The following is a 133,719-nucleotide window of genomic DNA, read 5'->3' on the forward strand; positions in this document are numbered from 1 at the left end:
ATTTTATGTGTATCTTTATCATATGGGTCCTTGAAAAATATTCAGTGCATCATTTTAAATTGTGCTTTTACTTAAAAATTCATACTTATGTAAGCATTTTCACAAAGCAATAAAAATAAGGGTTTGGAGACCATAAAGATACGGATTTAAAATTAATTAAAACTGCATTTTGATGTTGGGTTCCTGGTTCATTGTGTATGGAAAAAATTGCATAATTGGAACACTTTCTACCTTGAAAAATAGCACAAAAATAGTAGTCTGAAAATTTTTTTCATATAAAGTAAATTAAATACCTATTTAAAAAATAAAGATAAGGGTTCAAATAATAATTCTGCTATTTACCAACTATAGGACATTGAAATTGTACTTGAATTTTGAAATATCAAATTAATTTCTTCACTGTTAAAATATTGATAATAATTTTGAATTATTCTGAAAGATAAATGGTAAAAATTATTTGAAGTGCCAAATACAGACTAGGACCTCACATGTTGTCAATTACTCTTCTCTTTGTGAGCTAAAATAATACACCTTTCCATGTGGTATGTTAATTGAATATAAGTTTATAAAATCTACAGCATAAAAGTTGATAACTCTTATTTTTTTACAATATCAATTGTCTTAATTGATCTATTTAGAAGAACTGGAGAGGATAACAGAATTATATCCTCTAGTGAGAATTTAGAGTATAGATGGCATCTGCTTTTCAATGAAAAATCTTAGAACTTTAAATATTAGACCTTCAAGTAAGCAAGTCAATAAAAGTGAAAAAGAATTCTAGACAGTTAGGTATCTTTCTAGAAAATTAGAGAGCTTAACTTCTGTCTTGAATAAAAAAGTCACAGACTTTTCTTTAGGTCTGCTACAACAGTAAAAGAGTGCCTGAATGAAACCTCACAGCATGGAACCACAGAGTGATTAAAAGACCAGGAGTTGGTTGAGAAGGATTAGAGGACAGCCAGGATTTAGGTCAGTTCAAAGTCTCAACAAATAAGAATATCATAGTCTAGTGACAATCCTATTCTAGGGACCATGGATGGGAAATCTCTTTTGAGATCATATTAATATGACTAAGAACTCAAATTCTTTATCTTGGTTCACTCCAAAAATAATTAACACTGTTAACCTACAAGATTTAGAGAGTAGGGATCATAAATGCTCCAGGCCTACCAGAAATAGTAGCTTCCTATGGATAACTAGACAAGATGCACCAGTACACCTCAGTCTTAATGTTTAGTATCTAGACACATGAGACAACCACTGTAATGTTTAAATTGTTTTAGCATATTTTACTCTGAGTTAATCTTCCTAATATAATTTGACACCTACTTCAGTGTCTTTCTCTTTTTCATTATACTTTTCCTTTTGCATTTTTATTTTAGAATTTGGGTAATTCAGAAAAGTAGGAAAAAAGTATCTAAGATATCCATTAATGTTTTGATATTTCTTTTCAGTCTTTCAATTCTGTCTAGGTTATCTTGGTTTAGATTTTGATCTTTCAAATAATGTTATAATTGTTTTGTTATCACTTAGTCATTCTAAAATAATGTAAATGTAATTTTGGGGTTAGTGGAAATTTATCACAAATGTCATATTAAAAGGTGAATAATGACCCAATATAAGTGTACTATGATTATTTAACAATTCTCCTCGCATTAGACAAGAATGAAAAACTGTTTTAAAAGATCACTTCCAATATACAGATACCATGGAAAGTGATTGTATTATAAATTACCAAGAATCTTTTAAAATCTTCATTTCCTTGTTCCCAGATTCTATAAATTCATTTTAGAGAAGTAAAGTTAAATGGGGAAAGCATTTCAGGCACAATGCAATTCAATAGAGTGTTTGTTAACTGTTTCTTAAAAGGTACTCTAGCATTACAAGAGTAGAAAATCGTCTCCTCTATATTATCTGTTATCCTTCCTCTCCACCTCCATTTGAAAACCTTAAAGCAGATGGTGGTCTCTCTCTAAAAAATCTGCAAGTAAAATTTTTTTTTGCAGAAATTATCAAAGGGCTGTTAGGATACCTCATGTACACTACATTTATTTACTATAAGTAATTTCCAAATAGGAATCAGGTTTATAAGATGTTCCTAAAAAGAGAAGGTTTTTGACCTGATTCACATCTGTCCTCCCGAAACTGCAGTACATTCAGATCTCAGATGACTGAAGCTCTGCTATCAGAATTTTATTCTCAAACTCTTTTGGTATGTGTACCTACAGTCAATCAAGCTCCAATCTTAATACCAAGTAAAGGTATATACTGGCCTACCCAACACTTGCTACCCTTTTTGAAATGTATGCCTACAAAGTAGGGTGCAGCCTGAATTAAGAGAGTGTCCTCCTTTCTATGGACAGAGGAGCTGGCTGGGCCATAGTCTTTGAGGCCACAAAAGAGTCAGATAAGACTTGGAGACTAAACAAGAAAAATCTCCTTTCTATAATCAATAGATATATAAATATTCTATTATTGTGAATGCATTGTCTCACCATTGTGAAATAGAGTTTTCATAGAAAGCAGTGTAACTCATTGACAAATGACTATCACAGAAATAGCTAGTCCTATACTGGAAACATAACTACTTTTTGAAAACCCTAAGTAAAAACCCATCTATTCGATCAACTTTTTTTCTCTAGGAATATTTTTTAATCTAGGTAGAATATCTTGAGAATGAAGAAGTGTTTTCAGAATTATACTCAGTTCTACTTAGTTGTTATAGGGAAGAATATCATATACAAATATCTGCTCTTTAGATTTTTTCAAATTAAAGTCATTTTCTCTACATTCTATAGCACACAACTCTGATCTTGTTCAGTTCAGTCTCTCACTCATGTCCGACTCTTTGGAGCACCACGGACGGTAACATGCCAGGCTTCCCTGTCCTTCACCGTCTCCCAGAGCTTGCTCAAACTCATGCTTATTGAGTTCATGATGCCATCCAACTATCTCATCCCATTTGCTCCTGCCTTCAATCTTCCCCAGAATCAGGGTCTTTTCAGATGAGTCAGTTCTTTGCATCAGGTGGCCAAACTATTGGAGTTTCAGCTTCAGCATCAGTCCTTCCAATGAATATTCAGAACTGATTTCCTTTAGGATGGACTGGTTTGGTCTCCTTCCTGTCCAAGGACCTCTCAAGAATCTTTTCCAACACCACAGTTCAAAAGCATCAATTCTTCAGCACTCAGCTTTCTTTATAGTCCAACTCTCGTATCCATACATGACTTCTGGAAAAACCATAGCTTTGTCTAGACAGAACTTTGTTGGCAAAGTACTATCACTGATCTTTAATATGCTATCTAGGTTGGTAATAGCTTTTCTTCCAAGGAGCAAGCATCTTTTAATTTCATGGCTGCAGTCACCATGTGCAGTGACTTTAGAGATCAAGAAAATAAAGTCTGTCACTGTTGCCATTGTTTCCATTGTTTGCCATGAGGTGATGGGTTCGGATGCCATGAGCTTAGTTTTCTGAATGTTGAGCTTTAAGTCAACTTTTTCACTCTCCTCTTTCATTTTTATCAAGAGGCTCTTTAGTTCTTCTTTGCTTTCTGCCATAAGGGTGGTGTCATCTGCATATCTGAGGCTATTGATATTTCTCCTGGCAATCTTGATTCCAGCTTGTGCTTCATTCAGTCTGGCATTTTGCATCATGTACTCTGCATATAAGTTAAATAAGTAGGGTGACAATATACAGCCTTGACGTACTCCTTTCCCAATTTGAAACCAGTCTGTTGTTCCATGTCTGCTTCTAATTGTTGCTTCTTAACCTGCATACAGATTTCTCAGGAGGCAGGTAAGGTGGTCTGGTAGAATCTCAACTTCCTTTCTTGGAAAATATTGAGCTTAATTGCAAATTCAGCAAATGGAAAAGGAACGCCTTTCATATGGACAGAAATAAAGGGCAAACTCTTCTATGTGTGATTTTGTAGTTTGTATTTCTAAAAACTAAGGAATCCAAAACAAATTGCAATACACTTACACAGAAGTCTCACCAAAATGTTTAGTTTTGTATTGTCTGCTGTTCAATTTCAATCCTACATAGAACTGAAACCCCAATGGCAAGTTCCAAAGATATCAGGGAGAGATGATTTAAAAGGCCTTGCTACTCATGTGCTTATACACAGGCAACATCAACAACATCTGAAAGCATGTTAATGAATACAGATCTTAAAACCCACTTCAGATCCACTGATTGAGAGTCTTTTACAAAAATTTCCCATGTGATTCATCTGTATACTAAGATCTGGATGGGTGTTTTCTTCCTCAGCTGCACAATAGAATCATCTGGAGAGCGTTATTCTAAAAGATGCCTTAGACACTACCACTCAGACAACTTCTATAATTTTGAGAGCAATAACCAAGTAATTTAAAAAGGGGATATAAAGTCAGAAAATGTAGAACTGAATAGTAGTTTGTTTACCTACTGTGTTTAAAAATACTTCTTACCGTTATGAACTTTATCTCCCTCAGAGTATTATAGTGATGATAAAATAAGTATGATGAAAATTTTCATAAGTTGTAAAACCCTAAACCAATGTTATTGTTAATGACTGGCATGATATAAAATCATAAATTAATATTTTTAAGAAGTTAAGCATATTATTTCCAAAATGATGATATTCAAAGTAAGTCTGAATCAGGAATAACAAGTATTTATTAAATAATTCTTCCCTGACTCAGAATTTGTGCACATAAAGTCAGAAATGGAATATTAAACTACCAACATAATTATTGTCTTTCTTCTATTCCCTTACACATGAGCTAAAAGAAAAATTTGAAAATCTAAACTCACAACTGTAAACCCACCAGCTAATACTGACCTGTTGCCCTTCCTCCAATATTCTCTTACTTCTTATTATAATACTGTATAGAGTCCTTAAACCCGCATCTCTTCTGGATTACTCCAGGTATGAAAATGTGAAATGGAAAGGACCAATTGGACAGACATTGAGTTCATTCTACAGGGGCTTTCTGAGTATCCAAGAGCAGAAAAACTCCTTTTTGCGATGTGTTTGTTGATGTACCTGGTGATTCTCCTGGGGAACAGCACTTTGATCATCCTCACTCTCCTGGATTCCCACCTTCACACCCCTATGTACTTCTTCCTCTGTAATCTTTCCTTCCTTGATATTTGGTACACATCCTCCTTTATCCCCTCAATGCTGATACACTTTCTATCAGAGAAAAAAACTATCTCCTTCACTAGGTGTGTTGTTCAGATGTCTGTCTCTTACACTATGGGGTCGACAGAGTGTGTACTTCTAGCAGTGATGGCATATGACCGTTCCATAGCCATCTGCAACCCTCTGAGATACCCTATCATCATGAACAAGGCGCTTTGTATTCAGATGGCAGCTCTCTCCTGGGGACTGGGCTTTCTCAACTCATTGACAGAAACAATTCTTGCAGTACAGTTGCCCTTCTGTGGAAAAAATCTCATCAATCATTTTGTTTGTGAAATATTGGCTTTTGTCAAGCTAGCTTGCACAGATATATCCTTGAATGAGATTACTATCATGGTGGGCAATGTAATATTTTTATTTGTTCCATTACTGTTGATTTGTATCTCCTACATTTTCATCCTTTCCACTGTCCTAAGAATCAATTCAGCCGAAGGAAGAAAAAAGGCTTTTTCCACCTGTTCAGCCCACATAATGGTGGTGACTGTGTTTTATGGGACAATCCTCTTCATGTATATGAAGCCAAAGTCCAAAGACGCTACTTTTGATAAATTGATTGCCCTGTTCTATGGAGTCGTCACACCGTTGCTCAATCCTATCATCTATAGCCTGAGGAATACAGAAGTGCATGGCGCTATGAGAAAATTGACAGCTAGACTGGTTCTGGAGGAAAGAATGAGAAATTTGCATCTTTGAATTTATGCACAAAATAAGCTCATATATTGGATGCAAGGTTTTCAGTACAAGCAGAACAAAGGAAATAAAGGCTATACGTAAAATCACAGAATTTAAGAGTTGGGAAGAAATTTCAGGGTAATAATCTAAGTTCATTATTTATGAAAATAGCATAAAAATGTAGGGACATGTAGTCCATGAAGTGAGAACAAACTTTCAGAAACAAGAAAAAAATTGAAATTAAACTTTTCCAGAAATATCCAGGTTTAATTTTTCACAATTAAAAATATGTATTTTTCATTCCCCTTTTTGAGAGAACTACTTGAGTTCATGTTTTCTCTCTTTATTACTCATTATTGCTTTACTCAGGGACTTGATCGGCCCCAACCTCCTTTTTATAGTATATATATATATATATTCCTTCTTCTTTCCCTTGCTGTGTTTCTTCTACCCAGTCTGCTACACTATGCTGCATGCACTATGTAGTTAACCAAATATATCCTGTTCTTTCACACTTAAGGACAATAGTATACATCACTTCATCCCCATTATCATATTTCTCCTATGGTGACAACTCAGGCATCTAATTAAAGAAAATTCAAATGTTTTATCTTCTGAAAAATCCTTCCAAATTTACCCACAGTGATAGCACTGTTTACAATTGCCAAGATATGGAAGCAACCTAAGTGTCCATCAGCTGATGAATGGATAAAGAAGATATAATGTGTGTGTGTATATATATGTGTGTGAATATCGTTGTTGCTTACTTGCTGTGTCCAAAACTTTTGGGAACCCATAGACTGTCCCCTGCTGTCTTCTAAGATCTGTCTAAGAGATTTCTCAGGCAAGAATACTGGAGTGGGTTGCCATTTCCTTCTCCTGGGGATCTTCTTGACCCAGAGATCGAATCTGTATGTCCTGAATTGGCAGAGGGATCTTTACCATTGAACCATCAGAAAAGCCCCAATAGAATATTACTCAGCCACAAAGGAAGAATGAAATTCTGCCACCTAAAGCAACATAGATATACCTAGAATATATTACACTTAGTGAAATGAGTCAGAGAATGACAAATACTCTATGTTATTACTTTTACATGAAATCTAAAAAACAGAACTAGTGAATTTATGTTAACAAACAGTAACAGAGTCACAGATATAGAGAACAAGCTAGTAGTCATCAGTGAGGAGAGGGAAATGGGGAGGATGAGCCCAGGTATGGAATCAAGAGACACAAACTATTATGTATAAATAAGCAACAAGATTTCCTTTCCAGAAGAGGAAATATATCCATTATTGTCTATTAATACTTTAAATGGAGTACAATCCATAAAAGTAGTAAATCACCATGCTGTATAACTGAAACAAATACAATATTGTAAATCAACTCTGTTTCAATAGAAAAGAAGTAAAAATTAAAAATAAGGAAATAAGGATGCATCCTTCATCCATGTAACATAAGAATTTTCAGGTGCATGTATTCTGAAAGGTGGGAGTAATTAAGGACAATGTTTCTACCATTAATCTCTTTTTTATAACCTATAACTTTTTTAAAAAATGTATTTTCAGAAAACTTACCACATACATTTGTTTGTAGTTCTGTATATTAAAATTAATCAGCTGTGAGGACAAGTATTAAAATTAAAATTCCACTTGTGATCATTATCATATTATAAGAAGAAAAGGATGTAAGTGTGGGAACTGTGGAGAGATAGAGGTAAAGTGAATCAAAAGAAATGGGAGCTCAATTATATACAGGACATGACACAAGAGATAAGTAAACATATGAGGTATAGTGAGAGCCTGCTTACCACTGACAGAAGAGTTATACACACAGAAAGAGAAAAACTAGAATAAACCACGAGATACTGGGTAAGAAGATAGTGTGAACTCACTGCTTTCAGTATATACATAGAGCAATATGCATACAGAAAAATAGAGATATAGATATGGGAACAGTGTCAGACTTTATTTTTCTGGGCTCCAAAATCACTGCAGATGGTGATTGCAGCCATGAAATTAAAAGACGCTTACTCCTTGGAAGGAAAGTTATGACCAACCTAGATAGCATATTCAAACGCAGAGACATTACTTTGCCAACAAAGGACCATCTAGTCAAGGCTATGGTTTTTCCTGTGGTCATGTATGGATGTAAGAGTTGGACTGTGAAGAAAGCTGAGCACCGAAGAATTGATGCTTTTGAACTGTGGTGTTGGAGAAGACTCTTGAGGGTCCCTTGGACTGCAAGGAGATCCAAGCAGTCCATTCTGAAGGAGATCAGCCCTGGAATTTCTTTGGAGGGAATGATGCTGACGCTGAAACTCCAGTACTTTGGCCACCTCATGCGAAGAGTTGACTCATTGGAAAAGACTCTGATGCTGGGAGGGATTGGGGGCAGGAGGAGAAGGGGACAACAGAGGATGAGATGGCTGGATGGCATCACTGACTCGATGGATGTGAGTCTGAGAGAACTCCGGGAGTTGGTCATGGACAGGGAGGCCTGGTGTGCTGAAATTCATGGGGTCGCAAAGAGCCAGACAAGACCAAGCAACTGAACTGAACTGAACTGATACATATATATAGAAATTAATATGGATTATACAAATGTTCAAACTACCACAAAATATTCAAACTACCACACAATTGCACTCATTTCACATGTTAACAAGATAATATCAAATAGCAAGAAAATGCTCAAAATTCTTCAAGCTAGGCTTCAACAGTACATGAACCAAGATGTTCTAGATGTAAAAGCTTGATTTAGAAACATCAGAGGAACCAGAGAGCAATTTGCCAACATCTATTGGATCATAGAAAAAGCAAGGGAATTCCAGAAAAACATCTACTTCTGCTTTATTGACTATGCTAAAGTCTTTGACCTTGTGGATAACACCAAATTGTAGAAAATTCTTAAAAGAGGTGGGAATACCAGATTGCCTCACCTGCCTCTTGAGAACTTGTATGCAGGTCAAGAAGGAACAGTTAGAACTGGACATGGAACAACGAACTGGTTCCAAATTGGGAAAGATGTACATCAGGTTGGACACTTTCACCTTGCTTATTGAATTACTATGCAGAGTACATCATGAGAAATGCTGAGCTGGATGAAGCACAGGCTGGAATCCAGATTGCTGGGAAAGATATCAATAACCTCAGATAAGCAAATGGCACCAGCCTAATGACAGAAAGCAAAGAGGAACTAGAGATCCTCTTGATGAGGATTAACAGGAGAGTGCAAAAGCTAGCTTAAAACACAACATTCAAAAAACTAAGATCATGGCATTCAGCCCCATCACTTCATGGCAAATAGACAGGGGGAAAAATGGAAACAATGAGACACTTTATTTTCTTGGGCTCCAAAATCACTGTCGATGATGACTGGAGCCATGAAATTGAATGACAATTGTTCCTTGGAAGAAAAGCTATGACAAACGTACTTTAGTTCAGTTCAGTTCAGTTGCTCAGTCATCCGACTCTTTGCAACCCCATGAATCACAGCACATCGGGCCTCCCTGTTCATCAGCAACTCCCGGAGTCCACCAAAACCCACGTCCATCCAGTCAGTGATGCCATCCAGCCATCATCCTCTGTCGTCCCCTTCTCCTCTTGCCCCCAATCCCTCCCAGCATTAGGCTCTTTTCAAATGAGTCAGCCCTTTGCATCAGGTGGCCAAAGTACTGGAGTTTCAGCTTCAACATCAGTCCTTCCAATGAACACCCAGGACTGATCTCATTTAGGATGGACTGGTTGGATCTCCTTACAGTCCAAGGGACTCTCAAGAGTCTTCTCGAACACCACAGTGCAAAAGCATCAATTCTTTTGTGCTCCACTTTCTTTATAGTCCAACCCCCTCATCCATATATGACCCCTGGAAAAAGCATAGCCTTGACTAGACAGACATTTGTTGGCAAAGTAATGTCTCTGATTTTTAATATGCTGTCTAGGTTGGTCATAACTTTCCTTCCAAGGAGTAAGCGTCTTTTAATTTCATGGCTGCAATCACCATCTGCAGTGACTTTGGAGCCCAGAAAAATAAAGTCAGCCAATGTTTCCCCATCTGTCTGCATGAAGTGATGGGACTGGATGCCATGATCTTAGTTTTCTGAATGCTGAGCTTTAAGCCAACATTTTCACTCTCCTTTTTCACTTTCATCAAGAGGCTCTTTAGTTCTTCACTTTCTGACATAAGGGTTGTGTCATCTGCATATCTGAGGTTATTGATATTTCTCCCGGCAATCTTGATTCTAGCTTGTGCTTCCTCCAGCCCAGCGTTTCTCATGATGTAATCTGCATATAAGCTAAATAAGCAGGGTGACAATATACAGCCTTGACATACTCCTTTTCCTATTTGGAACCAGTCTGTTGTTCCATGTCCAGTTCTAACTGTTGCTTCCTGACCTGCATATAAGATTCTCAAGAGGCAGGTCAGGTGGTCTGGTATTCCCATCTCTTTCAGAATTTTCCACAGTTTATTGTGATCCACACAGTCAAATGCTTTGGCATATTCAATAAAGCAGAAATAGATGTTTTTCTGGAACTCTCTTGCTTTTTCCATGATCCAACATATGTTGGCAATTTGATCTCTGGTTCCTCTGCCTTTTCTAAAACCAGTTTGAACATCTAAAAGTTAACAGTTCATGTATTGCTGAAGCCTGGCTTGGAGAATTTTAAGCATTACTTCACTATCATGTGAGATGAGTGCAATTGTGCAGTAGTTTAAGCATTCTTTGGCATTGCCTTTCTTTGGGATTAGAATGAAAACCGACCTTTTCCAGTCCTGTGGCCACTGCTGAGTTTTCCAAATTTGCTGGCATATTGAGTGCAGCACTTTCACAACATCATCTTTCAGGATTTGAAATAGTTCAACCTGAATTCCATCACCTCCACTAGCTTTGTTTGTAGTGATGCTTCCGAAGGCCTACTTCACTTCACATTCCAAGATGTCTGGCTCTAGGTGAGTGATCTTACCATTGTGATTATCTTTGTCATGAAGATTTTTTTTTGTACAGTTCTTCTGTGTATTCTTGCCACTTCTTCTTAATATCTTCTGCTCTCTTAAGTCCCTACCATTTCTGTCCTTTATGGAGCCCATCTTTGCATGAAATGTTCCCTTGGTATCTCTAATTTTCTTGAAGTGATCTCTAGTCTTTCCCATTCTGTTGTTTTCCTCTATTTCTTTGCATTGATCACTGGGGAAGGCTTTCTTATCTCTCCTTGCTAGTCTTTGGAACTCTGCATTCAAATGGGTATATCTTTCCCTTTCTCCCTTGCTTTTTCTGTCCCTTCTTTCACAGCTATTTGTAAAGCCCCCTCAGACAGCCATTTTGCTTTTTTGCATTTCTTTTTCTTGGGGATGGTCTTGATTCCTGTCTCCTGTACAATGTCACAAACCTCCATCCATAGTTCATCAGGTACTCTGTCTATCAGATCTTGTCCCTTAAATTTATTTCTCACTTCCACTGTATAGTCATAAGGGATTTGATTTAGGTCATACCTGAATGGTCTAGTGGCTTTCTCCATTTTCTTCAATTTCAGTCTGAATTTGGCAATAAGGAGTTCATGACCCAAGCCACAGTCAGCTCCTAGACAGCATATTAAAAAGCAGAGACATCACTTTGCCAAGAAAGGCCAGATAGTCAAAGGTTTGGTTTTTCCAGTAGTCACATACAGATGTTAAAGTTGGACCATAAAAAATGCTGAGCACCAAAGAACTGATGCTTTCAAATTGTGGTGCTGAAGAAGACTCTTAAGAGTTCCTTGACAGCAAGGAGATCAAATAAGTCAATCCTAAAGGAAACCAACCCTGCCTATTCATTGGAAGGACTGATGCTGAAGCTGAAGCTCCAATACTATGGTCACCTGATGCAAAGAACCGACTCACTGGAAAAGACCCTGATGCTGGGAAATATTCAGAGCAGGAAGAGAAGAGGGTGGCAGAGGATGAGATGATTGGATGGCATCCTCAACTCAATGGACATGAGTTTGAGCAAACTCCGGGAGTTAGTGAAACACAGGAAATCCTGGTGGGCCACAGTCCATTGGGTTGCAAAGAGTCAGACGTGACTGAGCGACTGAACAACAGCAAAATATGGATGCAAATATTTGTAAAAGTGTGTATATTTACATGTACATAGGTGCATATAAAAGCACATTTATTCCCCACTTGTGACCACTGAGAACACCTGGGAGCAGTGATATGTTAATAGTAACTGTATACCTATTGCCAGACCTTGATTACTAAATTCAATTTTCCACTAAAATGGAACCAGTGCTGATTCTAAGAATGATAAATGAAAAAATGTTAACTTTGAAATATATGTACATTGGGTATAGAATACTATCAGTTCAGTTCAGTCAGTGCATGTCCAATCTGTGCAAGCCTTGGACGGCAGCACACCAGGTTTCCCTGTCCATTACCAACTCCTGGAGTCCACCCAAACCCATGTCCATTGAGTCGGTGATGCCATCTAATTGCTCCTTCTTGAACATCTAATTGTTCTTCTTGACCTGCATACAGATTTCTCAGGAGGCAGGTAAGGTGGTCTGGTATTCCCAACTTGTTAAGAATTTTCCATAGTTTGTTGTGATCCACACAGTCAAAGGCTTTGGCATAGTCAATAAAGCAGAAGTAGATGGTTTTTTTTTTTTTTTTTTTCTTGAATTCTCTTGCTCTTTCTGTGATCCAACGGATTGTTGGCAATTTGATCTCTGGTTCCTCTACCTTTTCTAAATCCAACTTGATCATCTGGAAGTTCTCAGTTCATGGACTGTTGAAGCCTAGCTTGGTGAATTTTGAGTATTACTTTGCTAGCTTGTGAAATGAGTGCAATTCTGTTGTATTTGAACATTCTTTGGCATTGCTTCTCTTTCTACGGGATTACAGAATATTATAGAGACTCTTTCTTTCAGTATTTCAATGTTGTGGTTTCTTCATTATCTCAGGCTTGCAGTGAGAACAAACCTCTCTCTTATGAACATAAGGAACCTCTTTTCTGATTTTTAAGCAGTTTGTTGCTGAATCTTGGTGTGGTTTTCTTTCTGTTTCTCATTATTTTGGCTACTGAGATTCTTTTGTCTGTGTATTTATTGTTTTCATCAAGTTTAGAAAATTTCTATCCATTATTTAAATATTATTTTTGTTTTGCATTTTGTGTTTTCTTAAAATACATTTTATTTCAATGCATTTTCTATTTACTACTGCTTTTTATTTTTTGGACTACAGTTATATGTATACCATATCACTTAAAGCTGTCTCACACAGTTAGTGGTCTGTTCACTTTTTTTCATTGTCTTTTCTCTTTGTTTTATTTTAAAAAGTGTTACTATTTCTCTGATTTCTTGTTCACTAATCTTTCCTTCTGCAGGGTCCAATTACTTTAATTCCATCCAAAGTATACTGGATAGATTCATATTAGATACACTTCATTACTAGGTCTTAGAATTTGTATTTTTAGAATATCTCTAAATATAATTTTATATTTATAAATATAAATAAATACATTTATTTATAAATATATATCTCTAAATATAATTTTATGTATCTCAAATGACATGATTTTTTCTCTACCTTCTTGACTATATTAAATACAGTCAGAATAACTTCTTAATGTCATGTCTAGTAATTCTATCAGTGTCCTGTTTGCCACTTTAAAAATCTACTTTCTTTCTTTTATGTTGTTTTATTAAAATATTATTAACAACTAAAAGGTGTGTCCATTTAGGTTATACAAGGTGAATTTTATAGGTGTGCAATGTGTTGATTTTATTCTCAGCCTTGTGTGAGCTCTGAAAATCATTCCCTCCAGTTCTCCTGGATGATCCTTTCCCAGGTCCTGCTTAGTTTCTTCATACACCTTCACTGATCAGTACTCAGCTGAAAGCAGAGCGGTGTCCCTTTAGAGCTCTAGCTCTTTTTTCTGTAGCTTCCTCCTCTCTGGATTTGGACTTGAAAACTAGCTGCCTTGTTCTCCCTGGCCTCTCAATTCCATCCTTAAATCCTTTCCCAATGGGTTCCCTCTCCTTATCTTATTACCTGGAAATTCATCATTCAGGAAAGTAAGTCGGGAAAATTAAAGGCTTCACTTCATTTGTTCCTCATCTCTCAGGGATCACTGTCCTATGTTGTTTGATGTTCAATATCTTAAAATTGATTTTTCACACTTATTTCTGTTTTATTTTTATCGTTTCAGGTAGAAGGGCAAAACACAGTCTCTGTTTCTTCTTGGTCAGAAGCAGAAATCTAATCCTCCTCACCTTTCTGTTTTCCCCATCAGAAAACAAATCTGTTCAGTTCAGTCACTCAGTCGTGTCAGACTCTGCAACCCCATGGACTGCAGCACACCAGGCTTCCCTGTCCAGTACCAACTCCCAGAGCTTGCTCAAACTCATGTCCATCAAGTTGGTGATGCTGACTTAGTTAATGAAATATTAAACAAATATTTCAGTATATTCTAGAATGGGTGGCAATGGAGTAAAGCTGAGAAAGAAAGGTAAATAGAGAGAGACAAAGAGGACAGAGATAGAGTGGAGAGAGACAGACAGCAATGAGAGGAGGAAAGATTTGGGGGTATTTTATGCTAATATTCCTAAGAGCTGCCAGAGTGAAAGGACTAGACATGAAATAAAGTAACAGGTGCTGCTCAATCTAATTGAAATCACAAGTAAATTCAAATGAGCTGAATTTAGAATCTAGCCAGAATAGAGATCAAAAACTGACTATGTAGCCAAGACATGGAAGCAACCTAAGTGTTCATTGACAGGTGAGTAGATAAAGAGGTGATATACATACAGAAAGGAATATTACTCAGCTATTAAAAAGAATGGAATAATGACATGTGCAGCAACATGGATGACATATAGATTGTCATACAGAGTAAAGTAAGTCAGAGAAGGACAAATACTGTATGATATCACTTTTATTCAGAATCTAGAAGAATTGATGCTTTTGAACTGTGGTGTTGGAGAAGACTCTTGAGAGTCCCTTGGACTGCAAGGAGATCCAACCAGTCCATCCTAAAGGATATCAGTCCTGGGTAATCATTGGAGGGACTGATGTTGAAGCTGAAACTCCAGTACCTTGGCCACCTGATGCAGAGAGTTGACTCATTTGAGAAGACTCTCATGCTGGGAAAGATTGAAGGTGGGGGAAGAAGGGTACGATGGAGGATGAAATGGTTGGATGGCATCACAGACACAATGGACGTGGGTTTGGGTGGACTCTGGGAGTTGGTGATGGATAGGAAGGCCTGGCGTGCTGCGGTTCATGGGGTTGCAAAGAGTCGGACACGACTGAGCGACTGAACTGAACTGAAAAGTAGACATGAACTTATAAAACAGAAACAGACTTACCGGCTTAGAGAATGAACTTACTATTACCAAGGGAGAAGGAGGGAGGGGAGGAATAGATAGGGGGTTTGTGATGGACATGTACACACTGCTGTATATGAAATGAATAACTAGCAAAGATTTACTGTATAGCAAGGGAACTCTGCTCAGTGTTACTAACAACTTATATGGGAGAAGAATTTGAAGATTAATAGATACATAAACATATTACTGAATCACTTTGCTGTAAACTTAAAACTAACACAACATTTTTTATCAAGTACACTCTAAAATAAAATAAGTTGACTGACAGGTGGTCTTTCAGAAGTAGCAAGAAAGAATTTTATAAGTATAGTAAATAAGTTATCTGTATTTCATAGAAGAGAAAATCAAACTAGCATGTTTAAAAAATAGCCTAAGTTCACTCGGCTTGTGCAGACAAAAATCAAATTGGAATTCTATACTCCCAATCACAAGTGTTCTGTTCTTTTCCCTTTACTTCAACTCTGACCAGTTGTAGAAAAATGAAGCCAATCATTTTATAGATATCTGTCCCAAACTTCTGCATAGACCATATCATCCACACCTAGGGCTCAATTGCCATCTCTGAGCAAAGGACTTTTTCATATACAGCTTGACTCCTGATTTCTCTCCTGGACTTCACTAATCTGTCTTCCCCTGGAAGTCTAATCATCAACACAGTCAGCCAGTCATCCAACTTACATCATTACCTTTATGAAGTCATCATCCTTAAGCTTCTCCTCTTATTCAATCAATGGTTGCATCAGAGTTCTTTACTTATACTACTAGAATCATTGTTGTTGACTATCCATACATGAAAGATCCTCAAATCCAGTACTTAACCATGAAATTCCCATATTCATCCTATCTTTTCACTGCCTCTATGTACACTGTCTCCATGGTCCTCTAACTCATTTGTCCTATTCTCAGTTGATCCTCTATACTGTCAAAAGACCAGTCTTTCTAAACCTAATATCTTAGCCTGATCACATCACAAAAGTATGAGAAAACATTCACTGACCTGCTTTTTTTACAGAAAAAAAGCCCAGTATGATAAGATTTTTGACAAACAAGCTTCATCAAACCATTTTACCTTCATCTCTTAAACAAATGCTCATTAAAGTCCTGAGAGGATCTCTTTCTTCCCTTGCCTTTGATAACAAAAATTGCTAGCAATTGGTTGCTTGTTTTTATTTTCTCATTTGATTGTCACAGGTTCATAATGTAGACATTGCAGTGTCCATCTTCCAAAGCACAGAGAGGTCACGTTCTTATATGGAAGAAACCATTAGCCTTGACTTCCAATTTCCTCTTTTTATTGTATTTAAAAAGAAATAAATAATGGTAACACCATCCTAATATTAAATGTATTAAATATGTATTAAATGTATTAAAATAATGTATTAAAATAACCAACTATGAAATACTAGTCATAGGAAAAATTTGGCTTAAAATTCAATATCCAAAAAACTAAGATTGGGCATTTGGTCCCGTCAATTCATGGCAAGTAGATGAGGAAAAACTGGAAACTGACAGATTTTATTTTCTTCTGCTCCAAAATCACAATGGATAGTGACTGGAGCCATGAAATTAAAAGATTCTTGCTTCTTGGAAGAAAAGTTATGACAAATCTAGACAGTATATAAAAAAAAAAAGAGAAATTATTTTGCTGACCATGGTCTATATGGTCAAAGTTATGTTTTTTTTTTTTCCCAAGTAGTCATGTACAGATGTAAGAGTTGGACAATAAAGAAGGGTAAGCATCAAAAAGTTGATGCTTTCAAATTGTGATGCTGGAGAAGATTCTTGAGAGTCCCTTGGACAGCAAGGAGATCAAACCAATCAATCCTAAAGGAAATTAATACTGAATATTCATTGGAAGAACTGACACTAAAGCTGAACCTCTAATACTTTCACCACTAGATGTGAAGAGCCAGCTCACTGGAAAAACCCTGATGCTGGGAAAGACTGGGGGCAGGAGGAGAAGGGGACATCAGAGGATGAGATGGTTGGATGGCATCACCAACTCAATGGATGAGTTTGCGCAAATTTCAGGATATAGTGAAGAACAGGGAAGCATGGTGTACTGCAGCCCATGGGGTCTCAAAGAGTCGGATATGACTTAGCAACTGAACGACAAGTCATAGGCAATAAAATAACAAACATCCACCATTATCTAGTATGTGTACTATGGAAGTTTATTAAAATCAGGTGATTTTATAGTGATACCTATAGTGATACCTATACATTATAGGGATACCTATAATGGTATCAGAAGACTTAAGAGGTCTTCACAAAGTGAAGTTATATCATAGGCTTAAAGATGTCTGGTGAAGTCAGTTTCAGAAAAGTACTTACTGGAGATAATAAACCCAAGGCCAGATAACAGAAAATTTTAAAAGGAATGCAAACTTTACTTTAGGAAGGCTCCATATAGAAATAGAGTTTTAGGGGCTTGGTTAAGTTCTACTTCCTCATCCATAGATCAGATTCTCTCTGACCTTGTGAAGACAGTTAAAGTCTAATCTTTAAAGGAAGGCAGATGAGTGAATATGACAAGTTGGAATTAATAACTATCTTAAGCCTCATCACTGGGTTAGCTTTTATTTATATATACTTCTGATACCTCCATTCTTGCCGGGGTCCAGCCCCGGCTGATCCAGGGTATTCGAAGGGCTGACGGCTTTGGCAACTATTTAAATATTCATCAAAGATATAAAGAGTAATAGAATGAGGATAGCTCAGTAGGAAAATTCAGTGGAGAAAAGAGGCTGAGTAGCTTGGTTTATGCGGGAGACCAATAAAACTTCAAGACAAGAAGTTTGCACCACTTACGTAGGCCGCAGGCATCCTTCCGTTCTCCCGAAGGAGAGGAGACACTGAGGCCTCCCCGGTCGGATCTTAGAAGCCCAGGCATAATTAGCAAGCATGGCGGGTTCCGCGCTCCAGATGGAGACTCAGCCAGAGTGAGAGAGAGAGCGACATGGGGAGACCAGTCTTTCGAGGAACTGATCCCAATTCTTTATTTTCCATGGTCTACTTTTATACACTGAGATGTTATGCAAAAGTCATGTGGGGTCAGCAGTCCTGACTTTTATCAAAGTCAGGTGCTTCATACAAATGTATACAGAGGTCTTAGTGGTGTTACATCATCTTCTGGCCAGGGAGGCCTGCTGACAATTTATGACCCTCTCCTTGTGACAGTGGTCAGTCAACCAGAACACTTTTTTCTCCAAGGGTGATTATTCTTAAAACAGACATCACTCAAATAAAGTTACATTCCTATAGGGTGAGGGTGTAGTGGGTTTTAGTTAAGGAAAGAATTTACTTAGCCTAAGGTCTAATGTGATTTTTATCAAAGGTTAATACTTATTTCTTCTATATATTCATTAATGTGTATAAGGGCAGGGGATGTGGAGTCTTAGCAACAAACATTGGCTCAACAAATGAAAAACCCTTCACCAATACAATTTCTAATCAGCCTACTATACTTATGCTAATAGTTTTCTAACTTCTCTAAAGAACCTGTTTTTATTTTATTTATTTTTTTTCTAATTTTATTTTATTTCTAAACTTTACATAATTGTATTAGTTTTGCCAAATATCAAAATGAATCCGCCACAGGTATACATGTGTTCCCCATCCCGAACCCTCCTCCCTCCTCCCTCCCCATACCATCCCTCTGGGCCGTCCCAGTGCACCAGCCCCAAGCATCCAGCATCGTGCATCGAACCTGTTTTTAGAAGGTTTAAAGCATCTCGTGCCTCACACGGTTGGGAGGCTGTGAGCAATCACATGTGGCCGGACAAGCCTGTCAGGCAGGCTAGAGAACCTTCAGAGGAGTTTGTAGGTTAAAACACTCTTATCACGCCCAGGAATTATTATTAACTGGAGCTCTGAATAAACTCCTTCTCTGAAAGAGGTGGTGGGGGACAGCCCCCCGTAAAGTCAGAGGTGTAGGGGAGAACACAAAGTAGTAAAGTAGGCAGGCTCTGGTTATGGGGGTAGAGCTCGAGAATTTCCAGGGGGACTCCTGAGGCTCGATCCCTCCTTTGCATACGTCGAGCCTCCTTCCTCATGACCTTTGCCATGGGCGGAGTGCCTCACGCCGGCCCCCAACACATTCTTTCACCTTTCTATTATTGTTCCAATAGTCAGAAATCATTGCTTTCAAGTATTATTATCAGATACTTATTGATCAGTCCATTGACTCCAATCTAACTACCTGAGGTTGTTGCTCTTTGGACAAACTAGATAAATCTTTGTTATAATTTGCTAACATGTCCTAAAATTAATCCCAGTACATCTTCTATCTCTTTCTTCTTTACCAATGGCCAGTCCTCAACTTGAGTCCAAGCCATTAAAAAAAATCTACAGATATCATTAATGATTCCATGACAAAAAACAAATATGTTTTGTACATTTAGCTATCTGGTCCAGAGAGGGATTACAAATGCTATGAAAATTTCTAAGTATACATTTTAATTCTTTGTATATTGTGGTTTATATAATAAGATATTTCACATATTTCAATATTTTACACCCATTTAATAGGCTTTCATTATTGTAACATCTATAGCACAGATTTCATGTCTTTTTTTTTTCCTAAGTGCTAATGAGTTCATTTATACCATTGAATTTATACCAGGTGTCTGGAATAATAGGATTAAACAGAGTACTAATAGTTTTTGAATATTCATTGGAAGGGCTGAAGCTGAAGCTGAAGCTCCAATACTTTGGCCACCTGATGCGAAGAGTAGACTCATTAGAAACGACCCTGATGCTGGGAAAGATTGAAGGCAGGAGGAGAAGGGAACGACAGAGGATGAGGTGGTTGGATGGCATCCCTGACTCAATGGACATGAGTTTGAGTAAGCTCAGGGGATAGTGAAGGACTGGGGAGCCTGGTGTGCAGCAGTCCATAGGGTCACAAGAGTCAGACACTACTGGGCAACTGAACAACAATAGCAACAACTAGTAGTTTCACTGAAACACCTTTTATCTTCTTGTGAATTTACCAAAAAAAAAAAAAGATGTAAGCATCTGAAGACTAACAACATGCCACTAAACTCCCTGATATTTTTTTCTTGACTGGAACTCATCCACTCTATTTCTATTCAGGATATATTTCTGCAGATATTTTATATCTGTATATAGATGTTCACATTACACACACACACATATCTGCATACGGAAACATATCCACACATTTAAAACACAGCCACACATTTAGAGAATATGTAATTATTTCTATTCCATTTAGTTATGTTAAAAAAGAGTTCATACTAGTTTGCTAACGCTGCCATAACAAAACATCAGGGACTGGGTGGCTTAAACAACAGAAATTTATCAGGTCATAGTTTTGGAAGCTAGAAGTCCAAGATTAGGATGTTAGCAGGTTTAAAGTCTTCTGAGGCCTCTGCTTGGCTTCTAGAGCGTCACCTTCTCACTATGTGCATTCAAATTTTCTTCTCTTATAATGACACAAATCAGATTGTATAAGGGCCTACAATAACAGCCTCATTTCAATTTAACCACATTTTAAAGGTCATATCTTCAAATATAGATGCATTCTGAGGTACTAGGTATGTGTGGGAGTAGGGGATGGGGGGCTAGGCCTTCAACATGAGAGTTTTGAAGGGACACAATTCAGCATTACACAGAGGCTAATAATAAATTAGCTAAAAATCTGGTAAAGTAATTACATTCACCTATTGTTGTTATATCAGTTGTTGTTGTTCAGTTGCTCAGTCGTGTTCAAATGTTTGTGACCCCATGGACTGCAGTACACTATTGAGTAATGCCATCCATTGAGTCAGTGTTGCCATCCAACCATCTCATCCATTGTCATCCCCTTCTCCTTCTGCCTTCAATCTTTCCCCACATCAGGGTCTTTCCTAATGAGTTGGCTCTTTGCATCGGGTGGCCAAAGTATTGGAGCTTCAGCCTCAGCATCAGTCCTTCCAATGAATATTCAGGATTAATTTCCTTTAGGATTGACTGGTTTGATCTCCTTGCAGTCCAAGGACTCTCAAGAGTCTTATCTAACACCACAGTTCAAAAGCATAAAGAAAGCTCAGCCTTCTTTATATCCGACTCTTCACATCCATTTGTATATTACATGTACATAATTTTGAATACTCACCAATATGCTAATTTAATGTTTAAGTTATATTTACACTGAAGTAGCACCTAACACTGATCAGAATGGCTATCATCAATATGTCTACAAATAATAAATGCTTGAGAATGTGTGGAGAAAAGTGAACTCTCCTACATTGTTTGTGAAGATGCAGATTGGTACAACCACAATGGAAACCAGTATGGAAGTTCTTTAAAAAACTAATAATAGAGTTGCCATAGAATACTGAAATCTACTCCTGGGCATATATACAGAGAAAAATGCTAATTCAAAAAGATACATGCACCCCAATGTTCATAACAGCAATATTTACAATAGGCAAAACATGGAAGCAACCTAAGTGTACACTGACAGATGAATGAATAAAGAAGACGTGGAATACATATACAGTGTAACGTTATTCAACTATAAAAAGGATAAAACAATGTCATTTGCAGCTTATTTATTTCTAGGCAATTAGTGCTAGGTTGGGCCTAGAAATAATTATACTAAGTGAAGTAAATTAGAGAAAGACAAATAGATGACACCATCAATTTGTGGAGTCTACAAAAGATGATAAAAATGAATTTATTTACAAAATAGACTCACAGATACAGAAAACAAGCTTATCATTAACAAAAAAGAAAGGAGATGATGGATAATTTGGGAATTTAACACTAATTGATTGCTGTTGTTGTTTAGTTACTAAGTTATGTCTGACTCTTTTGCAACCCAATAGACTATATAGCCCCCCAGGCTCCTCTGTCTGTAGGATTTCCCTGGCAATAATACTGGAGTGTGTTGCCATTTCCTTTTCTAGGGGATCTTCTCGACCCAGTGATAGAACCTGAGCCTCCTGTATTGTCAGGCAAATTCTTCACCACTGAGCCACCAGAGAAGCCTGAGGTTAATAGATACCCAGTTAGCTGATACTACATACAAAACAGATAAATAACAAGGACTTACTATAAACATGGGGAAATATATTCAATATCTTATCACAACCTACTTTGGAAAAGAATCTGAAAAAGAATACACACACACACATAACTGAATTATTTTGTTATACACTGGAAACAATATTAATCAATTTATTTCAATTTTTAAAAATTTTAGAAAGAAATAAAAATATCACTAAGACAACAAAAATAATTATATTTAGCCCTATCAGATCAGATCAGTCACTCAGTCGTGTCAGACTCTTTGTGACCCCATGAATCGCAGCACGCCAGGCCTCCCTGTCCATCACCAACAACTGGAGTTCACTCAGACTCACATCCTTCGAGTCGGTGATGCCACCCAGCCATCTCATCCTCTGTTATCCCCTTCTCCTCCTGCCCCCAATCCCTCCCAGCATCAGAGTTTTTTCCAATGAGTCAACTCTTCGCATGAGGTGGCCAAAGTACTGGAGTTTCAGCTTTAGCATCATTCCTTCCAAAAAATCCCAGGGCTGATCTCCTTCAGAATGGACTGGTTGGATCTCCTTGCAGTCCAAGGGACTCTCAAGAGTCTTCTCCAACACCACAGTTCAAAAGCATCAATTCTTCGGCGCTCACCCTTCTTCACAGTCCAACTCTCACATCCATACATGACCACAGGAAAAACCATAGCCTTGACTAGACGGTCCTTTGTTGGCAAAGTAATGTCTCTGCTTTTGAATATGCTATCTAGGTTGGTCATAACCTTCCTTCCAAGGAGTAAGCGTCTTTTAATTTACCCCCAATAAAAATTAAAATTTGTCATCATGAGACTATTTGTTTAAGATCAGATAAACTTATGTATGATACATTGATATTACTTAGACTTTCAGTGATTAGTCAAAGAAGAGACTTAGAAAATTACACATCACATTTAAAAATGAGTGTCTACCCCAATTATCTCCTAATATATATAGAATGCACTAAATATCCTTAATATTTACAGATATTATGTGCCGAGGACCAGCCCCGGCTGATCCAGGGTATTCGAAGGGGAGATGGTGTCGGCGACTATTTATATGCTAATTAGAGATATAGAGAACAATAGAATGAGGATAGCTCAGTAGGAAAATTCAGTGGAGAAAAGAAGCTGAGTAGCTTGGTTTACGCGGGAGACCAATAAAACTTCAAGACAAGAAGTTTGCACCACTTACGTAGGCCGCAGGCGCCCTCTCGAATAGCGGAAGGTGTCTCACCCTAGACACCTTCTCGAGTGGGTCTTAGAAGCCCAGGCATGATTAGTAAGCGTGGTGGGTTCCGCGCTCCAGATGGAGACTCAGCTGGAAGTTAAAGGGAAGAATGACATGGGGAGACCAAGCGTTGGTGAGCAAGGCCCATAGCTTTATTTTTAACAGGGGCTTTTATACCCTAAGTTACACATAGAGGATAATAGGGGATGCAAAGTCAGCAGTCTTTGGTTCTTATCAAAAACCAAGGTTTCTTTCCTGCAAATGTATCGTATACAAATGGTTTAGGTGATTTACATCATCTTCTGGCCAGAAGGCCTACTAACATTTTATGACTCTTGACAAGGACTTATCAACAAAGACTTATTTTCTCTAAGAGTAATTATTTCAAGGTTTGGCACCATCTTCCAAAGATAAAATTGCATTCCTATAGGGCGGATGTGTAATGGGTTTACAACAAAGAAAGAATTTATTACCTTAAGGGTCTAAAGTTACTAACACCAAGGCCACTACTTATTTTTTCTACATACCCACTATTAATTGATACATATTCAAGGATACAATTCAGGGGATGTGAAAACTTGGCAACAAGCATTGACTCATCAATGAAATCCTTTACTAGTTTATTCTGACAGTTTTTAACTCTCTGAGAGGCTCTAAGCTATTTGAATATCTTAAGCTTCCCATGCCTCTCGAGGCTGGGAGACTGTAAACAATCGTATGCATAGCTGCAGGAGTCCGGGTAAACTTGTCAGGCGAGTTAGAGAGCCATCAGAGGGGTTTGGATTTAAACACTCCTAATTGCCCAGGAACTTTATTAATTGGAGTTGTAAGTTAACTCTTTGACAGAGAGAGAGCGAGATGGTGGTAGGGGACAGCCCCCAGTAAAGTCAGAGGTGAGAGCACAAAGCAATAAAGTAGGCAGACTCTGGTTTTTTGGGGGAAAATGCTCGAGAATATCCGGGGGGACTCCTGAGGCTCGATCCCGCCTTTGCGTATGCCGAGCCTCCTTCCTCATGACCTTTGTCACGAGTGGAATGCCTCACCGGCTCCCCGCAATTATGTGCTACTAGAGACTGAAAGAGCACAAGAGAATTCCTAACCAGCAATTTTTTCACAGCCACTTTCACTTCTCTGTTCCATAAACTATAAATGATAGGATTCAACATGGGGGTTAAGCCAGCATATACCAAGGCTATAAATTTATCTATTTCCTGTGAATCCATAGTTGACGGCTTCAGGTACATGGAGAGAGCTGTCCCATACAATAAAACCACTACAGTCAGGTGGGCTGCACATGTTGGAAAAGCTTTGCTTCGACCATCCATTGAGCTGATTCTTAGGATGCTAGAGAGGATGAATGCATAAGAAATACAAATGAGGAGCATTGGCATAGGAAGAAGAAGTACAGTGATCACCAGCATGATTAACTGTACCTTGGAAGTGTCTACACAAGCCAGTTTCAGGACGGCCAGAATCTCACAAGTGAAATGATTGATGACACCACTTCCACACAGTGACAGCTGCAACACAGACACAGTTTCCACCAGGGCAGTGAAGGAGCCTGTCACCCACGAGCCAGCTGCAATCTGAACACAAATTTTCTTGTTCATGATGATGGGGTATCTCAGGGGGTTGCAGATGGCTACATATCGGTTATATGCCATCACAGATAGGAGCACACACTCAGTGGAGCCCATGGCCAGAGAGAAGTACATCTAAGCAGCACACCCTGAGAATGAGATGGTGTTTTTCCCTGAAATAAAATTTGCCAGCATTGGAGTCAGGGCAGAAGTATACCAGATGTCCAGACATGACAGGTTGCTGAGGAAGAAGTACATGGGTGTGTGTAGGTGAGAATCCAGGACACTAACCAAGATCAGAATAATATTACCCAGTAAGGTGATCAAGTACATCAGTAAGCACAACACAAATATGGTGATTTCAACTTTGGGATAGTGAGTAAATCCCAGAAAAATAAAATTAGAAATGACTGTTGCATTTGTCTTGTCCATTTTATTCTTCTTTGTTCATCTGGAATAGTGAATAAAAGTACACATGGCCTATGTTTAAAATTTACACTCTACCAACTTTTTAAGGAGTTTTTGTTGGAGGAACTTTAAAGGGAGCATTGCCTTCCAATATTACTAGCAATATTCACTCATTAATCCAACATTTACTGAATACACTCTAAGGCACTGAGAATCTAGAGTGAGCTTATACAAGTTCTTCTCTCAGGCAAAACAAAATCAAATGAAAACACACTCTTGTAAATTAAAAGTTACAATAACATGATATACATATTCCCCAAGATACTAGGCAAACACAGAGACAAATGCTAACCTATGTCAGGGGTATTGCTTCATAAGATATTTTGAGATTTGTTTTAATCAAAATATGAACTGGCCTCAGGCAAGTTACAGATCAGAATAAGTTTCTGGGAAAAGAAACATTTTTTTGTGGTTGTAAAAGTTGAAACAGGAAAGGTTTTGGTTGCAATCCAAAAAGTTTCACATTATATGGGGAAAAAAAAAAGAAAAAACAGATGGAAATGCCACACACTAAGGAATATAAACAGGAGATCAGCAAGAGTCCACTCACTCTAATACTATGTGCTATCTGTCTTCAAGAAGGTATTTTTGACTATGGAATAATCTTGAACCCATCCTTTATTACAAAGGTAAGTAATTCATAATGTAAAGCAAATTATTTACAATATATCTCACAACTGATCACATATGGAAGTATGTTTGAAAACCACTGTCTTTCAAAATAGAGTTCAAACAAATTCAGTCACAAATTACACAAGCCTCACATTCTCATCGTTGCCTAATTCTCTGATCTCATCTTCCAACACTACTTCTACCCTCTGGTCTAAAACAACCACTCTGTGGGTCCACATTCTTAGCATGCAAACTTATTTTTTATATATTTTAATATGCAATTATCTACCTGAAGTGCCTTTCCTTCCCGGCTCTAATCTTAACTTTCTTGAATATTTCAATTAGGTATCAAAACTGTATGCCATACATCATAAGTACAGCTTCATTTTTTGTACACAGTTATGTTGTTCAAGTATATCACACTGACTATACCCAGATATGCACATCCCTATTGCCGCTGCAGTGGATGCTGAGCTTGTGAAGAGATTGTTCCTCACAATACTAGCAAAGTAATGTCATGTTTTAGATTTTTAATTACACATGGCTGCTTTGAACATGGCAAGTTTTTGATATGTGTTAAAATAAATGCATTTTCACTTTGGTTCTCTGTGTCAACATAAAAGCCTGAAGACCTCTGAACTTGTTATATACATCTGCAAATTTCTCTGATCATTTCTCTGATCTTAAAGAAACCAATTGAATTAAGAAACAAAATGATTAGCTCTTAGTTTTAAGTATTTGATATACAATGAGATGTGAAAAAGACAATGATCACTTGTGCTCTTAGAAGAGGAAGAAATAGTTTCCAAAAGGTCATCTTCTGTAAGGAATTAGAGCACTATCCTCAGAGTGTGAGATTTTAGGCTCTGAAACCAACCATGATATTTACTGGCATGCAAAATTTAGCAAATCACTTGACCTCTTTGAAATGTGATTTTACCGGCTCTCTGGTGGCTCAGCAGTAAAGAATCTGCAAGCGATGCAAGAGACACAAGTTTGATTCATGGGAGAAGAAGAAAGCCTGGAGGAGTGTATGGCAACTCCCACCAGTATGCTTGTTAAGAAAATGCCATGGACAGAGGAGCCTCACGGGCTACGATCCATGGGGTCACAAAGAGTTGGACACAACTGAAGGGTAACAGCTTCTACTGTGTGCAGATTTGCAAGATCTAGATTAACTTGCTTTAAATTCTCCCTCCATAACCCCAGTTCCATGATCGCTTTAATGTTTCACAGAATCACAATAGTGGTTTATGATTTCACGTTCTCCCTGCTTTCCTGAAGCATAATTGCCTCTGTGCTGCTACAGTGCTGGCCCACATTGACTCAGATTTTTAAAACATAGCAAATTTTTCAAAATTTATTAAAATTTCAACCTCCAATCCATGTATGAAAATGAAACACTTTACCAATTATTTCCAGAAAGGCAAAAGTTAGACATGTCTAGTCTCTAACATCCACTTTGGTCAGAATATACCTCCACTCCACTGAGGGTTTCTCTATTGGGTTTTCCCCACCCAGCACTCAGTTTTCTTTTTCTGGCTCTGGGCCCTCGTGTTCCTTCTCCCTTCACCTGCTCTTCTGTCTACTTTTAGAAACAAAACAATGAAGTCTTCTCCTTTTCTCATCCAGATGGAGTCCCACTCATTCTCTCATTCTTTTTTTTTTTTTTAAACTTTACAATATTGTATTAGTTTTGCCAAATATCGAAATGAATCTGCCACAGGTATACTTATCTTACATCTTTGTCAGGGTCTCACCTACTCCAAGTCACTTTATATTTTCTCTTTCTCTAAATGATTTCTGATTACAATGCTAAGATAATTAAACTTATTTCAACAAATTCCTCTCTTTCTTTCTAAATGTCAGAGCCAGAATAGACTCTAAACTCCTAACCCAACCTTCTCATTTTAAAATTGACAGATAATTCAGGGAACTATAATATATGTAAATCCTATAATAAACCCTAATGAAAGAGAATATGTGGATATATTTGACTGAATCACTTTGCCATACACTAGACACTGACACAAATTGTAAATCAACTATACATCATTAAAAAAATTTTAATGCAAAAAAATAGTTGACATATACTTGAGGGAGTTCAATGACTTGTCTAGGCAAATGAAAAACTCTGGAACACACATAGTCAAAAGTTTTATCCCACCTTCAAAACTCATTTCTTCATCTCAATATTTTTCCTACCAACTAGTGTTTCTTTTTATTTATTTATTTATTTAATTTTATTTTATTTTTAAACTTTACAATATTGTATTGGTTTTGCCAAATATCTAAATGAATCCGCCACAAGTATACATGTGTTCCCCATCCTGAACCCTCTTCCCTCCTCCCTCCCCATACCATCCCTCTGAGTCATCCCAGTGCACCAGCCCCAAGCATCCCGTATCGTGCATCGAACCTGGACTGGCGACTCGTTTCATATATGATATTGTTCATATTTCAATGCCATTCTCCCAAATCATCCCACCCTCTCCCTCTCCCACAGAGTCCAAAAGACTGTTCTATACATCAGTGTCTCTTTTGCTATCTCGTATACAGGGTTATTGTTACCATCTTTCTAAATTCCATATATATACATTAGTATACTGTATTGGTGTTTTTCTTTTTGGCTTACTTTACTCTGTATAATAGGCCCCAGTTTCATCCACCTCATTAGAACTGATTCAAATGTATTCTTTTTAATGGCTTAGTAATATTCCATTGTGTGTATGTACAATAGCTTTCTTATCCATTCATCTGCTGATGGACATCTAGAATATTGGAAATAAAAACAAAAATAAACAAATGGGACCTAATTAAACTTAAAAGCTTCTGCACAACAAAGGAAACTATAAGCAAGGTGAAAAGACAGCCTTCAGAATGGGAGAAAATAATAGCAAATGAAGCAACTGACAAACAACTAATCTCAAAAATATACAAGCAACTCCTGCAGCTCAATTCCAGAAAAATAAATGACCCAATCAAAAAATGGGCCAAAGAACTAAATAGACATTTCTTCAAAGAAGATATACAGATGGCTAACAAACACATGAAAAGATGCTCAACATCACTCATTATCAGAGAAATGAAAATCAAAACCACTATGAGGTACCATTTCACGCCAGTCAGAATGGCTGCGATCCAAAAGTCTACAAGCAATAAATGCTGGAGAGGGTGTGGAGAAAAGGTAACTCTCTTACATTGTTGGTGGGAATGCAAACTAGTACAGCCACTATGGAGAACAGTGTGGAGATTCCTTAAGAAACTGGAAATAGGACTGCCTTATTATCCAGCAATCCCACTGCTGGGCATACACACTGAGGAAACAAGAATTGAAAGAGATACATGTACCCCAATGTTCCTCGCAGCACTGTTTATAATAGCCAGGACGTGGAAGCAACCTAGTGTTTCTTTTTAAAGTAAATATCTTTATTCTGGTTTCCTGGCATAGCTAAGATCTATTAATATATTTTGTAAATCTGAGATTTCAGAAGGAGATGGCTAATGTCTGTTCCCATTTACCTCAGCACATGGAATGCACATCTTCACTTTTGGTTAAAGTGTGCTTCAATATTTAAAGGTGATCTTCAGCAAAGTCTTTCTTGACAGTCCAGTGTAGTGCTCAAAAGAGTAAAAGATTCTAAAACTGGCAATTTTGATAGTATTTTATGAAAACTGTATTAAAGTGGATTGTGCAGAGGTATTTTTACTCAGAAGATTATACTAGAAAAGGACATGGATATTCCTAGTTGGCAAAAAATCAACCCAAATCTTGCCTGACTCACTGTGTCAACATACATAGCACATGTTAATTAAAAACTGTTTAATAATTTCTTAAGAGAAATAATGATATGAAGATTTGTTCTGCCCAAATCACCCCCTATGATTTTCTCCAAAATCTTCCAAAGGGCAATCGCTAGAACTTCACTACTAAAGTCTCCTACTGCTTTAGGGACCTTCCAACTCCCTTAACAATTTAACTTTGTTATTCTGAAACCTAAAGAAGTTACCAAAGTTTCCATTTCTCCTGGGTGTAATTCTCCAAGTTCAATTAAGATTTTCAGGGCAAAAAAAAAACAATAGTAAAATTTTTGTAATTATTTCAGGCACTTGGCTAAGTAAAAGGCCTGATTCTTGAGAAATATCTGTGCAAGCAGAACTAGAGGGGCCTATTTGCCTATTCCATTCCTCTGCAGATGGCCCTTGAACTATATAGCAAACATTCCAATTAATAGAACTGTAGAGATGCCATCCCAAATTAGCCTCTGAGCTTGTAATGTGACCCATTCATTTTCAGCAATCTCTACAATTATCTCAGTTATCAGAGTAATAGAAGATAAAACATTCTTACTCCACTTTAAAATGGCCACAAGGTGAGATTTGGGCTCTAGATTGTTTTCTTGGGCTCTATTTCTTTAAGGAAAAATGTCTGTTATTTACTTTGACTGAATTTTATATTCATTTTTATTATTGGTTTTCTAAAATTTTACAAAGAGATTCTTAAATGTGGCTTTCTTTTTATTTACCCTTCTTAACATTATAGATCTTCTTGAGTTTAAGGCTTGATGTCTTTCATAAGTTTGAAAAAATCATTCAGTATTAGCCAATTTCTTTTCTACCCCATTTCCCCTTTTTCCTCTCCCCCTGAGTGTTCAGCTACACATACTAGTCTTTTCCAACACGACCCATATAAGCTCTTACACTCCTTTCTGTATTTTCCATTCTTTTTTTCTCCATACATCAGTCTGGATATTTCTACTGATTAACCTTTCAATTTGTTAAGCCTTTCTTCAACTTGGTCTAAGTTGTGGTAAATCCATCTCTAGTTCCTCATTCTGGCTGTATTTTTCAGCTCTATAATATCTACTTGATGATTTAATATAATATCAAATTCTCTAGTGAACTCGTCATCTTGTAATGTATGTAAAGGTACATGTTAACACTGGTTATTTTCAAATAGATCTGGTAACTTCTATATTTGGATCATCCTGAGAGACTTTCAATCATCTGTTTTTATCTTTTGATCTTATATCTTACCAGTTTTCATACATAAAAAACATATAATCTCTGGATGATGTTTAATTTATACAAAGAGAATTTCCTTTATCCTTTGATACAAGCCTAGATTGAGAAAGACTGCTTTAATCCAAAGAGTCACTGAGACAAGGTAGAGATGGATTTTAGATTTTGTAGAACTTGGCCAAAAATCTGTTTCATCTCCTATTTTAGATTTATCCCTTTAGGTTCCAAATTGAGAACCTGGAGTTTGTACAAGGGAGATTTCCCTTTCAAGAGTCAATGGACTTCAATTTTTATCTCATACCCACTGTGGGACTGATAAAACCTAACCTAACATATTTAACCCCCTTTTGCTCAATTTACAGCACTCTTACTCTGGGTGGCCTAAAAATTAGCAAGTACTTCATGTGGTAAATTAATTATAACTGTTGAGATCATTTAACTTCCTTAATTCAGAAACTTGGCCTCCCTTCAGTTCAGAATAGAATGTCTTTGTAGGTTTAACTCTCTCTCTAGAACCTTAGTTCCTCATATCCTGACTCATTCAGAAGCAATCTAATTTGTTAAAAAAAAAAAATTATACTTGTCTAGGCTTGTCATAACTTTTCTTCCAAGAAGCAGGCACCTTTTAATTTCATGGCTGCAGTCACTATCTGCAATGATTTTGGAGCCCAAGAAAATGAAATCTATCACTGTTTCCACTTTTTTCCCATCTCTTTGCCATGAAGTGATGGGACCAGATGCCATGATCTTCATTTTTGAATACTGAGTTTTAAGCCAGCATTTTCACTCTCGTCTTTCACCTTTATCAGGAAGCTCTTTAGTTTCTCTTTGCTTTCTGCCATTAAAGTGGTAACATCTGCATATCTAAGGTTGTTGATATTTCTACCAGCAATCTTGCTTCCAGCTTTTGATTCATCCAGCCCAGCATTTAACATGATGTACTCTGCATATAAGTTAAATAAGCAGGATGACAATATACAGTCTTGGCTATGGCAAATAGTGCCACTATGTACATTGGGATGTACATATCTTTTTCAATTAGAGTTTTTGTGTTTTCTGGATGTATATCCAGGAGTAGAATTGCTAGGTCATATGGTAGTTCTATTTTTAGTTTTTTGAGAAATTTCCATATTGTCTTCCACAGTGGCTGCACAAATTTATATTCCCTCCAACAGTGTACAAGGGTTCCCTTTTCTCTACATTCTCATCAACATTTGTTATTTATGTTCTTTTTGATGGCAGCCATTCTGATATGTGGGAGGTGATATCTCATTATGATTTTGATTTGAATTTCCCTGATAATTAGCTATATTGAACATATCTTCATATTTCTGTTGGTCATCTGCATTTCCTCCCTTGAAAAATATCTATTCAGTTCTTCTGCTTATTTTTAAATCAGGTTGTTTTCTTTTTTGAGGTTGAGCTGTATGATTAACTTATATATACTGGATATTAATCCTTTATTGGTCATATGATTTACAAATATCTTCCCCTATTCACTAAGAGGTCTTTTCATTTTGCTGATGGTTTCCTTTACTGTGCAAAAGCCTTTACATTTAAGTAGGCCCCATTTTTTTATTTCTACTTTTATTTCCTTTACTTTAAGATACATACCCAAAAAAATTATTGCTGCAATTTATGTCAAAGAATGTTCTGCCTATGTTTTCCTCTAGGATATGTGTAGTACCTGACCTTACACTTAGATAAAAAGATTTGCGGTTTGCAGCAATTTGGATGGTCTCAGAGGGCATTATGCAAGTGAAACAAGTCAGACAAAGAAAGAAAAGTGATATGATATCACTTATACATGGAACCTAAAAAATACAACAGACTACTGAATGTAACAGAAAAGAAGCAGACTCACAGACCTAGATCTCCCCTCTACCCTGATGTTGGGAAAGATTGAGGATGGAAGGAAAATGGGGGGACAGATGATGAGATGGTTGGATGGAATCACCAGCTCAGCGGACATGAGTTTGATCAAACTCCAGGAGATAGTGAAGGACAAGGAAGCCTGACGTGCTGCAGTTCATGGGATCACAAAGAGTTGGATGTGACTTCTCAACTGAACAACAACAAACAGAACAAATGAGGGCTTACCAGTGGTATCAAGTGGGGCAGGATATATGGGCAGGCAAGTGCGAGATAGAAACTACTGAGTATAACACAGGGTGCTGCTGCTGCTGCTAAGTCGCTTCAGTCGTGTCCGACTCTGTGCAACCCCATAGACGGCAGCCCACCAGGCTCCCCCATCCCTGGGATTCTCCAGGCAAGAACCCTGGAGTGGGTTGCCATTTCCTTCTCCAATGTGTGAAAGTGAAAAGTGAAAGTGAAGTTGCTCAGTCGTGTCCGACTCTTTTCAACCCCATGGACTGCAACCAGGCTTCTCTAGAAATATGTATTTACAACATGGAAAATATAGCCATATTTAGTGATAACTAAATATTATATAACTTTTTAAATTGTACTTTTAAATATTTTAATTATTTTTTAAAGTGATTTTCTGATGAAACACTAACATTTTCAGTGGGAAAACAAAGTTTCTTTGGGGCTCATATTTTTTACTTGTTATTTAATGCTTACTTATCATTTTAGGTAAGTTGATTATCAGTCCCTCTATAATGAAGAAAATAACAGTTTTTAAATAAACAGATGATACAGTATTAGTATCCTAATGAGGAGCTGCCAGAAATAATGACTATTCTAGTGAATTACTGCCTGAATGTTCATAGATCCATACAAAGTTACTATTATGGATAGGCATTACATAATTTTCAGTGACAACTCAAAATCTAATTTGTAGCATTTTTACCTCACTGCTTCATTTGTGAAATATAAGGGGAAAAATGTATGCCATCCTTATGGTGAAAATAAATACAAGATTAAAAAGAATTAAAGAATAAGATAGAAAAATAAGAGTATTTTAAAATCTAAACAAAAATGAACAATTAAGTATTATGGGATTTTTGTTAGCATTAGAAAGCTAAAGCAATCAAAGAGAAATAAAACCAAGTAACTTAGTACCTCAAAGTTTTTTTAATTTTAATTCTAAAATAAACATAATCAAATCTAAATAAAATTTAAAATTCAGAGGCTAATATGATAACAGTTACAGAGAAAAGAGATGTAATATTAAAATAAACATTAAAGTCTAAGATGAAAATCTGAAGTGTGCAACTCAGATCAAGAAGAAATAAGGACTTCCTTTATGGTACAATAGTTGGGAACCTCACTTGCAGTGAAAGGGACATGGGTTCAATCTCTGATTGGAGAACTAAAATCCCACATACCTGGGACAACCAAGCCCAGTAAGCCTGAGTGCTACAACTATTGAGACCGTGAGCTCTGGAGTCCACATGCCATAACTAGAAAGTTCATGTGCTGCAATATCCCACATGCTGCAACTAAGATCCAACAGAGCCAAATAAATAAATATTTTAAATAAAAAGAAATAAAATGACAGAGGTTATTTTTTTAAAGATTGAAGGTTACAAACAGAGGAAAGAAATATAAACCCCAGATAAAAATCAAATGTAAAAACCACCTAAAAGATAGATTGACATTTCTTAATAACAGATTCTTCTTGGATTGGCAATACATTGAATACTTCATGGATAGAGAGCCAATGGAACAGAGAAAAAGATATAGCTCTATTTTTATCAGTGGGTAATTTGACTCAGAAGTTATTTATATGTACAGCTTTAAATATCAGGTATTTGGTTGTAAGACCAAAGCAGTTAGATCCCATGTATCAGAAGGTATATATATTTTAAAAGAAAACTGCCAAAGCAGATATGTTGAAAGTAGAAAAGAATAATTTAATGCCTCCTGGAGAAGGAAATGGCAACCCACTCCAGTGTTCTTGCCTGGAGAATCCCAGGGATGGGGGAGCCTGGTGGGCTACCGATTATGGGGTCACACGGAGTTGGACACGACTGAAGCGACTTAGCAGCAGTAGCAGCAGCAGCAGTTGGATATGAGGGGCTTCCTAGGTTGCTCAGTGGTAAAGAATCCGTCTGCAATGCAGGAGATGAGGGTTTGATCCCTGGATCAGGGAGATCCCCTGGAGAAGAAAATGGCAACCCATTCATATTCTTGCCTAGGAAATCCCATAGACAGAGGAGCCTGGTGGGCTACAGTCCACTGGGTTGCAAAAAAGTTGGAGAAGACTCAGCGACTAACCAACAAAATTGATTTCTACATTGTGATTATAAAAGTTACCTGTCCCTTTTCCATTTACTTATTAAATTTTTTTCTTCTCAGTAAATGTTTTACTGCTTCCTTCACATCCTTGTTCCTGAGACTATAGATTAAAGGATTAATCATAGGAGTCATCACTCCATAGAACACAGATACAAGTTTGTCAGTAGTATCCATGTCATCTGAATTAAGTGTCTCTTTAGACTTGGGCTTCATGTACATGAAGAGAATGGTTCCGTAGAATATTATCACCACAGTCAAGTGGGCTGAGCAGGTAGAGAAGACTTTGCTTCTCCCCTCAGAAGAGCGAATTCTGAGGATGCTGATAATAATTAACGTGTAAGAGATAATGATTAACAATAATGGTGTCATTGTGAATAAGGTTGTGGCCACAAGCATGATGAACTCGTTACCTGAGATATCAGCACAGGCCAATTTCATGACAGCCAGAATTTCACAGGCGAAATGATTGATGACATTATTCCTGCAGAAGGGCAATTGTACTACACACCCAGTTTGTACTGTAGAGTTGACAATTCCTACGATCCAGGAGCCAGCTGCCATGGGCACATAGGAACCCTTGCTCATGATGACAGAATATCTCAGAGGGTTGCAAATAGCCACATACCGGTCAAAGGCCATCATGCCCAGGAGCACACACTCTGTTGTCCCCATGGCCAAGCCAAGGAACATCTGCACAGCACAGCCAGAGAAGGAGATGGTCTTTTTTACTGAGAGGAAGCTCACCAGCACGGAGGGAATGAAGACAGTGGTGTAGCAGATGTCCAGGAAGGAGAGGTTCCCCAGGAAGAAGTACATAGGGGTGTGAAGGTGGGAGTCTAAGATGCTGATGAGAATAAGGGTACCATTCCCCAGAAGGATGACCACATACATTATTAAGACTAGCACAAAAAAGAGTAATTCAAGCCTTGGATAACCAGAAAGCCCCTTCAGAAAAAATTCCACCAGAATGGTTTGGTTTTCCCATTCCATCGTATGGTTTCTTTTTCACCTGTAATATATTAGAATATGTTAAGATGAAATATGTATTCTACTATGATTATATTCAACTATGTACCAGTGTAGAAGTACCATATACTCATAGGAAGAAAAGAAAATATAAAAAGGAATAGACCAAAGAAGGAAGAAAAGAAAAGTGGACCAAATAGAATAGAGAGGGGAAGGGAAGAGAAATGAACATATTTTCAAGCTACAAGCAATATGCCATGCAATTTATTGAATCTCATCAAGGTTCTGGGAGAGAGGTATCATCATCCACATTTTACAATAAATAAATCAAAGCAAAAACATTGAGTAAACTCAATTAAAGGTAAATTTAGAGCAGAGGTAAGATTCAAATCCAAGTCTTCCTTGCTGAAGCCTGAGCTTTTGGTCATATTTGTCACCACAAGTTAACCAAGGTTTAAAACAAATACGAGTATTGCATTATGTGTAACTGAAAAGTAAACTGTTTTTATTGGCTACAAAGCACCACTGGAGAAGGAAAGGGCCACTCACTCCAATGTTCTCGCCTGAAAATTGCATGGACAGAAGAGCCTGGTGAGCTCACATGGGGTCCATGGGGTCACAAAGAATTGGACATAACTTAGTGACTAAACAACAACAACCCCACACACAATAGATTAATGATCTTGTCACTTTTCCATGCTATACCGCTATGATTATTATCTGACTTGTCCATTAGCATGAAAAATTCATTAAGTCAGGGACTTTTTCTTATTTACTTCTACAATACCAGTATCTACAATATAACAGACACAGAGATAAGAGGTTCAGAAATATTTGTTGAATAAATGAATACAGTAAAGGACCAAATGACTACTAATTATTTTATTTATACATTACCTAATTTAGTCTCAGAAGCAACCCTATTAGGCAATTATTGCTATTATTAGTATTGTCATTTTCATTATAAAAAGGGAGAAAATGAGTAATTTGCTTAAGGTCAAGGTCAAGGTCATAGCTAAATAAGTGGTTGAGCCAGAACTTGAATTCAAGCCATATGGCTGTGGAGTTCAAACTTAATTGACCATTTTGCAGAAACTTGACTCACGGTCTAGAATATCTTATAATCTAATAGACAATACTAATATTTCAAAAGAAATATCAGACCAAAATAGGGGATTAGTCAGAAAGAAGAGTTCAAAATGGTGATTTGAGAACACTTTAATTCTTTATATTTTGAATGAAATTATTCATTTCTGTGACAAAACTATACCTATTAGTGTATAATTCTTCATAATTCTGTAGTCTCCCCTTATGAGTAGTTCTATCTACTTTTTCACTACTATTCTTAATTGATTTCTCTTTTCATGTGTTTCACAAGAGGTTTTCCCCTATTACAAGTTTTCTCCAAAAAAAAGTTTTAATGCTTTTGAAGAGATTTGTCCTTTCCACTTTGTTTCATTAATGTAGGTTTTTGTGTTTGTAAATTTCTTTAGGCTTATTTGGTATTTTATAATTTCATGAAATAAGAAAAACTATTTTTTAATATTTTATCTTTATCCTCTTTCTAGCTCTGAGTCATTTAAAACGCTTTGTAGATTTCTATATGAAATGTTCTTGTTACTGGTTTCCAGATATTTTTTTTCTCCTTCTGTCTTTAATCCAAGTGTTATCTAGATATGCATACCTAGTGATCAGATACTTTTATTCCATTTTATTATATCTAATTCATTTTATTATGATGAAAAATGTGACCTGTAATTCTAAAGGTATATATTTTTGGGTTCCACTTACTTGATCCATGTTGTAAATGTCAACAAAAAATATGAATTCTCTTTGGGGAGATATATTATTTATATGTATGTATATACACACACAACAATACATGTATACACATAATCAGGTTTATTAAATGCCCTATTCAAATCCTTGAGATTATTTTCTGTTATCTATATTTAATTAACTCTATATAATGATGGTTGGATGATTTCACTGACTTGATGGACATGAGTTTGAGCAAGCTCCGGGAGTTGGTGATGGATAGGAAATCCTGGCATGCTGCAGTCCATTGGGTAGCAAAGAGTCAGACATAACTGAGTTACTGAACTGAACTGAACTGAATAAAGTTTTACTTGTATATCTAGAATTATTTTATAAGCTTAGTTCTGTGTTGTTTAGTGTATACCTATTTATGGCTGATGAACTTCATACATTGTGAATGTTACAATTAATTTTTATCACATTTTGTATTTTAAATTTAAATTCTACGTTTATGATATTGATATCCAGGCAAGAATACTGGAGTGGGTTGCTATTTCCTACTCCAGGGGATCTTTCTGGCCCAGGGATTGAACCTGCATCTCTTACATCTCCTGTGTTTGGCAGGCAGGATCTTTACACCAGTGCCACCTGGGAAGCCCAACTTTAGCTCTCTTTGTTGTGTGTACTTTGTTGTGTGTACTCTTTGTTGTGTGTACTCGTGTCCAGTCCTTTGCGACCCTATGCACTGTAGAACACCAGGCTCCTCTGTCCATGGGATTTTCTAGGCAAGAGTATGGGAGTGGGTTGCCATTTCCTACTCCAGGGGATCTTCCTGACCCAGGGAAGTACAAAATGTGATAAAAATAGGTCAATTAATTATAACATTCACAATTTATGAAGAAGGTTATCAGCCATAAACAGGTGTACACTAAACAACACAGAAACTAAGCATATAAAAATAATCCTAGATACACAAATAAAACTTGATTATAAATATTTATATAGAATTGATTAAATATAGCTAGCAGAAAAATTATCTCAAAGATTTGAATAGCGCATTCAATAAATGCCCTGATTATGTGTATACATGTATTATGTGTATATATATAAATCATAATATCTCCCCCAAAGAGAATTCATATTTTTTGTTGACATTTTCAACTTGGATCAAGTAATTTGCTGCCAAAAATATATAACTTTAGACTTACAGGTCACATTTTTTATTATAATAAAATAAACTAATATAATAATAATTGTATAAAAATATCTGATCACTAAGTGTGTGTAACATATATGTGGATGTAAGTTGTTAATTCTTTTAACAGTCATTGCTTTTTATGAGCATATTCACTCCATTCACTTTAGAATACAATTATAAATGTACTTCATTTCTTTCCTTCCATATACTTTATTTTTATTACATACTTGTTTTGCATTACTTATATTTCCCACTTTCTTATTTCTGCTGACTGATTAAATTGTCATTCACCAATTGTTTGCCTTAACTTGAACACTTTGTTCCTTTTTTCCGTTCCATAAGTGGTGAGTTACCTTCTTTCTTTACTTTCACAATCTGACATACAGAGCAAACATTTGTTTGTAAAAAATAACTATTGCGTTGGCCAAAAAGTTCATTCAGGTTTTTCTGCACCAGCTTACAGATAAATCCAAATGAACTTTTTCAACTAGAATGCTCCTAATCTCCTAAATTATCCCTCAAACACCAAATGAGGATAGAACTACAAGCATACCCCACAATTCCAAGATGCTACCAAGATAAATTAGGAGAATCAAATTTAGATTAATTTGAAGATCAAAATATATATTAGCTAGAAACACACAAATGGATACATGAATTGAGGCTATTATTGCTAATTGACATGTTGTTACTCTATTTGGTACTTTATATGTTTATATATATATAAAATATACACACACATACATATATATATTGAAAGGAATGTTTAAGAAACTTAGTGACCAAATTAGTAAGGAACTTCTGCTCAGAGAATTTTCCTAATATCACTCACTTATCCTCTAGGTAGCACTGCACTGATGTCTTACAGGGATGAGCCATGGTTTCATTTCTCATGACCTTGCCTTCTCAAGGTAGGGAGACAGGAATTCTTATACATTCTCAGTGAACACATAAATTGGTGCATCCTCTGTGGAGGACAAATTGGCAGTGTTAAACAGAATCATAAATGTGTGTGTACATACACACGCATGCGCATACACACACGTGTGTGTGTTAGTAGCACGGTTGTGTCTGACTCTTTGTGACCCCATGGATTGGGGCCTGCAGACTCCTCTGTCCATGGGATTTTCCAGACAAGAATACTGGAGTGGGTTGCCATTCCCTTCTCCAGGGGACCTTCTTAACCCAGGGATTGAACCCAGGTCTCCTGCACTGCAGGGAGACTCTTTACCGTCTGAGTCACTATATGTGTCTGTACACACACACACACACACGTGTACACACACACACACACGTGCAAACACACACATACCAACATTTTTTTGCTCCTATGTAGAATACCTATAGAAAAATAAACAGGAATAGCTTGTTATCTCTAGGAAAGGAAATGAATACTTCATTAACAGAAATGGAAGGGAGGCTGTTTACTGTATGTTGTTCAGTACCTTTTAAACATTTTGATCCTTGTGACTATAATACCTACCATAAAATTAATTACATTTAAGCTAAAGAGTTCTTGTCTTTGAGATGTATAACCTTTCTCCTTTCATTTTTCTGATGACACACTACATCAAACCATCCATTGCCATGGGACACAATTACATACAGTTAAAAACTGTTCTTATTCAGTAGCACACCTTAAATGGGAATTGATAAAGACTAACAAGTCCTTTAAATATAGTCATAATTTAATATTCAAGATACTTTCAGTAGTATCATTAAGATTTTCAGGCCCATATGGATCTCCTGTCCCTCCATCAAACTGCAAGCTATCCTCTGATCTGGTTTAGAATCTATACTTCTACCCCAGTCATTTCCTTTCCATTAAATGTGCTACTACCTTTAGGAGCTAGTAAGACTCCTGGAACAAAATTACAGCTCAATAAATGTTAACTATTATTCTTGTTTCATCCACAAGACCAAAGAGCCGTCCCTCTTCAGAATTCTTTGTCCACCTATCTTTAAAAGGTACTTTGCTCTGAATCTCAGGTCTACCTTCCCAATTTCCAGACATAACTAGTCACTTCAGCATCACTGCAAACTCAACTTCATTTCTCCATTCTAAACTAATCTCCTGTTCCCAGCTCTTAATATTTTGTAGCTTTTCATAAAATTTGCATTTTGTTAGAATTTTTCAGGTTTTCTGGGTTACTGTGTAAACTACTTGAGACCCCAAAGGGCAGTAGATACACGTGAAGTTCATTGAGTAATGCAGGGTACACCTACACCTATAAAAATCATCTCTACAAAAACCCTTGTTCCATGAGCTGCCTACATGCTACATGATATTCTACCAAACTTATTCCATAATGTTGTTAGGAACACAGGCCTTGGAGGTAGGCTTAGTTTAAATGGTATCTCTGCCCTTTACTAAGCAGGGTGGCCTGGGCATATTTCTGATCATCACCTTCCCCAGCTATAGCATGAAGATAAAGATAGCACCTGAACCATATATTTGTTGATAAGATTAAATGAGATAGTATATATTATACAATTACCACAGTAATGGTTTCCACTATTAGTAGTTTCCTTTATGCCACTCTATCATGGTTCTTCCTTTGTTAGAGTCTTTTTACATCTTTGAACCAGTCATTGTCTTTTCCATGGCCAGGTATATACAGCCAAAAAGTTTAATCATGTCACACACAGTGTTCTGGCAAATGGTATTATGTTCATCTTACCATCAAATCCTAATACACTTTATCACAGTATATAACACTCCAGTCCTTTATCACACTCTGATCCTTTGGATGTCAACAAATTGAGTGGCAAGTAGGAAAAATCACTCATAAGGTTCAATTCACTCCATAAAAAAAAAAAAAAAAGGATTTTAGGGAGGCATTAGTATGTTCCTTGTCTTAAAAAGATAGCTGATTTTTTTTTTTTTTTTTTTTACTGAGACTGTGTTAACATTTTTAGCAAGCCTATAACATAAAAAAAAAAATAGAAAAGTCACTCATGTTTACAGTTATAACCTAATAATAGAAAAACAAATATTAAAAATAGTCACCAATAGTGTATGCAAACACACTAGGATAATGCTCAGTCAGGTCTCTTTCTGGCTATTCACTGCTTTGATAAATCATCTGTTTCAGATATGAGGTTTCTTTAAGGCAAATTGGTCATAGTTTTCCTCCTCACATGTTTTCTCTGCGCAAAGAGTCCCTAGCACAGTATGTGGCATACACTTCATCTTGCTCTCAGTTGATTGAGCCAAATGAAGCAGAGTTGCTGCTAGGGGACCAGGAAAGACTTGTTTGTTATGAATTTCATGCTACAGAACACAGAGTTCCCTCTCTACTGTGTAGTGAAGCTTAATTAGCTAAAAATGATAACAGAGTGTTCAAATACTGTGTGCTACTCTAAACAGCTACACACTGACACAAAGGAATTCATAACTACTGAAATTCCATTCTGTTCCTTGCTCAATGCCTTTGCATGTTAAACTGCTCTTGTGATCTCAAAAGTCTTTATTTCTCCCTACTAGCTCTCAGTGACTAGACCCTTAAATTCCATTTCCAATATTTAGTCTCTCTTCAGTGAGAAAAACATCTTAATTTCAAACTTGACACATTTAACCCATCAGTCTAACTCTTGCTTGTATTTGATAAGATTTGGTTCTTGTCTTTACAATAACTTACCTTCAAACCAGGTTCTGATCCTCTTTCTAGGTTGGAGCAACAATAAATATTTTTATCTTTCTTTTTCACATGTAGCCAATTTTCATGACTCCTCATTTCATGAACCTCTAAAGAAGCAGCTACTGATGAGTAATCATTTGCCATAGAAATTCACTCATTTGTTGACATCTATAGAAATATGCAGGTTGCAGGTATGATAACTAGGATAAATTCCTCTAGGTCAAATAAAGAATTGTTAGATTCCTCTAGTTCAAAATAGAAAGAAAATTAATATTTAGTAATAAATTTTAGGAATAGGACAACTTGCCCCTGAAGCCCAGGCTGAAATACAACCCCATTGTGGAGACTCACAAATACCTAAAGAACATGCTTCAGGCTTTGGAACACAATTTAAATGTTCTAAAGGATGTTTCTAAACCTCTGTGCAAAATTTTCAATTGCTTCATCATGAAATATGTAAAAACTTATGAGACTCCAGAAATAAAGCCCTGAAGACCTAATTACAGGAAGCCTATTACTCTGCTTCACACAGAATCAGGAGTCTTGTGCAATGTTATCAAAGTTTCCCCAGTTGAATTCTCTCTCTGTCTCTCTCTCTCTATCTCTGTCTATCTCTCCCCTGGCTCTCTCTTACACACATACTCATATTAACACACAAACACACCTACACCATTTTTGAAGTATAAATGGTTATTTACAGCACACAATTTCTTTATAGATTTTTTTAGAAACTATAGAATTTATAGACATTCACTTTATATATTTAGCTTATATAAATGCTGACTTTTTGAATAAACATATTATAAATTTCTAAAACTGAGACATACTGTAAAAGAAAATTTAAAAAAAAAATAAAGAAAGAAAAAAAAGAAGGAAGAGAAAGTAAGGCAAGGAAAGAAAGTATATCCTTAGGCAATACACACACAGAGACGTAAAGAACAAAGATGAAAATAAATTGAGACTTCTGGTTCAAGATGGCAGAATAGGACATGCACTTATCTCCTCCTGAGAGAACACCAACACTAGACTAGTTGTTCAACAACCATCAGAGGAGGACTCTGGATCCCACCAAAAAAGATACACCACATCCAAAGACAAGAAGAAGCTGCACAAAGACAAAGCTGCAGCGAGATGGTAGCAGCATGATAAAATCAAATCCCACACTGCCAAGTGGCTGACCCACACACTGGAGAACAATAATACCCAATAAGTTCTCCTACTGTTGTGAAAGTTCTGAAACCCACGTCAGGCTTCCCCTCCTGAGGATCCAACAAAGGGACTGGGAATGAGATAGAAATTGCTAGGTAGTCAGGGTAGGACTCTGAGACCTCGGTCTTGTTTTCAATAAACATCTCGCCCCATTAACCTAAAACTATACCTTTTGTCTCGAATTCATGAAACGTGTCCTTTTTCTGATAAATTATCAGCACTCAGATCCAGGAAAGGTTAGTAATTAACATCTGTTCCATAAGCTTGAGGGAAAAACAACTGGTGATCCATTCATCTTTAGCCCTTACATCTGGTCTACTTTTAAATGGCCAGGGGGCACGATAAAGGGTGGCAACTTAATCTAAGGATCAATATAAACCATTCAATTCGGTTGCTCAGTAGTGACTCTTTGCCACATCATGGACTGCAGTATGCCAGGTTTCCCTGTCCATCACCAACTCCTGGAGCTTGCTCAAACTCCACTGAGTTGGTGATGCCATCCAACCATCTCATTCTCTGTCACCCCCTTCTCCTACTGCTTTCAATCTTTCCTAGCATCAGGGTATTTTCTAATGAGACAGTTCTTCCCATCAGGTGGCCAAAGTATTGGAACTTCAGCTTCAGCATCCATCCTTCCAATGAATATTCAGGACTGATTTCCTTTAAGATAGATTGGTTTGATGTTCCTGCTATCCAAGGGCCATAAAGATGTTAAGTTAAAATGTGATCTTTAAACTGATTGGTTAGAAATGACAGATTTTAAGGACAGGAGCCAACCAAAAATGCACAGATCAGTGCCAGTAAGTCCTGTCTTTCTGGGGGACTATTTACCCCTCTCAGTGTTTATGCTATCTATGCAAGGAGATCAAGCCACAGTCAGTCCTAAAGCAAATCAGTCATGAATATTCATTGGAAGGACTGATGCTGAAGCTGAAACTCCAATACTTTGACCACCTGATGTAAAGAACTGATTCCTTGGAAAAGACCCTGGTGCTGGGAAAGATTGAGGGCAGGAGGAGAAGGGGACGGCAGAGGATGAGATGGTTGGATGGCATCACTGACTTAAAGGACATGAGTTTAAACAAGCTCCAAGACTTGGTGATGGACAGGGAAGCCCAACATGCTGCATTCTATGGGTTTGCAAAGAGTTGGACATGACTGAGCAACTGAACTGAACTGACTGTGCTGAGAGCTTTGTATTTTATTCTCTTTTAAAATAAATCCTATTCACTTGCATGCAACTGTGAGTGTTTGCATGTTCTGTTCATGAAGTTCAGCTCCAGAAATTAGAACTCAAGTTCCCATCTCAGGAATCTCCAGGGAATCTGGCCTTGAAGTTGGCCTTAGGCCTAATAACTATCAGGGAGGGAATGCAATGCCACTCATCAGCAAATAATTGGATTAAAGTTTTATTGAGTAAGGCCCTGCTCATCAGGGCAAGACCCAGTTTTTCCCATTGCCAGTCCCTCCCATTAGGAAACTTACACTTACCTAAAGCTGCAACAAAAAATGATGACTTGGTGTGCTATTGAGGTATGCTGTTGCTGCTGCTGCTGCTGCTAAGTCGCTTCAGTCATATCTGACTCTGTGAGACCCCATAGACAGCAGCCCACCAGACTCCCCCGTCCCTGGGATTCTCCAGGCAAGAACAGTGGAGTGGGTTGCCATTTCCTTCTTCAATTCATGGAAGTGAAAAGTGAAAGTGAAGTCACTCAGTCATGTCCGACTCTTAGCGACCCCAAGGACTGCAGCCCACCAGGTTCCTCCGTCCATGGGATTTTCCAGGCAAGAGTGCTAGAGTGGGGTGCCATTGCCTTCTCCAATAAATGAAGGCAATTCAGAATCAAGAAGTAATTTCCAAGAGAGGTGGTAGATGAACTGATCCTTAATTTGTGAGTAAAAACTTGAGAAAGAAGGAATATGGGAAGAAAATTTCAAGAAACAGAACTAATAACATCAAGAGTGAAAGACAAGACATGGCATGATGAATCCAGGGAAAGAAAAACTCTGCATCAAAGAAACCTAAATAAAGGGGCAGATGGGGGTTAGGGGAAGATGGATGAAACCAAACAAACCAAAGCAAAGAGGGCCTCATTTGCCATGTGTCAATCATGGCTTAGTTACAAATTACAGTATACACTCTGGATGACTTAAGCAGAATGAAATTATTTCATTTAATTTTATTATTATATGATAGTGTGGGGGTGTTATCATTCCTTCTAAAAAACTTTTTTTTCCAAATCACAAATCCTAAGAAAAATTAGTAAAATATAGAAGACTTTCATAATAAATTTTCTGAATGAAGAACCCTTTACAGGCTCAAGTATTAAACAAGTATATCAGTATTATGATAGTGTATTTAACATAATGATAGTGTATTTGCCAAGAAAACTTGATACATGGCTACATCAAAACAAGTGACTTGCCTTTCTTTCCTCCACATCTTGATTCCACAACCCTTTGAAGGGGAAACCCTTCTGGTGTCCTACTCTGAGGAGAAATACGCACATTAAAATTTCTATTTGCTTTAATAAATTTTCTAGAGGAAATTCATAAATTGTTAAAAGATTGGGACCTAGATCAGTCATCTCAGAGGGTTTCTGGAAGCAGCTGGACTCAAGTTCTTAGAAAAGACAAAATTACTATAAGGGATATCCTATGGGTCAAACATAACATGCCTAAGTTTAGACGTTTTCCACCTACTTGGAACTCTTAGTTGGGGTGGGTGGAGTTCTATGAGCTGGTGTATGGGAAGTAATAGGTTCTCATAACTTATTTTGTCACTGTATGAATCTGATACATCAATGGTCTCAACTTTTGCCATCAGATGTAATCTGTGAATGATGATGATGGAAGTGAAAGTGAAGTCACTCAGTCATGTCCGACTCTTAGCGGCCCCATGGACTACAGCCCAAAAGGCCTTCCGTCCATGGGATTTCCCAGGCAAGAATACTGGAGTGGGGTGCCATTGCCTTCTCCCTTAACAGCGGCAAGGCATATTATATTTACTTGGAGCTGGTATACTTGGTGACAGCCTTAGTGCCCTCGGACATGGCATGCTTGGCCAGCTCCCCAGGTAGCAGCAAGCGCACGGCGGTCTGGATCTCCCTGGATGTGATAGTTGAACACTTGTTGTAATGTGCCAGGTGCGATGCCTTGCCAGCGATGCACTTGAAAATGTTGTTGACGAAGCTAGAGGTAATTGAATATAGTTCATGACTGTTTAATACTCCTACTAAAATTAAAAAATAAACTTGGAATAATAAAATAAATATACCTCAAATTCCACAAACATTTTTTCTTATTTGTCTATGTAAAAAATGTTATGCTCAACATCCTATGAATTTACAGATTTATCAATATAAAATGTGTCCAACCAAATGAATTTCCTAGGATGTTCCTCATTCTTGAACAAACCTATCATTCATCTTAGACTGTAAATTAGAAGTGTTCTCTTTTGATAGAGTGAAAATTTGAAGAGAAAGCCAAGGAAAATCAAGATAATGTTATCTTCTTCTGACATCTCCCAATCCTCTGCTTCCAAAGATCACTATGCTAGTTAGTAACAGAGATAAGACATAAAGGCAGATATATACTAAAACCAAGAGCTTGGATATTCTAAGATTTAGAAAAGTAATTAAGATCCTCAGGATAACAAAGAATCTGGTCTTCTAAATCACACTGATATGACCTCCCATCTAACTCAACATTTGTCCACGTTTTAACTTGGATCAGCAGACTGAATTTCAAACTATGTTTTAATTTTGCAAAATGTTCTTTATGATAATACTATCATGTAAGCTGAAAACAATTTTAAGGAAAAACAAAAGGCATCCTGATTGATTGCATAGGGCTCACCCAAAAGCCCCATTTACCCACTCCCTCTATAGTTGCAAATGTTCAATATCATTAAATTCCATAGAAAAAAATATTGTAAATACTGAACAAGAAAATAGCATTTACTGGTTTCAGACTCTTTGTAGATTAGTGGGAAACTACAACTGAAATGTGGGTACGGTGTTTTGGGAGATTTCTGTTTAGATTTTTTTTTCCCAACAAAGACAATTATTTATTTTGAAAGATTTAATGAAGTACTGCCTATAAAATAATATTGCATAAAATGTGAACATAAAAGGGCATATAACACACAATGCAATGAATATAGCATATTTTTCATAAAGTTTTAGAGCAATACATGATCTCTTTTCTTCTCATTCTACTGTCCTGCATCTTTCAAATTCTTTATAAACAGCATGAAATAACTTTGAAATGCTATATGCCATTATTGACTTTTTTAAATATAAAAAAGTTAAAACATAAAATAAAATACAAAAAACACAAAAAGAAGTCAAGATAACCAAAATACTACATAATTCTCAAGTTTCAACACTGTCCAACATGTTTCCAATCCTATGCTTCTTCCATTCACTTGTTGAAGAAACTTCTATTAAATAGATGTGTTACTGCTTCCTTCACATCCTTGTTTCTGAAACTGTAGATTAAAGGACTCATCATGAGAGTCATCACTCCATAGAACACAGTTATAAGTTGTCAGTAGCATCCATTTCATCTGAATTGAGTGTCTCTTTAGACTTGGGCTTCATGTACAGGAAGAGAATGGTTCTGAAGAATACTATAACCACAGTCAGATGAGCAGAGCAGGTAGAGAAGGCTTTGCTTCTCCCCTCAGAAGTGTGGATCTTCAAAATTCTGGAAATGATTAATGAGTAAGATGACAATTAAGAGAAGGGGTATCAATGTGAACAATTCCAGAGCCACAAACATGATGAATGCATTGCCTGAGATGTCAGCACAAGCCAGTTTCATGACAGCCAAAATTTCACAGGAGAAATGATTGATGACATTATTCCTGGAAAAGGGCAACTGTACTACAAATGCAATTCGTGCGGCAGAGTTGCTAACCCCTGCAAACCAGGAGCCAGCTGCCATGGGCACATAGGAACCCTTGCTCATGATAACAGAATTATCTCAGAGGGTTACAGATAGCCATATATCAGTCAAAGGACATCATGCCCAGGAGCACACACTCTGTTGTCCCCATGGCCAAGCCAAGGAACATCTGCACTGCACAGCACAGCTAGAGAAGGAGATGGTCTTTTCTTTCTGAGAGGAAGCTCACCACCATGAGGGGAATGGAAGTGGTGGAGTAGCAGATGTCCAAAAAAGAGAGGTTCCCCAGGAAGAAGTACATAGGGGTGTGAAGATGGAAGTCTAAGATGCTGATGAGAATAAGGTGCCATTTCCCAGAAGGATAACCACATGCATTATTAAGATTAGCACAAAAAGAGTAGCTCAAACCTTGGATAACCAGAAAGCCGCTTCAGGAAAAATTCTACCAGAATGGTTTTGTTTTCCCACACCATTTTACATCTCTCTTTTACCTGGAAGTAGTCAAATAATTTTTTTTTAGTAATAGTTTATTTACTATAGTAAGTTCATCAATGAACAAATACAGAAATTTTCCTGAACCCAGTGAAAAGAGGGAAGAAAGAAAATAAGGAAGGGGAAGAAGAGAGGTGTAAGGGAATAAAGAAGTAAATAATACAAGAATAATACAAGAAGAGAAATATGAGGGAGAAGCTATTGTACAAATCACTCTTTGTGAACCAGCAACTGTGTATGAGGTTTTCTTCCATGCATTACCTCATTTAAACTTCACAATATATATCACTTTAAAGATAAGGATCTTATCTAAGTAAAACTAAGACAGTTTAAGTCTAAAGTCATATAACTGATGTGTAGCAAAACCTGGGCTCAAATTCAAGCCTGCTTGTAGCCCATAATTATCTAAGAGTTAGGCAGCCTAGCTCCCGGGTCAGGAGGATCAACAGTAACCCACTGAATACTGAAACACTGAAAGATGTGTGTCAATCTGATGACAGAATGGTTAGCAGTAAACCCTAGATGATATACGACATGAATATTTAATTTTATAAGACACTGTCAAACAGCTTTCTAGAGTGGTTGCTATCATTTTTCAGTTTTGACAAATTTAAGTTCTAGTTGCTTCCCACCCTGATCAACAATTGGTATTGTCACTATATATATTTTACCCATTCTGTTAGGTATGTGGGGATATAATATCATAGACATTTCCTTAATGACTATTGTTTTGGGGTTTTGCCACCCTTGTGTTCTCTTTAGTAAAGCATCATTCATGTGTTATGCTCATTTTTAATTGGGTTATTTACTATCATTGCAGCTTGAGAATTCTTTATCTAGTCTGAGTATGAAATGTTATCAGATATATGACTTGAATATACTGTCTGTATATTTTCCCTGGTGGCTCAGATGGTAAAGAGTCTGCCTACAATGCCGGAGACCCGGGTTAGATCCCTGGGTTGGGAAGATCCCCTGGAGAAGGAAATGGCAACCCACTCCAGTACTCTTGCCTGGAGAATCCCATGGATGGAGGAGCCTGGCAGGTTACAGTCCATGGGGTCGCAAAGAGTCGGACACGACTGAGCAACTTCACTTTCTTTCTTTCTTATACTGTCTGTAAGTCTGTGACTTGTATTGCAAACACCTTTAAGTGCCATTTTAATTGGCTTCTGCTTAAGTCCAGTGGAACTACCCTCGTGGCTCAGATGGTAAAGTGTCTGTCTACAATGTGAGAGACCTGGGTTCGATCCCTGGGTTGGGAAGATTCCTGGAAAAGGAAATGGCAACCCACTCCGGTACTCTTGCCTTGAAAATCCCATGGATTTTCATGGAGGAGAGTGGTGCAGGCTACTGTCCATGGGGTCACAAATAGTCAGGCACAACTGAGTGACTTCACTTGCACTTAAGTCCAGTGGAAGGGGACACACAGAAAGACTGTGACCAAAAAGACACATCTTCCAACAGGTCTATTCTTTGACAGATCTCACTTGAAGTGATTTGTCAGGGAGACAACCACTGCCACCACCCAGAGAGCACAAACAATGTGCCCTGTATCCAAATACCTTGCTTCATTAAAGCCTCAGGCCATTCCTTTTAAAGTTTCCTCAGAAATAGCACCTCTCTCCCTTAACACACACAGACACACACATATACATTCCAGTAATATTGTTCATGGTCACAGAATCCATTGAAACTGCTCTAATTCATTTACCAAACACACAGGCACTTAACATATAGACCATTTCTCCTTACTCAGGTAATTGGTGCATTTAGCCTTTAATTAACACTTTTGGAACTATGCAAACAGCTACTAATCACTTTTATGTGCTTGCTGTTGTTCAGTTGCTAAGCAGTGCCTGACTCTTGGCGACCCCGTGAACTGCAGCACACCAGGCCCACCTGTCCTTTACTATCTCAAAAGTTTGCTCAGATTCATTCCCAATTAGTTGATGATGCCATCCAATCATCCATCCTCTGACCCCTTTTCTTCTCCTGCCCTCGATATTTCCAAGCATCAGAGTTTTTTCCAATGAGTTGGCTTTTTGCATTAGGTGGCCAAAGTACTGGAGCTTCAGCATCAATATCAGTCCTTCCAATGAATATTCAGGGTTGACACTTCTTTTAGGGTTTGATCTCCTTGCAGTCTAAGGAGCTCTCAAGAGTCTTCTCAGTTCAGTTCAGTCGCTCAGTCACGTTCGACTCTTTTCGACCCCATGAATCGCACCACGCCAGGCCTCCCTGTCCATCACCAACTCCCGGAGTTCTCTCAGACTCACGTCCATTGAGTCAGTGATGCCATCCAGCCATCTCATCCTCTGTCGTCCCCTTCTCCTCCTGCCCGCAATCCCTCCCAGCATCAGAGTCTTTTCCAATGAGACAACTCTTCGTATGAGGTGGCCAAAGTACTGGAGTTTCAGCGTCAGCATCATTCCTTCCAAAGAAATCCCAGGGCTGATCTCCTTCAGAATGGACTGGTTGGATCTCCTTGCAGTCCAAGGGACTCTCAAGAGTCTTCTCCAACACCACAGTTCAAAGGCATCAATTCTTCGGTGCTCAGCTTTCTTCACAGTCCAACTCTCACATCCATACCTGACCACTTAAAAAACCATAGCCTTGACTAGCAAGAGTCTTCTAAAGCACCACAATTTGAAGGCATCAGTTCTTCAACACTCAACCTTTATGGTCCTACTCTGACATCTATACATGACTACTGGAAAAATCACAGCTTTGACTATATGATTTTTGTTGACCAAGTGATTTTAATACACTGTCTAGTTTGTCATGGCTTTCCTTTCCAGGAGCAAGCATTTTTTAAATTTCATGACTATAGTTATGAAAAACTATAGTTTTGGAGCCCAAGAATAGAAAATCTATCACAGCTTCCACTTTTTACCCTTCTATTTGCCATGAAGTGATGAAACCAGATGCCATGAGCTTCATTTTTTGAATGTTGAGTTTTAAGCCAGTTTTTTCACTCTCCACTTTGATCCTCATAAAGAGGCTCTTTGCTGCTGCTGATGCTAAGTCACTTCAGTCCGACTCTGTGCAACCCCACAGATGGCAGCCCACTGGGCTCCCCCGTCCCTGGGATTCTCCAGGCAAGAACAGTGGTGGGTTTCCATTTCCTTTTCCAATGCATGACACTGAAAATTGAAAGTGAAGTCACTCAGTCGTGTCCGACTCTTAGTGACCCTATGGAATGCAGCCCACCAGGCTCCTCCATCCATGGGATTTTCCAGGCAATAGTACTGGAGTGGGGTGCCATTGCCTTCTCCAAAAGAGGCTCTTTATTTCTTCATTTTCTGCCATTAGATTGGTATTATCTGCATATCTGAGGTTGATAAGATTCCCCCTGGCAATTTTAATTCCAGCTTGTGATTCACCCAGCCCAGCATTTCACATGATGTACTCTGCATAAAATTTAAATATGCACAGTTACAATATACAGCCTTGTTGTTCTCCTTTCCCAACTTTGAACAAGTCCTTTGTTCCATGTCTGGTTCTAACTGTTGCTTCTTGACCTACATACAGGTTTCTCAGGAGGCAGGTAATGTGGGTTGGTATTCCCACCTCTTCCAGAATTTCCCAGTTTGTTGTGATTCACACAGTCAAAGGCTTTCATGTAGTCAATGAAGCACAAGATGTTTTTCTGAAATTCCCTTGCTTTCTCTATGACCCATTGAATGTTGGCAATTTGATCTCTTGTTCCTCAGCCATTTCTAAACCCAGCTTGTACATCTGGAAGTTCTTGGTTCACATGCTGTTGAAACCTAGCTTGAAGGATTTTGAGCATAACCTTACTAACATGTAAAATGAACACAATTGTATGGTAGTTTGAACATTCTTTGGTATTGCCCTTCTTTGGAACTGGAATGAAAACTGAACTTTTCCAGTTTTTCTGAGTTTTCCAAATTTGCTGGCATTTTGAATGTAACACTTTAACAGCATCATTCTTTAGGATTTGAAATAGCTCAGCTGAAATTCCATCACCTCCACTAGCTTTATTCATAGGAATGCTTCTAAATGCATTACATACACACTCTGTCTACCAGATATAATGCCTTAAATCTATTCTTCACCTCCACTGTATAATAATCTTCAGGGTTTTCATTTAGGTCATACCTGAACGACCTAGTGGTTTTCCCTACTTTCTTAAATTTAGGTCTGAATTTTGAAATAAGGAGCTCATGATCTGAGTCACAGTCAGCTCCAGGTCTTGTTTTTGTTGACTGTATAGAGCTACTCCATCTTCGGCTGCAAAGAATATAAGCAACCTGATTTTTGTATTAATAATCTGGTGATATCCATATGTAGAGTTGTCTCTTGTGTTGTTGGAAGAGGTTATTTGCCACGACCAGTGTGTTCTCTTGACAAAACTCTGTAGCTTTGGTCCTGCTTTATTTTGTACTTTAAGGCCAAACTTTCCTGTTACTCCAGGTATCTCTTGGCATCCTACTTTTGCATTCCCCTATAATGAAAAGGACATCTTTATCTTGGTATTAGTTCTAGGTCTTGGGGGACTTCTTAGAACCAGTCAACTTCATCTTCTTTGGCATTAGTGGTTGGGGCATAGGCATGGATTACTATGATGTTCAATGGTTTACCTTTGAAACGAACAGAGATCATTCTGTCATTGAGACTGCACCCAAATACTGAATTTCAAACTCTTTGTTGACTATGAGGGCTATTCCATTTCTTCTAAAGGATTCTTGTCCAGAGTGGTAGATTTAATTGTCATCTGAATTAAATTTGCCCAGCCCATCCATTTTAGTTCACTGATTCCTAAGATGTCACTATTTCTATTTCCTGCTTGACCACCTTCAATTTACCTTTACTCATAGACCTAACATTCCAGATCCCTATGCAGTATTAATCTTTATAGCACCGGACTTTACTTTCACCACCAGACATATCCATAACTTAGTGTCATTTCCTCTTTGGCCCAGCTGCTTCATTCTTTCTGAAGCTACTAATAATTGCCCTTCCGCTCTTCCTCAGTAAAACACTGGACACCTTCTGACCTGGGGGGAGCTCATCTTCAGAATCGTATCCTTTTGCCATTTCATAGTGTTCATGAGGTGGTCAAGACAAGAATATTGGAGTGGCTTGCCATTCCCTCCTCCAGTGTATCTGGAGTGTTTTGCCATCCTCTCCTCCAATGTAATTGTATTGGACCAATATTAGGGTACCTCTCCTTTCATCCTATTTCCCCTACTTCAATCAATCTAACTTTTTTTTTTTTTTTTTTGTGCAGGTCAGTCTTGAAGTCCTGTGCGATCTCGCGCACCAGCCGCTGGAACTGTAGCTTGCAGATCAGCAGCTCCGTAGACTTCTGGTAGCGGCGGATCTCGCGTAGGGCCACGGTGCCAGGCCGGTAGCGGTGAGGCTTCTTCACACAGCCGGTGGCCGGCGCGCTCTTACAGGCTCTCAATCTAACTTTTTATGCTTTTGGATATTTTTATTCCGTAAACATGCATTCTTCTTTCACTCTGAGTCCCAGATTTAGCTTTCTTAATTCTAGGTGATAAAAAAAAAGGCACTCAAGAACCAATTACCTGATAAATAATGACTAACAAGCAGTTTTACTCTGTAAACTCACTATGTCTGTTGGAAAGAATATCCATTTTTTGGTATGAAGTTGAGATTTTTTTTTACTAATAGGCAGATGTGCTTTAATATTTCTGTGAAAAAGTTCTAAAGACAGTATAAAAATTCTAGCATGAAGCCACAAGATGTTAAAAATATTCAGTTCAGTTCAGTTCAATCACTCAGTCGTGTCCGACTCTTTGTGACCCCATGAATCGCAGCACGCCAGGCCTCCCTGTCCATCACCAACTCCCGGAGTTCACTCAGACTCACGTCCATTGAGTCAGTGATGCCATCCAGCCATCTCATCCTCTGTCGTCCCCTTCTCCTCCTGCCCCCAATCCCTCCCAGCATCAGAGTCTTTTCCAATGAGTCAACTCTTCGCATGAGGTGGCCAAAGTACTGGAGTTTCAGCTTTAGCATCATTCCTTCCAAAGAAATCCCAGGGCTGATCTCCTTCAGAATGGACTGGTTGGATCTCCTTGCAGTCCAAGGGACTCTCAAGAGTCTTCTCCAACACCACAGTTCAAAAGCATCAATTCTTTGGCACTCAGCCTTCTTCACAGTCCAACTCTCACATCCACACATGACCACTGGAAAGACCATAGCCTTGACTAGATGGACCTTTGTTGGCAAAGTAATGTCTCTGCTTTTCAATATGCTATCTAGGTTGGTCATAACTTTCCTTCCAAGAAGTAAGTGTCTTTTAATTTCATGGCTGTGATCACCATCTGCAGTGATTTTGGAGCCCCAAAAAATAAAGTCTGACACTGTTTCCACTGTTTCCCCATTTATTTCCCATGAAGTGATGGGACCGGATGCCATGATCTTTGTTTTCTGAATGTTGAACTTTAAGCCAGCTTTTTCACTCTCCACTTTCACTTTCATCAAGAGGTTTTTTTAAGTTCCTCTTCACTTTCTGCCGTAAGGGCGGTGTCATCTGCATATCTGAGGTTATTGATATTTCTCCCAGCAATCTTGATTCCACCTTGTGTTTCTTCCAGTCCAGCGTTTCTCATGATGTACTCTGCATAGAAGTTAAATAAGCAGGTGACAATATACAGCCTTGATGTACTCCTTTTCCTCTTTGGAACCAGTTTGTAGTTCTATGTCCAGTTCTAACTGTTGCTTCCTGACCGGCATACAGATTTCTCAAGAGGCAGGTCAGGTGGTCTGGTATTCCCATCTCTTGAAGAATTTTCCACAGTTTATTGTGGTCCACATAGTCAAAGGCTTTGGCGTAGTCAATAAAGCAGAAATAGATGTTTTTCTGGAACTCTCTTGCTTTTTCCATGATCCAGTGGATGTTGGCAATTTGATCTCTGGTTCCTCTGCCTTTTCTAAAACCAGCTTGAACATCAGGAAGTTCACAGTTCACATATTGCTGAAGCCTGGCTTGGAGAATTTTGAGCATTACTTTACTAGCATGTGAGATGGGTGCAATTGTGCGGTACTTTGAGCATTCTTTGGCATTGCCTTTCTTTGGGATTGGAATGAAAACTGACCTTTTCCAGTCCTGAAGCCACTGCTGAGTTTTCCAAATTTGCTGGCATATTGAGTGCAGCACTTTCACAGCATCTTCTTTCAGGATTTGGAATAGCTCCACTGGAATTCCATCACCTCCACTAGCTTTGTTCGTAGTGATGCTTTCTAAGGCCCACTTGACTTCACATTCCAGGATGTCTGGCTCTAGGTCAGTGATCACACCATCGTGATTATCTGGGTCGTGAAGATCTTTTTTGTACAGTTCTTCTGTGTATTCTTGCCATCTCTTCTTAATATCTTCTGCTTCTGTTAGGTCCATACCATTTCTGTCCTTTATCAAGCCCATCTGTGCATGAAATGTTCCTTTGGTATCTCTGATTTTCTTGAAGAGATCCCTAGTCTTTCCCATTCTGTTGTTTTCCTCTATTTCTTTGCATTGATCGCTGAAGAAGGCTTTCTTATCTCTTCTTGCTATTCCTTGGAACTCTGCATTCAGATGTTTATATCTTTCCTTTTCTCCTTTGCTTTTCTCTTCTCTTCTTTTCACAGCTATTTGTAAGGCCTCCCCAGACAGCCATTTTGCTTTTTTGCATTTCTTTTCCATGGGGATGGTCTTGATCCCTGTCTCCTGTACAATGTCACGAACCTTATTCCATATTTCATCAGGCACTCTATCTAGGCCCTTAAATCTATTTCTCACTTAAATGGGTTTCCCTGGTGACTCAGTGATAAAGAATCCACCTGCAATGCAGGAGACATGGGTTCGATCCCTGGGTCAGGAAGATACCCTGGAGATGGAAATTGCAACCAACTCCAGTATTCTTGCCTGGGAAATCCCATGGACAGAGGGGCTTCACAGGTGACAGTCCATGGGGTTGCAAAAGAGTCATACACGACTTAGCAACTAAACCATAACAACAACAAACAATTATATAAATGTCTATCTCTATATAATGGGGTCCACAGAGTGTGTGTTCCTTGCAGTGATGACATACATTCCTACATGGCAATCAACAAATTTCTGTGATAACTCATGATCATAAACAGGACATCTTGTGTTTAGATGACAGCTATCTCCTGGGGACTAAACTTTCTTAATGGATTGGCATGAAATATACTCACATTATGAGTATTCTTTTGTGAAAGAATAGAAGTAATATTTTTTGTGTGTGAAATACTGCCTTTATTAAATCTGTCTTCATTAAGTATTTTCTTGAATGAAAGTATAATGTTAGACAATGTAGTATTTTCATTTGCTCCATTACTGTTAATTTGTTTCCTATATTTTCATCATCTATGCTGTTACTGAGAATCAGTTCAGCTGAAGAAAGAAAAAGGCCTCTTCTACCTGCTCAGCCCACATAACAGTGGTTATTTGTGTTTTATGAGACGATTTTATTCATGTGCATGCAGCTAAAGTCCAAAAAATGACTTGAACAAACTGATTACCCTGTTCTATGGTGTAGTCACCCCTATGATCACTCCTATTATCTGTAGCCTGAGGAACGAGGAAGTCCTATGAGAAAAATAGCAAGTAAGAACTGTTTCTGGAGAAAATGATAAGAAACTGACACCTTTGAGTTTATGAACAAAACAAGCTGACATATTTTGAGGCAAGGGTTTTAAATATAAACAGAACAAATGAAAGTCATACATAGAATTATAGAAATTCAGAGTTAGAAATGTCAATATCACAAGTCTAATTATACCATGTTCTGAAAACAACTGTGATCTCATAAAAGTAAACATTAAGTAGTCTAAGAAATTCAACTAAACTTATGAGGACAAGACAAAAAATATATTTAAAATTAAGTCTTTTCCAGAAAACCAAACACATCTATTTTCAGTACCCTTTATCTGAAATACTTTTGACATTTTTTTTTTTTTTTAACCCAGAGAACTCATCTGCCTCAGCCTACATTTTGAACCACATATTTCACCTTCTGGTTTCCTGCCCACATTGCCCCCATTCCTTCACACATACTGTGTGACATTCAGTGTAGTTACCCAATTATTTCATGTTCTTTCTCACCTAAGGACAATAATGCACACTATTTCCTCTGCATTACTAAATTTCTCTTTCTCTAGTGGAATCATAGTGGAATTCTAGTGGAATCATAGAAGTAAATCAAGTGATACATCCTCTGTGAATCTTTCTAATACTTGCTTGTGTTAATCACTCCCTCCTCTATGCTATTCTTACCCTTACCTACTCCAGAAATTTTTCTTTTATGCTGTAATCACTTAGTTTCTGAAATCTTCCCAGTGATACACTATCATTCACTGTTCTCTGTTCAAAGTACAATGCCAATTTAATTAAAAATAGGGGACATTTATTCATTGTTGAATTATTTTAAAAGGAAAAAAATGGTTAAAATAGAAGTTAAAGTATCTAAAATACAACATAAGAAAATAAGAGAAATAAACTTTATATACTATTCCATCCCCCAAACCACAATTTCACATGCTTTTGTAAAACAGAACATAATCTTTAAATGTAGGATAGAACAAGGGAAGATAAAGGACTGAGTAGAATGTACTGAAGAAGTCAAAAATGTCCCCTTTGAATGACTAATGTAAAGTTATGGTAGTGTTTCTTAAGATCTCATTGACCCTCTGATTTTATATTTCTTCTCCAATTCTGCACTATAAACTCAGGTTTTATTTTTAAGAACAAATTTTAAATTAATTCTACATATATGCTGATGATAAGAATGTTGTCAAAATTCCTTGGAAGATAAAGGTTTTCTTTGCTGTTTTGTTTTCCACAGATGGGGAGATTTTCCTAATTCAAAATAAAACTTCAGAATCAAAACTACAATCATCTTCCAGAGAAATGACAGCATGCCTAATAGACAATCTTTTTTTTCACTTTCTAACAATTTCTCACAGTTCCTATCCTTCTGAAATATCTCTTCATATTTTACCTATTCCTCAAATGTATTCTAAATGTAATATAGGAAATACAGGCATACAATGCACTCAAGTCTTGGCCACCATGTATGACCTGTGTGATTTTTATTCAAGCCTAAATTTTCTTATCTACCTTACAACATTATCTGGTGATAATCCTTAAGAGTAGGGAAAATGTCATATCCATAATGGATCCCCAGCACATACGAGGCACTTATGCAGTGTTGAATAAATGAAAGAAGAAATAAACCCAAAATCACTACATACACTAACACAATCTATCACTATTAATTAGTGAAAAAATTTTAAAAGATGGTGTATATATATATATGACACCTAGCACACCACATAGTATATCTTATACATTAATTAAATTATACTGCCTCTTCCACCTATTGCATTCCTGATTTGCTCTCTGGTTTTTGAAAATAAGGAAGACAAGCAAGGATTCCTGGTTATCTGTATCTGAATGGGACAGTGAGAGACAATCTTATGTTGCACTTTGCACCATTGTTACTTAATTATAAGGAACTTTAAAATAGCTATATGTATATTTTTGAGATTAGTTGTTTGTCAGTTGCTTCATTTGCTATTATTTTCTCCCATTCTGAAGGCTGCCTTTTCACCTTGCTTATAGTTTCTTTTGTTGTACAGAAGCTTTTAAGTTTAATTAGGTCCCATTTGTTTATTTTTGCTTTTATTTCCAATATTCTGGGAGGTGGGTCATAGAGGATCCTGCTGTGATGTATGTCGGAGAATGTTTTGCCTATGTTCTTCTCTAGGAGTTTTATAGTTTCTGGTCTTACATTTAGATCTTTAATCCATTTTGAGTTTATTTTTGTGTATGGTGTTAGAAAGTGTTCTAGTTTCATTCTTTTACAAGTGGTTGACCAGTTTTCCCAGCACCACTTGTTAAAGAGATTGTCTTTAATCCATTGTATATTCTTGCCTCCTTTGTCAAAGATAAGGTGTCCATATGTGCGTGGACTTATCTCTGGGCTTTCTATTTTGTTCCATTGATCTATATTTCTGTCTTCCTACAGCTCAATTCCAGAAAAATAAATGACCCAATCAAAAAATTGGCCAAAGAACTAAATAGACAATTCTCCAAAGAAGACATACAGATGGCTAACAAACACATGAAAAGATGCTCAACATCACTCATTATCAGAGAAATGCAAATCAAAACCACTATGAGGTACCATTTCATGCCAGTCAGAATGGCTGCGATCCAAAAGTCTACAAGCAATAAATGCTGGAGAGGGTGTGGAGAAAAGGGAACCCTCTTACACTGTTGGTGGGAATGCAAACTAGTACAGCCACTGTGGAATCTTAAAAAACTGGGACTAGAACTGTCTAATGATCCAGCAATCCCACTGCTGGGCATACACACTGAGGAAACCAGAACTGAAAGAGACACATGTACCCCAATGTTCATCACAGCACTGTTTACAATAGCCAGGACATGGAAGCAACCTAGATGTCCATCAGCAGATGAATGGATAAGAAAGCCGTGGTACATATACACAATGGAGTATTACCCAGCCATTAAAAAAATACATTTGAATCAGTTCTAATGAGGTGGATGAATCTGGAGCCTATTATACAGAGTGAAGTAAGCCAGAAAGAAAAATACCAATACAGTATACTAATGCATATATATGGAATTTAGAAAGATGGTAACAATAACCCTGTATACGAGACAGCAAAAGAGACACTGATGTATAGAACAGTCTTTTGGACTCTGTGGGAGAGGGACAGGGTGGGATGATTTGGGAGAATGGCATTGAAACATGTATAATATCATATATGAAATGAGTCGCCAGTCCAGGTTCGATGCACGATACTGGATGCTTGGGGCTGATGCACTGGGACGACCCAGAGGGATGGTATGGGGAGGGAGGAGGGAGGAGGGAGGAGGGTTCAGGATGGGGAACACATGTATACCTGTGGTGGATTCATTTTGATATATGGCAAAACCAATACAATATTGTAAAGTTAAAAAATAAAATAAAAAATAATTTAAAAAGGAGCATATATGAATTTCCTAGTTATGTTTTTGACCTAGTACATTTCATGTATAAATCACTTATCTTCCTCATTTGTTCTCTGAGATTTGGACAATAAAGTAGCTAATCATGATTTGCTGGGGGGCTACATTTAAGAAGGGAGAAGGCAATGGCACCCCACTCCAGTACTCTTGCCTGGAAAATCCCATGGACAGAGGAGCCTGGTGGGCTGCAGTCCATGGGGTCACTAAGGGTTGGACACGACTGAAGTGACTTCACTTTCACTTTTCACTTTCATGCATTGGAGAAGGAAATGGCAACCCACTCCAGTGTTCTTGCCTGGAGAATCCCAGGGACGGGGGAGCCTGGTGGGCTGCCGTCTATGGGGTTGCACAGAGTCAGACACGACTGAAGCGACTTAGCAGCAGCAGCAGCAGCACATTTAAGAAAGATGCAAACTGAAGGAAATACTAGCAGTAAGTGAGCAAAAAGGAGAGGTTGGCCAAAGGAAGTAAACTCTGGAGTTCAGCCTTCATTTTACTTGATCAAGGCAGGAATGGATGATGGGGAGACTAGGCATGAAAAGAGACTAAAAGGGAAGATGGAAAAAAGAAAGCTACAAAATGTATTGAGGCCACGATACTGGATGCTTGGGGCTAGTGCACTGGGACGACCCAGAGGGATGGTATGGGGAGGGAGGAGGGAGGAGGGTTCAGGATGGGGAGCACATGTATACCTGTGATGGATTCATTTTGATATTTGGCAAAACTAATACAATTATGTAAAGTTTAAAAATAAAATAAAATTTAAAAAAAAAATGTAATGAGGCCTTCCTATGAGCCAGATCAGAGAAGGCAATGGCACCCCACTCCAGTACTCTTGCCTGGAAAATCCCATGGACAGAGGAGCCTGGTAGGCTGCAGTCCATGGGGTCACTAAGAGTCGGACACGACTGAGCAACTTCACTTACATTTTTCACTTTCATGCATTGGAGAAGGAAATGGCAATCCGCTCCAGTGTTCTTGCCTGGAGAATCCCAGGCACCGTGGAGCCTGATGGGCTGCCGTCATGGGGTCACACAGAGTCGGACACGACTGAAGCGACTTAGCAGTATGAGCCAGATGTTTTCAAATAATGCCACATTTAACACTTAGCAGGACAAAATTAAATTTGACTATTAAGTTATATTTTACTGTTTAACCCTTATGATATGCTCAACTCTAGCCTCTAGCCTCAGGAGTATTTCAAATTCCTAATTCACTGTAGCATATTCTCCATCTCAAATATAAGCATTACTTTGTTTTGATGTATACTAGGAAATAACATTAAGTATGAGCAGTTAATGAATTAGAAAGGGGATCATCTCAGAGAAAGGAAGAGATGTAAACCTTCTAGTCATACAATAGGAAGCAGGGGACTTCTGATTTCTGTTGTGCTCACTGTGGCTGAATAAGCTCCTATAAGACTCAAGCATGTCAGAGATGAAACTATAAGCTTTACATAAAGTATCAAAAAAATTACTGAAAGAAGTAATGTTTTTGTGTGAGTTTCACATCTGTATGGCTCTAGGCTGAGCTAAGCATTGTATGGAGTGGGGAAAGAAAAAAGAAAACTCTGATATTAAACTGGCACTCTTTCTGGAAAAGCTAGCAATCTTCTGGGAAAACAGCCATTGTAATGTAAGTGAGAAATCCCACAAAGGGGAGATATAAAAGAGGAAGCATCAAATTCTACATTAAAATCTTGATCAAGTTCTATAATTGACCCCTGTGCCATGTACGTACAATTCAGCTAAAGATGAAAATAAAGTACATGTTGAACTCAAATACGAACTCTTAACAAAAAGACCCACTTTGCAATTTCAGGCAAACCACATTCATCACAAAACCAACACACTAGTAGTCAGAGGAAGTTAATGGAATTTAGAGTCTCCACAATACCACATTATCCAAAATACAATCCAAAATTACTCATCATATAAAGAATGAGTAATATGTGACACATTCCCAAAATAAAGTCAATCAACAGAAAACAACTCTGTGATAGCCCAAATGCTGAAATTTTCAGAAAGCATGATAAAGCAACTAGTATAAGAAGAAGTGGCAAGAATACACAGAAGGATTGTACAAAAAAGATCTTAATGACCCAGATAACCACGATGGTGTGATCACTTACTCAGAACCAGACATCTTGGAGTGTGAAGTCAAGTGGGCCTTGGGAAGCATCATGAATAACAAAGCTAGTAGAGATGATGGAACTCCAGCTGACCTATTTCAAATCCTAAAAGATGATGCTGTGAAAGTGCTGCACTCAATATGCCAGCAAATATGGAAAACTCAGAAGTGGCCACAGGACTGGAAAAGATCAGTTTCATTGCAATCCCCAAAAAGGTCAATACCAAAGAATGTTCCAACTACCACCCAATTGTATTCATTTCACACATTAGCAAAGTCATGCTCAAAATTCTCCAAGCCAGGCTTCAATAGTATGTGAACGGAAAACTTCCAGATATTCAAGCTGGATTTAGAAAAGGCAGAGGAACCAGAGATCAAATTGCCAACATCTGTTAGATCATAGAAAAATCAAGAGAATTCCAGAAAAACATCTACTTCTGCTTCACTGACTATGCTAAAGCCTTTGACTGTGTGGATCACAACAAACTATGGAAAATTCTTACAGACATGGAAATAGCAGACCACCTTACCTGCCTCCTAAGAAACCTGAATGCAGGTCAAGAAGCAACAGTTAGAATTTGACATGGAATAATGGACTGGTTCCAAATTGGGAAAGGAATATGTCAAGGGTGTATACTGTCACTTTGCATATTTAACTTATATGCAGCGTACCTCATGCAAAATGCCAGACAGGATGCAGCACAAGCTGGAGTCAAGATTGCCGGGAGAAATATCAATAACCTCAGATACACAGATGACACCACCCTTATGGCATAAAGTGAAGAGGAACTAAAGAGGCTTTCGATGAGGGTAGAAGAGGAGAGTGAAAAGGCTGGCTTAAAACTTAACATTAAAAAAAAAAAATTCAAAAAACTAAAATCATGGCTTCTGGTCCCATCACTTCATGGCAAATAGATGGAGAAAAAATGGAAACTGTAACAGACTTTATTATCTTGGGCTCCAAAATCACTGCGGATGGTGACTGCAGCCATGAAATTAAAAGATGCTTACTCCTTGGAAGAAAAGCTATGACAAACCTAGACAGTGTATTAAAAAGCAGAGACAACAAAGGTCTATCTAGTCAAAGCTATGGTTTTTCCAGTATGCATGTATGGATGTGAGAGTTGGACCATAAAGAAGGCTGAACATTGAACAAATGACACTTTTGAACTGTGTTGTTGAAGAATCTTGAGAGGAGTCCCTTGGGCTACAAGGAGATCAAACCAATCAATCCTAAAGTAAATCAATCCTGAATATTCATTATAAGGACTGAGGGTGAAGCTAAAGCTCTAATAATTCGGCCACCTGATGCGAAGAGCCAACTCATTAGAAAAGACCCTGATGCTGGGAAAGATTGAAGGCAGGAAGAGAAGCAGACAACATCTGGACAAGATGGTTGGATTGCCCTGATTCAATGCCATCACTGATTCAAGGGCCATGAGTCTGAGCAAGCTCCAGGAGTTGGTGATGGGTGGGGAAGCCTGGCATGCTGCAGTCCATGGGGTTGCAGAGTTGTACATGACTGATCAACTGAACAACAACAAATAACTATTTAGATAAAGTAAAGGAAAAAAAATATTCACAAGAGATGAAAAGAAACCAAATCTCAGTAAAGAATTAACTACAAAAAGAAAGAAATAGAGATCTAGAACCAAAATTTAAGCTTTCAGAAGTTTAAAATTCTTAGAATGGGTTAAACAACAGAATACAGGTGATAAAGAATCCGAGATTTGCAATATCAGTATCATAATACCATGAATCATTATTTTTCCTCTCCCCTTTAATTTACAAGTAATTAGACACCCATAAACAAATGAAAAAAGCTCTACACAGCCCACCAAGACACCCAAGATATCCATCTATCTGTACATGTGAAAGTGCATGGGTGCTCAGTTACTCAGTTGTGTCTGCCTCTTTGCAACCCTATGGACTATAGCCTGGCAGGCTCCTCTGTCCATGGGATTTTCCAGGCAAGAGTGTGGGAGTGGGTTATCATTTCTTCCTCCAGAGGATCTTCCTGACCCAGGGATCAAACCAGAGTCTCCCGTGGCTCAATCATCAGCAGGCAAGTTCTTTATCACTGAGCCGCCTGGGTGGATGGATTAAACTTCAGGGAGGCTTTAGAGCCAGAGGAGTGGTGCCAGAGGAAGCAACAGCAGAGGCAGCAGTGGCTGGAATGGCACAGAGTCAGCATAATCTTTCTGACAGGGGAGGTGGTTGGTGAAGATGGTGAGTAGGATACCGCCCCTACCATGCATTTTGCAGGTGAAAGGACTGATTGCTCTCTGAGGGGTAACCATAGTGAGAGGTGGGAAGGAAGGAAGAAAGAAGAAAGGCAGACAAGTACAGCTGAAGGGATATCTGTCCAGGAATTTTGGCAAGAGATCCACCAGGAACCTCGGAATTCCCCCTTCATAGATCCCTCTTATGGACTACTGTTGTTCAGTCGCTAAACCATGTTTGACTATTTGTGACCCCATGGACTGCAACACACTAGGCTTCCATGTCCTTCACTATATCTCAGAGTTTGGTCAAACTCATGTCCATTGAGTTGGTGATGCCATTCAACCATCTCATCTTCTGTCCCACCCTTCTCCTCCTGCCTTCAATCTTTCCCAGCATCAGAGTTTTCTCCAATGAGTCAGCTCTTCAAATAAGGTGGCCAAAGTATTGGAGCTTCAGCTTCAGCGTCAGTTCTTCTAATGAATATTCATGGTTGATATCCTTCAGGATTGACTGGTTTTATCTCCTTGCTATCCAAGGGACCCTAAAGAGTCTTTTCCAGTATCACAATTTGAAAACATCAATTCTTCACTGCTGAGTCTTCTTTATGGGCCAACTTTTACATCCATACATGACCACTAACAAAACCATAACTTTGAATATATACATCTTTGTTTGCCTCTGGTAATGCCTCTGGTTTTTAATATAGGTACACCTAAAAGAGCTAAGTACTAAGAATATACTTTTCACCACCCAAAACTGCTACCACCCAACTTTTTGTTTAAAAATTCTAAAAAAGAAAGAAAGGAAAGAAGCCCTTGCTGCTGCTAAGTCGCTTCAGTCATGTCTGACTCTCTGCGACCCCATAGATGGCAGCCCACCAGGCTCCCCCATCCCTGGGATTCTCCAGGCAAGAACACTGGAGTGGGTAGCCATTTCTTTCTCCAATGCATGAAAGTTAAAAGTGAAAGTGAAGTCGCTCTGTTGTGCCCAACTCTTAGCAGCCCCATGGACTGCAGCCTACCAGGCTTCTCCGTCCATGGGATTTTCCAGGCAACAGTACTGGAGTGGGTTGCCATTGCCTTCTCTGAAAGAAGCCCTTAGAATACCCCAATTTCTCAGATTTATAGAGTATGAGAAATAGTATTTCTGAGCAACTCTACTCTGTGGCAAGGGCCAAACATCACTTATAATCCAAACTTGGACACTTTTGACACTGAAACGGAATGTTTTTAACAATTGTACTTGGACATTCAGTATAAATTTGGATCACCTAATGAAAATCATACTATATGGTCACAGAGATTATGCCATAAACATAATTTAAAAGAACATTCTTTTCCTGATGTTAGTGGCATATTTCATTGACCAAAGGTTGTAATCATCCTTTTAGCTCAGGCCCCTGCCCTTGATATTATTGGGGTCTGTTTCAGAAGACCTTTACATACTTTAACTTTTATTTACCATGTGTGTCCCACCAAGAAGTCTGAAACATTTTCAGAGCTAATATCCAGTTTTCTTTACAAACGCATGTCTGTGGATAAATGGTATATTTTCATTACACACAGATGGAATCCTCTTAGGCAAGACACTGTAGATCAATTTAGAAGAAATCTGACAATGTAAAAATATTTGTCTTCATTTGAAATTACTACATTTTTTTTCTAATAAGGGCAACAATATATATGGATCCATAAAAATAATCTATTCCATTTGTTAACACAATAGATATGTTCTATGATGAAAAAAGCAAAACATTCTCTAATGATTTATATCCATTATCCTGACTTAAGTTTCTTAAGACCAGGTGGAGTAGGCTGTAAGTAAAATTGGGCAGAAGAATCCTCCCTTACACTTAACACCTGCATGAGGAGCTTTTTTCCAAAGAATGTTACAGGAAAACCATAGCAGTGTGTCTCTCTTCTAAGTGTCAGACAGGAGCCAAGCAGGACTTTAAGAGATCCAAATACATGAGAGTATAAGGAAGTCTTAATTCTGAATTCACAAAATCTATATATTGGGTACATCTTATTAGCACTTCTAATCATTTATTCATTGTTCAAATAAATCCCCTGTATCCTTATTAAATAAAGTACCTAAGCTTTGTTCTGACTCCTGTCATCTTTTTAACATGCCCCAAGAATCAAATCCCCATCTTCCTTTGAAAAGGCTGTTCTACTGTATTCTTCACCTGGGATGTCTGTCCTCAAATTTGCACTTGGAAAAACATTACTTATCCTTCAAATCCAGGTAAAATGCTCATGATTTACTCATGCAAGATATTTTTCTGTTCAGATAGTTCAGTCGTTCAGTCATGTCCAACTCTTTGTGATGCCATGGACAGCAGCATGCCAGGCTTCCCTGTCCATCACCAATTCCCGGAGCTTGCTCAAATGAATATTCAGGACTGATTTCCTTTAGGATTGACTGGTTTGATCTTTTTGCAGTCCAAGGGACTCTCAAGATACTTCTCCAACACCACAGTTCAAAAACATCAATTCTTCGGCGCTCAGCTTTCTTTATGGTCCAGCTCTCACATCCATACATGACTACTGGAAAAAATCACAGCTTTGACTAGACGGACCTTTGTCAGCAAAATCATGGTCTTCAAGGAGATCAAACCAGTCAATCCTAAAGGAAGTCAGTCCTGAATATTAATTGGAAGGATTGATGCTGAGCTGAAACTCTAATGCTTTGGCCACCTGTTGTGAAGAACTGACTCATTTGAAAAGACTCTGATGCTGGGAAACATTGAAGGCAGGAGGAGAAGGGGATGACAGATGAGAAGGTTGGATGGAATCACCGACTCAGTGGACATGAATTTGAGCAAGCTCCAGGAGTTGGTGATGGACAGGGAAACCTAGTGTGCTGCAGTCCATGGGGTCTCAAAGAGTTGGACACAACTGAGCAACTGAACTGAACTGAACTGAATTTACCTTAATTCATGGACCTAACATTCCAGGTTCCTATGCAATATTGTTCTGCTACAGCATTGGACTTTGCTTCCATCACCAGTCACATCCACAACTGGGTGTTGTTTTTGCTTTGGCTCTGTCTCTTCATTCTTTCTGGAGTTATTTCTCCAATCTTCTCCAGTAGCATATTGGGTACCTACGACCTGGGGAGTTCATTTTTCAATGTCATATCCTTTTGCCTTTTCATACTGTTCATGGGGTTCTCAAGGCAAGAATACTGAAGTGGTTTGCCATTCCCTTCTCCAATGGACCATGTTTTGTCTGAACTCTCCACCATGACCTGTCCATGTTGGGTGGCCCTACATGGCATGACTCATACTTTCATTGAGTTAGACAAGGCTGTGGTTCACGTGATCAGTTTGGTTAGTTTTCTGTCACTGTGGTTTTCAGTCTGTCTGCCCTCTGATAGATAAGTATAAGAGCTTTATGAAACTTCCTGAAGGGAGAGACTGACTGTAGGGGAAACTGGGTCTCCTTCTGATGGGAGGGCCATGCTCAGTAAATCTTTAATCCAATTTTCTGTTGATGGGCGGGGCTCTGTTCCCTCCCTGTTGTTTGACCTGAGACCAAACTATGGTGTGGGTAATGAAGATAATGGTGACCTCCTTTTAAAGGTCGTATGCAAGCAGTGCTGCATTCAGTGCCCCTGACCCTACAGCAGGCCACTGTCGATCCACGCCTCCACCAGAGACTCCTGGACACTCACAGACAAATCTGGGTCAGTCTCTTGTGGGGTCACTGTTACTTTCTCCTGGGTCCTAGTGCATACAAGACTTTCTCTGTGCCCTCCAAGAGTCTATTTCCCCAGTCCTGTGTAAGTTCTGTGATCAAATCCCACTGGCCTCCAAAGTCAAATTCCCTGGGGGTTCTCAGTCCCTTTGCTAGATCCTCAGGTTGGGAAATCTGTTGTGGGTCCTAGAACTTTCTTAACAGTGTGAGAAATATTTGGTATAATTGTTCTGCAGTTTGTGGGTCATCTGCTTGGTGGCTCTATGGTAGGGTTAATGGTGATCTCCTCCAAGAGGGCTTATGCCACAGGCTGTGTGACCCAGGTAGCTGCACCCAGAGCCCCTGCCCCTGCTACAGGCCACTGCTGACCTGTGTCTCCACAGGAGATACTCACACTCTCAAAGGCAGGTCTGGCTCAGTCTCTGTAGGGCCTCTGGGTCCTGGTGCACACAAGCTTTTGTTTGAGGTGGGCTCCACATCCTCCTACTACACTATCTTGAGGTGGGGTCACTGCTGACACATGTATCTGCAGGAGATACTCAAACACTCAAAGGCAGGTCTGGCTAAGTCTCTGTGGGGTCTCTGCGTCCTGGTGCACACAAGGTTTTGTTTGAGGTGAGCTCCACATCCTCCTACTATACCATAACCTACATTTGTCTGTGATTTTACTGTTTTTAGCTTTAAAATAGGTTTTATCATAACATATAATAGCTTCATTACCTCATTCTCTTCCATGTGATTCAACATTACTCAAGAGTAAGATACAAAGCTTATTTGTCTTTGCTTTTCCATTCCTTACTACAGCATATTGATTTTCTGTACCCTGGGGTTTGTGATCTTTGAGTGAAACAAATATATCTTGAACATCACTTCTGAATGGTTTTCTTCTCAGAAGTATCATAAAGCCTTCCAATTAACACATAAAGTCAAATTACATCTGGCAGCCAGCAAAAATCCACTTCTTCTATTTAGTAGGACTGAACCTCTCATTTTCTCAACAATCTCTCTCTCTCTCTCTCTCTCTCTCTCTTTTTTTTTTTTGCCTATGACTTTATTTTCAGTTGTTTTATTTTTTCATTCACCTTAGCATAACAAACATATCTCTCCAATGGTACATTCTACATTCAGTTCAATTAGCAAAATTCAATAAATCCATCAACTAAACAACAAGTATCTTATTCAGTGGACTCTTAATAGACCTAAAAACATTTATAGAAATTATGGTATACTGGTAGGTTATAGTGGGACAGAGAATATACTAAGGATCTATTACTACTCAGGGAGGATCAAGGTGGTATAGTGGGAGGATCAAGGTGGTATAGTAGGAGAATGTGAAGCTCACCTACTCATACAGACACATCAAAAATACGTCTACATGTGGAACAATTCTCACAGAAAACCAACTGGAAACTGGCAGAAGATCTCTTATACAACCAAAGTTACAGGAAATATCCCCACATAACCAGGCAGGATGTGCTGGCTGGCTAGAAATCAGGACAGAGAGAGATTGTTACTGGTGGCTGCCACCTCCTTGCACTTCCCAACTCAAAATACATGCAACTCCTGGTATGCATGGTGGCTAGGCACTGAATTTTGGTCAGGCCAACCCTGGGAGAAGACTTATCTAGCTGAAAGGGGACATCTGGAGAGCTTCAGATATGGTCCAGACTGAACCTCAGAGTGCACTGTCAGTGAATACACTGTAGGGTTGCACAACCATCTTGATTCCTACAGCAACAGCACTTCATTTCCCCAAACCACCTAGCACTAGATCAGGGACAAACACAAAAGAGCAAGGGATATGACCTTAGGATGGTTCCAGACACCTGCACCAGCAGTGAATAGGTTCACTGTGCCCACATGGGTCTCATCTGATTCAGTGCTCATCTCCTTTTGGATGGAGTACACACATAAGTGCAACAGAGCCAAATAGAACCAGATACTCATTACTATTACTTCAACAACTGGGGATAAAACCCTGCCTCCAATAAGCCTGTAACAACTATTAAGCTAAGAGGGGCCCTGCCTCCAATAGGGCTGTGATAGCTTTAAAGCAAAGAGGAGGACACATCCAAAACCCAGTGCAGGCTCTGGACACCACAATATCAATTATACCCCTTCTATCAAGTGGATAACATTCAGCACACTCAGAAAAAAAAATGGCTTACATCCATACCCAAAGTGGCAATTGCATCAAAAATATTGGACTCACATAATCTACTTAAGGATGCTCTTACATAAGAACACCTTTCAAGACCACAGCAGATTACTGTTTCCACTCACTTCATAGAAACAGAGATAATTAAGAAAAATGAAAGAGAAGAGAAACTACTGTCAATTAAAAGAACAAGAGAAATCCCTTGAAAGAACACATAATGAAACACACATCACCAATCCAGTAGACCCTGAGTTTAAAAAGGAAATAAAAAAAAGTGCTAACAGAATTAAGAAAGTTTATCAACAGAAACACAGATCACTCTAGCAAGGTAGTAGAAACTATACAGAGGAATCAATCAAAATTAAACAATTTAACTGTTGAGATAAAAATCAATCTAGAAGCAATGAAAAAAGACTAACTAATGCAAAGTGAATAAATTATCTGGAACACATAATTCACTGTACAACATACAAGATAATATAATATGAAGTGTGCCAACCTGTGCATAATAGGCTCCAGAAAGAGAAGAGAGAAAAAAGGGATTAAAAATGTATTTATAGAAATGATGGCTGAAAATTTCCTGAATCTAAAGAAGGAAATAAGGGTAAATCACAATAGGAAAGGTAAATGTATGAAAAGACTGACAATCATTTTAACAGGCTAATATATAGATTTAAAAAAACATTTATAATAACTAAAACACACAGCAACAGGATTACACATGCACATGTACAATAGAACATCACAAAATTTGGGGGAGAGAATTAAAAATGTAGATCTTTCAGAATGTGTTTCAACTTATATGACTATTAGGCTAATGCAAGCAGATAGAGTTATGGGTTAACATACTTTAAACTATGGTAACCACAAACAAAACATATAATAATATATGTTTTATTATAATAATAAATATTAATGATTCACAAAATAGTATATATTATAATATATATAATAATACATAATAATAATTCACAAAAACAAACAAACCATAAAAGTAACTAATGCATAATATGAAAGAAAACCTTTAAAATTACAAAAAGAAAATCAGAAAAAAGAAGAAATACACAAGGAAGAACTAAGAACTCAACTATAAACAAGGTTTAAAATGGCAATAATTATATCAGTTCAGCTCAGTCGTGTCAAATTCTTTGTGGCATCATGGACTGCAGCACACTAGGCTTCCCTGTCCTTCACCAACTCCCAGAGCTTGCTCAAACTCATATCCATCCAGTCGGTGAAGGCATCCAACCATCTCATCCTCTGTCTTCCCCTTCTTCTGCCTTCAATGTTTCCCAGCATCAGGCTCTTTTCTAATGAGTCAGTTCTTCACATCAGGTGGCCAAAGTATTAAAGTTTCAGCTTCAGCATCAGTCCTTCCAATGACTATTCAGGACTGATTTCCTTTAGAATGGACTGGTTTCATCTTCTTGCAGTCCAAGGGACTCATAGTCTTTTCCAATGCCACAGTTCAAAAGCATCAATTCTTCGGCACTCAGCTTTCTTTATAGTCCAACTCTCATATCTATACATGGCTGCTTGAAAAACCATATCTTTGACCTGATGGACCTTTGCAGGCAAAGTAATGTCTCTACTTTTTAATATGCTGTCTAAGTTGGTTATACCTTTTCTTCCAAGGAGCAAGTGTCTTTTAATTCCATGGCTGCAGTCACCATCTGCAGTGATTTTGGAGCCCAAAAATATAAAGTCTCTCACTGTTTCCATTCTTTCCCCATCTATTTGCCATGAAGTGATGGGACCAGATGCCATGATCTTCGTTTTCTGAATGTTGAGTTTTAAACCAACTTTTTCACTCTCCTCTTTCACTTTCATCAAGAGGCTCTTTAGTTCTTCTTCACTTTCTGACATAAGGGTGGTGTCATCTGCATATCTGAGCTTACTGATATTTCTCCTGGCAGTCTTGATTCCACCTTGTGCTTCATCCAGTCCAGCATTTCTCATGATGTACTCTGGATATAAGTCAAATAGGCAGAGTAACAATATACAGCCTTGATATACTCCTTTCCCAATTTGGAACCAGTCTGTTATTCCATGTCCAGTTCTAACTATTGTTTCATTTTAAAAAATAATAATTTATTTATTTTAATTATAGGTTAATTACTTTACAATACTGTAGTGGGTTTTGCCATACACTGACAAGAATCAGTCATGGATGTACCTGTGTATCCCATCCCGATCACCCCTCCTATCTCCTTCCCCATCCTATCCCTCTGGGTTGTCCCAGTGCACCAGTTTTAAGCAGCCTGTTTCATGCATCAAATTTGGACTGGTGGTCTATTTCACATACGGTAATATACATATTTCAATGCTATTCTCTCAAATTATCCCACCTTCGGCTTCTCCCAGAGTCCAAAAATCTCTTTTTATATCTGTGTCTCTTTTGCTGTCTTGCGTTTAGGATTGTTGTTAAAATCTTTCTAAATGTCATATATATGCATTATTGTACTTTACTGGTGTTTTTCTTTCTGACTTACTTCACTCTGTATAATAGGCTCCAGTTTCATCCACCCCATTAGAACTGATTCAAATGTGTTTTTTAATAGCTGACTAATATTCCATTGTTTATATGTATTAGAACTTTCTTATCCATTCGTCTGCTGATGGACATCTAAGTTGCTTCCATGTCCTAGCTATTGGAAACAGCGCTGTGATGAACATTGGGGTACAAGTGTCTCTTTCAATTCTAGTTTCCTCATTGTGTATGCCCAGCAGTAGGATTGCTGGGTCGTATGGCAGTTCTATTTTCCATTTTTTAAGGAATCTCCACATTGCTCTCCATAGTGGCCATAGTAGTTTGTATTCCCACCAACAGTGTAAGAGGGTTCCCTTTTGTCTGTACCCTCTCGAGCATTTATTGTCTGTAGACTTTTTTATAGCAGCCATTCTGACCCGCTTGAGATGGTACCTCATTGTGGTTTTGATTTGCATTTCTCTGATAATTAATGATGTTGAGCATCTTTTCCTGTGTTTGTTAGCCATCTGTATGTCTTCTTTGCAGAAATGTCTGTTTAGTTCTTTGGTCCAGTTTTTGATTGGGTCATTTATTTCTGGTATTGAGCTGCATGAGCTGCTTGTATATTTTGGAGATTAATTCTTTGTCACTTGCTTCATTTGGTATTATTTTCTCCCATTCTGAAGGTTGTCTTTTCATCTTGCTTGTAGTTTCCTTCGTTGTGCAAAAGCTTTTAAGTTTAATTAGGTCTCATTTGTTTATTTGTGCTTTTATTTCCATTACTCTGGGAGGTGGGTCATAGAGAATCTTGGTGTGATTTATGTCAGAAAGTGGTTTGCCTATGTTTTCCTCTAGGAGTTTACAGTTTCTGGTCTTACATTTAGATCTTTAATCCATTTTGAGTTTCTTTTTGTGTATGATGGTAGAAAGTGTTCTAGTTTCATTCTTTTACAGGTGGTTGACCAGTTTTTCCAGCACAACTTGTTAAAGAGATTGTATTTTTTCCGTTGTATATCCTTGCCTCCTTTGTCAAAGATAAGGTGTCCAGAGGTGTGTGGATTTATCTCTGGGCTTCCTATTTTGTTCCATTGATTTATATTTCTGTCTTTGTGCTGGTACCATACTGTCTTGATGACTGTAGCTTTGTAGTATAGTCTGAAGTCAGGCAAGTTGATTCCTCCAGTTTCATTCTTCTTTCTCAAGATTGCTTTGGCTATTAAAGTTTTTTTGTATTTCCATACAAATTGTGAAATTATTTGTTCTAGTTCTGTTAAGAATACCGTTGGTAGCTTGATAGGGCTTGTGTTGAATCTATAGATTGCTTTGAGTAGAATACTCATTTTCATTGTATTGATTCTTCCAAACCATGAACATGGTATATTTCTCCATCCATTTGTGTCATCTTTGATTTCTTTCATCAGTGTTTTATAGTTTTCTGTATATAGGTCTTTTGTTTCTTTAGGTAGATTTATTCCTAAATATTTTATTCTTTTCATCTCAATGATGAATGGGATTGTTTCCTTAATTTCTCTCTATGTTTTCTCATTGTTAGTGTATAGGAATGCAAGGGATTTCTGTGTATTAATTTTATATCCTACAACTTAGCTATATTCTTTGATTAGCTCTAGTAATTTTCTGGTGGTGTCTTTAGGGTTTTCTATGTAGAGGATTATGTCATTTGCAAAGAGTGAGAGTTTTACTTCTTTCCAATCTGGGTTCCTTTTTTTCTTTTTCTTTTCTATTTGCTGTAGCTAAAATTTCCAAAACTATGTTGAAAAGTAATGGTGAGAGTGGGCACCCTTGTCTTGTTCCTAACTTTAGCGAAAATGCTTTCAATTTCTCGCCATTGAGGATAATGTTTGCTGTGGGTTTATTGTATATGGCTTTTATTATGTTGAGGTGTGTTCTTTCTATGCATGCTTTATGGAAAGTTTTTATCATAAATGCTTGTTGAATTTTGTCACAGGCTTTTCTGCATCTATTGAGATAACCACACAGTTTTTATCTTTCAATTTGTTAATGTGGTGTGTCACATTGATTGGTGAATATTGAAGAATCCTTGCATCTCTGGGATAAAGTTCACTTGGTCAGGATGTATGATTTTTTTTAATATGTTGCTGGATTATGTTTGATAGAATTTTGTTGAGGATTTTTGCATCTATGTTCATCAGTGATATTGGCCTCTTCATTTCAGTTCAGTAGCTCAGTTGTGTCCGACTCTTTGCGACCCCATGATTGCAGCACGCCAGGCTTCCCTGTACATCACCAACTGCTGGAGATCACCCAAACCCATGTCCATTGACTTGGTGATGCCATCCAACCATCTCATCGTCTGTCGTCCCCTTCTCCTCCTGCCCTCAATCTTTCCAAACATCAGGGTCTTTTCAAATGAGTCAGCTCTTCACATCAGGTGGCCAAAGTATTGGAGTTTCAGCTTCAACATCAGTCCTTCCAATGAACACCCAGGACTGATCTCCTTTAGGATGGACTCGTTGGATCTCCTTGCAGTCCAAGGGACTCTCAAGAGTCTTCTCCAACACCACAGTTCAAAAGCATCAATTCTTTGGTGCTCAGCTTTCTTCACAGTCCAACTGTCACATACATACATGACTACTGGAAAAACCATAGCCTTGACTAGACAGACCTTTGTTGGCAAAGTAATATCTCTGCTTTTTAATGTGCTGTATAGATTGGTCATAACTTTCCTTCCAAGGAGTAAGTGTCTTTTAATTTCATGGCTACAATGACCATCTGCAGTAATTTTGGAGCCCAAAAATATAAAGTCAGCCACTATTTCCACTGTTTCCCCACCTATTTGCCATGAAGTGATGGGACTGGATGCCATGATCTTAGTTTTCTGAATGTTGAGCTTTAAGCCAAAATTTTCACTCTCCCCTTCATTTTCATCAAGAGGCTCTTTAGTTATTCTTTACTTTTTGACATAAGGGTGGTGTCATATGCATATCTAAGGTTATTTGTATTTCTCCTGGCAATCTTGATTCCACCTTGTGCTTCCTCCACCCCAGCGTTTCTCATGATATACTCCGCATAGAAGTTAAATAAGCAGGGTGACAATATACAGCTTTGATGTACTCCTTTCCCTATTTGGAACCATTCTGTGTTCCAAGTCCGGTTCTAACTGTTGCTTCCTGACCTGCATACAGGTTTCTCAAGAGGCAGGTCAAGTGGTCTGGTATGTCCGTCTCTTTCAGAATTTTCCATAGTTTATTGTGATCGACACAGTCAAAGGCTTTGGCCTAGTCAATAAAGCAGAAATATATGTTTTTCTAGAACTCTCTTGCTTTTTCCATGATCCAGCAGATGTTGGCAATTTGATCTCTGATTCCTCTGCCTTTTCTTAAATCCAGCTTGAACATCTGGAAGTTCATGGTTCATGTATTGCTGAAGCCTGGCTTGGAGAATTTTGAGCATTACTTTGCTAGTGTGTGAGATGAGTGCAATTGTGTGGTAGTTTGAGTATTCTTTGGCATTGCCTTTCTTTGGGATTGGAATGAAAACTGACCTTTTCCAGTCCTGTGGCCACTGTTGAATTTTCCAAATTTGCTGATATATTGAGTGCAGCATTTTCATGGCATCCTCTTTTAGGATTTGAAATAGCTCAACTGGAAATCCATCACTTCCACTAGCTTTGTTCACAGTGATGCTTCGTAAGGCCCACTTGATTTCACATTCCAGGATGTCTGTTCTAGGTGTTAGTGATCATATCATCTTGATTATCTGGTTTGTGAAGATCTTTTTTGTACAGTTCTTCTGTGTATTCTTGCCACCTCTGTAGCTTTCCTTTTTGTGTGTGGCATCTTTGTCTGGTTTTGGTATTAGGGTGTTGGTGGCCTCATAGAATGAGTTTGGGAGTTTATCTTCCTCTGCAATTTTCTGGAAGAGTTTGAGTAGGATAGGTATTAGCTCGTCTCTAAATTTTTGGTAGTATTCACCTAAGAAGACATCTGGTCCTGGGTTTTTGTTTATTGAAAGATTTTTGTTTACTCTTTTGATTTCCATGCTTGTGATGGGTCTGTTAAGATTTTCTATTTCTTTCTGGCTCAGTTTTGGAAGGTTATACTTTTCTAAGAATTCGTCCATTTCTTCTAAGTTGTCCATTTTGTTGTCATATAATTGCTGTTAGTAGTCTCATGATTCTATGTATTTTTGTGTTATCTGTTGTGATTTCTCCATTTTAATTTCTAATTTTTTATTTGATTCTTCTGTCTTTTTTCTTGATGAATCTGGCTAATGGCTTATCTATTTTATTTATCTTCTCAAAGAACCAGCTTTTAGTTTTGTTGATTTTTGCTATAGTCTCCTTTGTTTTGTTCTCATTTACTTCTGCCTGAATTTTTGTGATTTCTTTCCTTCTACTAACCCTGAGGTTCTTCATTTCTTCTTTTTTTCTGGTTGCCTAGGTGTCTGGTTAGGTTATTTATTTGATTTTTCTCTAATTTCTTAGGTAAGCTTGTATTTCTATGAACCTTCCCCTTAGCACTGCTTTTCCTGAATCCCATAGGTTTTGCATTGTCGTGTTTTCCTTTTCATTTGTATCTATACATATTTTGATTTCCTTTTTGATTCCTTCCATGATTTGTTGATTATTCAGAAGCGTGTTGTTTAGCCTCCATATGTTTGCATTTTTAATAGATTCTTTTCCCCTGTAGTTGACATCTAATCTTACCTCATTGTGATCAGAAATGATGCTTGAAATGATTTCAATTTTTTTGGATTTACCAAGACTAGATATATGGCCCAGGATGTGATCTATATGGAGAATGTTCTATTTGCACTAAAAGGTGAAATTCATTGTTTTGGGATGAAATGTCCTATAGATATCAATTAGGTCTAACTGGTTGCCGGAGTCCAACTCCAGCAACCAGGGATTCAACCTGAAGAGATGGACGGTGTCGGCGAGAGAAATGAGACAGCCTCTCAGTTTTCTATGGACTGCCTATTTATTCCAAGTTTAAGATTCTCTTTTATACTTTTACAAAAACATTAGGCCAGAGGTTTGACATTTTCAATTCCCGCTCTCCCAGATTTATTATCTCCATAAATCATAGTTGCTCTTCAGAGTTCCTGCTTCAGGGATTCTCTCCGGCCCAGCCTTATCATCTATTATCTACCTCCTCTAATGTGTCTAATGTGTAATCTAAGTTAACTTGTGATTACATTGTAACTCATGCTACATTCCTCAGTTTACTACTTATCTTCCTAAGTCCTGTTTGCCCCTAACATCCTGAGCTCACTATCTCTTAAAAAGGCTTCTAGCTATAGTGTCTCTAAAAAATTCCTAACTTCTAGAAGCGATAGTAAAATATGCTAACTTTACAACATTCCTTAAATCTTTAACTTCTAACTATTTTAATTATTTCTAAGCCCTAAATTCAGTAAACTTCTTTGCCATAAACATTCTCCTCACAAATAGGCTTCAGATATCAATCCCTCCCATGGCCTCAAGCTACAGCCTATGTGCTAATCCTGGAACACTCTTTTGTAAAAGTCCTTGAACAAATGTCAATGATTAACTTTATGAATTATTTTCTGAGCAATGCTGTAGAAGGCTTTGTGCCTTCTCATGCTCCTCTCAAGAACAATAAGCACCTTAATATTCCTTTTCAGTCAACTCAGCCAAGGAGAGGAAAAGACAAGTCAGAATTACAAGGCTTAAATCCTTCATCCCGGGATCCGTGCCTGCAGAATGAGGAGAGGGGGTTGGGGATCGTGCCTCCATTTTGTCAGTAATGCCTAACGTGGCTCCCGACAACTGGTCCATTGTATCATTTAAAGTTTGTGTTTCCTTGGTACTTTTCTGTTTGGTTGATCAATCCATAGGGGTAAGTGGTGTACTAAAGTCTCCCACTATTATTGTGTTACTGTTAATTTCTGCTTTCATACTTGTATTTGCCTTCCATATTGCAGTGCTCCTATGTTGGGTGCATATATATTTATAATTGTTACATCTTCTTGGATTGATCCTTTGATCATTATGTAGTGTCCTTCTTTGTCTCTTTTCAAGGCCTTTATTGCAAAGTCTATTTTATCTGATATACGTATTGCTACTCCTGCTTTCTTTTTGTCTCCATTTGCATGAAATATCTTTTTCCAGCCCTTCACTTTCAGTCTGTATGTGGCCCTTGGTTTGAGATGGGTCTCTTTTAAACAGCATGTATAGGGGTCTTGTGTTTGTATCCATTCAGCCAGTCTTTATCTTTTGGTTTAGGCATTCAACCTATTTGCATTTAAGGTAATTATTGATAAGTATCTCCTGTTACCATTTACTTTGTTGTTTTGGGTTTGAGTTTATAAACCTTTTCTGTGTTTCCTGTCTAGAGAAGATCCTTTAGCATTTGTGAAGAGCTGGTTTGGTGGTGCTGAATTCTCTCAGCTTTCGTCTGTCTGTAAATCTTTTTATTTCTCATTCATATACATGTACATATACACCCATAAGCAAAATAAAAACAGTCCAACAAAAATAAAGTACAATAGATTGACCTGGTGAACAAAGGGAACCAAAGATTATGTCTACCAGAACAAAACTAACTAAAGCACAAGCTGGAAAACAAAACCAAAGCAAGGTGCCCAGTGGGGAATAAAGCAATGAAAATAAAACTAACAAATATGTTGAGACTAAAGAAAAAAAAAAAAAAAAAAGAAAGTAAGAATAGATATGCAAAGTTAAATAGAAGTAAATAAAGATTTATATACATTAAAGATTAACTTCAAGGGAAAAAGAACAATAGGAAAAGCAAACAAAGGAATAAATGTAAAAAATAATAATAGATTTAAAAAATTAAAATTAAAAAAAGTGAGAGAGGGAAAAAAAAACCTCCTCAGAATCGCAAAAGCCCAGTATAGAGGCAGAGGTTTATAATAACAATAGAAAATATGACTGAGAGAAAAAAGAGAAGAAAAAAATGCTCAAAAGCTTAGTTATATTTCATAGTGCCAAAAAAAAATCAACAATTACAACAGAGGGGGGAAAAGGAAGAAAAAGGAAAAAAAAAAAATCCATAGAATCTACAGAACAAGTCAAAACATAAGAATAAAAAATGTTTTTCTTGAGTCACTGTTGTCAGAGTCCTTTCCCTCTCTGGAAGTCACAGTCCACTTCACTTCCCTAGGATGTGAAGAAAGGATGCCCTCCAACACTGTGCTGATCTCTGGACCTGCTGTGAGGGCAGCTCAGATGCTAATCTGCTCCTACTCCTCTATGTTCTTGCCTCCAAGGTCCACAGCTATCAGAACTAGTGTGTTTTCTTTTGCGAGAGCTTTCAGTGACCTTTTATATGTTCCACAGACACAGAGTATGCCTAGTTGATCATGTAGATTTGATCTGTAGCTGTACAGCTGGTAGGAGGGTTTTGGGTCTTCTTCCTTAGTCACACTGCCCCTGGGTTTAAATTGTGATTTTATTTCCACCTCTGGATATGGGTTGTTCACTGGGGTTTGCTCCTGAGGCTGTGCTAGAGGACTTGGGTTTGCCCATGTGAGGCCAGGTGTGGAGGTGGTGCAGCTGCTTGAGTCGCAGGGGTTCTGGAAGCACCAGGTACTCAGGGGAGTTGGCAGCTAGGGCAGCAGGAAATATAGCACCCTAGAAGGGTATGGCAACCAGTATTGGCCAATACGCTTCAGTATTCTTGCCGGAGAACTCCCTTCCCTGCAGAGAGGCCTGGCAGGCCACCATCCACAGAGTCACAGTGAGTCGGACACTAAGGAAGCAACCCTATGCACACAGAAGCAAGACTTTTTTGCCTGTGGCAGCTCTGCTCCAGTGAGAGTTGAATGTGAAGGTAGCACAACTGCTTGTCTTGCAGGGGCCCTGGCAGTGCTAAGTGGGCAGGGAGACAGACTGCCACTGCCACAGGAGTTATGGCACTTGGTTCAGTTCAGTTCAGTCACACAGTCATGTCCAACTCTTTACGACCCTTTGGACTGCAGCATGCCAGGCTTCCTAGTCCATCACCAACTTTGGAGCTTGCTCAAACTCATATCCATCGAGTTGATGATGCCATCCAACCATCTCATCCTCTCTCTTCCCCTTCTCCTGCCACCTTCAATCTTTCCCAGAATCAGGGTCTGCCAGGGTCCAGCCTCGGTGGATCCAGGGAAATTAGAAGGAGAGACAGCTTCGGCAAATACACTGGCTTTAATTAGATATTAATTAGAGATATAAAGAGTAATAGAATGAGGATAGCTCAGCAGGAAAATTCAGTGGAAAAAAGAGGCTGAGTAGCTTGGTTTACATGGGAAACCAATAAAACTTCAAGACAAGACGCTTGCACCACTTAAGTAAGCCACAGGCGTCCTTCCATTCTCCCAAAGGAGAGGAGACACAGAGGCCTCCCCGGTCAGATCTTAGAAGGCCAGGCATAATTAGTAAGCTTGGCTGGCTCCGCTCTTCAGATGGAAACTCAGCCAGAGTTTGAGAGAGCGACATGGGGAGACCAGTCTTTCAAGGAACTGATCCCATTTTTTATTTTTCCAGGGTCTGTTTTTATACACTGAGATGTTATACAAAAGTCACTCAGGGTCAGCAGTCCTGACTTTTATTAAAGTCAGGTGCTTCATACAAATGTATACAGAGGTCTTAGGGGTGTTACATCATCTTCTGGCCAGGGGGGCCTGCTGACAATTTATGACCCTCTCCTTGTGACAGTGGTCAGTCAACCAGAACACTTATTTCTCCAGGGGTGATTATTTTTGAAACAGACGCCACCTTCCGAAGGTACCAGATAAAGTTACATTCTTATAGGGTGAGGGTGTAGTGGGTTTTAATTAAGGAAAGAATTTGCTTAGCCTAAGGTCTAACGTGATTTATATCAAAGGTTAATACTTATTTCTTCTATGTATTCATTAATGTGTGTAAGGGCAGAGGATGTGGAGACTTAGCAGTAAACATTGGCTCAACAAATGAAAAACCCTTCACGAACACAATTTCTAATCAGCCCACTATACTTATGCTAATAGTTTTCTAACTTCTCTAAAGAACCTGTTTTTAGAAGGTTTAAAGCATCTTGTGCCTCTCACGGTTGGGAGGCTTGTGGCCAGACAAGCCTGTCAGGCAGGCTAGAGAACCTTCAGAGGAGTTTGTAAGTTTGGAACACTCCTGTCAGGCCCAGGAATTATTATTAACTGGAGCTCTAAGTTAACTCCTTCTATGAAAGAGGTGGTGGGGGACAGCCCCCCGTAAAGTCAGAGGTGTAGGTGAGAGCACAAAGTAGTAAAGTAGGCAGGCTCTGGTTTTGGGGTAGACGCTCAAGAATTTCCAGGGGGACTCCTGAGGCTCAATCCTGCCTTTGCGTATGTCGAGCCTCCTTCCTCATGACCTTTGCCATGGGTGGTGGTCCTCACGCCAGCCCCCAAAAAGGGTCTTTTCAAATGAGTTGGTTCTTCCCATCATGTGGCCAAAGCATTGGAGTTTATGCTTCAGCATCAGTCCTTCCAATGAGTATTCAGGACTGATTTCCTTTAGGATGGACTGCTTGGATCTCCTTGTGGTCCAAAGGACTATAAAGAGTCTTCTCCAACAACAATGTTCAAAAGCATCAACTCTTCGGCACTCAGCTTTCTTTATAGTCCAAATCTCACATCCATATATGACTACTGGAGAAACCATAGCCTTGACTAGACAGACCTTTGTTGGCAAAGTAATGTCTCTGCTTTTGAATATGCTGTCAAGGTTGGTCATAACTTTTCTTCCAAGGGGCAAGTGTCTTTTAATTTCATGGCTGCAACCATCATCTGCAGTGATTTTGGGGCCCAAAAGGGTAAAGTCTGTCACTGTTTCCAATGTTTCCCCATCTATTTGCCATGAAGTGATGGGACTGGATGTGATAATCTTAGTTTTCTGAATGTTGAGTTTTAGGCCAACTTTTTCACTGTCCTCTTTCACTTTATTCAAGAAGCTCTTTAGTTCTTCTTCACTTTCTTCCATAAGAATGGTGTCATCTGCATATCTGAGGTTACTGATATTTTTCCTGGCAATCTTGATTCCACCTTGTGCTTCCTCCAGCCCAGCATTTCTCATGATGTGGAAAATTCTGAAAGAGATGGGAATACCAGACCACCTGATCTGCCTCTTGAGAAATTTGTATGCAGGTCAGGAAGCAACAGTTAGAACTGGACATGGAACAACAGACTAGTTCCAAATAGGAAAGGGAGTTCGTCAAGGCTGTATATTGTCACCCTGTTTATTTAACTTATAGGCAAAGTACATCATGAGAAACGCTGGACTGGAAGAAACACAAGCTGGAATCAAGATTGCCGGGAGAAATATCAATAACCTCAGATATGCAGATGACACCACCCTTATGGCAGAAAGTAAAGAGGAACGCTAAAGCCTCTTGATGAAAGTGAAAGTGGAGAGTGAAAAAGTTGGCTTAAAGCTCAACATTCAGAAAACGAAGATCATCACATCCGGTCCCACCACGTCATGGGAAATAGATTTTCTGGGCTCCAAAATCACTACAGATGGTGACTGCAGCCATGAAATTAAAAGACACTTACTCCTTGGAAGGAAAGTTATGACCAACCTAGATAGCATATTCAAAAGCAGAGACATTACTTTGCCAACAAAGGTCCATCTAGTCAAGGCTATGGTTTTTCATGTGGTCATGTATGGATGTGAGAGTTGGACTGTGAAGAAGGCTGAGCACCGAAGACTTGATGCTTTTGAACTGTGGTGTTGGAGAAGACTCTTGAGAGTCCCTTGGACTGCAAGGAGATCCAACCAGTCCATTCTGAAGATCAGCCCTGGGATTTCTTTGGAAGGAATGATGCTAAAGCTGAAACTCCAGTACTTTGGCCACCTCATGCGAAGAGTTGACTCATTGGAAAAGACTCTGATGCTGGGAGGGATTGGGGGAAGGAGGAGAAGGGGACGACAGAGGATGAGATGGCTGGATGGCATCACTGACTCGATGGACGTGAGTCTGAGTGAACTCCGGGAGTTGGTGATGGACAGGGAGGCCTGGCGTGCTGCGATTCATGGGGTCGCAAAGAGTCTGACACGACTGAGCGACTGATCTAATCTGATCTGATTCTGCATATAAGTTAAATAAGAAGCATGACAATATACAGCCTTGACATACTCCTTTCCCTATTTGGAACCAGTCTGTTTTTCCATATCCAGTTCTGACTGTTTATTCCTGACCTGAATACAGGTTTCTCAAGAGGCAGATCAGGTGGTCTGGTATTCCCATTTCTTTCAGAATTTTCCATAGTTTGTTGTGATCCACACAGCCAAAGGCTTTGGCATAGTCAATAAAGCAGAAATAGATGTTTTTCTGGAACTCTCTTGCTTTTTCCATGATCCTGCGGATGTTGGCAATTTGATCTCTGGTTCCTCTGCCTTTTCTAAAACCAGCTTGAACATCTGGAAATTCACGGTTCACATACTCTTGAAGGCTGGCTTGGAGAACTTTGAGCATTACTTTGCTAGTGCCTGAGATGAGTGCAGTTGAGCGGTAGTTTGAGCATTCTTTGGCATTGCCTTTCTTTGGGATTGGAATGAAAACGGACCTTTTCCAGTCCTGTGGCCACTGCTGAGTTTTCCAAATTTGCTGGCATATTGAGTGCAGCACTTTCACAGCATCATCTTTTAGGATTTGAAATAGCTCAACTAGGTTCCATCACTTCCAAAAGCTTTGTTCGTAGTGATGCTTCCTTAGGCCCACTTGACATCACATTCCTGGATGTCTGGCTCTAGGTGAGTGATCACACCATCGGGTTTATCTGCGTTGTGATGATCTTTTTTGTATAGTTCTTCTGTGTATTCTTGCCACCTTTTCTTAATATCTTCTGCTTCTGTTAGGTCCACAACATTTCTGTCCTTTATTGAGCCCACCTTTGTGTAAAATGTTCCCTTGGTATCTCTACTTTTCTTGAAGAGATCTCTAGTCTTTCCCATTCTATTTTTTTCCTATATTTCTTTGCACTGATCACTGAGGAAGGCTTTCTTATCTCTCCTTGCTATTCTTTGGAACTCTGGAAAGAAATGGGTATTTCTTTCCTTTTCTCCTTTGCCATTTGCCTCTCTTCTTTTCACAGCTATTTGTAAGGCCTCTTCAGTCAACCACTTTGCCTTTTTGCATTTCTTTTTCTTGGTGATGCTCTTGATCCCTGCCTCCTGTATAATATCAGGAACCTCCATCCACAGTTTTTCAAGCATTCTATCAGATCTAATTCCCCGAATCTATTTCTCACTTCTACTGTCTAAACATAAGGGATTTGATTTAGGTCATACCTGAATGGTCTAGTGGTTTTCCCTACTTTCTTCAATTTCAGTCTGAATTTGGCAATAAGGAGTTCATTATCTCAGCCACAGTCAGCTCCTGGTCTTGTTTTTGCTGACTGTATAGAGCTTCTCCATCTTTGCTGTAAAGAATATAATCAATCTGATTTTGGTATTGACCATCTGGTGATGTCCATGTGTAGAGTCTTCTCTTGTGTTGTTGGAAGAGGGTGTTTGCTATGACTACTGCATTCTCTTGGTAAAACTCTATTAGCCTTTGCCCTGCTTCATTCTGTACTCCAAGGCCAAATTTGCCTGTTACTCCAGGTATTTCTTGACTTCGTACTTTTGCATTCCAGTTCCCTATAATGAAAAGCACATCTTTTGGGGTGTTAGTTCGAGAATATCTTGTAGGTCTTTTTAGAATGGTTCAATTTCGGTTTCTTTAGCATTACTGGTCGGGGCATAGACTTGGATTACTGTGATATTGAATGGTTTTCCTTGGAAATAATCAGAGATCCTTCTGTCGTTTTTGAGATTGCATCAGGGTCTTTTTTCAAGCCTCCTGTAGCTGGTGATCAGAAGGCCTCTTTGGCCAGTCTTTCTTTGTAGCTCCACCTGTTCAAGCACTTAGAGGACTTCCTTGCCTGGGGTCCTTTGTTGCTTGATGTGTCAGGCACATAGAGGGACCCCTTCCCTGGGGTCCTTCTCTGTAGATCAATGCATCAGTCACTTAAAAGAGCACCCTGGATGGGGTCCTACTCAGTAGTTCAGCACAGCCTCTCTATTTTATGGGCCAGCCTCTCTATTTTTTAGCTGCCAATGCTGGTGTGTCAGGAGAGAGAGGCTATGGTGATGGCTCCACCCCCACTCACGACTTAGCATAATCGCCTTGTTTCCATGGCTGCCTGGCTTTCCTCCACAGGTATTCCCCACCACAATCTTCTCCCTCACATCCCCTCTATCTGTCTCTTTCCAGTCAACAGCAGCCCTCACCCTGGGATTGCTCCACAATCTCTAAACTCCAGCTCCCAGCCACTGCACCATCCAGGGTATGTATGGCTGCAGCAAGGACTGTCTGATTTTCATTCCATTTAGGCTGCCACAGATCAGCTGTTTCTCTCTTATCCTTAAATGTTTCTCCTCTGACTCAGACAATTGCCCCTGTGTGGGGATCGGACCCTGCTTCAGTTTCCCCATCCACTGAAGGCAGGTCAAGTCCTACTAACATTCCCATTTTTACCCCTAGTTCCTTCATCCTATTGAATCTTGTGTGGGCCTATATATTATTTTCTACTGGTCAGGTACTCCTGTCCAATCTTAGCTGGTGTTCTGCATTCACTTCTGTGTCTAAAGGTGTATTCCTGATGTATCCATGGAGAGAGATGTATTCCATGTCCACCTATCCCTCTGCCATCTTGTTCCAGGTGTTAATTTTTATCTCCTATGTTTTCATCCTCTCTTCCATCCTGATAATTAAATCTGCAGAAGGGAGATAAAAGGGCTTTTCTACCTGTTCAGCCCACCTGATTGTAGTCATTTTATTCTATTGTTCAGCTCTCTTTATGTACATGAAACCCAAGTCAAAGGACACAAAGACATCTGATGAGATCATTGGGCTGTCTTACAGAGCGGTAACCCCAATGTTGAACCCCATCATCCACATCCTGAGAAATAAGGATGTGAAAGAAGCTGTGCATAAAATCTTGAGTAGACACTTGTACTTATGGAAAATATGAAAGAGCTTAAGAATTCTTTGGGGAAAAGATATACTTTGGTATTCCGAGATGAACCTGCAGAACTTAGTAAAATAAGAGCACTCTTAATGTGCTCTTTAATGTGGAGTTCTCATTTTCATAACAGTATACATCCTTGTCTTCAGAGGCCCATTCAACTCCAGCTTCTTTGGTATTACTGGTTGGGGCATAGATTTGGATTACCGTGATACTGAATGGTTTACCTTAGAAACGAACAGAAATCATTCTGTCATTTTTGATACTGCACCCAACTACTGCATTTCAGGCATCCAATCCCATCACTTCATGGCAAATAGATGGGGGTAACAATGGAAACAGTGAGAGATTTTATTTTCTTGGGCTCCAAAATCACTGCAGATGGTGACTGAATCCATGAAATTAAAAGATGCTTGTTCCTTGGAAGAAAAGCTATGACCAACCTAGACAGCATATTAAAATGTAGAGACATTACTTTGCCAACAAAGGTCCATCTAGTCAAAGCTATGGTTTTTCCAGTAGTCATGTATGGATGTGAGAGTTGATCCATAAAGAAAGCTGAGTGCTGAAGAATTGATGCTTTTGAACTGTGGTGTTGGAGAAGACTCTTGAGAGTCCCCTGGATTGCAAGGAGTTCAAACCAGTCAATCCTAAAGGAAATCAGTCCTGAATGTTCATTGGAAGGACTGATGCTGAAGGTGAAGCTCCAATACTTTGGCCACCTGATGGGAAGAACTGACTCCTTGGAAAATACCCTGATGCTGGGAAAGATTGAAGGCAGGAAGAGAAGGGGATGACAGAGAATGAGATGGTTGGATGGCATCACCGAATTGATGGACATAAGTTTGACCAAATTCTGGGAGTTGGTGATGGACAGGGAAGTCTGGCGTGCTGCATTCCATGGGATCACAAAGAGCTGGACACAACTGAGCAACTGAACTGACTGATATATCCTTGTAAACCTTTCCATATAATATCTTTTCAACAGTCTTTCTAGTTATAGGCATCAATAGCTCTTGGTTGCACACAGGCCATAAAAGAATGAATAGCATTCTCTCTGTTTGTCTCTCTCTCCCTTTGTGTGTGTGTGTTGGGGGAGGGACTCAGTTGTGTCCAACTCTATGAACTGTAACCCACCAGGTTCCACTGCCAATGGAATTTTCCAGGCAAGAATACTGGATTGGGTTGTCATTTCCTACTTCAGGGGATCTTCCCGGCTCAGAGATCAAACCCACATCTCTTGTGCCTCCTGTATTGGCAGCTGGATTCTTTACCACTTTGACACCTGGGAAACCTGTCTCTCTGTGTATCTCACTCTATTTTTCACTCTCTGTAACACTCTCTCTCTGTCCCCTTCCCAATTTCTTCTTCCTTTTCATACCCTTCTCTTTCTTCTCTTTTTCATCATCTTTCTTAGTCTCCTTGAAGTATTTGCTCTTTTTATCTATCCAGCATCCCCTCATCTTGTCAAAGAATGCCTCTTTTCATGTTAAAGAATCAACTGCCTCCCAATCTCAATGCATATTTTGCTGGGTAGTCCAGACCACACTATCTGGATTGAATGATAATCATGAAACACAGTTTGGATCAATGAAAAATGAACATCCTCCCTAGCCACAGTGATTTATTCAGGGTAGCATGTGACCTAAGCCATGTTAATCAGTCTTCATTGCTGGAATGTTGTCTGAGTATCATAAAAGAGTCACTCGTTTTCTAAGGTAACCCTGGATTTTCTCCTTTGCGTCTTTGTCAGTATGTAAGAGTCAGACTAAGAATCAAATCACCCAAGAGGAAAGTAAGCTGAGGGAAGGAAATAGACTATGCTTGATGGCATCATTAACTCCTGGAAAGTTGGGTCTAAAAAGTACAGACTACTCAGTAGACTACTCGTTGCTTGAATTAATATACTTCCTTTAATAAATAGTTTGAATAGATTTTTTAATTGCTTAAAACCACGTGTATTCTGATTAATACATTCTTTTACCTTACCTCATCCACTCTTTCTCCCTCACTAGTCCCAGCTCTAATTTTCCTTAATTTTTTTCTAATATGATCTACATGTGCTCCTCCCACCTTTTGTTATTTTTTATTCTCTGTTTCAGTCTCTTTCTCAGTCTTGCTCTTTCATCCTTTCTTTCCCAAAGAAATTTTTCATTTTTAGGAATCACTGGAACTCAGCAGTGGCCACAGGACTGGAAAAGGTCAGTTTTCATTCCAATCCCAAAGAAAGGCAATGCCAAAGAATGCTCAAACTATCGCACAATTGCACTCATCTCACACGCTAGGAAAGTAATGCTCAAAATTCTCCAAGCCAGGCTTCAGCAATACATGAACCATGAACTTCCAGATGTTCAAGCTGGTTTTAGAAAAGGCAGAGGAACCAGAGATCAAATTGCCAACATCCACTGGATCATGAAAAAAGCAAGAGAGTTCCAGAAAAACATCTATTTCTGCTTTATTGACTATGCCAAAGCCTTTGACTGTGTAGATCACAATAAACTGTGGAAGATTCTGAAAGAGATGGGAATACCAGACCACCTGACCTGCCTCTTGAGAAACCTATTGCAGGTCAGGAAGCAACAGTTAGAACTGGACATGGAACCACAGACTGGTTCCAAATAGGAAAAGGAGTACTTCAAAGCTGTATATTGTCATCCTGCTTATTTAACTTATATGCAGAGTACATCACGAGAAATGCTGGACTGGAAGAAGCACAAGCTGGAATAAAGATTGCCGGGAGAAACATCAATAACCTCAGATATGCAGATGACACCACCCTTATGGCAGAAAATGAAGAGGAACTAGAAAGCCTCTTGATGAAAGTGAAAGAGGAGAGTGAAAAAGTTGGCTTAAAATTTAACATTCAGAAAACAAAGATCATGGCATCTGGTCCCATCACTTCATGGGAAATAGATGGGGAAACAGTGGAAACAGTGTCAGACATATTTGGGGGGACTCCAAAATCACTGCAGATGGTGACTGCAGCCATGAAATTCAAAGACGTTTGCTCCTTGTAAGAAAAGTTATGACCAACCTAGATAGCATATTGAAAAGCAGAGACATTACTTTCCCAACAAAGGTCCGTCTAGTCAAGGCTATGGTTTTTCCAGTGGTCATTTATGGGTGTGAGAGTTGGACTGTGAAGAAAGCTGAGCACCAAAGAATTAATGCTTTTGAACTGTGGTGTTGGAGAAGACTCTTGAGAGTCCCTTGGACTGCAAGGAGATCCAACCAGTCCATTCTAAAGGAGATCAGTCCTGGGTGTTCTTTGGAAGGAATGATGCTAAAGCTGAAACTCCAGTACTTTGGCCAACTCATGAGAAGAGTTGACTCATTGGAAAAGACTCTGATGCTTGGAGGGATTGGGGGCAGGAGGAGAAGGGGACAACAGAGGATGAGATGGCTGGATGACATTACCGATTCAGTGGACTTGAGTTTGAGTGAACTCCGGGAGATGGTGATGGACAGGGAGGCCTGGCATGCTGCGATTCATGGGGTCGCAAAGAGTTGGACACGACTGAGCAACTGAACTGAATTGAACTGGGAGTCCCAATTTCTCTAGCATTCAGGAGTCACCTCTTCTTTTAGTTACTGAATTTCAATAATATAATCTTTATATTGCATAAATGCACACATTTTGCTACTTCTTGATTATTTTTCCCCAGAATGCTCTATTGTACTTCTCTAAAATTTTCTATTATAATCTTATAACTATTTCTCCATTGTATTTAAGCTGTTCACAGTCCATTTTGCCCCCCAAAGAGTGAAAAAAACACAAACATGTTCAAGAAGTTGTCATGTTTAATAAACAACTGAACTTGAGAACAAATTTAAGTGATGCAGGTTTTTTAAAAAAGAATTTAATATAGAATATCGCTGCTTCTCATATCTTCTATATGGTTCTAGATACTTTTGTTATAACCGTCTTTGTCATAGACATTTTTGCTGCATAGCCAATTGGCCATAAGGCAATTTTGCCATAAAAGGTAAAATAACAACAACAACAACAAAAAGGAACATCAAAAAGTACATAAACATACCACACAAAGATGAATGACAAAATTTAAAGGATTTTATTGGAAAAGACCCTGATGCTGGGAGGGATTGGGGGCAGGAGGAGAAGGGGACGACAGAGGATGAGATGGCTGGATGGCATCACCCACCTGATGGACGTGAGTCTGGGTGAACTCCGGGAGTTGGTGATGGACAGGGAGGCCTGGGGTTCTGTGATTCATGGGGTCGCAAAGAGTCGGACACGACTGAGCGACTGAACTGACTGATTGCAAAATACAAAATATTTTAATGCATTTAAAATGTGTGCATAGTCATGGTGATACTATGGAAATAAAATATTTTACTTTGTGACTTGTACCTGAACATTTGTCTTCTGAATCATTCATTCATTCATAGTATTTTATACACTTTTTTGCTTGATATATTTCCTTGTTCAACATTGCATTTTTTCTTTTTCCCATTTTTTTTTTACTTCATTGATGGAGGTATCAGTTTCCAAATACTAGTATGCATATTTGTAACTGTACTTTGTATTGTTTTGTGAAAACCTCTAGACTGCTGTTTTTTGGTTTTGTTTTTTTTTTTCTTAACATTTTCACAGCTGTTGACAGATGTTCCAAAGTTCTATAGGAAATATCGGTTCAAACCTGTGCCATTGAGACCATCAGCCTCTTTCTACCTAGTGTAACATTTTTCAAACTAAGAAACCAATTCTTGAAGCAAAAGCAAATTATCATCATTTGTCAGCTAAATAAAGCCCTCAATAATATTGCTAACTAGAAGAAATGTTAATGCATTTCAACTAATTGAAATCAAACTTTCAGATAAAAAAGTGTGAACAAGTCGCTTTGTCTTTCATAGTAACACTGCCTTATGGCCAATTAATTAGGCAGCAAAATATATTTGGGTAGAAATTCTTGCTGCAAAGATATCTATGGCAAAAGTGCGTATAGTGGAAGTAACAGGCATGCTACTAGCCATTCTTCCTCAAAGTGGAATCTTTAAACGTTTTTCTCTTTAATTCCTTATTCTGAGGTCTATTCACTTCCTTTTTCTACAAGAACTAGGCTTAACTCAAAAAAATTGGGGTATATGACTAAAAGCACTTCTTATTGTTCAGTTTAACTCAGTCGCTCCGTCGTGTCCAACTCTGCAAACCCATGCACTGCAGCACACCAGGCTTCCCAGTCCATCACCAACTACAGAGCTTGCTCAAACTCATGTCCATCAAGTCGGTGATGCCATCGAACCATCTCATCCTCTGTCATCCCCTTCTCCTCCTGCTTTCAATCTTTCCCAGCATCAGGGTCTTTTCCAATGAGTCAGTTCTTCCCATCAGGTGGCCAAAGTATTGGAGTTTCCACTTCAGCATCATTCTTTCAATGAATATTCAGGACTGATTTCCTTTAGGATTGACTAGTTTCATCTCCTTGCACTTCAAGGGACTCAAAGAGTCTTCTCCAACACCACAGTTCAAAAGCATCAATTCTGAGGCACTCAGTTTTCTTTATAATCTAACTCTCACATCTATACATGGCTACTGGAAAAACCATAGCTTTGACTAGACGGACCTCTGTCAGCAAAGTAATGTCTCTGCTTTTTAGTATGCTATCTAGGTCATTTATGCTGTCTAGGTTTTCTTCCAAGGAGCAAGCATCTTTTAATTTCATGTCACCACCTACAGTTTTTTTGGAGCCCCCCAAAATAAAGCCTGACGCTGTTTCCATTGTTTCCCCATCTATTTGCCATGAAGTGATGGGACCGGATGCCATGACCTTCATTTTTTGAACGCTGAGTTTTAAGCCAGATTCTTCACTCTCTTCTTTCACTTTGATCAAGAGGCTCTTTAGTTTCTCTTCACTTTCTGCCATAAGGGTGGTATCATCTGTGTATCTGAGGTTATTGATATTTCTCCTGGCAATCTTGATTTCAGCTTGTGCTTCATTCAGCACAATAAGATCCACTTCTTATTGTGGTCCTTCCCCAAAGAAAGAATGAGCCTCAAAATAGATGGCAGTTTCTACTCTTATCACTACAGAAAAGAAATTCAGGCAATTTTTCAATATTATGAGACCTCAGTATCACACCAGAGATTTAGAAATACTGGAGAGCAGAACCTTATCACACACATACATGATTAACTTCAAGAATAACAAGCATGAAATAATAAAAATATATCTACATCATCTTCACCTATCCAAAGAAATGAAGAATTTCAAGGTAAAAATTCTCTTCAGGCAAACCTCTAAGACATATTGTCAACCAAATCATGTCATATTCCCATTATCACCAAAAGACCTTGACTCAAATTATTTGTATCCTTTCACATGTAGTTCCTGGTTACCAATATCACATGCAACTTATCCTATCTTCCTCAAAGGAAAGGTGTTTTTAACCTACCAAATAATGTTTAAAGGCAGTCAGTGCAACAATCAGATCTCACAGAATTAAAAGCACCTATCTCTACACTTTATGCTTGAATATCCTCTAAGAGATACATAATGGGCTTTTATCCATCCTTTCTTACACACCTCTAGTTATGGGGAGCTCATCAGCTCCTCAGGGAATCTAGTTGTTAGCTGTTAGAAACACTTTTTTATATGAAGCCAAAATACGTTCTTCTGTATTTTCTACTTTTCATTCTTATTGTATTCTTTGGGACAGTATAACTTGAGTTTATTTTCAGGACTAGAATTAGAATTGGAGTTTATATTTTAGAGTAGGTTATTAATTCTTAGAATTTATAGAAATAGTTCAGTTATTTCAACAGATAAATGAGTGCCTGTGCTCTTCCAAATAATGGTAATCATGGATGTTAGTGTCTGAGATGGGGTTTGAACACAGATCTGTTTTATCCTAAAGGCCATATAATATCATTTGTTTTCTGCTACTGTCATGATCTTAGCTCTTACAACCTTTTAGCTTGGCTGGTACAATAACATTCTAAGTGGTTACACAGTCTCTGCATATTTCCTAATTCTATACAGTGTATCTACTTTCTAATTAATGGGTCTTCAAATATGCCAGCAAATTTGGAAAACTCACCAGTGGTCACAAGACAGGAAAAGGTTAGTTTTCATTCCAATCCCAAATAAGGGCAATGCCAAAGAATGTTCAAAATGCCTCACAATCACCCTCATTTCACAGGCTAACAAGATAATGCTCAAAATCCTTCAAGCTAGGCTTCATAGCAGGACATGGCCTGAGAACTTCTAGATGTACAAGCTGAATTGAGAAAAAGCAGAGGAACCAGAGATCAAATTGCCAACATTTTTTTTGCATCATAGACTAAGAAAGGGAGTTCCAGAAAAACATCTACCTCCACTTCATTGACTATGCTGAAGCCTTTGACGGCATAGTTCACACCAAACTATGGAAAATTCTTAAAGATATGGGAGTAAAAGACCACCTTACCTGTCTCCTGAGAAACCTGTATGTGGGTCAAGAAGAAACAGTTAGAATTTAGACATGAAACAACTGACTGGTTCAAAACTGGGAAAGAAGTACAACAAGACTGTATATTGTCACCCTGCTTATTTAACTTACACGCAGAGTAAATCATGTGAAATGCCAGGCTGGGAGAAATATCAATAAACTGAGATATGCAGAAGATACCACTCTAATGGCAGAAAATAAAAAGGTTCTAAAGAGCCTCTTGATGAAGGTGAAAGAGGAGTAGAAAAGCTGGCTTAAAACTCAACATTCCAAAAATGAAGATTATGGCATCCAGTCCCACTGCTTCATAGCAAATAGATGGGGAAAATATGGAAACGGTGAAATACTTTATTTTTTTTTTTTTTTTTTTTTGGTTGGGGCGGGTGGATACTCCAAAATCACTGCAGATGGTGACTGCAGCCATGAAATTAAAAGACTCTTGCTCCTTGGAAGAAAAGCTGTGACAAACCTACACAGCATATTAAAAAGCAGAGACATCACTTTGCTGACAAAGGTCCATATAGTCAAAGCTATAGTTTTTCCAGTAGTCATGTATGGATTTGAGAGTTGGAAGAAAGAAAGTTGAGGCCCGAATAATTGATGTTTTTGAACTGTAGTGTTGGAGAAGACACTTGAGAGTCCTTTGTACTGCAAGGAGATGAAACCAGTCAATCCTAAAGTAAATCAGTCTTGAATATTCATTGGAAGGACTGATGCTAAAGCTCCAATGCTTTGGCCACCTTGTGTAAAGAGCCAAATGATTGGGAAAGAACCTGATGCTGGAAAAGGTTGAAGGCTGGAGGAGAAGCGGGTAATATGATGAGATGGTTGGATGCCATCACTGACTCAGTGGACATGAGTTTGAACAAACTCTGGGAGATGGTGAAGGACAGGAAAGGCTGGCATGCTGCAGTCCATGGGGTCAAAAAGAGTTAGACACAGTTGAACGACTGAACAACAATTCAAAAATTACTTTGGTCTTCCACCTAAAATGAAAACATATTGACCTGACATGAATATCCCTCCACAAAATGGTCACCACCTGATTGTAGTATTATCTCATACGGCAAATTTATCCATTCTCATTGTTTCAATGAATCACCCATAACTGATGAATCCAAATCTATAGTCACATCCCAGATTTCTCTTCCATGTGTTTTACAGCAGTATCTTATTGAAATAGAATAAGTAAAACACACGTCTTTTACTCATCATGTTAATTTATATCATATTGTCTTCTTCCTGTTTTTCCATGTTCCCTCTTCAAGAGTTTTTCCTAGATACTAAAATAATTTCCAAAATTCTTAAAATGAGATATGACATTATGCCAGTAAGATGGCATAATAAGAAGCCCCCAGCCCTAGTTCTGAAGGAGAATTACAGATTTGACAATCATCTATAGATAAAAGTACCTTTGTGGGAGCTGCAGGATCTAATTTGTAAGGGTACTACACACCAGTGGAGACAGACTGAGGAACGAAGTTTGAGAAAGCAGGCCCACACCTCAGTAGCAGGCCCACCAACTGTGGACCTAACTACAGACACAAACGCTGCCCTATCCTCCTGCAGACCTGGCTGTAGTCCTGCTTATCCTTGGTTTTCTCACCAGCTCTGACCTTAAATGGATTTAGTGGTAGCCACACTTAAACTAACCCCAGTAATAGGTTCCCAAGCCATAGTCCTGACTGAAAACTTTGAAGCAGTCCCATGATCAAGCACCAGCTCAACTTTATCATGGTCTTGGAAACAGTAACATCTATCCAGGATGAACTATGCCCACTGATATCCCTATTAACAAGGGTATCAGACCTGATATCAACCATAGACCCTACTACAGACAGAGATGCAGCCCTGTGACCCAGCTCCAGGCTCACTTGACTGCAATCCTGGAGGTAGTACTGGTTGTCTAAGAATCCAACAGGAGAGGGTCAATACCTGCCAAAATCATCTGTAAAGACTGGAAGAGGGGACATGCTCCTTCAAATGCACAAAAACAAATGCAAGTCTATAAGAATAATGAAGAATCAGGCAAAAATGATACATCCAAGGAAAGCAAAAAAGCTTCAGAAACCAACCTTAAAAAAAAAAAAAAAAAACACAGAGAAACAAAAAACTATTTGACAAAGAATTCCAAAAAAATATCTTAAAAGAGCTCAATGAGCTGCAGACAAACAAGTGAAAGCAGGAAAATGACACATGAACAAAGTGAGAAAATTCAGTACAGAAAGAAAAACCATTCAAGAAGAATGGTTACCAGAATCTTACTGCTAAGAATAAATATATGCAGTATATTTATCATATATACAGTATATATATCATAGATTATTATATACTGTAATTGTGGCATGTAAGTCACTTTTAATACTAGCATATACATTAAAAGACAAAAGTAGCAGAATAACTGTAACCACTGATATTTTTAAATAAAAACACAATACAAAAATAAGTAAAATCTGACATCAATTATATAAAAGGGAAGTAACATGTAAAATTTCTGCACACAATTGTCTTAAGTTATGAACTTAAAAGGGACGGCTATAATTTTTAAATGTTGATACAAATCCTATGGTAAAGATAAAACATATAGTAGGTACACAAAAGAGACCAGAAAACAATCAAAGAATATAACTGTAAAAATTTCATAAAACCACAAAGAAAGACAAGACATAAATAAAAGAGCTACAAAACAGACAGAAAGTACTTTTTTAAATGACAAGGGTAACTCCTTACCATGCTATCAATAATTACTTTGAATGTAAATGGACTAAACTTCATAATCAAAAAAGAGTAGCTGAATGAATTAAAAAAATAAGACTCAAGTATATGTCACCTACAAGAGATTTACTTTAGATTTAAGGACACACAAAGGCTGAAAGTGAAGGGGTGAGGAAAGGCATTCCAAGCAAATGATAACCAAAGAGAGAGGTAGCTATATTTATATTAGAAAAATACACTTCAAGTCAAAAATTATCATAAGAGACAAAGAAAGTCATTGTATAATGATAAAAGTGTCAATTTGTCAGGAAAATATAGCAATTATATATATACCCAATAGAGTTGGACACGACTGAAGCGACTTAGCAGCAGCAGCAGCAGCAGCAATGTCAAAGTACCTAAGTATACAAAGCAAATGGTGACAGATCTAATGGAAGAAATTGATAGCAATACAATAATAGTAGGAAACTTCCATACCCCACTCTCTAAATGAATAGTTATCTAGAAAATCAAAAAGGAAGTAGCAGGCTTAAAATCACTATCACCAAATGAACCTAACAGACATGTATAGAACATTCCACTCAACAGACTATTCATTCTTATCAAATCCGTATGGAACATCCTCCAGTACAGGTCAGAAAACAAGTCTTAACAAACTTAAGGTGACTAAAAAGGTGACTAAAATCATTTTAAGTATCCTTTCCTCATCACAGTGGATTGAAAGTAGAACTAAATAATAGAAAGAAAATGGAAAGCTCACAAACATATAGAAACAACGCATTCTTAAACAACTATTTTCTCAAGAAAAAAAAAGAAAATTATTAATAAAACAAGATATCAAGACAAAAACACAATACGAAAAATATGGGATGCATTAAAGTAATATTAAAAGGGAAGTTTATAGTGATCAACACCATATTGAAAAATAAAAACTGCCCAAATAAACAACCTAAATTTACACCATAAGGAACCAGAAAAAGAACAAGCCAAACACAACTTAGCAGAAGGAAGAAAATAACAAAGATAGAGCAGAAATGAATCAGAGAACAGAAAAATAATTTTTTAAATTGATGAAAATAAAAGCCATTTTTCTGAAAAGATAAACAAAATTGAAAACCTTTAGCTGGATTAAGAGAAAAAGAAGATTCAAATAAATTCAGAAATGAAAGAGAAGACTTTACAATTGATACTACAGACTGTAATTGTTATGAACAATTATACGCCAACAATCTGGCGGCTTTGGAAAAAAGTGAAAACCCTAGAAACATATATCTTACCAAGACTGAATCAATAAGAAGTATAAAACCTAAATAAACAAATAACAAAAAAGAGATGGAAAGAAGCAATCAGGAGAAAGTCCCCAAAAGGAAAGTCCAAGACCAGATATCTTGATGGGTGAATTCTACTAAATATTTAGAGAAGAATGAATATCAACTCATCTTAAACTCTTCCAAATGATAAAAGTAGAACACCAGAAACACTCACTTTGGATTTTACCAGGGATGAGATTTTGACATCCATGGTACTTGGATCTTGTAGGAGGGGTGGCTGTGTGGCCCAGGAGCTACCCCTGTCCAAGGTCAAGAGCAGTAGCCCAGAGGAGATACCCCATGTCCAAGGTAAGAGAAACCCAAGTAAGACTGTAGGTGCTAAGAGAGGGCATCAGAGGGTAGACACACTGAAACCACAATCACAGACAACTAGCCAGTCTGATCACATGGACTACAGCCTTGTACAACTCAGTGAAACTAAGCCATGCTGTGTGGGGCCACCCAAGACAGATGGATCATGGTGGAGAGGTCTGACAGAATGTGGGCCACTGGAGAAGGGAATGGCAAACCACTTCAGTAGTCTTGCCTTGAGAACCCCATGAACAGTATGAAAAGGTAAAAAGACAGGACACTGAAAGGTAAACTCCCAAGGTGGGTAGGTGCCCAATAAGCTACTGGAGATCAGTGGAGAAATAACTCCAGAAAGAATGAAGGCATGGAGCCAAAGTAAAACCAACACCCAGTTGTGGATGTGACTGGTGATAGACACAAGGTCCGATGTTGTATAGAGCAATATTGCATAGGAACCTGGAATGTTAGGTCCATAAATCAAGGCAAATTGGAAGTGGTCAAACAGGAGATGGCAAGAGTTAACATCGACATTCTAGGAATCAACAAACTATAATGGGCTAGAATGGGTAATTTTAACTCAGATGACCATTGTCTACTACTGTGGGCAGGAATCCCTTAGAAGAAATGGAGTAGCCATCATAGTCAACAAAAGAGTCTGAAATGCAGTGTTTGGATGCAATCTCAGAAATGACAGGAGGATCTCTGTTCGTTTCCAAGGCAAACCATTCAATATCACAGTAATCCAAGTCTATGCCCCAACAAGTAACACTGAAGAAGCTGAAGTTGAACAGTTCTATGAAGACCTACAAGACCTTCTAAACTAAAACCCAAAAAAAAGATGTCTTTTTCATTACAGGGTACTGGAATGCAAAAGTAGAAAGTCAAGAAACACCTGGAATAACAGGCAAATTTGGCCACGGAGTACAGAATGAATCAGGGCAAAGGCTAATAGAGTTTTGCAAAGAGAACACACTGGTCATAGCAAACACCCTCTTCCAACAACACAAGAGAAGACTCTACACATGGACATCACCAGATGGCCAACACTGAAATCAGATTGATTATATTCTTTGCAGCCAAAGATGGAGAAGCTCTATACAGTCAGCAAAAACAAGACCAGGAGCTGACTGTGGCTCAGATCATAAACTCCTTATTGCCAAGTTCAGACTGAAATTGAAGAAAGTGGGGAAAATCACTAGACCATTCAGGTATGACCTAAATCAAATCCCTTATGATTATACAGTGGAAGTGAGAAATAAACTTAAGGAACTAGATCTGATAGAGCGCCTGATGAACTATGGACAGAGGTTCATGATTGTCCAGGAGACAGGGATCAAGACCATCCCCCAAAAAAAGAAATGCAAAAAGGCAAAATGGTTGTCTGAGGAGGACTTACAAATAGCTGTGAAAAGAAGAGAAGTGAAAAGCAAAGGAGAAAAGGAAAGATATAAGCATCTGAATGCAGAGTTCCAAAGAATAGCAAGGAGAAATAAGAAAGCCTTCCTCAGTGATCAATGCAAAGAAATAGAAGAAAACAATAGAATGGGAAAGACTAGAGATCTCTTCAAGAAAAGTAGAGATACCAAGGGAACATTTCATGCAAAGATTGGCTCAATAAAGGACAGAAATGTGATGGACCTAACAGAAGCAGAAGACATTAAGAGGTGGCAAGAATCCACAGAAGAACTGTACAAAAAAGATCATCACAACCCAGATAATCATGATGGTGTGATCACTCACCTAGAGCCAGACATCCTGGAATGTGAAGTCAAGCGGGTCTTAGGGAGCATCACTATGAACAAAGCTAGTGGAGGTGACAGAATCCCAGTTGAGCTATTTCAAATTCTAAAGGATGATGCTGTGAAAGTGATGCACTCCATAAATCAGCAAATTTGGAAAATTCAGCAGTGGCCACAGGACGGAAAAGGTCCATTTTCATTCCAATCCCAAAGAAAGAATGACAAAGAATGCTCAAACTATCGCACAATTGCACTCATCTCACACGCTAGGAAAGTAATGCTCAAAATTCTCCAAGCCAGGCTGCAGCAATACATGAACCGTGAACTTCCAGATGTTCAAGCTGGTTTTAGAAAAGGCAGAGGAACCAGAGATCAAATTGCCAACATCTGCTGGATTATCGAAAAAGCAAGAGAGTTCCAGAAAAACATCTATTTCTGCTTTATTGACTATGTCAAATCCTTTGACTGCATGGATCACAATAAATTGGAAATTCTGAAAGAGACGGGAATACCAGACCACCTGACCTGCCTCTTGAGAGACCTGTATGCAGGTCAGGAAGCAACCATTAGGACTGGACATGGAACCACAGACTGGTTCCAAATAGGAAAAGGAGTACGTCAAGGCTGTGTATTGTCACCCTGCTTATTCAACTTATATGTAGAGTACATCATGAGAAATGCTGGGTTGGAGGAAATACAAGCTGGAGTCAAGATTGCTGGGAGAAATAATGACCTCAGATATGCAGATAACACCACCCTTATGGCAGAAAGTGAAGAAGAACTAAAGAGTCTCTTGATGAAAGTGAAAGAGGAGAGTGAAAAAGTTGGCTTAAAGCTCAACATTCAGAAAACGAAGATTATGGCATCTTGTCCCATCACTTCATGGCAAATAGATGGTGAAATGGTGGCTGGACTTATTTTGGGGCACTCCAGAATCACTGCAGATGGTGACTGCAGCCAGGAAATTAAAATACGCTTACTCCTTGGAAGGAAAGTTATGACCAACCTAGATAGCGTATTAAAAACAGAGACATTATTTTGTCAACAAAGGTCTGTCTAGTCAAGGCTATGGTTTTTCCAGTGGTCATGTATAAGTGTGAGACTTGATCCATAAAGAAAGCTGAGTCCTGAAGAACTGATGCTTCAGAACTGTGGTTTTGGAGAAGACTCTTGAGAGTCCCTTGAACTACAAGGAGATCCAACCAGTCCATCCTAAAGGAGATCAGTCCTGGGTGTTCATTGGAAGGACTGATGTTGAAGCTGAAACTCCAATACTTTGGCCACCTGATGCAAAGAGCTGTTTCATTTGATAAGACCCTGATGCTGGGAAAGATTGAGGGCAGGGGGAGAAGGGGACAACAGAGGATGAGATGGTTGGATGGCATCACCGACTCAATGGACATGGTTTTGAGTGATCTCTGGGAGTCGGTGATGGGCAGGGAGGCCTGGCATGCTTGGTTCATGTGGTCGCAAAGAGTCGGACACGAGGGACTGTCCTGAACTGATGGTACTTGTGAAACCTGATAACACTGGAAGCCAGGGTGGTTGCAGTCTATAGTTCTGAGTAATTCTAGCAGAGTAAGTCAGTGAAGGGAAGAAAAAAATCTCTCCTAAACCATGATTTCCCCCCTAAAGGTCATACTTATTTACCTAGAAGTCCATCTTTGTGTCTATTGCACAAAGATCTACATTTCTTGAAATATTTATGAAAGGTTGTTGCTGAATGAAAAGACAGCCGGGATTCTTGGCCTCCAGAGGAAAAGAATTCAATCCCGGACCAGAGACGAGGCTTGATCGCTCAGAGTTTTGTGTAATAATGTTTTATTAAAGTATAAAGGAGATAGAGAAAGCTTCTGATGTAGGCATCAGAAGGGGTCAAAAAGAGTACCCCCTTGCTAGTCTTCAGCTGGATGTTATATAGTCACTAGCAGTCTGTTAATGAAAGAAAGGAATGTCTTAAAACTCAGAATGGCACCAGGCCCCTCACCCATAAGATGTATTTTGGGATAATCTTGGCACCAAATGGTTCATCCTGGGCCATAAAATGATTAACTTGAATCTTGTAGAAGGACAGATTACCATACAAATAGTTTCATTTACATAGATTAGGGGAACAATATCTGAGTATTACATACTGGTTTGTCAAGTAGGTTCTAAGCCATGAGGCAAACCGACTTGAAGACAGAGTTTGGGATAAATGTATAGTACATTAGCATAGCTTAAGACAAACATTTCCATAAGAAAAATGCATTGGTTATCTCAAGGTTTGAGAATAGTTAACTTCAGGTGAAACCAGGTGTCATTACGGCAACACAGTATTTTAAGAGAAAGTGAAAGTGAAGTCACTCAGTCATGTCCAACTCTTTGCGACCCCATGGACTGTAGCCTAACAGGTTCCTCTGTCCATGGGATTTTCCAGGCAATAGTACTGGAGTGGATTGCCATTTCCTTCTCCAGCGGATCTTCCCTACCCAGGGATGGAACCCAGGTCTCCCACATTGTACACAGACACTTAACCGTCTGAGCCACCAGGGAAGTCCATTTTAAGAGAAACCTCCTGTTAAATTTGTATAGAGAAGGAAAAAAATATCCCTAGTTTGTTTCCTCCTGCCGCTTAAGAGAGAGAAAAATGTCTGACAGTTGCAGGCTATTTCCTCCATTTGGAGACCCCTGGCCTTCCTGCCTATTACCTTCTCACTTATTGGATAGGTTTTTGGTTTAGCAAATATTTTACAGCAGCTTTTACATCCTTATTCCTCAAGCTGTAGATTATAGGATTTAGCATGGGAGTCACTACACCATAAAACAGGGAAATGAGCTTGTCAGAAGCTTGCAACTTGTTTTCTCCATGCAGTTCTTGAGACTTAGGTTTGGCATACATAAATAAGATGGTACCATAAAATATAATTACCACAGTCAGATGTGCTGAGCAGGTAGAAAAGGCCTTATGTCTCCCTGTAGCTGAGTTCATTCTCAAGATGGTATAGAGGATGAACATGTAGGAGAAAAATATGACCAGCAGTGGAAATGCCATATTTGATACCATCATGGTGATAATATTGAGAGATATATCAGTACAAGCTAGCTTGAGAACAGCTAATATTTCACATGTGAAATGATTGATTACATTATTCTCACAGAAAGGCAATCGCATGGCAAGAGATGTTTGTACAATTGAGTTGATTCCGCCAGAGAGCCATGAAACAGAAGCCATCAGGATATACACCACCTTGCTCATGATGACAGGGTATCTCAGAGGGTTACAGATGGCCACATAGCGGTCAAAAGCCATCATGCCAAGGAGCAAACACTCTGTTGAACCCATCGCAAATCCAAAAAACATCTGCACTGCACATCCAGAGAAGGAAATGTTCCTTTTCTTTGAGATTAAGCTCACCAAAGTTGAAGGAACAGAGGAAGATGTATAGCAGATATCCAGAAAAGAGAGGTTTCCCAGGAAGAAGTACATGGGGGAGTGAAGATGGGAATCAAAGATGCTTGCTGTGATCAGAACACCATTGCCAATTAGAACAACTAGATACATACTTAGAATTACAACAAAGTAAACAATCTCAATCTTTGGGTATTCAGAAAGACCCAGAAGAAGAAATTCTAGCAAAAATGTCTGGTTAATTTTATCCATGTCCTCTGCTTTCAGGATGTCAAAGGAAGATCTTCTGTAAGATATATTCACTGTCAGGAAACAAGTGTTCCATGTTACACATTACCTGGACAATTGGTTTTTAAAGAATGTATTATAAGGAGTATTTGCTTGAAGCCCTAAAGTCCAGTTATCTTCAACAATGTGTATCAACAAAATACAATAAAATTGGTAATGATTAAAGTATCTATTCCATTGCCACTATGTGAAGATCTACCTATGATTAAAGAAACATATAGAAGTAACTTTTCCTGCTGTTGAGGACATGTTCCTGGGCTGATGTTTCTAAAACTCCTGACTAATTAGTAATTATAAGCCTGACTTTATCTGCCCTAGAAAGTAAAGAGTTGAGATGGCAAAATACCACTCAATAGGACTGGAAATTTTAAATTGCAATTCACGATGATCAAAATTCACGGAAACTCTGATTTTCGGGGGGCATACATCTTTCTATGCCTGACACTGCATAGTATATATTAGTCACCTTAATTGTTTTATAGACACTTAGTAATAATAAATTGAATAGCATAAACTGAAATCTAACATCTGTTTAACACAGATATCTGTTGATTTCATATTCCAGCTCCTCTTAGTTTCTTGTGTGACTGTACCTATGACAAGACCACTGCATAGACCAGCTCCACATGAATGTTACAGACAACCTTTGGAGAACATTACATAGTCTCTTCGCTTATTTTTACTCTGTGGCTTCAGAGTGTATCTTCATAATTTATCCACTTAAGTCAACCTAAGAGAACAGCAAAAGTGTTTAAATATTTTTTTATAAATAGGTATACATGGATATATGTACTATTTTATGTTTAACAGAATATAATCATTGTTTGTACTATCCCCATTTTTCAAATATTAAACAATGGAATTTTCCCAAGGTTAACCACATAGTAAATAATAAAGTGGGGCTCAAAGCTCAGATCAAGTGTAGTTCACAGCACCACTATTTTTAGTATACACATGAGTCATCACACAGTAGGATTTTATAAGACTTTTAGCAGAAACATAATAAAAGGAATTAAGATATTTAGATTAATGTGGTTGTCACATTACTGACTGGATATAAAAACTGATCTTTTAGTAATCACCACCATATTTGACATTGGTCAAAATCACAAGCTTAGTCCTCACATGGCTAATAATTTGAGGATTTCAGCATAGCCACTTTTCACCCACTCTGTCACTTAGTTTGCCATGTGATAGTAGTTGAGGAAATCACTATATAGCAGATATTACTTAGAATCAGAAATCCAATTCAACAGAGGGATTCATACTAAGGAACAATTTAGAATATACCACAGAAATACCACAACTTTGAAGAGAAAGACAACAAGGGAATATAAAACCTCAATTTTGGAGATGAAAACTTTAGCCCAAATGATATTATAAATTTTTATTTGTTCAGCTTAAGGAAAGAATTTTCCTTAAAGAAGAGAAAGAGAAGAAAAACCTTCATTTCATTTATGCAACAATTTCTTACTTCAGGATCTTGTGTGTCATATTTTAGGCTTGAAATTAGTTCACTAGGCTGATGTCACATGACTAAAATCAGGAACAAGCAATATTCATAGTCCATTGTCTTTATATTACAACTTTGCCTAACTGGTAGCATTAAAATTTGTATAAAAATCATGTGTCAACAGCAGGCTATTGTTAGTGAGAACCTTAGAATAGTCAGGGTCACAAAGTCAAATTGACCTTCATTCAACAGTGCCAGGAACAAGGAGGCAAAAATCCTACACTTATCCTATACTACTTCACATGACAAGTCAAAATTCTCCCCATTGAGGCTCAGAAATTGGTGAGAGGATGCACTGGATAAGGAACATGAGCACCCTGATCAGACCAATCACTAACAGAAATGGAAGAATACAGCAAGATTTACCAGGATACAAGAAGATGTTTTAACCAGGCTCTTTGAATCCAGGACTGCAGCGACTGTTGTCTTCTTCTTCCAGACAATTGCAATGACAATGCATCTGAAGTTATCTAAACTGCTTCTTTCAGTCATCTGTTCCAAGCCTTTCCATCCTAGGCAGAAATCTCTCACTAAGTCAAACACACCTTGAACTAGGCTTGTTTTGCTACATTTGGTTTACTTCTGCTCCCTGCACTTTAAACTGTTTATGTTGTTATATTGTGAGGTAACGAGAGACAGGAGAGAAGGAGCTTATTTGTCTTGTTCATCCTTCTACACCTAAGTCTAATACAGTGTCAGCACATAATAGATGGGTTCTGACTGACTTGGTGAAGGCTTATTTTCTAAACTCAAGCAATTTTCCCATGCAGTATTTGTGAATTAATGATCAGGAAAACTTTAACATATCACACTTGTTCATCAACATCAAGTTTTAGCTTTTTAAACTATCTTTCAGTCAATACTAACAAACAGCCATCTTATATAAATTATTACCATTTATGCATTGTAAGTATAGAGGATAATTTAATATTTATTAAAAATATATGTGACATGGGTTTTGTATAGTGGAAAAGCATCTCAGATTAGAACCAAAGTCTTTGGTTTGAGGTTCTCTGCCTCTAATTTATAGCTGTCTTCTCATTTGTAAAATGATAAAAATATTTGCCTTACTTTCCTTAGAGGAATATTTTTAGGAAATAATGAGATAGCATATGGAAATTAAGGATTAACAGAGTGTACAAATAATAATGAAATAGTAATAGTCATAATGATTCACAGCTGTATTTTAGTGACAAACTTATACCTGTATTTCATCAGGCTATTCACATTACAAATTACTACTAAATGATAGCTTTAACTACAGACTGAAAAGATACAATGTCATGACAATCAAGATTTACTATTATTATTGATAAATTATTTCTACCTCCTAAAAGAACTTGCTATGTTTCTTGTCAGTACTTACTGTCAGCATTCTGAATTAAGATCAGGATCAACAAACAATGCTTGATTCCTCAGACATGGAAGAATAAATATTTATTATGCAACAGTTGTAATTGTTCCCCTGTTCCCAAAGCAATTTAAAGTTGGAATGAGAGATCAATGGAATGGGAACCTTCTGGTGCATTAGGGATATTGTCCCACAGACACAGTTAAGAGTGGTTTTGGGAACAAACTGTGGCTGAACTAAAACTCCAAATTGAAATGACATTCTTCTACCCATGTAACATTTGAAAACAGGAGCAAATGTTCACTAAAGTAATTTCATGAAATGTGAGAGCTTTTTAGTTCAAATTTTTATTACCAAAATAATGTTAATTCAAAGTAAGAATTTATTAATTCAAATGAAAATTATCAAAATGAAATGCTTGAATTGAAAAGTAATCAATTCAATTCATTGTGAGTTCAATGACAAATTTAATGTTTTTGCTTTTTTATATTCATTATTTTAGATAGGTCGATTTTGTGCAGGATGGCATCACCATTTTTGTAATGGAAAAAGATACTGAAAAGCAATAAAATAAACTCACAGTGCAAAAGGGAATCCATATGTTTAAGGACACAAAGTAAAGAAGAAAAAGAGTAGGAGGAAGAGGGTAAGCAGGAGAGAGAGGAGTAAGAGGGCAAGAAGTACAGAATGGGCAGTTTAAGGTATGAATTCAGGTAGATAAATAATTCATTACTGAATTAAATGTATTAGGAAATTTTATTGAGTTATACTGTAGATAATACCAACCTTTGGCAAAGTTACTCTTCAGAAATAAAGAAGAAATAATGACTTTCCCACAAAAACAAAGCTGAAGGAATTTAGCACCATGGCTCACTTTACCAGAAATGCTAAAAGGAGTTCTTCAAGATGACATGACAGAACGCTAATTAGGAAGCATCACTATGAACAATACTAGTGGATGTGATGGAATTTCAGCTAAGGTATTTAAAATCCTTAAAGATGATGCTGTGAAAGTGTTGCACTCAATATGCTGGAAAATTTGGAAAACTCAGCACTGGCCACAGGACTGGAAAAGGTCAGTATTCATTCCAAGCCCAAAGAAAGGCCAAAGAACATTCAAACTACCACACAATTGCATGCATCTCACATGCTAGGAAAGTAATGCTCAAAATTCTCCAAGTGAGGCTTCAACAGTATGTGAACCGAGAACTTCCAGATGTTCAAATTGGATTTAGAAAAGACAGGGGAACCAGAGATCAAATTGCCAACACCCATTGGATCATAGAAAAAGCAAGAGAATTCCAGAAAAATCATATATTTCTACTTCACTGACTATGCATAAAGTCTTTGACTATGTGGATCACAACAAAATGGAAAATTCTGAAAGAGATGGGAATACCAGACCACCTGACCTGCCTCCTGAGTTACTGAATGCAGGTCAAGAAGCAACAGTTAGAACCGGACACGGAACAACAGACTTCTTCCAAATTGGGAAAGGAGTACGTCAAGATTGTATATCGTCACCGTGATTATTTAACTTATATGCAGAGTACATCATGAGAAATGCTGGACTGGATGAATCACAAGTTGGTTTCAAGATTGCCAGAAAAAATATCAATAAGCTCAGATATGCAGATGACACCACCCTTATGTCAGAAAGTGAAGAGGAACTCAAAAGCCTCTTGATGAAAGTGAAAGAGGAGAGTGAAAAAGTTAGCTTAAAACTCAACATCCAAGAATGCCATCCAGATCATGGCATCTGGTCCTATCATTTCAGGGCAATCAGATGGGTAAACAATGGAAATAGCGAGAGACCTTATTTTCTTGAACTCCAAAATCACTGCAGATGGTGACTGAATCCATGAAATTAAAAGACACTTGCTCCTTGGAAGTAAAGCTATGACAAACCAAGACAGCATATTAAAAAGCAGAGACATTACTTTGCTGACAAAGGTCCATATAATCTAAGCTATGGTATTTCCAGTAATCATGTATGGATATGAGAGGTGTACCATCAAGAAAGCTGAGTGCCAAAGAATCGATACTTTTGAACTGTGGTGTTGGAGGACTCTTAAGAATCCCTTGGTCAGCAAGGAGATCCAACCAGTCCATCCTAAAGAAAATCAGTCCTGAATATTCATTGGAATGACTGATGCTGAAGCTGAAGCTCCAATACTTTGGCCAATTTATGCAAAGAAACAACTTATTGGAAAAGACCCCAATGCTGAGAAAGACAGAAGGCAGGAGGAGAGGGATGACAGAGGAGGAGATGGTTGGATGGCATCACCAACCTGATGGACATGAGTTTGAGCAAGCTCCCAGAGTTGGTGACGGACAGGGAAGCCTGGTGTGCTTCAGTCCATGGGGTTGCAGAATCAGACATAACTGAGCAACTCAACTGAACTGAACTGAATTAATAACATGAAAACATGTAAAAATATTCAGCACTTTGAAACAGTTTAATACAATTCTAATTCTATAATAGGATGTTATATCAGCCATTTAAATATAGTATACAAGACAGCAAAAGAGACACTGATGTATAAAACAGTCTTATGGACTCTGTGGGAGAGGGAGAGGGTGGGAAGATTTGGGAGAATGGCATTGAAACATGTATAATATCATGTATGAAATGAGTCGCCAGTCCAGGTTCGATGCACGATACTGGATGCTTGGGGCTGGTGCAATGGGACGACCCAGAGGGATGGTATGGGGAGGGAGGAGGGAGGAGGGAGAAGGGTTCAGGATGGGGAACACATGTATACCTGTGGCAGATTCATTTCGATATTTGGCAATACCAATACAATATTATAAAGTTTAAAAATAAAATTAAATTAAAATAAATAAATATAGTAAAAAGACTAAAGGAAAAGGGCATTAAAAATTACTGTGATAAATATAGACTATAAAAATAGGCAAAATGTCCTGCTAAAAACATAAAAATGAGGATTTAAAGGGCAGAGTTTTTGTATGCAACTGAAGTTAAGTTTCTATCAGCATAAAATAGACTATTATATGTTTTATGTAAGCTATATGGTAACTACAAATTTAAACCATGATAAATTCACAAAGGATAAAGAGAAGAGAATCAGCATATCACAGGGAAAATCAACATCCATAAAAGTAGGCAGCAAGAGTAAAAAAGGAAAAATGGAAATATGTAAAAGTCATAAGGTAATTAATAAGATGGTATTAGTAAGTCACTACATATCAAAAATTATTCTAAATGTAAATGGATTGAAATCTCCAATCAAAAGATCCAAGTGGCTGGATGAATTTAGGGGAAAAAAAAGACCCTCGAGTCTCTGCCTTCATCCCACCCCTCTAGGTCATCACAGAACACTGAGCAGAGTACCTTATTCTATATAGCTTCTTCCTGTTAGCTATCTATTTTAAACATGGTAGTGTACATATCAGTGCTGCTCTCTCAGTTCTTCCCACATTCTCCTTCCTCCACTATGTACACAAGTCCATTCTCTACATCTACAACTCTATTTCTGCCCTGCAAATAGGTTCATTAGTAACATTTTTCTAGATCCCATATATACATTAATATATAATTTTTTTTCTCTTTTTGGCTAATTTCACTATGTATAACAGGATCTAGGGTCATCCAATTCATTTCAGCTCAAGAGGAAGTGGATATATGCATACTTAGAGCTGATTCACGTTGTATAGCAGAAATCAATACAAACAGTGTAAAGCAATTATCCTCCAATTAAAAATAAAAACAAACAAAACAAATAAGACTCAACAATATTTTGCCTTAAAACTTCAGTTTTAAGGACACACATGAACTGAAAGTGAGGGGATGGATGGCAAAATATATTCCATGCAAATACAGTGCAAAGGACAATGGGGGTATCTATACTTAGATCAGATAAAATAGACTTTAAGACAGAAATTTTAATGGGAGACAAAGAAGTTCATTATATAATGATAAAGGAGTGGATTCATCAAGGAAACATAGCAATTATATAAGCACCCTAGAAAAAAAGCACCTAAATATGTTGAGTAAATACTAACTGATATGAAGGTAGAAATAGTAACACAAAAATAGTAGGGGGATTCAATACCCCACTTTCAGCAATGGATAGATCATACAGGCATAAAATTAACATGAAAATATTGGATTTAAGTCATACTTTCAGCTAAATGGACCTAAAAGACATATACAGAACAGTCTATCCAAGAGCAGCAAAATATCCATTCCTCTCAAGTGCACATGGAACATTCTCCAGGATAGATCACAAAAATGTCTATCATAGGCTACAAAACAAGCCTTGGCATATGTAAGAGGACTGAAGTCATATCAAGTATCTTTTTTTTCATACCCAATGGTATGAAATTAGAAACCAACCAAAGGAAAGCTGGATAATTTACAAATATGTGAAAACAAAACAACACACCTATGAGTAACCAAAGTGTAAAAGAAAAAAAAATCCAAAGGGAAGTTAAAAAAATATGTTGAAATAAATGAAAATGGAAATACACACTAAAACAGATAAAGTACTGCAAAAGCAGTTCAGAAAGAGAAGTTTATAATGATAAATACATGTACAAAAGGAAAAGAAAGATCTCAAATAACCTAACTTTAACTTCAAGGAACTAGAAAGAGAAGAAAAATCAAGCCCAAAGTTAGTAATAAGGAGGAAATACGTAGCTCAGAGTGTAAATAAATGAAGTTAGACCAGAAAAAAAAGATGAAAGATTGATAAACATAAGATGTAGCTTTTTAAAAAAGATAAAATTGATAAACAAAGCCTTCAGCTAGGCTAAAAAAAAGAGATTTTAAATACATAAAATCAGAAATAAAAGATAACACGTATATATAATAAAATTATAACACTTATAAATGATAGTAAGGAAATACATAGGATCATAAGAGACTGCTATGAACAATTATATGCCAATAAATTAGATAACCTGAAAGAAATTTATAAATTCCTGGAAAGAAGCAATTTACCCAGAATGAATCACGAAGGTACAGACAATCTGATGAGACTAATAATTATAAATCCCCCAATAAAAACACGGAGAAGGCAATGACACCCCACTCCAGTACTCTTGCTTGGAAAATCCCATGGACGGAGGAGCCTGTTAGGCTGCAATCCACGGGGTCGCTAAGAGTCGGACACGACTGAGAGACTTCACTTTCACTTTTCACTTTCATACATTGGAGAAGGAAATGGCAGCCCACTCCAATGTTCTTGCCTGGAGAATCCCAGGGACAGGGGAGCCTGGTGGGCTGCCGTCTATGGGGTCGCACAGAGTCAGACACGACTGAAGTGACTTAGCATAGCATAGCATAGCAATAAAAACAGACTCAGGACCAGATGCTTTACTGGTAAATTTCACCAAACATTTAAAGAATTAATATCAATCCTTCTCAAATTCATCAAAAAAGAATAATAATAATAAAGAAAGGGGAAGGAGAACTCCCAAACTTATTTTCAAAGGTCAACATTACCCTCACACCAAAGTCAGATAAGGACACTACAAGGAAAAAAAAAAAAAACTATAGACCAATATCCCTGAAGAATATAGATGCAAAGAATATAGATGCAAAAATTCTCAGCTAAATATTGGCAAACTGAATTTAAAAGCACATTACAAGAATCATACACCATGATCAAGTGAGATTTATCACTGGAATGCAAAGATGGTTCAACATACACAAGTCAATATATGCAATACATCACAATAATAGAATAAAAGATTAAAATCACATGATAATCTCCAATATAGGCAGAAAAGAGAATTTGATAAAATTACAATATTTTTTCACGATTAAAAAAATCAGTAAGTTGGGTACGTAAGGAACGCATCTCAACTTAATAAAGGCTATATATAGCAGAATCAAAGCTGACATTATATTTCACAGTTAAATGTGGAAAGTTTCTCATCAAGAAACAGAAATAAGTCAATGGTACTCCCCCTTCATGGATTACAGCCTTGTTGTGGCACGGGGGCTTGTGTAACTCAATGAAGCTATGAGCCATGCCATGCAAGGCCACCCAAGACAGATGGCTCATAATGAAGAATTCTGACAAAATGTGGTCTACTGGAAGAGGAGATGGCAAAGCACTCTAGTAGTCTTGTTGGGAGAACTCCATAAACAAGAAAAGGCAAAAAGATATGACATCAGAAGATTAGCCCCCCAAGTTGGAAGGTGTCAGATAGGCTACTGGGGAAGACTGGAGTGCAATTACTAATAACTATGGAAAGAATGAAGTGGTTGGGTCAAAGCAGAAACAATCCTCAGTTGTGGATGTGTCTGGTGGTGAAAGTAAAGTCAAATGTTGTAAAGAAAAATATTACACAGGAAACTGGAATGTTAGGTCCATGAATCAAGGCAAATTGGATGCAGTAAAGTAGCCGATGGCAAGAGTAAACATCAAAATCTTAGGAATCAATGACTAAAATGGATGAGAACGAGCAAATTTAATTCAGATGACCATTGTATCTACTACTGTGGGCAAGAATCCCTTAGAAGAACTGGAGTAGCCCTCATAGTCAACAAGAGTCTGAAATGTAGTACGTGGGAACAATCTCAAAAATGACAGAATGACCTCAGTTCATTTCCAAGGCAAACCATTCAACATCACAGTAATCGAAGTCTATGCCCCAATTACTGATGCCAACGAAGCTGAAGTTGACTGGTTCTATGAAGACCTATTGGAGAAGGCAATGGCACCTCACTCCAGTATTCTTGCCTGGAAAATCCCATGGACGGAGGAGCCTGGTAGGCTGCAGTCCATGAGGTCGCTAAGAGTCGGACACGACTGAGCAACTTCACTTTCACTTTTCACTTTCATGCATTGGAAAAGGAAATGGCAACCCACTCCAGTGTTGTTGCCTGGAGAATCCCAGGGACGGGGGAGCCTGGTGGGCTGCCGTCTATGGGGTCACACAGAGTCAGACATGACTGAAGTGACTTAGCAGTAGCAGCAGCAGCATGAAGACCTATAAGACCTTCTAGAACTAACACCAAAAAAAGATGTCCTTTTCATCATGGAGGATTGGAATGCAAAAGTAGGAATTCAAGAGATACCAGGAATAAAAGGCAAGTTTGGCCTTGGAGTACAAAATTAAGCAAAGCAAAGGCTAACAAGTTTTGTCAAGAAAATAAGCTAGTCATAGCAAACACCCTTTTCCAACAACACAAAAGACCACTCTACACATGGACATGGACATCACCAGGTGGTCAGTATCAAAAACAGACTGATTATAATCTTTGCAATCAAAGAGAAGTTCTGCAGAAGTTCTGTAAAGTCAGCAAAAACAAGACCTGGGGCTGACTGTGGCTCAGATCATGAGCTCCTTATTGCAAATTCAAATTTAAATTAAAGAAAGTAGAGAAAACCACTAGGCCATTCAGGTATGATCTATATCAAATCCATTATAGTTATACCATGGAGGTGATAAATAGATTTAAGGGATTAGATCTGGTAGACAGAGTGACTGAAGAACTATGGACAGAAGTTCATAACATTGTAAAGGGGACAGTAACCAAAACCATTACAAAGGGAAAAACACAAACAAACAAATGCAAGAAGGCGAAGTAGTTGTCTAGGAGGCTTTACAAATAGCAGACAAAAGAGAAGTAAAAGGCCAGGGAGGAAGGGAAAGATGTACCCAGCTGATGCAAAGTTCCAGAGAAGAACAAGGAAAGATAAGAAGGCCATCTTAAATGATCAATGCAAAGAAATAGAGAAAACAATAGAATGGGTAAGAAAAGAGACCTCTTCAAAAGAATCGGAGATGGCAAAGGAATATTTCATGCAAGGACAGGCATGATAAAGGACAGAAATATTAAGGACCTGACAGAAGCAGAAGAAATTATAAAGAGGTGGCAGGAATACACAGAAGAATAACACAAAAAGTTCTTAATGACTCAGATAACCATGATTCTGTGGTCACTCACCTAGAGCTGGACATCATGGAGTATAAAGTCAACTGGGCCTTAGGAAGCATTATGATGAACAAAGCAAGTGGAGGTGATGGAATTCCAGCTGAGTTATTTAAAATCCTAAAAGATGATGCTGTTAAAGTGCTACACTCAATGTGTCAGCAAATTTGGAAAACTCAGCAGTAGCCACAGGACTGGAAAACGTCAGTTTTCATTCCAATACCAAAGAAGGGCAAACAATGTTCAAACCAAACAATGTTCAAACTGTAGTACAATTGTGCTCATTTCACAAGCTAGCAAGTTTATGCTCAAAATTGTTCATGCTAGGCTTCAGCAGTGTGTGAACAGAGAACTTGCAGATATACAAGCTGGATTTCAAAGAGGCAGCAGAACCAGAAATCATATTGCCAAGTTTTGTTGTTGTTGTTGTTTTTGTTTGTTTGTTTGTTTGTTTTGCATTACGGAGAAAGGAAAGGAGTTCCAGAAAAACATCTACTTATGCTTCACTGACTATGGTGAAGACTTTGACTGTGTGGGTTACAACAAACTGTGGAAAATTCTTAAAGAAATGGGAATTCCAGACCACCTTAGCTGTATGCAGATCAAATGGCAACAGTTAGAACTAGACATGGAACAACTGAATGGTTCAAAATTGGGAAAGGAGTACAACAAGACTATATATTGTCACCCTGCTTATTTAACTTATATGCAGGGTACATCATGTGAAATGCCATGTTGGATGAATCACAAGTTGGAATCAAGACTGCTGTGAGCAATATCAATAATCTCAGATATGCAGAAGATAATACCCTAATGGAAGAAAGTGAAGAGGAACTAAAGAGCCTCTTGATTAAGGTGAAGGAGGAGAGTGGAAAAAACTGGCTTAAAACTCAACATTCAAAAAGCTAAGATTGTGGCATCTGGTCCCATCAGTTCATAGCAAATAGAAGGGGGAAAAGTGGAAACAATGACAGATTTTATTTTTCTGGGCTCCTAAATCAGTTCAGAAAATGACTGCAGCCATGAAATTAAAAGAAACTTGCTCCTTGGGAATGACAAACCTGGATAGCATATTAAAATGCAGCGATATCACTTTGGCAACAAAGGTCCATATGGTCAGCTATGGTTTTTCCAGTAGTCATGTACAGATGAGAGAGTTGGATCATAAATAAGATTGATCAAAGAATCAATAATTTTGAACTGTGGTTCTGGGGAAGACTCTTGAGAGTCCCTTGGACTGCAAAGAGATCAAATTAGTCAATCCTAAAGGAAATCAACCCTGAATGTTCATTTGAAGGATTGATGCTGAAACTGAATCTCCAATACTTTGCCCACCTGATTTGAAGAGTCAACTCATTGGAAAAGTCCCTATGCTGAGAAAGACTGAAGGCAAAAGGAGAAGGGGCAACAGTGCCTCAAATGGTTAAATAGCATTACCAACTCAACAGACATGAATTTGAGCAACTCCAGGAGATACTGGAGGGCACAGAAACATAGGGTGCTATTTTCCATGATGTCACAGACAGTCCAATATGACTTAGCAACTGAACAACAAAAAAAAGATTTATTTTTTTCCCACCATCCCTAATTATATTGTGTGGCATACAACTAAGCCACTGTTATATATATATATGTTGAAAAATCAATGAACAAACATTTGAATATCACATTTAGCTTGCAAATTGCTTTCATCATATCATATCTCTTGATTCACTCATGGAATCTATGAAGAAGCTACCGATAACAGATGATTAACCTAGATTCTGAAAAGTAGTGCAGTCCTCTCCTTCACAGCATGTGGAAGATTTAGAATTTGGAATCTGGTATCCTAAGAATGTAATTTATGATCTAATATTCTTTTAATTACAACTAATAATTATGATCATCGAAAAAGTGAGAGAGTTCTAGAAAAACATCTACTTCTGCTTTATTGACTATGCCAAAGCCTTTGACTGTGTGGGTCACAATAAACTGTGGAAAATTCTGAAAGAGATGGGAATACCAGGCCACCTGACCTGCCTCCTGAGAAATCTGTATGCAGGTCAAGAAGCAACAGTTAGAACTGGACATGGAATAACACTGGTTCTAAATCAGGAAAGGAGTACATCAAGGCTCTATATTGTCACACTGCTTATTTAACTTATATGCAGAGTACATCATGAGAAATGCTGGGCTGGATGAATCACAAGTTGGAATCAAGAATGCTGAGAGAAATAACAATAACTTCAGTTATGCAGATGACACCACCCTTATGGCAGAAAGCAAAGAAGAACTAAAGAGCCTCTTGATGAAAGTAAAAGAGGAAAGTGAAAAAGTTGGCTTAAAACTCATCATTCAGAAAACTACAATCATGGCATCTGATCCCATCACTTCATGGCAAATAGATGGGGAAACAATGGAAACAGTGAGAGACTTTATATTTTTAGACTCCAAAATCACTGCAGATGGTGACTGCAGTCATGACATTAAGACACTTGCTCCTTGGAAGAAAAGTTATGACCAACGTAGACAGCATATTAAAAAGCAGAGACATTACTTTGCCAACAAAGGTCTGTCTAGTCAAAGCTACGGTTTTTCCAGGAGTCATGTATGTATGTGAGATTTGGACTATAAAGAAAGCTGAGTGCCAAAGAATTGATGCTTTTGAACTGTGCTGTTTGAGAATTATCAGTAACCTCAGATACACAGAGGTTGGAGAAGACTTGAGAGTCCCTTGGACAGCAAGGAGATCAAACCAGTCAATCCTAAAGGAAATCAGTCCTGAATATTCATTGGAAGGACTGATGATAAAGCTGAAACTCCAATAATTTGGGCAACTGATGCAAAGAACTGATTCGTTGGAAAAGACCCTGATGCTGGGAAAGATTGAAGGTGGGAGGAGAAGGGGACAACAGAGGATGAGATGGTTGGATGGCATCATCAATTCAACGGGCATGAGGTTGAGGAAGTTCCGAGAGTTGGTGATGGACAGGGAAGCCTGTGTGCTGTAGTCCATGGGGTAGCAAAGAATCAGACCCAACTAAGTGACTGAACTGACTGACTTACTGGAACATACAAAACATAGTTACATATAGTTCCACCACTTATTACAATTATTTTTTAAGTAGATAAATTAAGAATGTTAATTGGAGTTTTAGTAACAAACTCTCAAAAATTAGTAAAATGAATAGACATAAAAGTAGGATAGTGCTCTGAAAAGCACTATGAACCAATTCAACATAATTAAGATTGATACAATTTTCCCACAATAGCAGGATACAAATTCTACTCAGATTCCCATAGACTATAAACCAGGAGACACTGGAACTTATCAGGGACATAAAACAAGATGCAACAATGTCATGGTCTAAAGGTATTGAAATCATACGAAGTCTGTTCTCTTATCACTATGGAATTAATTTTAGAAATCCATATCAAAAGGTATTTGAAAATAACCCACATATTTTTGAGTGCAATATGACATTTACCAAGAGAGATCTTTGACTTGGCTATTGAAAGCCTCAATAAAGTTAAAAGATGCAAAGAAAACAAAGGTAATTGCAGAGAAAGAAGGATTTAAATGAGAAATTAATATCAAATATATTTTTAAAACTCCATATTTGGAGACTAAATTGTCCACTTTTAAATGATGGGTAAATCTAAGAAGCCATAACAAGGAAAATCAGTAAATATTTGTAACAGAAAAAATGAAAAGAGAATTTATCATATTTTGTTGGAAGCTGCTCAGTGTAAATAAGTACAATGCAGAATAAGGTAAGAATAAGGTAAGAAAACAATGGATACTTGCACAAAATTTTGTGAAATTTGAACAAAATCTTTAGTTAATAATACTTTCAGTTCAGTTCAGTCACTCAGTCACGTCCGACTCATTGCGACCCCATGAATCACAGCACACCAGGCCTCCCTGTCCATCACCAGCTCCTGGAGTTCACTCAAACTCATGTCCATCAAGTCAGTGATACCATCCAGCCATCTCATCCTCTGTCATCCCCTTCTCCTCCTGCCCCCAATCCCTCCCAGCATCAGGGTCTTTTCCAATGAGTCAACTCTTTGCATGAGGTGGCCAAAGTATTGGAGTTTCAGCTTTAGCATCAGTCCTTCCAATGAACACCCAGGACTGATCTTCTTTAGGATAGACTGGTTGGATCTGCTTGCAGTCCAAGGGACTCTCAAGAGTCTTCTCCAATACCACAGTTCAAAAGCATCAATTCTTCGGTGCTCAGCTTTCTTCACAGTCCAACTCTCACATCCATACATGACTACTGGAAAAACCATAGCCTTGACTAGATGGACCTTTGTTGGCAAAGTAATGTCTCTGCTTTTTAATGTGCTGTATAGATTGGTCATAACTTTCCTTCCAAGGAGTAAGCGACTTTTAATTTCATGGCTACAATCACCATCTGCAGTGATTGTGGAGCCCAGAAAAATAAAGTTTGCCACTGTTTCCCCATCTATTTCCCATGAAGTGATGGGACTAGATGCCATAATCTTAGTTTTCTGAATGTTGAGCTTTAAGCCAACTTTTTCACTCTCCTCTTTCACTTTCATCAAGAGGCTTTTTAGTTCCTCTTCACTTTCTGCCATAAGGGTGGTGTCATCTGCATATCTGAGGTTACTGATATTTCTCCTGGCAATCTTGATTCCAACTTGTGCTTCTTCCAGCCCAGCGTTTTTCATGATGTATTCTGCATATACGTTAAATAAGCAGGATGACAATATACAGCTTTGATGTATATTGTCCTTTTCCTATTTGGAACCAGTCTGTTGTTCCATGTCCAGTTCTAACTGTTACTTCCTGACCTGCATATAGGTTTCTCAAGAGGCAGGTCAGGTGGTCTGGTATTCCCATCTCTTTCAGAATCTTCCACAGTTTATTGTGATCCACACAGTCAACAGCTTTGGCACAGTCAATAAAGCAGAAATAGATGTTTTTCTGGAACTCTCTTGCTTTTTCTATGATCCAGCGGATGTTGGCAATTTGATCTGTGGTTCCTCTGCCTTTTCTAAAACCAGCTTGAACATCTGGAAGTTCACAGTTCACGTATTGCTGAAGCCTGGCTTGGAGAATTTTGAACATTGCTTTACTAGCGTGTGAAATGAGTGCAATTGTGTGGTAGTTTGAGCATTCTTTGCCATTGCCTTTCTTTGGGATTGGAATGAAAACTGACCTTTTCCAGTCCTGTGGCCACTGCTGAGTTTTCCAAATTGCTAGCATATTGAGTGCAGCACTTTAACAGCATCATCTTTCAGGATTTGGAATAGCTCAACTGGAATTCCATCACCTCCACTAACTTTGTTCGTGATACTTTATCACGTGTTAATTTCCTGGTATTATTTTTTACAACATAGTATTTCTTTTTATTCTCAGAATTAGATTGGAAGTTTCAAGCCTCATTCATTTTTTTAAAAAAAATCACCAAAATAATAAGTTTTCTAGACGTTCATCAGTAATACCAGATGCAAGAATAAATGGAAATATATCAAAGTTTTTGAGTGAATATAAATTAGGAATCTAGCATTCTATTTATACTTAGCCAAACAAGTGGGACCAAATTGGCATGAAATTTTTAGTTAAGCAAAAATTCATAAGTTTTCTTATATATATGTATATATTATACATACTATTTATATATATATGTATATAAAATCTTTTCTACTACATTTGATAAACACTTGAGAAAGAACAACAAAAAGAGATGGAGAAATTGGAAAACATAAACTTAATGAAATAGGAGCACTGAATATGAAATAGAAAAGTGAAACTAGATAAAAGTTAAAGATCATCATATAGTTCAGTTTTTTAAAACAGAGCTGCTTGTTAGAATCACATCTGGAGTTCTGGAGAACAAAACCAATACCAGGGCATTTGTATTTTTTAAACAAATTACAAGAAAATTCTAAAGTGCAGTTGGATTTTAAAAAGTGATTACAGGATTTTCCATTAAATGGTAGTTGTAGTGATAAAGAATTATATTATTTTCTGTTATTCAATCATGATACACTGGTATTAAAACAAACAATAGTTACATAGTGAAAGTTGCTCAGTTGTGTCTATTTGTGACCCCATGGGCTATACAGTCCATGGAATTCTCCAGGTCAGAACTGGAGTTCGATTACCTTTCCCTTCTCCAGGGGATCTTTCCAACCCAGGAATCAAACCAGGGTCTCCTGCATTGCAGGTGGATTCTTTACCAACTGAGCTATCAGGGAACCAGAACAAACCAAGGTAGGTTCTCAACCATGTCTCCATGGGACTGTGGAAAAGCTGAGGCTAGAGTTCGAGGCAGCTGGAGCTGAAGCTCTTGCTAATGTTCCCGGCCCCACAATGTCCACCTTTTTTGCCTCATGCCTCCAGGTGCAAAGCCTGACCCCTGTGTGGAGCCCAGGAACTGAGAGGAGGTCAAGAGATCCCTCCTGTGCTAGGCGAGCCAGGCTTGCCCTGTATGCAAACAAATGGACATGTTCAGATGTAGTTTCTGGTGGCTATGAGACCTTATTACTCTCCAAGTTGTATATCCTCTTAGAAAATAAAACTCTCAGTCACCCTCAGACAGCACCAGCAAGTGGAATAGTTACATAATCACAATAGTAAAAGATGTTTATAAGTTTCCATAATCAATAGCCAGGCAAAAAATAAAAGATAACTAAAACTGCAACCCATAATGGAAACATGATTAACTTAACAATACAAAATAATTACATAGAATTTGGGGGTTAAGTAGAGTGATGTGGTAAGTGAAAGTGCATACACGCACATGTTTTCATCTGCCTAGCCAGTCTATGTCTTTTGGTTGGTGCACTTAATCCATTTACATTTGGGGTAATTATTGACACGTATGATCCTTTTACCATTTTCCTAATTGTTTTGGTTTTATTTCTTGTAGGTCTTTTCCTTTTCTTGTGTTTCCTGCTTAGAGAAGTTCTTTTAACATTTGTTGTAAAGTTCGTTTGGTGGTGCTGAATTCTCTTAATTTTCGCTTGTCTGTGAAACTTTTGTTTCCTCTGTCAAGTCTGAATGACAGTCTTGCTGGGTATCCTCAGCAAGTGTATTCTTGGCTGTAGATTCTTCCCTTTCATCACTTTAAATAGGTCTTTCCATTCCCTTTTGGTTTGCAGAGTTTCTCTTGAGAAATCAGTTGATAACCTTATGGGAGTTCCTTTGTGTGTTATTTGTCATTGTTCCCTTGTTACTTTTAATATTTTATCTTCATCTTTAATTATTGTTAGTTTGATTACTATGTGTCATGGTTTGTTCCTCCTTGGGTTTATTCTGCCCAGATTCTACACTTCCTGGACCTGGTTATTTCCTCTCCCATGTTAGGGAAGTTTTCAGCTACTATCTCTTCAATCATTTTCTCAGGTCCTTTCTCTCTCTCTTCTCCTCTGAGACCAGTACAATGTGAATGTTCAGGTGTTTAATATTGTTCCAGAGGTATCTTAGACTGTCTTCACTTTCTTCATTCTTTTTTCTATAATCTGTTTTGCAGCAGTAAATTCACTTATCCATTCTTCTTCCCTAGTTCTTCTGCTATTGATTCTTTCTAGTGTACTGAAAGGTCTTTCTTTCTCAGAGAGAACCTCACAATCCTAAAATACTCCCACAATACTAAAAACCTCACAATCCTAATTTTTAAAAAATTGTCAACGCATGGTATATGTCCATTATTTGAAAATAGACTAAATAAATCTTGAAGCATGTTTATAATAGAGTAATATATAGGCATTATTAATTATTTCTTGAGTATCTGATAATATGTGAAAATACTTATGATTTACTATTCAGCATCACAAGATATAAATTACAGATAAACATAGAAATTTCATGACCTACAAAATAATGCTTCCCATTTTTGTGGTTCAGTCGCTAAGTTATGTCCAACTCTTTGCAACCCCATGGACTGCAGCATGACAGGCTTCCTTTTCTTTCACTGTCCCCCAGAGTTTGTCAAACTCATGTTCATTGAGTAGGTGATGCCATCTAACCATCTCAGTCTCTGTTATCCCCTTATCCTCCTGCCCTCAATCTTTTCCAGCATCAGGGTCTTTTCCAATGCTTCCCATATTTATCTTTAGAATTTTGGAACTGTCTTTTTCTATTAATTATGTCCCATTCCAGCCCAACGTTGACCCTACTGCCTGACCCATAACAAGTGCTCAAAAAATATTTGTTAATGAATAATAGGAAAAGAGCATGATGTGTTTTAATAAAGTATTTTGGAAAAATAGTTAATATTTTTAAAATATCAGTCTATTCCATGCATTAGTCATAAAACATAATTATCATATGGATTAAACAAAACCAAATAAAATCATAGAAGAAAATTTCACTTATAGTTTTCAGGGATAATATGAAAATCTCAAGGAAAAATGAAATACCATGTCAAAAATAAGAAGGGAAAACACAAACTGGAAAAGTATTTGTAGAAATTTTAAGAGAAAAGTGGTAATTTATTAAGTGTTCATGCAAATTAAGAGGAAAACTATCAAAATACTAAGAGATAGCTAAGCAAAGAGTATTGATACATAATAAAAGAGTAAATATAAGTAATAAATATAGGGGAAATGGTAAATCTAACTAGCAATCATAAGAATAAAAAGAAAAGTAATATTTTATACAAATAGAAAAAATAAATACATTCTCTGGTTCTGGAAAATATATACAAATGGTTTCTGCAAATATAGCTGTAGCAGGGTAATAAACAGTTAAGTTTTGGAAAAATAATTTTGCATATGTACTAAGGATTCTCTATATTCATCTGTCTCCATTCTATAATCTCATATTCAGAGCTGAACCTTAAGTTACTCCCAGTATCAGGAAAAGCAGGTTAGACTGCCCTGATATATAGATATCAATGGTCATTATATCAAAGTCTCAAAATATTAAAAACAAATTAGAATATCCAACTATATTAGAAGTAAAGGCTAGATTATTCTTCACTTATTAAAAAGGAAAGTTATAAGACTGAAAATTCATAGAAAATTATTGACTTAAAATGGAAAATGCTAATTAAAATTTATTCATACTGGTATAAAGAAAAATTATTGGGTCTGCCCCCGCTCACGGTGCGTGTAGCCTCCCTGCCCACACTGCTCAGGCTCTAGGTTGTTCCGCCGGGAACAATCCGAGGCTGGCCCTGGGTTGCATGCACCTCCCAGGTCCAAGCCGCTCAGGTTCAGGCACTCAGGTAGTCCTCAGAGGCGCAGACTCAGTTGGGGCTGCGTTTTGTGCTCTTCCCAGGTCCGAGCAGCTCAGGTGATGAGGTGTTTGGCGAGCGCCAATGCTGCGACTTATCGCCTCCCTGCCACTTGGTTATCTGGGTGTAAAACTGGCGCACCTTCTCAGGCAGATGTTGACCGTCCAGACCCCCAATAAGTTTTAGTTAGCAAAGAAGCCAGTTTTATAGATAATGTCTCTCTGGGGCTGCGATTGCCCCCTTCCGGCTCTGGCTGCCTGTCACCGGAGGGGGAAGGTTTGCAGCCGGCTACCTCTGTTTAGTCCTTTGTTCCGTGCGCGGGCTGGCGGTGTCTTAGGTTAGGGCTGGCTTTTCGCATGGTAGATATCCCTCAGTCTGGTTTGCTAGCCCAAATTATTTCTCTCAGATATGGCTGAGGCACTGCGAGCGCATGCCAGTGTCATTTGTTTGCAGCATCCCTCCCTCCCTCCCCATAGCGCGACTGAAAAAAGAGAAGAAATACAGCTCCACCCACCAGAACACCGACACAAGCTTCCCTAACCAGGAAACCTTGACAAGCCACCTCTACATACCCACACACAGCGAGGAAACGCCACAATAAACAGAACTCCACAAACTGCCAGAATACAGAAAGGACTCCCAAACTCAGCAATTTAAACAAGATGAAGAGACAGAGGAATACCCAGCAGATAAAGGAACAGGATAAATGCCCACCAAACCAAACAAAAGAGGAAGAGATAGGGAATCTACCTGATAAAGAATTCCAAATAATGATAGTGAAATTGATCCAAAATCTTGAAATTAAAATGGAATCACAGATAAATAGCCTGGAGACAAGGATTGAGAAGATGCAAGAAAGGTTTAACAAGGACCTAGAAGAAATAAAAAAGAGTCAATATATAATGAATAATGCAATAAATGAAATTAAAAACACTCTGGAGGCAACAAATAGTAGAATAACAGAGGCAGAAGATAGGATTAGTGAATTAGAAGATAGAATGGTAGAAATAAATGAATCAGAGAGGATAAAAGAAAAACGAATTAAAAGAAATGAGGACAATCTCAGAGACCTCCAGGACAATATTAAACGCTACAACATTCGAATTATAGGGGTTCCAGAAGAAGAAGACAAAAAGAAAGACCATGAGAAAATACTTGAGGAGATAATAGTTGAAAACTTCCCTAAAATGGGGAAGGAAATAATCACCCAAGTCCAAGAAACCCAGAGAGTCCCAAACAGGATAAACCCAAGGAGAAACACCCCAAGACACATATTAATCAAATTAACAAAGATCAAACACAAAGAACAAATATTAAAAGCAGCAAGGGAAAAACAACAAATAACACACAAGGGAATTCCCATAAGGATAACAGCTGATCTTTCAATAGAAACTCTTCAAGCCAGGAGGGAATGGCAAGACATACTTAAAGTGATGAAAGAAAATAACCTACAGCCCAGATTATTGTAGCCAGCAAGGATCTCATTCAAGCATGAAGGAGAAATCAAAAGCTTTTCAGACAAGCAAAAGCTGAGAGAATTCTGCACCACCAAACCAGCTCTCCAACAAATACTAAAGGATATTCTCTAGACAGGAAACACAAAAATGGTGTATAAACTCGAACCCAAAACAATAAAGTAAATGGCAACAGGATCATACTTATTAGTAATTACCTTAAACGTAAATGGGTTGAATGCCCCAACCAAAAGACAAAGACTGGCTGAATGGATACAAAAACAAGACCCCTACATATGTTGTCTACAAGAGACCCACCTCAAAACAGGGGACACATTCAGACTGAAAGTGAAGGGCTGGAAAAAGATTTTCCATGCAAATTGGGACCAAAAGAAAACAGGAGTCTCAATACTCGTATCAGATAAATTAGACTTTAAAACAAAGGCTGTGAAAAGAGACAAAGAAGGTCACTACATAATGATCAAAGGATCAATCCAAGAAGAAGATATAACAATTATAAATATATATCCACCCAACATGGGAGCACCGCAGTATGTAAGACAAATCCTAACAAGTATGAAAGGAGAAATTAACAATAACACAATAATAGTGGGAGACTTTAATACCCCACTCACACTTATGGATAGATCAACTAAACAGAAAATTAACAAGGAAAAAAAAAAAAAAAACATGTATCTATAAAGTTCACTAAAGCAAAGCACAGTAAAATGAGGTATGGCAATAAAAGGCGTTAAATTTATCAAATAAAAATAAAAAAAAATAAAATTCATTTGTTACAATGTAAAGTTAATACAAGGACTGTATTCTGAAAGTTTTGTTCAATAAAAACAAGCATTATATAAAAAAAAAAAAGGAAAAGATACTGGCTTCTGAGAACAGAAAAAGTTTAACAAGATAAACTGCAGGAGAAATGCCTTTCAGAGAATGCCGTGGGGTTTTAGTGACCCCAAGTAATTAAGAGCACTGCTGTGCACATAACTGAAAAGACAAAGGTTTATTTAAATGCATAATTATTAAAAAAAAATAAAGAAAGAAAAATTATTTCTATGTGGTTGAGAATTAATGAAAATATGGATGATAAAAATCATTTAAAAAGGTAGAATGAGACTTATTTAGGATTTTATTGACATTGACCTAGGATTATTTGTGGAATATAAAGATAAATTCTTAGGTGAAAATTTAACATTTCTGAGAACTTTTGGACATATTCTGACTTAAGTCCCAATACATGCTGAGGCCATTAAATAGATGTATTCATGGAATATTCCAAGAAATGTATGGCTGGGAAAGATTTTTGTTAAGTCAGGATAATTGGAGTTTCAGATGGAGCAGAAGTGGGGAACTTTATCTCTAGAGAATCCTAAGTTTCTGACTCACAACCTTAGGGACTAACGAAGTTTGTAAAAATAAGTGCTAAATTATCTTCCAAGAAAGTCTGAGTCTCTTGAGTAAGTGTCAACTTTAAGGCAAATCATAGGAAACTAGAGTTGCATCACTGATCTTTTTTATATGTTTTATTTCCCTCATGCCTCTTAAGAATATTCATATACAGACTAACTGATTGTGGCTGTTCTTTCTCATGTTTCTTTTTGAGAAGAAATAAATTGTCTTTCAAATTTAGAATCTTCTGGCCTTATTTTAGTTATGCACAAAAAATTCAAATTCTTGAGAATGTTTTCTATTACTTAATAGAGTGGTATGAATGACTTTAAAACTCAGCCACAAGGTAAGAGAAATTGAGACGTTCTTATTTAAATTATTTCAAAAGAAAAACAGAATATCAATAAATATAAAAATTTTTGAGTGAGGGACCATTGCACCTGGAATTTGAAAATATGTATATATGTTTATACATGTGTAAAGTAAGAAAAAAAATTTTAAAAAATAGGCACCATCTCCAAGACCAGGATACCACTTAATTTTCATTTAAATCCCAAAATATTCCAAGGAAAAGTGAGGAAAAGAAAGTTGCCTGCAATGCAAAAGACCTTTGCAAATAATATGTTAATAAACACTTTGAGTACTGACAAGTATGGAGTTCACTAAAATCTTAAAGAAATAAGTATCTAGAGAAAGACCCCTTGGTCATTTATACATTATTCATACATAAACTATGAGTTTGAGGATACATTAATTAAAGATGCTTATGATAAAAATAGGACTAGAAACAAAAAATATGCACTAGAATTCAGAAGTAAATATGAGGGTTAGTGTGAGTCAGGAAGGCCAAAGCAAATGAAAATACTAAAATTTTTTGAGTTCTCATTAATATAATTAATCAATTCCACTACCTAGAGTTTAATTCTCTATACTAAACCAGGAAAAAAAAGTTTGGGGCACGTTTTTTATTTGAATTCATTATTGTGATAATGTCATCATAAGTGGAAGACAATGAATGTCTTCAATGTTTTTAAAAGAAGCAAATATATATTTAATGTATATGTTTACTATATGGGTCCTTATGATAGTTAATTGCATCATATTAAATAGTGATTTTATATAATAATTAATAAATATATAAACACTGTTACACAGTGGTAAAAAAGGGGAGCTTGGAATAATAAATATAAAGGTTTAAATCAGTTCTGGTATGTACCAACTATAAGATACTGAAAATTGTACTTGACTTTTGAAATCTCAAAATAATTTCTTAATTGTTAAAAAATTCATAACAATATGGGGACTATTCTGAAAGGTAAATGATAAAAATTATATGAAGTGCCTAAGAAGCTAGCATTTTACATTTCAATTACTCATCTCTTGGAGAGCTATAATAATACTATTTTCCTTGTATATTAATTGATTAGAGTTCATAAAAACTATAAATTGAGAGTTGGGAAATCCATTTATCTTTGCAAAATATCAATGTCTTACCTGATCTTTTTCTAGAAACTGGAGAGGATAACAGAATTGTTTACTCTAGTGAAAATTTAGATTATAGATGGTATCTGGTTTTCACTGAAATCTTATCACTTTACATGTTAGATGTTTAAATTCCATAGAACGGAGGGGGGGGGAATCTAGAATGTTAGAGGTCTCTAAAGAAAATTAGAGAGCTTGAGTTACACCTTGGATAGAAAAGCCATAGATCTGTTACAACACTAAAATGGTGACTGGATGAAGTCCCACAGCACTGGGCCACAGAGTGGTTTCTTCAAAAAGAATTGGGTGAAAGGGATTGGAGGACAGCTAGGATCCAGGCCACATCAGGACGTTAACAAATAAGGGTTTCATCTTCTAGTGACAGTTCTGTTCTAGGCCCCAATGATCTGTAATTTCTTCTGAGAATATACAACTAAGTCAAGAACTCAAGTTGTTTATCTTGGTTTACTTCCTGAAGACAATAGACACTATTAACCTGGGAGATTGAAGAATAGGGATAATAAATGCTTTAGGTCTACCAGAAATAGGGTTTCCCATGGATAACTGGTCAAGGCACAGTGTACAACTCAGCCTTAACATGTAGTCTCTAGACACCTAAAGCAATTACTGTACTGATTATACTGTTTTAACATTTTTTGCTCTGAGTTATTCTTCCTAACATATTTGGACACCTGCTTAAGTGTTTCTCTCTTTTTTATTATATTTTTCATTTATGCACATTTACTTTAAAAGTTTGGATAATTCATAAAAGTAGAAAAATGTCTCTTAAGACAACAATGAATATTTCAGATATTTCTTTCCAGTCTTTCTTTGTATTCTGTCTGGGTGATTTAAGTTTTACAAACAATGTTTTTAACTGTTCTGTTTCTGTTTTTACCTAATCATTTTTAAATAATTGAAATACCATTTTGTATTAGTATAAATTTCTCACAAATATTATATTAACAGGTACATAGTGGCCCAGGGAATGACTATAATATAGTTATATAACAATTCTCCTAGAATTAGACAAGAATGAAAAACTTTTAAAAGATAATTTTCAATAATGCCAAAGACCTAGTAAAAGTGGAATTAGCCAATATACACACACAAAGTAAACCAATTTTATTAGAAACTACCAAAAATCTTAAAAAAAAAAAAAAAAAAACTTCATTCCCTTATTCCCAGATTCTGGGATTCCATTTTAGGGATGTAAAGTTAAATGGGGAAAACATTTAAGGCACAATGAAATTTGACAGAGTATTTTTGTTGACTGCTTCTGAAAAGGTATTCTAGCGTTGCAATAGTAATGAAAATTATTTCCTCTGTACCATTTTTTAACCTTCCCTCCTCCCCCACTCCATGTGAAAGCCTTAAAACAGATCAGTGTTATCTCTTTAAAAAGTATGCAAGTAAAATATTTTGCAGCAGTTATCTAAGAGTTGTTAGGATACCAAATGCACACCACATTTATTTTCTATAAGTAATTTTCAAATAGGAATCACCATTTAGAAGATGTTCCATAGAAAAGAATAGAGGGCATTTAACTTGATTCACATCTCCCTTCTGAAACTGCAGTACATTCAGACCCCAGACGACTGAGTTCCTTCAAGGCCTATATCATATATTTATTCCCAGAGAAAGAGTAAGTTGATACATGTGCCTAGAGCAAATCAAACTCCAGTCTTAGTACCAAGTAAAAGTATATCCTGCCATACCCAACACTGCCTATCCTCTTTGAAATGTATACCTACAAATGTATACCTGCAACTTCAATACGTTCACACTTCTACTTTCCATCAGTTCAGTTCAGTCGCTCAGTCGTGTCTGACTCATTAAGACCCCATGAACCACAGCACACCAGGCTTCCTTGGCCATCACCAATTCCCAGAGTCCACCCAAACCCATGTCCATTGTGTCGGTGATGCCATCCAACCATCTCATCCTCTGTAGTCCCCTTCTCCTCCTGCCCTCAATCTTTCCCAGCATCAGGGTCTTTTCAAATGAGTCAGCTCTCTGCATCAGGTGGCCAAAGTATTGGAGTTTCAGCTTCAACATCAGTCCCTCCAATGAACACCCAGTACTGATCTGCTTTAGGATGGACTAGTTGGATCTCCTTGCAGTCCAAGGGACTCTCAGAGTCTTCTTCAACTTCACAATTCAAAAGCATCAATTCTTTGGCACTCAGCCTTCTTTATGGATCAACTCTCACATCCATACATGACCACTGGAAAACCCATAGCCTTGACTAGACGGACCTTTGTTGACAAAATAATGTCTCTGTTTTTTATACGCTGTCTAGGTTGGTCATAACCTTTCTTCCAAGGAGTAAGCATCTTTTAATATCTTGGCTGCAATCACCATCTGCAGTGATTTTGGAGTGCCCAAAATAAATCCAGCCACTGTTTCTCCATCTATGTGCCATGAAGTGATGGGACCGGATGCCATGATCTTCGTTTTCTGAATGTTGAGCTTTAAGCCAACTTTTTCACTCTCTTCTTTCACTTTCATCAAGAGGCTCTTTAGTTCTTCTTCACTTTCTGCCATAAGGGTGGTATCATCTGCATATCTGAGGTTATTATTTCTCCCAGCAATCTTGACTCCAGTTTGTGCTTCCTCCAACCCAGCATTTCTCATGTACTCTGCATATAAGTTGAATAAGCAGGGTGACAATATATAGCCTTGACATACTCCTTTTCCTATTTGGAACCAGTCTATTGTTCCATGTCCAGTTCTAACTGTTGCTTCCTGACCTGCATACAGGTCTCTCAAGAGGCAGGTCAGGTGGTCTGGTATTCCCATCTTTTTCAGAATTTCCAGTTTAGTGTGATCCATGAGTCAAAGGCTTTGGCATAGTCAATAAAGCAGAAATAGATATTTTTCTGGAACTCTCTTGCTTTTTCGATGATCCAGCAGATGTTGGCAATTTGATCTGTGGTTCCTCTGCCTTTTCTAAAACCAGCTTGAACATCTGGAAGTTCACAGTTCACGTATTGCTGCAGCCTGGCTTGGAGAATTTTGAGCATTACTTTACTAGCGTGTGAGATGACTGCAATTGTGTGGTAGTTTGAGCTTTCTTTGCCATTGCCTTTTTTTGGGATTGGAATGAAAATGGACCTTTTCCAGTCCTGTGGCCACTGCTGAGTTTTCCAAATTTGCTGAAATATTGATTGCATCACTTTCACAGCATCATCCTTTAGAATTTGAAATAGCTCAACTGGGATTCTGTCACCTCCACTAGCTTTGTTCATAGTAATACTTCCTAAGGCCCACTTGACTTCACATTCCAGGATGTCTGGCTCTAGGTGAGTGACCACACCATCATGATTGTCTGAGTTGTGATGATCTTTTTTGTACAGTTCTTCTGTGGATTCTTGCCACTTCTTCTTAATGTCTTCTGCTTCTGTTAGGTCCATAGCATTTCTGTCCTTTATTGAGCCCATCTTTGCATGAAATGTTCCCTTGGTATCTCTGATTTTCTTGAAGAGATCTCTAGTCTTTCCCATTCTATTGTTTTCTTCTATTTCTTTGCATTAATCACTGAGGAAGGCTTTCTTATCTCTCCCTGCTATTCTTTGGAACTCTGCATTCAGATGCTTATGTCTTTCCTTTTCTTCTTTACTTTTCACTTCTCTTCTTTTCACAGCTATTTGTATGGCCTCCTCAACAACCATTTTGCCTTTTTGCATTTCTTTTTCTTGAGGATGGTCTTGATCCCTGTCTCTTCTACAGTGTCACAAACCTCCATCCATAGTTCATCAGGAACTCTGTCTATCAGATCTAGTCCCTTAAATCTATTTCTCACTTCCACTGTATAATCATAAGGGATTTGATTTAGGTCATACCTGAATGGTCTAGTGATTTTCCCCATTTCTTCAATTTCAGTCTGAACTTGGCAATAAGGATTTCATGATGAGCCACAGTCAGCTCCCGGTCTTGTTTTTGCTGACTGTATAGAGCTT

General features: G+C 38.0%; 3 protein-coding genes and 2 pseudogenes across 7 annotated transcripts; 1 reads left to right on the forward strand and 4 right to left on the reverse strand.

Moving 5' to 3' along the window:
* The first annotated feature begins 4,925 nt into the window (after nucleotides 1–4,925).
* LOC147367703 (olfactory receptor 13D1-like) lies at nucleotides 4,926–88,252 on the forward strand. Of its 2 annotated transcripts, XM_086414520.1 has the most exons (2): nucleotides 4,926–5,630; nucleotides 88,016–88,252. In XM_086414520.1, exons 1-2 carry the CDS (start codon nucleotides 4,926–4,928, stop codon nucleotides 88,250–88,252), a joined length of 942 nt encoding a protein of 313 aa, XP_086270646.1. The 2 variants fall into 2 exon arrangements, with proteins under 2 accessions (XP_086270646.1, XP_086270645.1); XM_086414519.1 differs by lacking the exon at nucleotides 88,016–88,252 and having other exon boundaries at nucleotides 4,926–5,879.
* On the reverse strand, nucleotides 23,621–25,502 carry LOC147367704 (olfactory receptor 13F1-like; annotated as a pseudogene). Its single transcript, XR_015169290.1, has one exon. The product of XR_015169290.1 is annotated as an olfactory receptor 13F1-like (transcript).
* Nucleotides 35,409–36,365, reverse strand: LOC147367705 (olfactory receptor 13C2-like). Its single transcript, XM_086414169.1, has one exon. The coding sequence runs from the start codon at nucleotides 36,363–36,365 to the stop codon at nucleotides 35,409–35,411; it is 957 nt and encodes a 318-aa protein (XP_086270295.1).
* Nucleotides 48,114–49,531, reverse strand: LOC147367706 (olfactory receptor 13C9-like; annotated as a pseudogene). Its single transcript, XR_015168847.1, has one exon. The product of XR_015168847.1 is annotated as an olfactory receptor 13C9-like (transcript).
* Nucleotides 88,253–102,403: 14,151 nt separating the features above from the next.
* Nucleotides 102,404–112,078, reverse strand: LOC147367707 (olfactory receptor 13C3). 2 transcript variants are annotated; one of them, XM_086414522.1, is made up of 2 exons: nucleotides 112,070–112,078; nucleotides 104,470–105,417 (listed from the first exon to the last, which is right to left on the reverse strand). In XM_086414522.1, the coding sequence occupies exon 2, from the start codon at nucleotides 105,412–105,414 to the stop codon at nucleotides 104,470–104,472; it is 945 nt and encodes a 314-aa protein (XP_086270648.1). In that variant the 5' UTR covers nucleotides 105,415–105,417; nucleotides 112,070–112,078. The 2 variants fall into 2 exon arrangements, with proteins under 2 accessions (XP_086270647.1, XP_086270648.1); XM_086414521.1 differs by lacking the exon at nucleotides 112,070–112,078 and having other exon boundaries at nucleotides 102,404–106,162.
* Nucleotides 112,079–133,719: the final 21,641 nt, after the last annotated feature.

This window comes from Bos grunniens, chromosome 8 (genome assembly GCF_055505025.1).
Source record: "Bos grunniens cultivar Pamir isolate PY7600 chromosome 8, Bosgru_T2T1.0, whole genome shotgun sequence".
In the NCBI taxonomy this organism is placed as follows: Eukaryota; Metazoa; Chordata; class Mammalia; order Artiodactyla; family Bovidae; genus Bos; species Bos grunniens.

Coding starts and splice junctions, on each gene's coding strand:
- LOC147367705 (XM_086414169.1), bottom strand. CDS start 36,365: ATGGAATGGGAAAACCAAACCATTCTGGTGGAATTTTTTCTGAAGGGG.
- LOC147367707 (XM_086414521.1), bottom strand. CDS start 105,414: ATGGATAAAATTAACCAGACATTTTTGCTAGAATTTCTTCTTCTGGGT.
- LOC147367703 (XM_086414519.1), top strand. CDS start 4,926: ATGGAAAGGACCAATTGGACAGACATTGAGTTCATTCTACAGGGGCTT.